Genomic DNA, 144,179 nt, shown 5'->3' on the forward strand with positions numbered 1-144,179 from the left:
AGAGTGAGCTACCCCATTCCCCAGCCCGTTAACATGTTGAACTTGCACTTCTTGGAAATGCATCATCGGATTCTTGGCTTCATTGATCAAATTACCAGCACTTGCATAAGATTCTTCTGTGGATTGTAGCTCTTGAACCACATGAAGACAATCATTTTCGATGATTAATTTTGGAATACCAGGTGGGAGGCATAGCTGTAGCCCTCTCAAAACAGCAATGGATTCGATTGTGGCTGCCTCATCCACTTCTAACTCATTCTTACTTGCAGCTGTCACAATTCCTCCACTTGTATCTCGCGGGACAATCCCAACTCCAGCTTTCCTTAGATCAACAAAAACTGCACCCTCTACATTTACTTTGAGAAACCATCTGGGGGAGCTTGCCACTTAGAAAGCTTATGCAAATCCCTTACTATTATTGCTCACACATCATTGAAAGCTTTGCAGAGTGATAAAACATGTTTAGCTATTTGAACAGGTTGTATCAAATTGTTTTCCATATGCAATTGATTTCGCCTATACCATAAGCTCCAACATAGAATAAAAAACATAGTTAACTTAGCTTCACTGCCTTGCATCATAACCATTCTCATGGTTTCAATAAAACTCAAAGAGGATTGAAAATTTTGTAACATTGGGAGGAATTTCTGCCACAAAATATGATTAGTAGAACAAGTTAGCATAGCATGGCTGATATCTTCCTCATGAACTTGGCAAAAACCGCATTGAGCCTCCACATCAACCTTTTTCCTCAGAGATTAGTGAGAGTTGGCAATATATCCTTGCAAGCCTTCAAGGCAAAAGTTTTAATCTTCCTGGGAACTTTCATGTGCCACATTCTCCTCCAAAGAGTTATATCTTGCATCTGCAAAGATGTTTCCCCATCACAGCTGGCCACTAAATTTTGAATGAGCTTATAAGCACTCTTGATAAAGAACTTGCCATTTGCTTCCTTATCCTAAATCAACCAATCCAAACTCTGAGTTGGTGACAATCGAATCTTTAGGATCTCCTTAGCTGTACTTGGATTAAAGAGAGCTCTAACCAACTGTGCATTCCATGTCTTAGTAGTAGCATCTATTAAGCTGTCCACTATGTTTTCTTCATCAACAATTGTCCCATTTCTGCTATCCAAAGCAGGTTGGAAGAATCTAGGGCCAGGTAACCAAGGATCCTTCCAAATCTTCACTGTTTCACCATTTCCCACTCGCCATCTACACCCTTTCAAAAGCCATCTCCTGCTTTCAAAAATACCCCTCCAAGCATAGTAAGGATTAGTGCCTAAAGAAGCTTGGAAAAATGTACAATTAGGGTAATATTTGGCTTTAAATATTCTTTGCATCAGTGAATTCTCATTTTGCAACAACCTCCACCCTTGCTTAGACAATAATGACATATTAAACATGTGTAAATTTTGAAACTCCATCCCACCTCTAAATTTTGACACATAATTTATTCCGACTTAACCAATGAATTTTTCTCTCATTACTTTTTTGACCCCACCAAAACCTAGTCATCATCCTTTCAAGTTTCCGGCACAAAGTCAAAGGTAATTTAAAACAGCTCATTGAGTATGTGGGTATAGGTAAAACCACTGCTTTTATAAGAATCTCTCTACCCCCTTGAGAAAGCAATTTTTCTTTCCAACCCTGCAAATTTGTCCACACCCTTGTCTTAGTACCTTCAAATGCTTGAGCCTTAGATCTCCCAACAAAATTTGGCAACTAAATATTTGTCATATTGTTGAAAAGTACTGACACCCCATAATTGCAACAACTCTCTTTGTTTAATTGCATCCACACTTTTCGAAAAAACCATCGTTGTTTTCCCTTTGTTCACCTTTTGTCCAGAAGCCATTTCATATTTATCTAACAAACTTTGAATAAATCTGGTTGTATCAACATCAACTCGACATAAAAGTATGCTATCATCAGCAAAGAGGAGGTGTATCACCATTGGAGCCCGTCTGCAAACTTTCACTCATATAAAATTCCTCTTAACCTTAGCATTTCTCAATAAGGCCATTAAACCTTTAGTGCAAAAGAGAAAAATGTAAGGGAAAAGCGAATCCCCTTGCCTAATGCCCCTTGTAGGAAAAATGGAACCATGAGTATTCCCATTAATTAAAACTGAAAAAGTGACAGTTTTGATACATTCCATAGTAAGATTAACAAATCTGGTTGCAAACTCCAATTTGAGCATGATTTTCTTTAAAAAGCCCCATTCGACTCTATCGTACGCCTTACTCATGTATAATTTAAGAGACATATACCCTTTCTTTCCATGCATTTTATTTCTCAGATAATTCACTAATTCATAAGCTGTTAATACAGTGTCACTAATCAGTCTTCCCCCCACAAAAGCACACTTAGACTCAGATATGATATTAGGTAAAAAACCCTTCATTCTATTCACAATGACCTTAGATACAAGCATATAAACCACATTGCACAAGCTTATTAGGCGATAATCAGAAATAAGCTCACGTTTTCTTCTTAGAAATCAAACTTATAAGTGTATGATTGAGTTGAGAGGGCAACTTACTTGTATTAAGAGAATCCAACACTACATTTGTAATGGAATCTCCCACGATGTGCCAGTATGATTGGAAAAACAAAGCGGACATGCCATTAGGCCCAGGTGCCTTTGTAGCTTGCATTTGATTCAAGGCTAGCTTTACTTCATCTGCTACAAAGGGCTTGGTGAGTTCAACATTCATTTCATTAGTTACCCTTCTATCAACAAAGCTCAAAACAGCCTCCTGGTGACCCTGCACAGAAGTAGTAAAAAAGTTCTTGAAAAAATCGACAACCAGCTCATCATGCTGTACACCTCATGCAATATTCCCCTTTCATCCTTAAGACCCCTTATTAAATTTCTTTTCTTCCTAAGAGATGCCTTAGAAGGGAAAAATCGTGTGTTCTAGTCCCCCTCTTTTAACCACTACACCCGAGACCTTTGTCGCCACATTACCTTTTCTCTTTCAAGCCACAACTGAACTTCCCTTCTAGCATGACTAAGACCACCATGATCTAGATTACAAGAGTCAATAAATTGCACTTTCTCAAGCTGAGTCCTAGCTTCATTAAGCTTTTTCCTGACATGCCCAAATGAGACTCTGTTCCATGCTATCAACTCTTCCCCACATCCTTTATGAGATGAAGAATCCCTTTTATGCTAGGACTACCACCCCTGTTGCCCCCAACTTGTTCAATAATTTGCCCACACCACTCCTCTCCCACCCACATGGCCTTAAAGCGAAATTATTATTATTTTTTGTGCATTTCCTATAACATATGGATTCAAACAGAATTGGAAAATGACTCGAATATGCAACAATCCCACGTCTAATTACAGATTGTGGAAACAATTGACACAACAAATTATTTTCCAAATACCTATCAAGACGCTCAGAGATATTAGCATCACATTTTCTCCCATTCCACCAAGTAAAGTTGGGTTCTTTAAAACCCATATCTCTCAAATTGCAATCCGTTAACACATTTCTAAAAGCCCAAAACTGAGTTACAGGTCGTGGTCTCCCACCTTGCTTTTCATGTAAATGCAACACTTCATTAAAATCTCCCCCTAACAACCAAGGAATTTGCTCAAAGGAATTAAGTGTTCTAATGAGATTCCAGGTAGAAAATCAACTCGAGGCTTTCGGGTGATCATACAAACCCGTAAATCTCCACTCTGTTAAATTCTCCATTTTGATGTGAGCGTCTATATGATATCTTGAAAAAGACTTAATCTCAACACCCAAGTCAGAATTCCACAACAAACCCAAGCCCCCACTACGCCCCACAGAATCAACAGAAAAACAATTTGTAAAACCCAATTTATATTTATGTTATGAAGCCGTAGAGGTGAGGCCCAGAAGGAGATGAGTTCAGGCCAGAAGGGAATGCACATGGGCCAGGCCTAGGGAGGGAGACAGAACGCTGCATTTGAGGAGGCTGTTAGAAACGTCCGTGAAGAAGGAAATGCTGTTATTTTCATGTGTCTATTTACGTTTATGCACTTGCTTTACAATTATCAGTTTTACACCTGTAAGTCATTGATTGGCTGAGTTGGTTATTTTCCCTGACATAGATTCTAGAAAAGGAGGAGGTAGTGGAAGGTTTGGGAGGCTGGAAAATTGTGAGTTTTGAGTCGTCTGTTCATGGAGGTTGGGTGTTCCTCGAAAACGCCCTTATCAGTAAAGATTCTGTGATTCTATTCTATTGTTCTTATTACATTACTCTCTTGCATTATATGAAAGTCCATTATATGAAAGTTCATTACAAGTGGTATCAAGTCTCCGATCCTGTCACCAGAAAATACCTTCAAAGTTTCCTTCCCACACTAGCCAAACACCAACCCAGAAAAATTTCCTTCCTACACTAGCCAAACACCAACCCATAAAAATTTCCTTCCTACACTAGCCACACACCAACCCAGATATATCCATAAAAACCTTCCATTCGCACCTCATGGCTGACAATACCCGTTCCAAACACCAGGAAATCACCTCACGCCAGGATGCTCAAGAGGAGAGGCTTCATGCAATGCATGAGGATCTGACCCAGTTGACAGAAATGGTCCGAACCTTAGTGACAAATTTTGCTGCCCAGGTGGCTCACCGTGACCTCAACCTGCACCATGACAGAGAACAAAATGAGATGCGCCGAGATTTCCATAGAGGTATTAAAATGGATTTTCCTTACTGTGATGGTACAAACCCAGTTGCTTGGGTATTTAAAGCCAACCATTATTTTGACTATTATCAAACCCCACCTGCCCAGAAATTGCTCATGGCCTCCTACCATATGGAGGGAGATGCCTTGATTTGGTATCAAGATGCAGCAGCATCCAACCAATTTAATAATTGGGAGACCTTCACTAGAACCTTGTTATTACGCTTTGGACCATCCTCTTATGATGACCCTATGGAGGCACTTACTAGGCTCAAGCAAGTCACTACTGTATCTCAGTACAAGGTCCAATTTGAGGCACTTTCCAACAGACTTCGGAATCTACCTGAGGCTCACAAACTTAGCTGCTTTCTTAGTGGGCTGAAGGATGATATCCGTCTTCCCGTACGGATGTTCAACCCACTAAACCTTACTGCTGCCTTTGGGCTAGCAAAAATTCAGGAGGAATATCTGACCAGCTCAAAAAAATCAGTAAAATGATGAAGTGAGAAATCAGGGTTCTCTAGCTCAAGTTCCATGCCAAGCACTCACCTGAGTTTTCCTACAGTTCACGGGCAGCCTGGGCAAGGGCAGCGGATATTTAAGCCCATCAAACAGCTTTCATCTACCCAGATTGATGAGAAGAGGAAAAAGGGTCTTTGCTATCACTGTGATGACAAATGGAACCCCTCCCATGTTTGTAAGTCCCCTAAACTCTATATGCTTCATGGTGGGGAGGAAAATACCGATGAAAAAGGAGAGGAAGTTTTTTTTGACACACACGAGACAGCAGATGTTACAATGGGAGATAAGGCTGAGAAACAAATGGAGATCTCCTTAAATGCCATCACAGGAGCTCCATTTCCAAAAACAATGCGCTTATGTGGTTTTATTGGAGGAGAAAGTGTGGTAATCTTAGTGGATTCCGGAAGCACCCATAACTTCCTGGATCCCTCGATTGCGCAAAGGGCCAAATTGCAAGTCGATCCTACCAAACAACTGAATGTGAAAGTTGCAAATGGAGACTCAGTTATCAGTGAAGGGTTTTGCTCCAACACCTCCATTAAATTGCAAGGTAATCAATTCATTACCCCTTTTTATTTGTTAACTTTGGGGGGTTGTGATGCTGTTTTAGGCATCCAGTGGTTAGAGACCTTGGGCTGCATTAATTGGAATTTTTCCAAGCTTATTATGCATTTTCAGTGGAAGGGGAAACAGATCAAATTGTTGGGGTTACCACTGGGCAGCTCCTCTTTTGAAGAGGGCAGTAGAGTGAAACTGAACTCTACTAAGGGTTCTAAAAGGGTTTTCATTCAACTTAAAGCCATGGAACTTTTACCACACCTGGACAGCAAGCCTCCTAGACCTGTAAATGGGAAGATTGATGCACTGTTGAGACAGTTTGGGGGAATTTTTGAGGAACCTGTTGGGCTCCCTCCTAAGAGAACCCAAGACCATAAAATTATTTTAAAGGAGGGTACAACTCCCATTTCAACCAGGCCATATCGATACCCCTTCTATCAAAAAACTGAAATAGAAAAAATGGTGGCAGAATTGTTAAAATCTGGGATGATTAGGCCCAGTTCCAGCCCCTTTTCATCACCAGTTCTCTTGGTCCGCAAGGCAGATGGTAGTTGGCGACTATGTATTGACTACAGGGCACTCAACCAAGAAACCATTAAAGATAAATTCCCTATCCTAGTTATTGATGAACTTTTGGATGAGTTACATGGCTCGGTTATATTTTCCAAATTGGATCTAAGGTCCGGGTACCACCAAATCAGGGTAGCACCTGAGGATGTTCCCAAAACGGCCTTTCGCACCCACGAAGGCCATTATGAGTTTTTGGTGATGCCATTTGGGCTCACAAATGCACCAGCCACGTTCCAAGGCTTGATGAATGAGCTGTTTAAACCTTTTTTAAGAAGGTTTGTTTTGGTTTTTTTTGACGATATTTTGGTTTATAGTCAATGCTTAACGGACCACTTGACCACCTTAAACAAGTGCTAGAAGTTCTTGCCACCAACCAACTTTTTGCTAAGCTGTCAAAGTGCACCTTTGGGGTGCCGGAAGTGGATTATTTGGGCCACATAGTGTCACGGGAGGGGGTTAAGGCAGACCCTAATAAAGTTTCTTCTATGTTAGATTGGCCAACTCCTACCAATATAAAAGCACTATGAGGGTTCTTGGGATTAACCGGGTATTATAGAAAATTCATAAAAAACTATGGCCTCATAGCTGCACCCCTCACTGCCCTTCTTAAAAAAGATTCATTTTCTTGGTCCCCCGAGGCTACTGTAGCTTTTCAGCAACTTAAAGCTACAGTTTCACAGCCACCAGTTCTTAAGCTTCCTGACTTTGCCCAGGCATTCACAATTGAGTGTGATGCGAGTGGAGGTGGCATAGGGGCAGTGCTCATGCAAGGGGGGCAACCAATCTGTTTTTTCAGCAAAGCCTTGAAGGGTAAGGCATTGACACTCTCCACGTATGAAAAGGAGTTGTTGGCACTGGTTACTGCAGTGCAAAAGTGGAGAACATATTTGTTGGGACAGGCTTTTGTGGTCAAAACTGACCAACAAGCCTTAAAGTTTCTGTTAGAGCAGAAAGTGGGGACAACAGCCCAACAGAAGTGGGTTACTAAGCTAATGGGCTATGATTTCACAATCGAATTCAAAAAGGGTCGGGAGAATAAAGTGGCAGATGCCTTATCTCGAAAGCTTGAGCATGTGGTGGAAGAACATGGTTTATTAGCAGTCATCTCCTTTCCAAGGGCTGACTGGATTGGGGAACTAAAACAAAGCTACAGCGCTGCACCTGAGATGTTGGACTTACTGCAGAAACTTCAGGCTCACCAACCAGTTCCTAAAGGCTATACCATGCAGCAGGGGCTGCTGCTTAAGAAGGGGAGGCTGGTAATAGCCCCTAATTCAGAATTTAAGGCGAAGGTTTTGCAGTTTATACATAGTGATCCAGCTGCGGGTCACTCAGGGTTCCTTAAGACCTATCAACGAGCCAAGAGGGATTTTTTTTGGCATGGCATGAAAAAAGACATTAAGAGCTTGATCAAGTCCTGTGATGTGTGTCAGGTCAACAAAACAGAAAATATTTATCCTGCAGGTCTCTTACAACCATTGACCATTCCTGAGCAAGCTTGGCAGGAAATTTCTATGGATTTTGTGGAGGGTCTTCCCTCATCTAAAGGAGCTAATGTCATTTTGGTGGTCATTGATAGACTCAATAAATATGGCCATTTCATGAGCCTGTCGCACCCATATACAGCCACTGATGTAGCTCAAATCTTTCTCAAAGAGGTCTTTAAACTACATGGGTTTCCAAGGGCCATCACTTCGGACAGAGATCCTATTTTTTTAAGTGCCTTTTGGAAAAATCTGTTTGCACTACAGGGAACATCACTGAACTACAGCTCGGCTTACCATCCACAGAGTGATGGTCAAACCGAGGCTTTGAACAAGGCAGTGGAGGGATATCTCAAGTGTTTTACAGGGGCCAAACCTAAACAGTGGGTGCAGTGGTTAACCTTGGCAGAGTGGTGGTATAACACTTCATACCACACCTCTGCAAAGATGTCCCCTTTCGAGGCCCTGTATGGGTATCAACCCCCAAAACTTACAACCTATGTCTCGGGTATCACTTCCAATGACTCTGTCGATCAACTACTCAAGACGCGGGAACAGATCAAACACATCCTTAAGGAAAATCTTAACTTTGCTCAGCAAAGGATGAAGAAATATGCAGATCTACACAGAACGGAAAGAGAATTTGAAGTCGGTCAGTGGGTTTACCTTAGATTGCAGCCCTACAGGTAGAGGTCGGTGGCAATTAGGCACAACCACAAACCGTCCCCCAGGTTTTATGGCCCCTTTCGGGTGGCGCAACGCCTGGGCACGGTTGCTTACCGTTTGGAGCTACCACCGGACTCAAGGGTGCATCCGGTCTTCCACGTGTCCTGTCTCAAACGCAAGCTCGGGGAGCAGATTAGCCCTCTGCCGACGTTGCCTCCTGTCAACGAACTCGGAGAAGTAAGGCTTGAGCCGGAAGCCGTGCTGGGTCGCCGTATGGTTCGCCAAGGAAATTTCCCTCGCACGGAGGTGTTGGTGAAATGGGTCGGGACTGCTGAGGAAGACAGCTCGTGGGAGGGATTGAAAGGGCTTCAGGAGGAGTACCCCCACCTGGTGGGCCAGGTTCTCTAAGTGGGGTGGGTTGTTATGAAGCCGTAGAGGTGAGGCCCAGAAGGAGATGAGTTTGGGCCAGAAGGGAATGCACATGGGCCAGGCCCAGGGAGGGAGACAGAACGCTGCATTTGAGGAGGCTGTTAGAAACGTCCGTGAAGAAGGAAATGCTGTTATTTTCATGTGTCTATTTACGTTTATGCACTTGCTTTACAATTATCAGTTTTACACCTGTAAGCCATTGATTGGCTGAGTTGGTTATTTTCCCTGACATAGATTCTAGAAAAGGAGGAGGTAGTGGAAGGTTTGGGAGGCTGGAAAATTGTGAGTTTTGAGTCGTCTGTTCATGGAGGTTGGGTGTTCCTCGAAAACGCCCTTATCAGTAAAGATTCTGTGATTCTATTCTATTGTTCTTATTACATTACTCTCTTGCATTATATGAAAGTCCATTATATGAAAGTTCATTACAATTTATAAGCTTCCATACCTTGCGTTGAAAGCTTCGTCTCCTTCAAAAACAACAGGTCGGGCCTTTCTCTCATGATTAAATCATGAAGAGCTCGATATCCCTTGGGTTCCCAAGTCCACGTGAATTCCAGCAGATGGTTTTGATGGTTGTCAGCAGGGCTGAAATTCAGCCTATGCTGTTGACACAGTTGGTACCTCATGAAGAACACAAATCTGAACATCCTCAGAAATGCACCTCCCCTTCTTTGCCGGAACCTCCTTCAATTTTGTAGTGGAGCGCGGTTTTGCTTGTGTGATTTTTGAATCAAGAACCTCAGAACGCAAATACCTAACCACTTTCCCTTTGCATTTCCAGGAAGCCTGAGCTGGGCCTTGTACAATAGGCAGTTCCTTATCTGGGTTATTAGGTAATCGGCCCATATCTCAGAATGACAATAATCTTGGCCCATAACCTCCTAACTACTTCCCTCTATAGTAGTCTTCTGCATGACAACTTCCATGTGAACACGAGAATCACGCCTAGCATCAAGCACCTCATCAATTGCTTCACCTTCCGTCATTGTAGCCATGTTTTTGCCATTAAATGGCAGGCCAATGGGTCTATTTATAGATGACCAAAGGTTGTGAACGAAAAGTTATAACTCTTCGTATTTCTGAAAACTGTTCAGAACCAGTATATATATTGTGTCTGTTGCCAAGTGTCACAACAGTTGGACTTAGTCCAATGGTTACTTGCTTCCACTTGAACTGGATGGCACCAGTTCGAATCACCGCGTGCGCACATTGGAAATTTAATTTTTCATTTTCCCAAGGCATTGCAGCGCCTCGCGTGCCCCGCCTTGATTGCCCATGGCGTTGCACCACTTCATGCAACACGCCCATTGAGCCCAGCGCGCAATGCTTCGCGCATGTAGTGCTTTGCACGCAAGCACAGAAGGTTCTCTTCATAAATAACTTAAAAACCCCATCTTGCCATGGAGGTGATTCGAACTCCAGCACTCTAGCTAATTCAAGGACATAAATACAACTCAACCAGTTAAAGGCTTATGGTTGCAAACAAAAACACAATAATATAGCCATTATAAGTTTCCATAACTTCTCTATTTCCAAACTAATTCACAACTTCCAAAAATAAATCCCCAAAATATTATTAATAATAAATATTACATATACTATTTTGAAAATATTTCCAACAATCCCCCACCATTTTCAAAATACATCCTAGTTAGAATAGGAAAACTTATACATAAATGAAGGTGTCTTTTGGACTTGAACCTTCACATAGTGAAAATACATCAAAGCTAACCAAAATGGCATAGTAGACAATGCTTTGAACTAGCGATTCTATACGATTAGCCGGATACATCTCACATATAAATTTTCTTCTCTTTGGGTAGTTCATAAAAGCCGACACGTGGATTGGCCTTGTGTCTATATCCTGGTTTCATGAGCGCTCTAGTGACAAAGCCTTAATTCGCATAGGAGGCGGCACCACCCCCGATACTCGTATAGGTAGACTTATCTAAAGTGTCCTGTAACTAAACACTTTAACATAACCATCTTATAAGTCTATTAAGAGCTTATTGCTCAACCTCTCATTTTCATTACAGTACCAAGCACTTCAAACCTTGGGGATGATTAAATTAGTTTGAAAACTAATTTAAATATCACAGTGCTTGCAAATCACGAACATATAATGTACTTTGCTCATTGAACTCAAGTCTTGATATGTTCAAGAGTTGAGTCGAGTTTCCATTATTGGTGATTTTATTGTATTGCCTTTAAACCCATCCCCTTTGATGTCTTCCACATCAAATCCCTTGCAAGTCCTTTAGTTAATGGATCTGCCAAATTTTGACAAGATCTCACAAAATCAATTGTAATTACTCCATCTGTGAGTAATTGCCTCACATAGCTATGTCGTAAACCAATATGCCTAGACTTGCCATTATATATATGGCTATAGGCCCGCGACAGTGTAGCCTGACTGTCACAATGCAAAGATATTGGTGGCATTGGTTTTGGCCAAATTGAAATCTCTATTAATAAGTTTCTCAACCACTCTGCCTCTTTGCTACAAGAAGCCAATGCTATAAACTCTGCTGCCATAGTAGAGTCAGTTATGCATGTCTGCTTCTTTGATCCCCAGGAGATTGCTCCTCCACCAAGGGTGAATATCCACCCACTGGTTGACTTGTAATCATCATGCTCAGTTATCCAACTGTCATATGTGTATCCTTCTACTACCGAAGGAAATCCACTGTACTCAATACCATAATTTATGGTATTTCTCAAATATTTGAAAATTCTTTGTACAACTATCCAATGAATATGACTAGGGTTACTAGTGTACCTACTAAGTTTGCCTACTGCAAATGCAATATCAGGTCTAGTACATGTCATAGCATACATTAGACAACCAATAACTCTAGCATATTCAAGTTGATCCACTGCTCTCCCAGTATTAGGATACAATTTAAAATTTGAATCAAAAGGTGTAGTCATGGGTTTGCAATCAAAGTAATTAAACTTTTTCAATATTTTCTCAATATAATGTGATTGGGTTAGAGTTATACCATTATCATTTCTTATAATTCTAATACCCAAAATCACATTTGCAATACCCAAATCCTTCATATCGAAATTTGATGACAAAAATTTCTTAGTACTTTCAATGCTCATATTATCAGTGCCAAAAATCAACATGTCATCTACATATAAGCATATTATAACACCTTTATTTCCATTGAACTTGCTGTAGACACATTTATCAGATTCATGTATCCTAAAACCATTTTTCACTACAACTTTATCAAACTTTTCGTGCCATTGTTTTGGTGCTTGTTTAAGTCCATAAAGTGACTTAACCAATTTACAAACTTTATGTTCTTGGCCAAGCATGACAAACCCCTCGGGTTGTTCCATGTAAATTTATTCTTCTAATTCACCATTCAAGAAGGCAGTTTTAACATCCATTTGATGGATTTCAAACTTGTAGATGGCTGCTAAGGCAATCAAAGTTCTGATAGTAGCAATCCTAGCAACTGGTGCGTAGGTATCAAAATAATCTAACCTTGCCTTCTGGGTAAAACCCTTTGCTACTAGTCTTGCCTTAAACTTTTCAATTGTTCCATCTACTTTCAGTTTCCTTTTAAAAATCCATTTGCAACCAATAGGTGTCGAACCAGGGGGTAAATCTACTAATTTCCAAGTATTATTACCCATGATTGAATCCATTTCATCATTAATGGCTTCTTTCCAAAAAGCTACATCCTGAGACTTCATAGCCTCTTCATACGTTATAGGATCATTCTCAACATTGTGTGTAATCATGATTTGGTTACAAGATGAATCTCTTGTACCATCTACCAAGTACACAACAAAATCTGGTCTGAATGAATTTTCAGTTCTGACTCGTTTACTCCTTCTTGGTTCAAATGGTTCACCAGATTCACCATTATTTTCAAGTGATCTGTCTAATTTCACTATTTTATCATTAAAAAGTGGAATTTCACTGAATCTATTTTCAAAAAATTCAGCATCCCTGGATTCAATCACTGTATTGACATCAACAGAACCGTTAGGTTCCACAACTAGGAATCTATAGCCAACACTGTGATGTGCATAACCTAAGAAAATGCACTCAATGGCTTTTTGTCCTAACTTCTTTATCTTAGGTTCATGTAATCTAACTATGGCTCGACAACCCCAAACTTTAAAATGATTTAAGTTTGGTTTTCTTTTCTTCCATAATTCATATGGAGAAACTTTAGTTTTCTTGTGGGGTATTCTATTCAAAATATAGCATGCTGTTAGCATAGCTTCTCCCCAAAAACTTTTGTTTAAACCAGAATTAGTAAGCATGGCATTGACCATTTCTACTAAAGTTCTGTTTTTCCTTTCTGCCACTCCATTTTGTTGTGGAGTGTAAGCCATAGTAGTTTCATGAATAATGCCTACAGATTCACAATAAGCAGAAAAGTGATATTCACCTCCTCTATCGGATCTAAGACATTTTATCTTGACATCACATTGATTTTCTGCTTCATTTTTATATGCCTTAAAATTATCCAAAACTTGGTCTTTTGAATGCATCAAATAAACATAGCAATATCTAGAGAAATCATCTATAAAAGTCACAAAATATTTTTTACCTCCTCTAGTAGGCGTGCTATGCATGTCACATACATCACTGTGTATTAATTGCAATAAAGATGAAGTCCTTTCTACTCTAGAAAAAGGTTTTCTTGTAATTTTTGTTTGCATGCATATTCTACATTTATCTATCATATCTTTGGCATATTTAGGAATTAAACTTAAATTAACCATGTCATCAAGCTTTCTAGCATGAACATGTCCTAAACGACAATGCCATAAAGAATACGAATCAATCATATAAGCAGAAACATTCACTTTATTATTAATATTGAGTTTGAACATGCCCTCACTCAGATATCCCTTCCCCACAAAATTACCCCCTTTGGTCAGAACAAATTTATCTGACTCAAAGATTAATTTAAACCCATACTTATTCAGAAGACTACCAGATACAAGATTTTTCCTAACTTCTGGTACATGATATACATCCCTGAGAGTAAGCACTTTTTCAGAGGTGAACTCCAAATCTATTGTGCCTTTGCCTTTAACTGTAGCAGTGGATGAATTTCCCATGTAGATAACGCATCCATCTTCTTCCGACTCATACTTTTTAAACAAACTCTTGTCTTTGCAAACATGTCTTGTTGCTCCTGAGTCAATCCACCAAGAATTGTCTCCTTCGAGAATATTGACCTCAGAAATCATGGCCATAAAATTCTCTATGGAGTCAGAGTTTTGTTGTTTCTTTTTAAGAAAACGACAATCTCTTTTGTAATGGCCTGGCTTTCCACAATGAAAGCAATTTACACTCAGTTTCTTCTGATTCTTGCCTTGGAAGTAACTTTGTTTTCTTCCAAAGTCATTCTTTCTCTTCCGGTTTTCATATCCAGATTTCTTGGGTTGCCCAATTTTGTGGGTCTTCCCTTCCTCTACCATATGCATATTGGAGGTCAAAGAGTCACGCTCTTCTTTACCATCTCTGAGCCTTATTTCCTCTTCTATACGAAGATGTTGGCTTAGATCTTCCAGAGACATTTCCTCCTTTCTATGCTTTAGACTTCTTTTGTAGTCTTTCCATGATGGAGGAAGTTTATCGATAATGGATGAAACCGATATAGAATCATCCATCTTCATATTGTGTTGAGTGAATTGATCAAGAATATGCATAATTTCATTGAATTGTTCAACAATAGGCCTAGAGTCTACCATTTTATAACTGGAAAATTTGGTAGCCAGAAATTTCTTACTTGTAGCATCTTCTAAAAGATACTTAGCCTCAAGTGCGTCCCACAGATCCTTGGCGGTTGCTTTGTTCTGGTACGTGTCGAACAATGTGTCAGACATTGCATTGCAGATGTGACCCTTGCAGATGTAGTCGTCTTGTTCCCACTTGATTCTTGCCCGACTTTGAGCAATTGTCTCGTCTTCATTTGCAGACGGCCTAGGAGTGGTTAGAACATACACCACTTTAAGACTGGCCAGGAGAAAGTGCATCTTCTTTTGCCAGCGTCGAAAATTGGCTCCATCAAAACGTTCAAGTTTGACAAAGTCCACAGCAAACTCTCTTAAACTATGTGCCATTAGTAATGAAATATTGTCTTAAGATTGTTGGAACTAAAGGGCTGCAAAACAGACGATAGTGAGAGAAAGTTTGCTTCAAGGCGCGTTACAATGTCGCTTTCCTTAAGACAATATTCACCCCCACCAATAACGGTATGCACACGGGTTACAAGCGAATTTGCCTTCAAGATACAATGAAGCCCAGAACAAGTCTGTTTGTCTAACTGCGTTATGCACACACGAAATTAGACCCCGAATACCTTCAGATTTTGCTATTCAACCAAGAAAATTAGAAATCTGTTTTCTCGAGAACAAACAGATTCTAACAAGTTCTAATAATATGAAGAAGTGAAGAACTTGGGAGAGAGAGAGAGAGAAAATTCGAAATTCTATTACGTCCTTTTCAAATGGCAGGCCAATGGGTCTATTTATAGATGACCAAAAGTTGTGAACGAAAAGTTATAACTCTTCGTATTTCTGAAAACTGTTCAGAACCAGTACATATATTGTGTCTGTTGCCAAGTGACACAACAGTTGGACGTTGGGTTGGGTTTACGGATTGGGCTAAAGGATGTGTGAGTCTCTTGAGCTCGATTTGGGCTAGCTAATTTTGGTATTTTAGCCCACATATTTGTGGTTTCGGTTTATAGAGAGTGGGCTCTAGATTATGAGTTTCATTTGGGTCTGAGAAGTTAAGAAGTGGGCTCATTACCTAATCAGCAGATGAATTTGATATAATGGCTTGGTAGAGAGATGGGCCTGTGATGATGGATTTGAGGATAAATGGATCTTTTACTTTGAAGTTGAAGGGGACAAAAGGATTACTCTGACCGAATGAGCTTGTCGAAAATCCATCTGCATGGCTTGAATCAATTTGGAAAAAGACAATTTGGTGTTGCGATGGGTGAAAGACCTCAGACGTGTGGGTTGGGCTGTTGACTTTAATATGGTTGGTTGAAATAAATGGGTCCACCAACTCTTTCATGGGCCACTGTTCATCTTCAATCAGACCTTTTCCTGCATGTTTTCCTGTAGCATTTACGTGCATCTCAGTGAGAACTTCCTTACCTTTCCATTGATCCAAGCCTTTCATCTTTGATTCAGTAAGATCTTCATCATTGTGAATTTGTTCTAATGCATAATGACCTACACTTTTTCTTCATACATCTTCCCTTTTTTCCCTTGTGAAGATAAAAACCCGGTGGAGCTTGATATTTGGCAGACCGATTATTGGGCTGCTCACTAATTCAGACTGGTGTCAAAGAAGTTCTACATGGGATTTGCTCTATATTCTTTTTTGTAAATGTGGTGTTCTCTACCCTCATCCATGGCCCAAATTGTGAAATATCTGGTATCACTGAAAACTGGGGGCAAGCTTGAGCTAGATGACCCAGGCTTCCACCTGCATAACACAAATTAGAAACTCTTTCATATTTGATTAAGATTTTTTTTCAAACCATTGTTGGGACAAGGTATGTCAAAACCTTCCTGAAGAGGTTTGTCAGTGTTTATTTCAACCTTCATCCGAATGTACCTTCTGAGAGCAACACCAAAAACCGATGCTTTGTCTACCTCAATGAGATTTCCTAGTACTTGCCCTATTCTCTGAGCATTACAATTTGTAAGGATTTCCAGGGAAAGATCGTGTATTTGCACCCAGAACACATCATTGTTCAGAGAGACTTTATGGATACTAAGTCCAGGTGGCCAGTGTTTCAAAACTAGATGGTATCTCTTGTAATTCCATGCCCAATTTGCTAGTACTCTTTCTTTATCCTCTTGATTAGGGAAGGTAAAAAGAAGGGTATGGAAGTCTATGTCTTCAATAGTAAGGTGCACAATAAAGCTCCAAACCGATCTAATACTCATGTGAGAGGTAGAGAGAGAGAGAGAGAGAGAGAGAGAGAGAGAGAGAGAGAGAGAGCTGGTCTAAAAAAAAATAAACTGATACCCATCTATGACTTGAAATAGCTATGATTTCGAAATTATAAAAATAGGTGAATCAATTTACTTAATTTGCAAAGATAAGCTCCTTTAAAGTAAATAAATAAATAGGGATAATTTTATTTTACATCCTTGTATTATGGAAAAAAATATCACCCATTTTGTAGCATGAACTCTTAAATTATGAAGAAAGAAATTTATATTCTAACTAAGGGTGTACATTAAAATTTCTTTATAGTTTAAGGTATGCATTGTAATAACTTTTTTACTATTTAAGAGAGACACATAGCAATTCGGGTGTAAAGTGTAACTTCCTTTTATTAAATTGTTAAACAGGCAGAAGTAATTAAAATATCTACTTAAAATGGAATCTGTTGTAGTCCTTGGTAATATGCTGTGACAGTATACGATCCATGTCCTTAAGAGTTTGAGGTCTGCGAGCTGAAGAGGAGAGATGAGAGTTTATAAGAAAACTCAAAATCCCACATCTTTTTATATATTTTTTGTTTTTGCTAAATCTCAAAAACAAAATTTTAGTAATTTTTTCAGAAATACTAGATTTTATAAAATAATCTTACAAATTTAAATTTACAATCTAATGTAACTTGATATAATATATCATATATATTTTACAATAATTTTTTTTTCAATTTGAGGTACCACACCACATGAAGTCAATTTCTAAATTTATTTTTATGAGATCTCTTTATAGACGTAACCTATTATTTTTTTAATAAGATATATATTCAATACAACTTTATCAAACACTTTTTATCCTTAATAATATATATATATTTTTTGCAGTGGTTTTTGTAATTATAAATTATGGATTTCTCATGCGAATCAATTTAATTAATTTTTAAAAACTCTATATATAGTCATTTTTGCATACTCTTTGTGCACTCCACTAATATGATTGAATGCGTCACTTTTTTTATTATAAAATAATTACTTTGACCAATCAAACCAACGAAGTGCGCAATGAATTAATACATGCACAAAAATGACTAACTCAATTATTATTTTGTTAAGAAGATGGGCCAGCATTTAGTCGGGTCAAACCCGTTTGATAAACGAAGCCTCCCAAATCATCCAATTTAAATTTTAAAAATAGCCGTTTTCCATCATCGAATATGTTTTTTTTTTTGAAAACATTATATAAAACAAAGAACCCCATCTTAAATGTAGCCTTTAAATATATCTGTAAGTCCGAGTTTGTAGCCATTTATTACAAAAAGTAGTTTTTAATTGAAAACAGCCTAACAAAGGATTCTCTATTGCCCTCTCGATCGCTAAGAACATAACGATATTTGTGTTGTTTCATGTTTCAAAGGCATATAATTTCTATACTCTTTCATTCTTGTTCTTACCCAAGCTACACGCCAAATTAATGAGCCGTTTGATAATAACATGGTTTGATGTTACTAGCTATCACGGTCCACATAACATGTAGTTGTTTATAATCTTTTATGTTATTATATTCGACAATGTAGCAGTTGACACATGATCCATAAAACTAGGTGGAAAAACACAGTAGAAAGTAGTTTTTAATTGAAAACAGCCTAACAATGGATTCTCTATTACCCTCTCGATCGCTGAGAACATAACGATATTTGTGTTGTTTCATGTTTCAAAGGCATATAATTTCCGCACTTTTTCATTCTTGTTCCTATCACTCTTTTTTCTATCTTTATGGTCACTGTCTGATTAATGATTTCTCTTCTAAAATCCTCAATTCCATTGCCAGTGTCACTTGCATCGACCGGAAAACCATGGAGATATTGAGCCATAAAAGGTGCATTGCTTTTTTCTTATTTATTGTTAATTATAATTTTATGGTTATTATTACTTTTTTTTCAATATTATATTTTTAGGAGAACTGATATCAAATCTCTTGAGAGAGCTCGAGTGGGTAATTGTTTTAATCTTGAGGTATGCATTGCCTAGTTCTAAGGTTTGAATTATGGGTGCAAATACTTATTGTGGCCACAAGGCCCGACGATATGCCGTTCGACCTTGTTACTCCTCTTGTTGTTATCTTTAAAATTATTTTTTCTCATCTTAGGTTTCGTTGTTGGAGTAATACATCAACTTCTCTAATTTCTATAATGAGATTAAAGGAACATGTATGTTATTTTTACTTGTTTTTTTCATTATTAATGTTAGTTTTCTCATCTCATGTTAGTTTTTTTCATTATCATTATATTATGATCATTATCGTCTTCGTCTTCGTTATTGTCATTGTCATCAACCATCAACATTATCATTATCATTATCATCGATCATCACCTAATCATCATCTCATTGCATAATCAATCTCGTCTCATCATGGACTTCATCATCATCAATATCATATCATTGTCATTAATCATCATCTATTTTAATCATCATCATCATCATGTCATCGACCATCAACATTATCATCATCATCGATCATCACCTAATTCATCATCGCATTGCATCATCAATCTCATCTAATCATGGACTTCATTGTAGTCATTATCATATCATCGTCATTAATCATCATCATTAATCATCATCTATTTTGATAATCATCATCATGTCGTTATCATCATATAGTATTATCATTATCATCATCATCAATCATAACCTAACCATCATCTCATCTCATCATGGACTTTCATCATCATCATCATCATCATCATCATCATCATCATCATATCATCGTCTTTAAAAATCATCTGTTTTCATCATCATGTTATTATCATCATTTTCATCACCACCGTTATCCCCATGGTCAATCATCATCATCTTTTGTTTTCAGGTTCTATTGCCAACATATCACCTTATCACCGTCATTGGATCATAATTAGCTTCTTCTCATCATCGTTGTCATTATTATCATCATCCTTGAAAGGGGATTTCCCCCCTACTTCACAAGCCCATTGGACTTCGACCCGATACCCGAACCTAGGGCCCAAGCTTGCCCCAAAAGTAAGTCGCTTGCAAGGAAAAGTAAACAATTATGGCTAATGCGATGGATAGGCCTGGCATCACTTGGCCACACTCCACTCAATGGGACTTGTACAGGACAGCACATGAAAGATGGAGAACCTTTGATCTTCTGACATGGGAACATCGACGGACCACCGAAGACATTAGCAGAGTAAAAAATATTATCGAACTGCGCCACACTAATGGCACCACTACCTGAGCTACACGCCAAATTAATGACCCCGTCGCAGAGGTACGCCACATTAAAGGACTCTGAAAAAAGGAACAGTAGAAAGGACATGAACTCCATGGGGGCAAACACGATCTGTCCCCCCAAACTCCCTATATAAATAGCCACTCCCAGGTATGAGAAACTCTCTTTGATCCCTAGACTCTTTCATTATTTACAAACTATCAAAATACTCTAATAACTTTGGCATGGGAGACTCCCCGACCCCAAGGCCACCCTCTCCCAGTTTCTCTCTTCTCTATTTTCACAGGCCCAGTTCTGAAGATCTGAGTTGTTGGAACCTGGCTCAAAGGCATACGAAACACGATGTTAATAGTAGCGCCGTTTGTAGGATCCTTGTAGATCTTGTGTGTACTTCGTATGCTTGAGACCACCAGTTCCAGACAATTCGGAAGCTCACCAATAGCATCGACGAACATGGAAGTTGTCCAACGAGGAAGTGAAACTCCCAGGATTGGAGGAGGAGGTGTTGCAGAAGAGAGGCGGGAGCATACCCAAGAAGGGGTGTCACCGAGTAGCGGGGTGAACATAGTGTGCCCTTCGGTGGATGATTGCCCCTTGCACCGCCGCTCGTTTTTGCCCCAGCTGAAACCAAAATCCGAGATGAGTGAGACTAAAAAAGGTGGAGCCAAATGAGCCATTGGAGTTCATTCTCCTAAACTTAGATCGACCAGAGCCATGGAAAGGATCGGCAGCGAAATGACGCCCGAGGCGCGGTGGCCATGCATCAACTCCTAGCCGAGCACCATGACATTTTAGCTTGGAGCCACGAGGACATGCTCGGAATAGCCCCCGAAGTCATACATTGGCCAAAGGAGTGAGGCAGAAACGCTGAAGTGTTAGTGCATAAATGCCGAAGTGTCAGTGCAGAAAAGAACTTTTCCATAGTTGAGGAAGTGGACTGCCTGTTAGCAGCTGGATTCATCCGAGAAGCTCACTATCTAGAATGGTTGTCCAATGTGGTGCTCGTAAAAAAACTGAGCGGCAAATGGAGAATGTGCGTCGACTTCACTGACCTCAACAAAGTATGCCTGAAGGATAGCTTCCCACTTCCCCACATCGATCTGATTGTCGACTCCATGGCGGGCCATCGTAAGCTCAGCTTCATGGATACCTACTCTGGGTATAACCAAATTCGCATGAATCAAGAAGACAAGGAGAAGACCTCCTTCATCACCGGCCGAGGCCTATATTGTTACATGGCAATGCCTTTTGGGCTGAAGAACGTGGGAGCCACGTACCAGCGGTTGGTCAACCATATGTTCAAAAATCAGACAGGAAGAAACATAAAGGTCTACGTAGATGACCTGTTGGTTAAAAGTGTGACTCTGGAACAACACTTGAACGATTTAAGGGAGGCTTTTGCAATACTGAGGCAGTACCAAATGATGTTGAACCCATTGAACTGCATCTTTGACATCAAATCAGGGAAGTTCTTGGGACTTATGGTGTCAAAACGCGTAATTGAAGCCAACCCCAAAATGGTGGAGACCATCCTCAACATGGTTGACCCCGAAGCATAAACGAAATACAAAGACTGGCCGGGTGAGTGGCAGCTCTCAACAGGTTCGTGTCAAGATCCACCACAAGTGTTTGCCTTTTTTCAAGGTTCTGCGAAAGGCATAGATATGGGACGGTGAGTGCGACTTGGTGTTCGAGACTCTCAAGAAATACCTCACGAGCCCACCGCTCCTTAGCCAACCCAGGTGTGGGGAAACGCTGACCCTATACTTGGCAGTCTCCCCCCAGACAGTCTCTTTGGCATTAGTGCGCGAAGAGGATGGTGTCTAGAGCCCGATCTACTACACCAACTGAGCATATTGTGAGGCTAAAGCCATATACCCCTAAATAGAGCAAGCTGCGCTCGTACTTCCAAGGTCACCTAGTAAGGGTTGTCACAGAAACGCCTTTGAAAAAGATCCTACAAAGGCCGAACGCTTCAGGCCGACTCATGAACTGGGTAGTAGAGCTGAGTGAATTCGACATCGACTACGCATCACAGAATACCATCAAGGGGCAAGTGCTGTCAGACTTCATAACTGAATTTATTGGTTTCCTGCCAGAGAGCGAACATGCACCTCTTGTGAAACCCTGTCAAGTTTTTGTGGATGAGGGAGAGGAGTACAATTATTACGCCCATCAAGTTGGCGTTCAAAACCATGAACAACAAGGTGGAGTATGAAGCACTGCTTTCGGTACTGGCGATAGTACGAGATGACTTGCAGGTGGTGGTCAATCAAGTACGAGGGGAGTTCGCCATGAAGAGCAAAAAATTGAAAAAATACTTAGCATTAGTAGAAGTTGAGCGCCTCCTATTTAAGTACTGTTAGATTCAGCAGGTGCCAATGGTAGAAAATCAAAAAGTGAACAAACTGGTGCGTGTGTCATCCGAGCAAGAAGACTCCCACATGCCAGAGCAGACGGTGATCCGAACCATCGAAGTAGCCGCCATAGGGATCGAGGTAATGGAAATACAGTTGGAGCCCTAGAATTGGTGAGGGACATCCTCAAGTACTTGGACGCCAATAAGGTGCCCGAGGACAGGCAGGAGGCTAGAAAGATTAGAAATCGTGTGACACGCTACACTTTGATCAAGGGAATTCTGTACTGGAGGGAACACTTGAAGCCTTTCTTGAGGTGCATCTCCCCAGAAGAAGCTCAGTACGTGTTGGCAGAAATACACGAAGGGATCTATGGAAGTGACTCGGGAGGAAAGGCGCTAGTCGAAAAGGTGATGAGGGTGGGGTATTACTGGCCCAATGCCCTGCAAGACGCTGAGGAATATGCTCGAAAATGTCAGAATTGCCAAGAGTACTCCAACATGCCCCACTGTCCGCTAGACGAATTGACATCGATCACCTCACCGTGGCCCTTTGCCTAGTGGGTAATTGACTTGGTCGACCCACTCCCCCTAGGATGGGAGGAGTAAAATTTGTTGTAGTAGTTGCGGATTACTTCACCAAGTTGGTCGAGGCTGAGGCCCTCGCAACCATCACGTCGAACAACATCATGCGGTTCCTATGGAAGACTGTGATTTGCAGATTTGGCATCCCACGCACTATCATATTAGAGCACTACCGTAACTGGTGCCAGAGCTAGGGACTGAGTTCCAGTACTCTTCTTCAGGCCACCCTCAGTCAAACTTATCCTTCCCTATGGTGTCAACGTGCTGGAGCAGGTCTAGTAGCAGACTGCCCGAACAACTTACCATCCACAGGGAGCATAAGGATGGATTGAGCAAAGGTCACCTTGTCCCTCCCACGAAGGAGAGAGGCTCCAGCCTCGAGGTTGCCTGAATACTTACCCGACCCCCATCGCGGCAAGCAGCAGACCTGCCACATTGCTGTCCAAATTATCTTGAGGGGCAAAAGGTAGTTTGGCATGAGGCATTCCAACCCCTCCTCGACGGAGTGCGGGCTAAGTCTATCGACCGTCTGAATACTGCACCAAGGAACGTGGACATCAACAACATGGTAAAGAGCAGCAAGCACATTGGGTCATAGGCCGAAGGGCCCAAATTTGCAAAGTTAAGGATAAAGTTATGGTGACATTCTTATCTTCCAATCAGGAATTAAATGCACAATGCCAACGGCGGGAGTGGGCCTAGTTCCAAGCTGTTTGAACAACCTACCTTCCAGTGGACCAAGGAGATGGATCGAGCCAGTGGTCACCTTGTTTCCCCATGGTGGAAAACAAGACCAGCCCCACGGCTACCCGAATGACCTACTTCGACCCCCATTGCAATAAAGAGCAGCCTGGTGGTCTATTTATATTCAACTTCGAGACTACAGTGCTACTTGGAGGAGCATAGAGCCAGGTTAGCAAAACGCTTCCATGCCTCATACCAAGGAGGCAACTGGAGTATCCCTGACGTGGCTTAACTCTTGGGGGGGATTTCCATCCACCCCAAGCTGATGGAAGTGGACGAAGGCCGACGAAAGCTGACGACGCCTCTTTTTTTTTTTTTTTTTTTTTTTCCAGTTACATATCAAAATAAAGCACAACTGCACAAATTTGAAGAGTTGAAGGACTAGGAGGGGTAAAACACATCCAAAAGATGAATGGTAAGAATGAGGAAATTAGCGTAAGAAAAAGTGGAGAGACATCGGCCTCGTTAAACAAAATTGCTAAAGGCCCCAAGAGGACAATTGCCTAACAAAGGCGAACGAAGGCAGTATAAGCAGAAGAGTCGTCGGCTAGCGGGGTCGCCAGGAATAGGTTAGGCACTGGCGGGGTAGACCGTAAAGCTCTGTATGACGGCAATCCCCCTGCCTAATGCTAAGCCCATAATTTCTTGCGACAAAGCCCACTAGGCTGGCCATAAAAAAGGGAGAAAGAGAAGAAGGAAACATTAGAGAAGAATGCACAAAGACAAACAACGTGAAGCATGACAAGTATAAGCTAGTTTCATTATTGTTCAGAAGTTACAACATGAAGCAACAAGTTACCACATGAAACCGCAAGCTTACAAGAAACAAGTTACAAAGAACAAGACAAATTACAATGTGAAAAGGCAAATTACAGCAACATGCAGCATAGGTCAACTAGATACGACAAAAAGTTGTGAAGGCGCAAGCAAACCGAAGCCTGATCAGATCATATTCAGCTAGAAGTGGCGAACGAGGATCTTTAGCATTACGACGTGCCGATAACGTCAGAGGTTACCTTAAAGAAAATCAATAGGGATGTAATGAGGTAAGTAATTGAGTAGTACGGTGACAGCAATTGCCAAGAGGCCGCCATGAGATGTTCTCCTACCAAGGAGGGTGAAAGAAATTGTTGAGGAGGTGAAGACAAGAGGGTGAGATGAAGATAGGAGGGTGAGATGACAATAGGAGGGTAATCTTGGGGCGTGAAAAGAGGCGTTGCGTGCTACAGTGTGTGAAAATGAAGGTTGAAAGCGAGGTTGAGCTTTGGACGAGGAGGTTTGAAACTAGAACCTCGAGCGAATAGTAGAGAAGAGCAAGACTTGTTAGAGGAGCCAATCGGGATACAATCGAGGAGAATTAATCATGAGCGTGCGGGATTATGCCAGGCAGAGTTACCCCTAATGGCACTCGGGATTAGATCCCTCCCGAGGAGAGTAGCCCTCTGACCGTATCGGGGATTTCGGAGGATATGGGTTTTCATCCTTTCCAAGCCGTCAGTATAACCGAAGTACCAGGCATCGTCGCAGACACCACAGACATACGACATCTCCTCTCGCAAACCCCAGATGGTAGTATCCCGGGACTCGAAAGTGTGCCTTGCCTCAGCCTGATCGGTCTCCAAATCCCTCTGTTTCCTTAGATCTTCCAGGGCCTTTCTCTTGTCCGTCAGAGACTGAGAAGTCTTCTAAAACAACTTCATTAACCACTTGTACAATCGATCGTCGGAGTCTTGCCGCTTGAGCAACTACAGGTTTTTGGCCTGCAGCTGCTTAAGATCATGCTAACAATCTTTGAAAGACTTTTGTAGCCTCTCCCTCTGACGAGAGAAATCGTCTAGGGCTTTTTCCCTTTCCCCACCACCAACGGGCTGGGAGAGTGGCTGAGAGCCCGAATGTGACCTCCTTTAGTGGGAAGGCTATGTCGGAGAGCAAATTGGTCGAGGGGGCCATATACCATTGAAGGCTATCCTCGGCTAGAAGAACCTTCGAAAGAAAGTCGTCCGGATAGGTCATCTCAACTGGGGTCACGGTAGGACTACGACCCTTGTCGTCGCCCACCAAGGCCCATATGGTGCAAATAGGGAACGTGCGCTGACTGTCCTGGCCGACGAGGAACTCTCATCCCTTGTCAGACAAAAAGAAGAATAGGCAACTCCACCCCCTCCTAGTAGTATACTGCGGCTCCAGGCGAACCAATGCCTGGATGGGTCTGAAGCCATAACTGTGATGATCTCGCCTTAAAAGATTGTGGGTGAGGAAGAACTCATGCGTCGTAAAATTAGGGAAGTAAGCCTGAAACTCCTCCAACGCACGATTCGAGATGACACAGCGTGACACAAGGACCTTCCATGCACTAGGAAGGAGCTGAGCAGGCGCTAACTTGAAAAAATCCAACAGTTCTCGCACTGGATGACAGAAGGGCAGCCTGAGGCCGCAAGAGAACATGGCGGTGTACCCCACCACTTTGGAAGCGTAACCCTCAGAATCTACCGTCCGTTTGGTAGAAGGAGGCACCTCAAGTTCCATAGTTCGAGGAACCCTGTAGGTCTTCCTTAACGACTCCAACTCAACGGGAGTGACTTCAACTCAACGGAAGTCACAGCTGAACGCCACAAAAAGCCAACAAACTCCTCAAGGGCAGTGTCGCCCTATCTGTCTGCAGCACAGACAACGCCAGAAGATTTGGCCAACCAGGAAGGACGCAAGGATTTCTTGGGGGCAATTAGCAACCAGGGAAAAAGTAGAGGAATTGGAAAGGACAATGCAAGGAGAAGTGCTTGAAAGAATAAGAGGAATCGAAGGAAAACAACGTGAGGAGAAATGGTTGAAAGTACAAGAGGAACACAAGATATCCATTAGAAGAAAGAATAGGCAAAGTAACCTGTTGTGGAGAAGGAAGGGGGCCTTATGTAAGCAAACTTAACGGTTGATATCCTGAGGCAATAGGAACCCATGCGCCCCATGGAGTATTAGAATCCCGCGCTTGCCATGATTCAGGCAGAAAGTAACCACTTGACGCGATTAACCACAAGCCCATTAGGCTTCAACCTGATACCCAATCCCAGGACCCAGGCTTGCCCTAAAAGTAAGTCATCTATAAAGAAAAGTAAACAATGATGGCTGATGGGATGGTCAGGCCTGTCGTCACTTGGCCATACTTCACTCATGCGGACTTGTACAGGGCAGAACATGAAAGACAAAGAACTTTAGAATTCTGAAATGGGAATATCGACGGACCACCGTAGACACCAGTAGAGTAAAATAAATTAGGGAATCATGCCACATTAATTGTACCACTACTCGAGCTACACGCCACATTAATGACTCTGTTACCAGCGGAACGCTGCATTAAATGACTCTGACAAAAAGAACATTGGAAAGGACACAGACACCATAGGGCAGACACGATTTGTCTCCTTCCCCCAGACTCCCGATATAAATAGCAACTCCTATGTACGAGAAACTATCTCTAATCCCTAGAATCTTTCATTATTTACAAACTACCAAAATACTCCACTAACTTTGGCATCGAAGACTCCATGGCCCTAAGGCTACCCTCTCCTCCAGTTTCTCTCTTCTCTATTTTCGCAGGCCCAGTTCTAAAGATCTAAGTTTTTAGAATTTGGCCAAAAGGCGTATGAAACACGTCGTTAACAATCGCCATCCTTAGTATCTTCATCATTGTGGCCATCATTATTAGCATTATTATGGAAAATTATTCCTAGACCCCTTAGATTATTGCCCAAACAAATTTTTTTGTATTGACTGTAATATGGTGGAAAAGTGTCTAACTGTAGACCAGGGAATGTTATGAAAATTGGTCACTTACATATTTATTTCTAGGCCGGTAATTTACATTCCGCACCTTTCAGTAATATTACTCCTTTGCGTACTCCATTCATGTTTATCAGATACTGTCTATTGACATGGACTAGCTCTTGTCTCCATTGTTGGTTAGGCAGAATCGAGTTTAAGTATAATGGTTATTAGTTAAGGACAACTTTGCCTCCTGTAATCAATAGTTTTATTTGTGTTTCAGTTGTCAAAATACAATTATATATATGTTTGTTAGTATTTTTACGATTATTATTATTGATTTTATTGTTCGCTTTATCTATAATTGGAGTTCATCTTACAGCCTCTCACATCACAAGCTGTGCAATCTTAATTATAAAGAAATACATAGAATGCTTTATTCGTAGGCTTGATTTGGATATAGATTGTTTTGTTTTGTTGGGCACTTCATCAAAGCAAATGGAGTGCATAGTGATTATTTGGTCCTCACTAACAACTCCCTCCAAAACAAGAACAAGTATGTGATAGCTTTTTTGCTCGTTTCCTAGGATATTAAAGATTCTTTAAGTTTCCATTGCATTGAATGTTTGATTTATGTGCTATATGTTATCCTGGAAGGACAATGCAATTAGCAACCAAGGAAGAAGTAGAGGAATTGAAAAGGAAAATGCAAGGAGAAGTGCTAGAAAGAAGAAAAGGAATCGGGGGAAAACAATGTGAGAAGAAATGCTTCAAAGTGGAAGAGGAACATAGGATATCCAGCGGAAGAAAGAATAGGCAAACTAGCCCATTGCAGAGAACGAAGGGAGCCTTATATAGGCAAGCTTGACGGTTGATATCCTGAGGCAATAGGAACCCATGCGCCCCATAGAGAATTAGAATCCCACGGTTGCCACGATTCCGGCAGAGCGTATCTAGTGAAGCAACGTGGGAAATAAGTAACTGCTTGATGCGAGAAATGATGAAGGGACTGAAGGGGCACCATTTAATGCGAAACGAAACCGTTGAAGTACATCCATGCAAGATGAAGGCGAATCGTTGCCAAATATTATGTAAAGACAACAAGGCCACTCGGATATAGCCGGGGAGCAGAAGTGCAACATGCAAGCGTCAAGAAATCCACAAACCCCCGTCCTGGGAAAGAAAAGGCCGCATAGTTATTGTTGCAAAAGTTGAATAGTCGAGAAGGAAATACATAATTCCCCTCGGACCCGTGAGAGGAATTGGCGGGGTAACTGTAAGGGGATTTGCCCCCACTTCACAAGCCCACTAGGCTTCAACCTGATACCCGATCCCAGGTCCAAAGCTTACCCCAAAAGTAAGTCACCTACAAAGAAAAGTAAACAATGATGGCTGATGGGACGTACATGCTTGGCGTGACTTGGCCACACTCTGCTCATGCGGACTTGTACAGGGCAGAACATGAAAGACGGAGAATTTTTGATCTTCTGACATGGCAACATCGATGAACCATCGAAGACACCAACAGAGTAAAATAAATATGGGAATCACGCCACATTAATGGCACCACTACCCGAGCTACACGCAATATTAATGATACTGTCGTAAAGGCATGCCGCATTAAAAGAATTTGACAAAAGGAACAATAGAAAGGACACAGACTCCATGGGGCAGACACGATTTGTCCCCTCCCCTCAGACTCCTGATTTAAATTGCCACTCTAAGGCACGAGAAACTTTCTCTAATCCCTAGACTCTTTCATTATTTACAAACTACACAATTCTCTACTAATTTTGGCATCGGAGACTTCCTTGCCCCAAAGCCACCCTTTCCCAGTTTCTCTCTTCTCTATTTTCGCAGACCCAATTTTAAAGACCTAAGATGCTAAAACATGGCCGAAAGGCGTACGAGACACGATATTAACAATCGTCATCCTTAGTATCTTCACCACTGTTGCCATCATTATTAGTATTATTATGGAAAGTTATTCCTAGACCCCTTAGATTATCGCCCAAACAACTTTTTTTATGTATTGACAACAATCATGTACAATTAAATATATAGTGGAAAACCGTCTAACTGTAGGCCAGGGAATGTTAGTAATGAAAATAGCTCACTTACATATTTATTTCTAGACCGGTAATTTACATTATGCACCTTTCAGTGCTATTACTCCTTGGCATACTCCATTCACGTTTATCAGATACTGTCTATTGACATGGACTAGCTTTTGTCGCCATTGTTGGTTTGGCAATTTCAAGTTTTAAATATAATGATTACTAGTTAAGGACAACTTTGCCTCCTGTAATCTATAGTTTTATTTGTGTTTCAGTTGTCAAAATACAGTTATATATATATTTGTTAGTATTTTTAAGATTATTATTATTGATGTTATTGTTTGCTTTACCCATAATTAGAATTCATCTTACAGCCTCTCACATCACAAGTTGTGCAATCTTAATTATAGAGAAATCCAGAAAATACTTTATTCGTAAGTTTGATTTGGATATAGATTGTTTTGTTTTGTTGGGCACTTCATCATAGCAAATGGAGTGCATAGTGATTATTTTGTCATCACTAACAACTCCCTCCAAAACAAGAACAAGTATGTGATAGCTTTTCTGCTCGTTTCCTTTGATATTAAAGATTCTTAAGTCTCCATTGCATTGGATGTTTGATGTTATCCTAAAAGTGAAAATGAGAAGTACTAGATGTATTTGTTCACGTCTAATTGCATCGACTAGAAAACCATGGAGAGAGTCATAAAAGGTATATTGTTTTTTTCTTAATTATTCTTAATTATAATTTTATCATTATTATTACCTTGTTTTTTCAATATTATATTATTAAGAAAATTGACACTTAAATGTTTTAATCTTGAGGTGTGCTTTGCCTAGTTCTAAGGTCTGAATTATGGGTGCAAATACTTATTGTGGCCACAAAAGCCGACGATATGCCATTCAACCTTGTTATTCCCATTCTTATTAGTTATCCATTAATGTTATCTTTAAAATTACTATTTCTCATCTTAGGTGACGTTGTTGGAGTAATACATAAACTTCTCGAATTTCTATAACGAGATTAAAGGAACATGATTGTTATTTTTACTTGTTTTCTTCATTATTAGTGTTAGTTTTTTCATCTCATGATATATGAAATAAATAATTATTAGAATACGGTGCAGATTGTCAACATAACTATTGTCACTAATTACCATTACCATCATATGATTATAATCCATTATTGTCATTGCTATTATCAGTGTCAGCTAATCATCATTATTAAAACATAATCATTGATCTTATTTCATTATCATTGTGAATTAGCAATGAAATTATCATTATATCATTATCGTCATCTTCATCGACCATCAACATTATCATCATCATCATCGATCATCACCTAATCATCATTTCAGTGTATTATCAATATTGTCTCATTATGGACTTCATCATCATCATCTATTTTCATCATCATCATCATCATGCCATCGACCTTCAAAATTATCATCATATCAATCATCACCTAATCATCATCTCATCATTATCGTACCATCATCATTAATCATTTTCTATTTTCACCACCATCGTCATGTCAGTATCAAAACATACATTATTATCATCATCATCGATGATCACGTAATCATCATATCATCGCATCATTAATCACATCTCATCCTGGATTCATCATCATCATCATCATATCATTGTCATTAAAAATCATCTATTTTCATTATCATCATTTTCATCACTATCGTTATCCCCATAGTTAATCATCATCATTTGTCGTTATCAGATTCCATTGCCAACATTATTACCTCATAACCATCATTGGATTGTAATTAATTTTTTCTCATCATCGTTGTCATTATTATCATTATCCTCATCCTTAATATCTTCATCATTGTGACCATCATCAGTATTATTATTATGGAAAACTATTCCTAGACCCCTTAAATAATCACCCAACTTTCTGTATTGACTATAATCTTGTACAATTAAATATATGGTGGAAAAACGTCTAACTACAATAGGGAATGTTTGTAATAAAAATTTCTCACTTACATTTTTATTTCTAGGCTGGTAATTTACATTCGGAACCTTTCACTGCTATTACTCCTTTGCGTACTCCATTCGTGTTTATTAGATACTGTCTATGGATATGTACTAGATTTTGTCGCCATTGTTGGTTAGGAAAACTCCAGTTTAAATATGGTGATTATTAGTTAAGGAAAACTTTGCCACCTGTAATCTACAGTTTTATTTGTGTTTTATTTTTCAAAATATAGTTATATATATATGTTTGTTAGTATTTTTACGATTATTTGTATTGATGTTAATGTTCACTTTATCGATAATTGGAATTCATCTTGCAGATCGAGCCTCAATCGAGTTGAGTCGAGTATGTGTAAAAACTACTATACAGATACATATATATTGACAAATCGAGCCTTGTGGGGGTGAAATAGTATTTTTGTAATAAAAACAAGAGAGGGTTCTTTTTTGGGTACCATTCATCTAGAATCAATGAAAATGAAGTTAAAAGTGCAAAAAATGGTCGACAAGAAAATAATTGTGTTTTTCTCTTTGACCTTCTAGATCGAATTAATTAAGTAAGATCTAGGTTTATTTTAGTTGAAAGTGATGGTTGCGGGAGTATGCATGGTTTCTGTTATTGACCAAGTAAACCAGCTAGCTATTACTATATATCAAACCTACGTAAAAATATCCATTACACCTAAAAATTGCCAGTAGCAGTTACCATATTTGCCCTATATATGGAAGTCTCAACTCTTGTTGATTTTCTCCTCCCAAGTGTTTAATTATCATTTTGCGCATAAAACAATAGAAAATATAAGCAGCTTTTTCAGATCATCATAGTTGTTTGTGTCGGTCAACAATCTTTGATCTTAGCTTCCTAATCGAATATGTCAATTTATGAAGAAGAAGTCGCTGAACAATATGAGAAGGTCACCAATATAGTTATCATGGGAATCTCCCTCTTTGTTGTTGCTGCGGTCTTCATTAGTGTTGTTGTAGATGTAAGCAAGCCAATCTAATTAAGATCGGGCTTTTTTACTTGTGAAATTGAGTATATCCTTAACTTGCTTCATTACCTTCCATGAGTTTCTTTTCCTGGACAATATGTACTTTATAGCTTTTGTCTTTTTGAAATATGTAGCATAATAATATTTCAATATAAATTGACCAGTGCTATTAACATTTTCAACAATGATGCATGGGATGAGATGGTTGTTATATGTATGTAGTTATTGTTTATGTTTAGATTTGTAATTGATGAGTATTTAGAATTATTTCAATAAATAAAAAATCTTCACAACCTCCTAACACTCCATAGTTCACAGTCCACATTATTTTTAATTTTTATTATTTTATTATTTTATCAAGTATTTTTTATATGAATAATGAATAGATAATTTGGAATAATTTAAAAAGAATAAATTCAAAAAAAATTTTAAAAAAAATTTAAAATTTAAAAAATTTAAAAAAATGTGGAGCGTGGAGTGTGGTGGAGGTTGTGTAGCAAAGCTCTTCAATAAAATTGATTCGTTTTCAATCGTTACAAATGTGCTTGAAAGAGATGGCAGTGAGATTGGCGATGATCCGGTCGCTCTCCTCCATTTAAGGCGGGCAATATCCCTAATCTGTTGGAATAACATACAATGAACTTGGATAAATGCAAATTTATCATATGATATGAATTATAAATACGGTAAAACATGCAATCTTCATATGCTTATGATCTAGCTAACCATGCGTAGACTGCTTAGGATTTTGTCTCCTCCCATTAGTATTAGATTAGCTTAAATTCTACTTTGGCTAAGTCACTTGATATGTACTTCACATAGGGTTACTTATTTTTTCTTCCAAAATAATCAAATATATTTTTTTATTGTACCCCACATGAGAGAGAGAGAGAGAGAGAGAGAGAGAGAGAGAGAGAGAGAGAGAGAATTTATAAAAGCATTTTCCTATTGCTCAAAGAGGCATTTTAGTTCATATCTATCTTAGCTAATTAGCAATAGCTAGCTAATCTGATGTGGGTAAAAATAAGCGAGTTTTAGCTAAATTTCTATCAGTTATGTATTTTGCCTAATCAGTGTGAATGCTATTTAGCTGATTGTTGAGTTCGTACAAGTTTACAATATCCTCACCATGCTTGCAAGCTCAAAAATTCATCTATGACCTTTTTTTTTTCCTCAGAAAAAGACTTTCATAAATAAGCAAATGTATGCAAAAGTATCAATTATTACAAACATGCAAGTCTTTGCCACTATGAAACTCTAACAGACATTGTGGAACTCTAGTTAGAGGGATGTTCCCAATAAAATTATTAGAAGCTGCCCATTGGGCAATGGAAAGCGCGCATCTATTTTGAAAACAATGTATTTTTTTTGCTTCCCATTTCAAGAAATTGTTCAGAAGCAATCTTGCATCTCTTATGGTGCCTACTACTATCCAGTCTTGAGTTTCTTCTGGCTCTGTCAATGCTGATATTGTTCTTTAAGAGTCCCCTTCAATTGTGATGTTCCATAATTGCCTGGAATGTGCTTCTTTAATTCCTATTAAAGCTGCCACTGCCTCACCTAGATTTGGATTACTGCTTCCTATCTAGTTTGCCACAATGAAGATTGTCTCCCTGGTGTGTGATCTACAAATTGCTACTGGGGTGCTTCCTTTTGGTCTTATCACCACATCAAAAGAAATAAAGGACATATCTGGGGGGTTGATCCAAATTTTTTCTACCCCTTTCTTTTTTTTCTTTAAGATCCCATGCAGTACAATAATCGCTATAAGAATGCTTTACTTTAACAACAAATTGTTCTATACAAAGATTTAGGGAATCATGCACAATCTGATTTCTATAAAAACATATGTTATCCATAGCAATCATTGCAAAAACTTAAACTTGTGAACTTGACTATTCAGAATTTGAAGATTATGAACCGGGTCCAAAATGCATCTAATCCAATTGTGGAGATCTTGTCCTATAGCAGAGATGTTAATGTGGCAAGGAGATTGTCTCCAAAGGATTCTAAATGAGCACTCTAAAAAAGGATGGTGAGTGGTTTCTTCAGCAGACTTACAAATGGGACAACGAGCTAGTTCTTTAGAAAGGGAAAGACATCTTTCTAGGAGAGCTTTAGTTGGGATGATAGTGTTGAAAATCTTCCAGACAAGGAGCTTAGGTCTATCTTGGATTTTGAGGGACCACATCTTTTTCCAAAAGGTAGTATTTCTGTCAATATTGACATTATCATTACTACTTTGGGAGGCCACAACCGAAAATGATCTAGGAACATACTCTGAATTTTGGAGGGATCTTGAGTCCAATTGTTATCCTTATTTTTTAGACAGTGAATGCTATTTCGTTTGCGCTTCATGGTGGAGGTCATGTGAAAAAATTTTGTGTTGAGGCCAGTGGTTGTGAGTCACTGCAGTCAAGATTTTTGTTTCCACAAAATCTCTTCTTGTGGCCACAAAAGACGACGATATGCCATTCAACCTTGTTATTCCCATTCTTATTAGTTATGCATTGTTATCTTTAAAATTACAATTTCTCATCTTAGGTGACATTGTTGGAGTAATACATAAACTTCTCTAATTTCTATAACGAGATTAAAGGAACATGATTGTTATTTTTACTTGTTTTCTTCATTATTAATGTTAGTTTTTTCATCTCATGATATATGAAATAAATAATTATTAGAATATGGTGCAAATTGTCAACATAACTGTTGTCACTAATCACCGTTACCATCATATGATTATAATCCATTATTGTCATCACTATTATCTTTGTCATCTAATCATCATTATTAAAACAAAATTATTGATCTCATTTCATTATTATTGTGAATTAGCATTGATATTATCATTATCATTTTTGCCATAATCATTGACCATCAACATTGTCATCATCATCATCGATCATCACCTTATCATCATCTCATTGTATCATCAGTCTCGTCTCATCATGGACTTTATTATCATCATCTTCATATCATTGTCATTAATCATCATCTATTTTCATCATCATCAACATCATCTATTTTCATCATCATCATCATTTCATTGACCATCAACATTATTATCATCATCAATCTTCACCTAATCATCATCTCATTGCATCATGAATCTCATCTCGTCATGGACTTCATCATCATCATTATTGTATCATCATCATTAATCATTATATTTTCACCATCCTCATCATGTCATTAGCATCATACATTATTAGCATCATCATCACGTCATCATCATCGATGATCACATAATTTTACGGGGGTAGGTGCCCATTGCAATTTTACTTGATTGTGGTGGCATTCATGGGGGTAGGTGCCCATTCAAATTTGAGAATATGTGGCTGAAAATTGATGGATTTGTGGATAAGGTAAGGGCTTGGTGGGAAACTTATTCCTTTGATGGAACACCTAGTTTCAAAATGGCGGGCAAACTCAAAGCTCTAAAGGCTGACTTAGAAACGTAGAATGAAGAAGTATTTCAACATACGAAATTGCAGAAAAATATCATTCGGGATGAGTTGCAAGTATTGGAAAGTATTGGAGGAAGGAGAGGTGATTGACAATTCTTTGTCAAGACAGAAAGTGGTGGTAACCGAAATAGAGAAAGTGTTGTTGATGGAGGAAATATCTTGGAGGCAGAAATCAAGGGCGCTTTGGTTGAAGGAGGGAGATAAATGCATTAAGTTCTTTCACAAGGTGTCCAATTCCCATAGGCGCCACAATGCTATTGAAGTCCTTCATTCAGGCTCGAATGTGTTACAATCTCCCGAAGAAATCCAAGACCATATAGTGCAGTATTATGAGGAACTCCTAGTTGAAAAAGTTGAGTGGTGCCCCAAACTGGATGGTTTATTGTTTGACCAGCTAGGTTCAGAGGTAGCAAGTTGGTTGGAGAGGCCGTTTGTTGAATAGGAGGTGCATATAGTGGTGAGAGGCATGTGCAAGGATAAAGTCCCAGGCCCGGATGGTTTTTCTATGGCTTTTTTTCAAGAATGTTGGGAGATAGTGAAGGAGGGAGTGATGCAGATTTTCCATGCTTTTCATTCTAATCTTAAGTTTGAGAAGTCAATAAATGTTACTTTTATTGCTCTTATCCCCAACATAGTTGGTGCGCATAATTTGAAAGACTTCCGGCCAATTAGCTTGGTAGGTGGGATCTACAACATTATTTCAAAGGTGTTAGCTAATCACATGAGTGGACAAACTCATTTCCAAACCTCAAAATGCTTTCGTTCGAGGGAGGCAAAATTTGGACTCCGTTTTGATAGCAAATGAGTGTTTGGACAGCCGGTTAAGAGAAGGCATTTCGAGAGTTCTATGCAAGTTGGACATGGAAGAGGCCTATGATCATGTGTGTTAGGATTTCTCTTTTATATGTTGAGAAGATGTGGTTTTGGAAGCAAGTGGTGCGAATGGATTAAACACTGTGTTTCGACCACTCGATTCTCAGGTCTAGTCAATGGTAAATCTTGTGGTTTTTTTCAGCCGTTGAGGGGTTTGCGACAAGGGGATCCATTATCACCATTCCTCTTTGTTTTAGTTATGGAGGCTTTGAGCCGCATGGTGGAGGCTCCTATTAGGGGGGCTTTTATTACTGGTTTTTCGGTGGGTAACAATAGTAATGGTGTTAGTTTCATTTCTCACTTATTATTTGCAGATGATACGATTATCTTCTGTGATGCTGCTAGTGACTAGATTCAAACTCTAAGGGCGGTCTTGTTGTGTTTTGAAGCTGTCTCGGGACTTAAGGTGAACTTGGGGAAGTCGGAGTTGGTATCGGTGGGGGTTGTGAGTAATATTGCTTCTCTAGCTGAGTTGTTGGGTTGTAAAATTGCTTCACTTCCTATGAAATATCTTGGACTCTCATTGGGAGCGTCATTTAAAGCAAAGAACATTTGGGATGGGGTGGTGGAGAAGATTGAGAAAAGACTATCGGGGTGGAAGCGGCTATATTTATCAAAAGGGGGGGGAGATTGGCACTTATTAAAAGTACCATTTCCAACCTTCCTACTTACTATCTTTCCCTCTTTCCTTTGCCGGTGGGAGTGGCTAACCGTATTGAAAAGTAGTTTAGAACGTTTTTGTCGAGGGGCATGGGGGAGGAAACCAAATTCCACCTTGGCAAAGGGTGTGCTATCCGATTCCGAATGGGGGATTAGGGGTACAAAATTTGAGCATCTTCAACAAGTCCCTTCTTGGTAAGTGGTTGTGGAGGTATCAAATGGAAGGGAACTTGTTATGGAGAGAGGTAATTGAACACAAGTATGGTAGTGAGTGGGGGGATGGTGTTCTGAGGAAGGTAGGGGGTCATATGGAGTGAGCTTATGGAAATTTATTAGCAAGGGGTGGAACACCTTTGAAAAACATATTAGGTTCGAAGTGGGTGACGGAGCAAGACTTCGCTTTTGGCATGATGCTTGGAGTGGGGAGAGTCCTCTTTCCACTATCTTTCCACTCGCTTTTAACATGGCTGGAAATCAGCAAGCTGCAGTTTCAAATGTACTATGATGTACCAATGGGACGGTAACTTGGAATGTCACTTTTACTAGAAATGCTCAGGATTGAGAGCTTGATGAGATGGCAGCCTTTTTTAGCCACTTGTATTCAGCAAAGGTAGGAGAAAATGGGGGAGACCGTATGTTGTGGATTCACACGAGGAGAAAAGATTTTACTGTTAAATCTTTTTACAAGGCTTTAACAGCACTACAACCCATCTTTTTTTCGTGGAAGAGTATTTGGAAAGCACAAGTTCCGCATAAAGTTGCATTTTTTTACTTGGACAACCGCGCTTGGAAAGATATTGACGGTTGATAACTTAAGGAAGCGGGGTATGGTGGTTATGGAGTGGTGCTACATGTGCAAAAGGAATGGAAAATCGATAGATCATTTGCTTTTACACTGTGAGGTGGCGGGGGAATTATGGGCTGGTATCCTTGATATAGCCGGACTGAGTTGGGTAATGCCTAAGAGTGTGGTGGAACTACTAGCGTGCTGGAACATGAGGCATAACAGTGCACAATTGGCAGCAGTATGGCATATGTTACCTTTGTGCCTAATGTGGTGTTTATGGTAAAAAATGAATGATAGGTGCTTTAACAACAAGGAGCGTACAGTGGGGAAAATCTGAAATTTTTTTGTATTCTCTTTTTTACAGTGGTTTTCTACTATTGTATTGAAGGGTGGGAGTGTCCATGAGTTTCTATCTTCTTTTCAGCTCACTAGAATGCAATTAGGTGTCTCACTTTATATACTTCCTGTGTGCTTGGGCATTGCCTAGTTTCATTCTATTCAATAAAGCTATCTATTTACTTATAAAAAAAAACATGGTTTGATGTTACTAGCTATCACGGTCCACATAACATGTAGTTGTTTATAATCTTTTATGTTATTATATTCGACAATGTAGAAGTTGACACATGATCCATAAAACTAGGTGGAAAAACACTGTAGAAAGTAGTTTTTAATTGAAAACAGCCTAACAATGGATTCTCTATTACCCTCTCGATCGCTGAGAACATAACGATATTTGTGTTGTTTCATGTTTCAAAGGCATATAATTTCCGCACTCTTTCATTCTTGTTCCTATCACTCTTTTTTCTATCTTTGTGGTCTCTGTATGATTAATGATTTCTGATCTTCTAAAATCCTCAATTCTATTGCTAGTGTCACTTGTGCGATATAAGAAATATTAGGAAGTTTTCTTTGGCAAGATCTCCTAACATATATCTAAAAGATAAGTTTGTATTTTTTTTCTAATTGTGATTTTTTTTTCTTCGTCGATCACTTAGTCGGAATATTGTAATTGTCAAGATAGTGTTTCAGTTCTCAAGATTTGGGTGTTCTGGTATAAAAAAAATTTCGATCATTCTCATTAAGTGATATGACATTAATCCCCACCCCGACTTCTCCATGTGCATGTCTTTTGTTTTGATGAAACTAATCAATTCTCCAGAAACATAGGCTGATGTAATGTCAATTGCATCGACCAGAAAACCAAGAAGAGAACCATAACAGGTACATTCTTTTTTCTTAATTATTGTTAATTATAATTTTATCATTATTATTACTTTTTTTTTCAATATTATATTATTAGGAGAAACTAATAGCAGTTCCCTTGAGATATATGGGCTTGAGTGGGTAAATGTTTTAATCTTGAGGTATGCTTAATTTGCCTAGTACTCTTATTAGTTATGCATTGTTATCTTTAAAATTACTGTTTCTCATCTATTTCATTATCATTGTGATTAGCATTAACATTAACATTATATTATTATCATTATCATTATCGTCTTCGTCATTGTCATTGTCATCGACCATCAACATTATCATCATCATCATCATTATCGTCTTCGTCATTGTCATTGTCATCGACCATCAACATTATCATCATCATCATCATCATTGATCATCACCTAATCATCTCATTGTATATATCATCAATCTCATCTCATCATGGACTTATCATCATCATTATCATATCATCGCCATTAATCATCATCTCTTTTAATCATCACCATCGTCATCTATTTTCATCATCATCTATTATCAATCAACATTATTATCATCATCATTGATCATCACCTAATCATCATCTCATTGCATCATCAATCTCATCTCATCATGGACTTCATCATCTTTTCATTATCATCATCAATCATCACGTGATCATCATATCATTGCATCATTAATCTCATCTCATCATGGATTTCATCATCATTATTATCATATCATCGTCATTAGAAGTCATCTATTTTCATCATCATCGTTATCCCCATCGTCAATCATCATCGTTTGTCGTTATCAGATTTCATTGCCAACATTATCACCTCATAACCGTCATTGGATCATAACTAATTTTTTCTCATCATCATTGTCATTATTATCATTATCCTCATCCTTAATATTTTCATCATTATGACCATCATCAGTATTATTATTATTATGGAAAACTATTTCTAGACCCCTTAAATTATCACCCAAACAACTTTTCCTGTATTGACTGTAATCTTGTACAATTAAATATATGGTGGAAAAGCGTCTAACTACATCAGGGAATGTTAGTAATGAAAATTGCTCACTTACATATTTATTTCAATTGCATTTGATGTTTGATTTATGTACTTATTATATGTTATCCTAAAAGTGAAAATGAGAAGTAGATGTAATTGCTCATGTCTGATTGCATTGACTAGAAAACCATGGAGAATGCCATAAAATGAACTTGGTTTTGCTACTAATTGATTTTTTATATGCTTGTCATTCTTCTTATTATACATTGTTTTTTCTCTTAATTATTAATTATTATATTTTTATCATTATTATTTTTTTTTCAATATTATAATTAGGAAAACTGATCCCAATCCGATCCCCTTGAGCTGGGCTAGTGAAAGGTTTTGATCTTGGGGTAGATTTTGCCAAGTTCTAAGGTTTGAATGATGGGTGCATGCAAATACTTCTTGTGGCCCCAAAAGTCGATGATCTTTCAATCTTATTATTCTCATTCTCATTAGTTATATGCATCGTTATCTTTTTATGTTTACTATTTCTCTTGTTAGGTGCTGTTGTTGAAGTGATACACAATCTGTTTTAATTTCTATAACGAGATGGATGGTACATCTTGTTTATGTTTACTTGTTTTCTTAATTATTAATGTTTGTTTCTTCATCTCATGATTTATCAAATAAATAATTGTTGGAATAAGGTACAGATTGTTGTTGTCAACTTAACTATTGTCAGAAATCACTGTAATTAACATATTATTATAATCCATTATTGTCATTACCATCATCTTTGTACATCTTATCATCATTATTAACATCATCAACCTTACCTGATTGCATTATCATTGTGATCAACATTGACTCATTATATCATCATTGTCATCGATCAACATCATCACCACCAACATTATCATTATATAATCTTCGTCGATCATCATCAACCTCATGATCTCATTGTTATGATTTGCATCATCAATCTCATCTCGTAATGGACATCATCATCATTGTATTATCATCGTCATTAGTCATCATTATCATAATCATCTCATTATCATCATCTTCATTACCTTTGTTATGATTATGACCAATCATCATCATTTGTCGTTATCATCTTCATTGCCATCAATATCACCTCATCAACGTCATTGGCATCATCATTAACATCTTCTCATCATCGTCTTCATTATTATTTATCCTCGTCCTTAATATCCTCGTCATTGTGGTCATCATCAGTGTTATAGATGTGTTTCACAACTTCACACACACGATCACCTTCAACCAAAGAGTTGTGTGGCTTGGGTGTTCTAGGAAATGCTTCCGATGTCTAAGTTAGTGATCACAATAAGAATCTCTTTTTCTAGACAAATGAAACTAATCCCTTTCACATTCCTAGGTGATATGTATATATAGAGCCCATGAGATTTCTGTTACTATGCGATAGCAGACTTATTTGTTATTTGAAATTCAAGGCTCGAAATGGAGAGCTTATCCAAATCCAAATGATCGGATAGCTCTCCTTGTCCGGGAGACTCTCGATCGGTTATTCTTTCAATGGTTGGGATGGATTGGGCTCTCAGGGGATTGGGTTATTGGCCTGAGCTGTAACCCAGGCTCGTGAAGCAGCTCAATAGGCCTCGGAGTGGTATTAAACCCAATAATATTCCAAGAAACAAAGATTATCACCACCCAATAATATTTTAACAAGGATACATAGCAAGAAGTTGCCACCTATTGGAACCACCAAAGGATAAGATTTGTAAAGAAGGAACACACAAAACTTATTTCATTCTTGACTTGGGACGTAAATAGGTAAACTTGGAATATCTCTCCAGACATATGAAATGAAAAGGTTTATATCCAAAAGGTTAATAAGAGGAAGATTTACCCTCCAAATCATGATGAGAGTTGTTAACGTTGTGTTTCGCACACCTTTGGGCCGGGTTCTAGCAACTCGGACATTCAAAGGTTCACCTACACATTTAAGCAAACACGAACAATGGGAGGCCTCAGTGGTGGCCAGGAGTCTCCGATGCCAAAGTCAGTATATCTTCTTAGTAGTTTGTGCATAAGCTGAGAAGGATCAGAGAGAGTCTTTCATACTTGGGGAACTACTCTTATACTAGGTTTCTGGTGGGGACAGTTCGTCCCTGACTTTGAGGGGTCCATGTCCTTTCCACGGTTCATTTAGTCAGAATCCTCTAATACGGTGTGGCTTCTGGGAATGTGTCATTAATGCGGCATGGAATCCAGGGAGTGGCGCCATTAATACGACGTGGCTTTCTGACTTACTTTACCTAGAAGCGTTCCCTTTTTAAGCCTTTTCATGCCTGTTGTCAGGAGATCACGGGTTCTTCATATTTCCCGCCTCCAGTCTATGCAGGTTCCCGAGGGTAGTTTATCATTGGGATGGTGTCAGGGCGGCGAGTCTCATCTATCCTTATAGTCCATTTTCCCTACTCATGGGTTGCTTCGTGGGTTGGTTTTGCCCGTGGGCCAAGTACTCTGCTAAGGTCCACTAAGTCCTTTTAGAGGAGATCGTTGGCCTTGACTGGGCTTGCCCAAGTTCTTTGACTTACTTCTCCAATGGTCCCTCATAGGCTTACTTCAAGGGCAAATAGGGGGAAAGACCCCCTTACAAGAGCCCTCATGTCCAAAAGGTTCATATTACTTAAGATGTTGTTGCAGTTGTTGTACTTGTCTCCTCAACTCCTTTAATTTAATATCATGAAGGTCCTATTCATGAGCCACAAGATGGCGGTAACTCATTGTTTGGCTTTTGGTGACGATGATTCACCATAGCAACCGGGTGGACCCCTATACGTTGATACACATGCTATCTTAGACTCGTTATAAAATCTGCGTTAATAAATTGGCTATTTGATTTTACGAACTCCTTTTTTATTAGCAAGTAATGGAACGAAGTCAGAGGAGCCGCACTTCTTTTCTCAGTCGAGCGCGCCTAATATACCCCTCTTTCGGCTCGCAAGTCGTAATCAGGCTTGCTTACACCATCCTCCTTCCTTAAGGAAGAACTGGTGGCTCACTCTGTATGAGTTGCCTACTAATTATGGCCTCTCTCTTTGTTGTTTAGGGGACAAGAGGCCCCCACACTCCAGCAGCACTAGAGATAAAAGGCGAGCTCTATTGTTTGTGTGATTCCGTATCGCTTTACTCTGATTAGGGATACTCATTAAAACAATAGTCAATTTGATACCTATTGATATCGGGTTTAATACCAACATGGATAGAAAGGCTCACCACCCAAATGAAATATTCAATGGACATAGATTAGCGGCTACCAAAACTTTTTCACCAAGGATACAAAGTAAGAACTCACCTCCTATTAGAAGTCACCAAAGGACAAGAATTGTCATGAAGAAAGCAAATGTTGAATAAAGAAGAAACACACAAAACATTTTCATTCTTAACTTTTATAAATATAGTAAATGAAAGCACACACAATCCAAACAAAGAAATTAAATACTTTATTAACAACAATTGGAAATAAAAGACATCGCAAGAAACTAAGTGAATTCTCAAAAAATCGTCATATTTTGCTGATATAAAGACCTAAAAAACTCGTCATAACTTTCTCTTTTGCCAGCCCAAACACTAAATTGCACATTATTTGATGCGTTGGAAACTAGAAGCATAGACATTTCTAAAGGTATACAACTTCCTAGTTAATTTTCTTGAAATTAGTCCAGAATTAATTTTGAAATTGCCCAAAAATGGATGACTCAACATTTGTCTCTGGAAATCTTTCGGTGTTACAATAGTTGATCTGGGTCTTAGGTGACCACCAAGACGTGTTTGTTTAGAGCCACGAGGAAATGACAGGATCAGTTTTGCGTGACACCAAATGCCAAACAGGTGTGGTAGAAAAGGCAAAGCTTCACTGCATAAAAGTGTCAAGCCATAGAAGAGGAATTTGATAGGTTGCTAAAGGTGGAATTCATTAGACAAGTGCATCATGCAGAATGGCTGTCAGGCACAAGTAATGCAAAATGGCAAATTGTGCATAAACTTCATGGTTGGCCACAAAATGCTTAGATTTATGGACGCCTACTTGGGCTAAAACCAAATAAGGCTCTGTGACATACAGTTAGTAAATCAGATGAAAGTGTATGTTGACAATCTTCTAGTTAAAAGTAAGGAGGAAATTAGCATTTTTCGGAACTTTAGGGAGATTGGCCAGTGTTAAAATGACGTTTGAAAAATTATTCCTAGTTAAGAATTTTTGGTCTCTTGAAAAAAGGGTAGTCTAAATGGGTCATAAAAGGGTTGGTCCAACACATATTCATGGTTCAAGCCTCATTACTAATAGGTGACTACATCAAAGGTTAGAAAAACTCTCTCTCACTCTTGCCAACCTTTCTTTCTAACAATTGTACTCAGCAATATTCGAGTGTATGGTGTGAGAATTAGAGGCAGAACAATATCTAAGGGTTCTCATTGGTCCAAGATTTATTGCAAATCTTCTTTTTCTTTTTAAAAGTTTCAGGTGGCTTACTGGCCCTTGGACGTACGTACTTGGCCTCTTGATTTACTGAACTCACTAACCAATCAAACTATAATTAAATAACTTAGCCTCTTGATCTTCATACTAATAATTAACTGTAAAAATAAATAATTGTGATTAGATCAATATCAGATCGCGTCCACCAATTAAACCCTAAACTCAATTAAAAAGCTACTTTCACATTCTTTGTGTTCAAAATAGTTTAGGATTGAAATTAGAAAGATCAAAAGGTTTTAAATTCAAAATTGGAAACTTCCTATAGACCTCTCACTAATCCTTTATACTAAACCTTTCACAAGTCCAAAATCGAATATGTTGAAACCTTTAAACAATACTTGAAATAAGTTTCTTATGCTTGCAATTGGTGCCGAAGACTCTTATTATCAACTTGTTTGGTGCCAAAAATTCCTTTATTATCATATGCTAGTTATTAGCATGCTAGCCAACATGCATCTTGAACGTTAATATTGCTAGACAGGATCACTCAAAGCTTGATAAGAATCTTCACACAGTCTGGGTGCTTCATTAGGTCAAATGCTTTATCAGCATCTTCCAGTGAAATTTCATGACTCAAAAGTTCACCAAGTTGGAATTCCTGCCGATCGAATATATAGAACAAAGCAGCATTGATTCAGATGTTGCCAGAATTCATAAGCACGATTAATATATATTGTTGTTTAATTTTAACACATTTCATACCTAATAGAATAAGGAAATTTCAAATTTGAAAGCATAAATCAGTACTGTTTATTGCTACCAAAGTGTGAAGATGATAATAAGTAATGCCACTCTTAGGTACATGACTAGCTGCTATATATATATAGATTGTTGGGTTTTTTGTGTGAGCATGGTTCTGTTTTATGGTGGCACAATTTGATGATCCAATCCAATAAAAATTCATAGTGTTTTTTTAGTAGATTTTTAATGAGGCTTTAGCCATGAAATTCAGGCTTGCTCCGATAGGCCCAAGTCGAATTAGGGTTTCACTACACACACACACGTGTATGTGTGTGTATATATATATTGTATATTTGTACGGCTACTCATTGTATTGCCGTACTGTGTATTCGACTTTCAAGAGAATAAAATTATTTGCACCTTGTAATCATATTGCAGAATCACGTAAATCTTATGTTGGTATGTGATTGAATTCATTTTTTGCTATACTTTTTCTTTTTATCATTCTTCAGTACATTGATTAATACCATAAGAATAATGGTACATATACAATCTTTACACAATTCAAAATTCAGAAAAATCTTAATATATTTTATGAATTCGTGGCATTATCACATTGGTTAGTAAATTGCTTGTGAAATAGTTGTGTATATATATATATATGTGTGTGTGTGTGATTATTCATACCGACATAAATTTTATAAGAAAAATAATATATATATATATTTATAGCAATTTCTTTAAATAAAAACTCACCTTATTTTTGCATTTGTCGATTAGAACAGGTAGGTCAGTTTGGGGTTTGAGCCCTCCAAAAAGGGAACCCTTCAAGGTTCCACCAAGCAATAAGGGTAGGGAACTGATCTCCAGTGTTGGATGATTTCCTACACCAAGTAATATTGCTTGTCCTTTTCCCTTATGACCACCAATATTACCAAAGTTTATAAAATTAATTAGCAATATTATTTGTAACATCAAGTATACATATAACATGAACATATATAAAATATAGATCAGATCATATACCATTTTTGTGGCAAGGAGAGCTTGATTGAGCAAGTGTGGAGCTCCTGTGCACTCAAAGCAATAATCCACACCAATTCCACCAGTCAATTCCTTGATCTGCTGGGAAATAGATTTCTGATCATTTTTCTCATCAGTAGGGTTTATGAAGTGAGTCATTCCAAATGCTTCTCCTTTTTTACTTTTCTTCTCATTCTTGTCAATGCCAATTATCTTTACTGCCCCTTGTTTTCTTGCTCCCTCTATGGCCTGCAATACTTTACACGACATATTAGAATTGAAAATGGAAATCCAGAAAATTAAAATTCTAAAAAATTATACACACCCCTAATCCAACAGCACCAAGACCAAGAACAGCAACACTCGATCCTTGTTCAACCCCAGCTTCCTTCCAAGCAGCCCCAAATCCAGTTGAAAACCCACAGGAGAGAAAACTAGCATGAGGCAGATCAATTATGCTGGGATCAATCTTGAGGACGTAGATAGCATCAACAACCATGTACTGCGACCACGTAGAGCAAGAAACGGCTTGGTACAGCCTCTGGCCTCTTACAGACATTCTCGATGTGCCATCAGGCATAAGACCACTCATGGGTAGAGGGTATTTTAGGCACAAGTTTGTCTTTCCTGACACACAATACTCACAGTCTTGGCACTGGGCCATGAAGGTTGGAATGACAAAATCTCCTGCTTTGACATCTGTTACTTCCTCACCCACACTCTCTACCACACTGCAATCACAGTTTAGTTTTAATAAGTGTTGAGCTCTTTAGTATAAATCTACTAATTTGCAAACATTTTTTTATTGGCACACCAACCACATTGTTGTAAGATCTTAGGGCACAACATTTGGAGATTCGCGTGAAAAAAATCAATTTATTTTTGTATGGCGAATCGGCGTACTTTAAAGTTGAAACTGTACGAAACTTACACACTCTAATTTTGTATCTAACTTTACTTCTACAATAGAAATAGCATAATTCAAACTAGCTATGTATGGCGAATCGGCGTACTTTAAAGTTGAAACTGTACGAAACTTACACACTCTAATTTTGTATCTAACTTTACTTCTACAATAGAAATAGCATAATTCAAACTAGCTAACATTGTGCAATGACTAGTAGTACTACTTCGACACAAGTACTGGAGAAGATGGAGACATTACAAATTAGGAGAGCTTACCCGACACCTTCATGTCCTAAAACTCGAGGGAAAGCAGGCTGCAGAACAAGAAGGAAAAATGTCAAACCCTTACTAAAAACTCGGAATTATTAAGGGAAGGATACTCACAGCTGGTAAGCCCTTGGTGTGTAACAAGTCTGTGTGACAAACACTGGCATACAGAATTTTGACGCGAACTTCAGATGATTTTGGAGGCTCTATTTGTATCTCTTCCACCTTCAACGCTTCCCCAATTCCCCAACACACCACAGCTTTCCCCACCAATTGGAAAAGTAAAAAATAAAAAATAAAAAAATAATATTATGAGATAAATTATTATATCCATCAGGTATATATATAATGATCTTCTCTTCTGCAACTGCATATGTAAAAGTGAAATAAAAATAGGGGCATACCTTTGCATGTTATGACCTTTGAGTCGCTCAGCTTCGACATCTTCTCCAGCAATTTATAATATCAGATTTTATCAAAAAGAAATCAGCTTTCTATATATCTCTGTCTCTCTCTAACATGAGTACTGCCTGCGTTTGGATTTGTGAGTTCCTTGCGCCTCTGATTCCGGATCCTCAAATAGTGCCATCCAATAACAACATAAAAGAAAAGTAGACATCTACTGTTCAGTACTGCTCGTCTTCTTCAATCTTCACATCGCTTCTATCAACCATTTTACAAAAGATGCACTGTTCAGCACTTTTGTGTACTTTCCAAGGAGCACCGGTGGTGGAATAAAAAATAAAAAAAGTGCGATGGCTTGTGTGTAGTGAGAATGAATAATAAAATAGTAATATTATATATAATTGTCGAATGTGTAAATATCGTGCAGTTATTTTAAAAAAAATAAAATCTACTCATAAAAAATTAATTTTTTTTATGTGAGTTCTATATTTATTTATTTTTTTAAAACGACTGTACAACTCTTATATACTCACAATTACAAAATATCATTTCTCATGATAAAACTAGCTAGGCCATGTGCACACCAAAATCAAGATTGTGGAGCGCAGATGAAAAACCCCCTTCCGACGAAAAACTCCCCTAGCTCGTCCAAACCCCCAGATCTGTTGAAAGGGGGTGGGAGCTTCGACTCCTCGCCCCCTCCCCCATGCCCTCTTCCTTTTCTCTGTCTTTTTAACTTCTGTGTAGTGTTTTTATTTTATTTTGTATTTTTAGGCCGAATAAGGAAGGATCGCCGTTCAAGTCTTTCCGGCTACCACATCTCTACATGCGCCCCACCGGTATGACGCCCAGCCGCCGATCTTCAAGACCTCCAAATCCGGTGTCCATCGGAGTGGCGCGTAGCCCGCACGCGCGGGACGAAATTCCGGACAGCGCTGGCGCGTGGCCTTCACGCGCCACCAAGGAGCCCTCTCCCGACACCACGCTCGGTTGCTGTGGAACCTCTGACTCCGGGTCTTCCAAGTCTGACCGTCGACTTTCCTCCCAGCGTGAACAGTTTCTGCACAAAACAATGCCGACCATTGTGTACTATTCATCCGTTTTGAATTTTTGTACTGTTTTTTTGTTTGGTTTCTTTGTTGTTGTCAATTTCAGTGTTTTGTAGTTGTCTTGTTTCTGATGTTGGTGTTGCTTTTGTTGACCCGAGTGAGGTTTGGGCCTTTAGATCGGACGTAATCCGGGGCAAGGCTTTCGAGAGTGTTGGGCGATGCTACGGCCGGTGGTTATACGGCCAGGCTGTTGTGGTCCGTATGTACGCTGGGTGCTCGTTCTACCAGAGCTCGAGATGACGATGCTTGCGGTGGGCGTGACGTCTGGGGTCTCACCAGAGCTTGTGGTCTTGTAGTTGTTAATGTGGTTATTTGTAGTTGTTTGTTAGTTTAGTTTTAATAAAATAGGAATAGGCTATAGGATTTGATGTCCATAGCAGTGTCCTGTACTCTTCTTTCCTAGGAGGATAGAGAGGACCATTAAGCTCTGTTTTTACAGAGCGCTTTCTCTGTTACGAGAGAGTTTGATTAGAAGTTAATACAATGTCCATCGCAAATGTATTTGTGTGTGGGGAAGCCCCTGAGCTGTTGCGTTAGTTGGCTTATAGACTGGATTTCCTATGTATTGGAACTTCTGATATTGATAAGTCACATTTATAACTTCGATTTATTAATGAAATGAGTATGTTTCATTTAAAAAAAAAATAAAGATTGTGGAAACCGAAGAATAATTTATAACTTAAAATAAGTAAAAGTAAAGGGTATTGTTACTGTTTAAATAGATTTTATAAAGATAAATTTATAAATTAATATAAATTATATAGTATGTTAAATTTAATTTATAATAAAATTAATTATAGTTATAATTTAATATATTACGTCAACTTACGCTAATTTTTAATTTTATTTTTATATCTAAAATATTTTTTAAAATATCTATACCTATTTAGTTCAGTCCATGTCTCCTAAGTAGAGTAGAGCCCCTTCCTGCCTTCACTTTTCAGTCCGGACCTTTGAGGTGAATCGAAAGCAGTTCTTATATGAACATGGAAGCAAGATTCTTTTGGCTTGAAAAATGAATTTTTTGGATTTTCTAATCTTGTAATTTGTTTTCTTGCTAGCTAGGAAACTAATAATAATAATTTTAATAATCAATTACCTCTCCTAACGAACGCCTAGCTTGGATTGGCAAAATATAGGATTGGCAAGCGCTATGAAACAGGCCGCTATTTATAAAAGGATGGTGCTACAGTCTGTTTGAATAGTAAAATGAGATGAAATTAGATGATTTTAAACTAGTTAAATAAAATTTTGTTAAAATATTATTTTTTTAATATTATTATTATTTTAAAATTTGAAAAAGTTAAATTATTTATTTTATTTTATTTTATCTGAAAATTTGAAAAAATTGTAATGATGAGAGAAAATAAAATGAGATCATTTCTCTATACAAACAACTCCTAAGTCTATATTTGGGATTGTGGTAGAAAATATAGGTTATAACTTTAAGACTTAATAATTTATAACTTAAGTAATAAGTTTTACTATTAAAAATTTATTTACTGTTTGGTAACTATATATTTAAAACACTTTCAAACACATTACGTTTATTTGAAAACAAATTAAAAAAAAAAGTGTTTTATGATGTAAAAATGATGATTATTTAAATTTTTAAAGATTATGACTATATCCTTGAAAGTTTGAAAGTTGTAATTATCTAAACATTATATAGGTATTTTCGTCCATTGAAAGTCTTTTTAAAATTCAAATTACATTCTGCATTATCTGAAAAAATAGGTTTGGGGAAGATGTTTCTCTTCTTAGTACGACCAAACTACTATACGGTATTATAGTATAATTCAGAGTGTCGATCTACAGGGAGTCAAAAGAAATGCTACAAGAATGCAAATTTAAAGAAAAAGATCAGATGATAAGAATCTGAAAGGTATTTTGAAATCTACCTAAAATATGTAATTAAAATGAGATTAGGACATGGATAAAAATGCAAGTAAAGTTTCGGGATTCCATCAACCGGATCCAATATTTTGATTTTTTCAATCTAAATTATACACACGATTAGGAATTATAACACAAAATTTTTAATTAGAAGATATGACAAAATACTCATCTAATTTCTCAAATTAATTCTAGAATGATAGAATCTATTACTCATTTACAAACCACAGTTTTCATGTATAAAAAAAAATATATCAAACCATAGCAAGATTTAATATAATTGTCTCAAACTTATAATATTCAAAACAAATAAAGAATTCAATCCTAGAATCTTAAACAATAAGAACTTAATCTGTAAATTGAAATATAGTTAAAACAATTTTACCAATCAATTTTTGTCATAAGCTTTACCTAAACTTTGGTTTTTCACAGAACATATATTTTTTTTTTCTCCTCCAAATCCTCCCAAACCTCTAGTAATCCTCTCTTTTAAAAGTTCCCACATGTTCAAGAGTACCTGTTGAAGAGTCTCTTCGTTTGTTTTTTAAATTCATCTCAACTCATTACTATAATTTTTTTAAATTTTAATATAAAATATAATAAACAATTCAATTTTTTCAAATCTCAAAATAATAATAATATTAAAAAATAAAATTTTAAAAATATTTTATCATTTCAACTCAACTCAATTCAACTCAACATTCAAACACAACCTAATCGGTTAAGAAGTCTACCTATTTGAAAAGCCTTGCTCCCCTCCTCTATCCATCTACTAGCTGCTTTCAATATCTTATGAAAAAATCTATACAACTTCTTACTATTTACACAATCTCTACACACCACATTTTTTAAAATTTTTATTATTTTTTTATTTTATCAAATATTTAATATATAAATAATGAATAGAAAAATTAAATTAGTTTAAAAAGAATAAACTTTAAAAAAATTTAAAAAATATTAAAAAATTTAAAAATTTTAAAAAATATGATATGTGAAAATTGTGTAGCATTGCTAATATCCTATATTTGAAAAGTTCTCGGTACATCCACCAACCCCTCATATCCTAGAGGCTAACAATGACTTTGCATCTTTTTTTTTTAATTGGCTTTCGCTCTCTTTTTTTTATGGATTATTAAATTATACATAAAAAATGTATTTAAGAAAATCTCAAAATAAATAGAACCTAAATTTAAGAATACAAGTTAATTTCTATTATTTATCTTTATATTTTAATATTTTAGTCCAATAATAAAATATTTAAAATGTATTTACGTACACTCATATCATCAAACGTACATTTTAATTTATTTAAGATTAAAAATACTTTAATATATATCACTCAAACAACCTTATTTTCTATTAAAGATCTTTTAAGGCCATTTAAAGTATTTTTTAAGACTCATACTATAATCCCAATCCGTACCGAATTCAGTAGCGTAAAAAAAGAAAAATCTTTTTTAAGAGCATTTTTTATGTATTATTTTTTTAAAAAATACAAAAAATATAAAACATAATACTAAAACATAAACAATCGCAAATCCTAAAAAAAAGGGTACAGTTTATTATAAAAGGGTGCTAAATTTTTCTTGGTGGATCAATATCTCTCAAATTTTTGTCTAAATTTTAAGAATTAAAACGAAAAAGATCTAAACAAATAAAGTAAATTATGCAAAATTTAGCGTATAGTTAGAATAAATATAAAAAAATGGCGCTCTCTCTCTCTCCTCTGCATGTACTGTATCAATATTCACGTGGGTCTCAGCCCTACTAGTTGGAATTATTATGTCGTTTATTATTTAAAAATAATATTTAAAATCATAAAATATTAATGAATATAAAATTACATAAAAAAATTAATTTTTTAATTTTTTAATTATAAATTTTAATTTTTTTTTAAAATGATTATGTAATATTTATTATTTAGTAGGAGATTGAATGTATGACGTTGTTATGTAATTATTTGGAAACCGAGCTGCAAAATCGTAGTGGAACCATGGCTGACGTGGCCAACATATTGAAAAAAAAAAAAAAACAAACAAACAAACAAAACAAGAAGGAGGGCCAAAGTTGATTTCAGATGAAGCTTGACTTGGTGCTCCCAAATAGAAAAATGCTTTAATAAAAAAGGATTTCATTTAACAAATAGAAAAACTAATCATCGCCTTGCAATTGCTTTATTTTTCCTGCAATTAACATCTCTTTTTGGGGTTTGTTTTACAAAAGATGATAAGTGGATGGTCGTTGAGATTCCATATCCCGGAGTAAGTCGAATATAAAAGTAATGGTTCCTCTGTAAAGATAGATTTGGATGCTAATACGAATCCAAATATGGGGTGTGCTTTCTTTATTTTCTCTGATTCTGATAAATTCTTTTCAATTGTTTTCACAAACAGCAAGACGAAGCTTGATTTTAGATCCAGGGTGCTGAAATCCAATCACACCACGCCTGCAGTTTTAGCCACAAACCCACCTGCTATTTTCCCTACAAAATCTAAGAATTGCAGATTTTGTCTCTTTTTGCTGCTTCAAACCCAATTTCTGACTTTTCTTTTTCTTTTTCTCTTGCTTCACTTTTTTGGATTCTTTTGTTTGATCTTTGAGCACGTTTGTCTTTGGGGTTTACCAATTTAAGTATGGGATGTTGGAGAAAACAGTAAGGTGGAGTTCATCATAAAGGAGCAGAGAGAAGTAGGAGAACAACAACAACAAACTATGCTCGATTCATGGGAAGGGAATTTCATATCTGAGTGCTTGCAAAGACAAAGAGATGACGAAGGGGCTTGATGTAGAGCTCTGGGGTTTTTTGGGTTCGTAGATTTCAGATGTGGGTGGAGAAGAGGAAGCGGGCTTCATTGGATTCATGGAGAAGACGAAGGGGGAGTGGCTCTGGAGAAGAGGAAGACTTCTGTGGCTTCATGGAGACAGGGGCTTCTTGGGTCTAACAAGTTGAAGAAGAAACCGTCCGCTTTGACAAGCTGAATGAAACATGGTCGTTTCATTTTGGCCACGTCGAACGTGGTTCCTGATGGCTTCTCTAGCTGATTACAAATAACATTTTTCTTAATAATATTATTCATTGTTTTGTCTTTATAAGCGGCTAAAAGATACTCCTCTACATAATTCATGTGTACGTGTATTTATAATAATTTATTGCACCTGAGTTATTTACAAGAAAAAACTCATCGTATATATTTTAACCAATCTCAATATTGAGGTTTTTCGTTTTTTTTTTTTTTTTTTAAGATTGTTGTTTCAAAATATGGAAAATATTATTATGCCTCCTAGCTAGTTTATACCATTCACTTTGCCCTATTTCAAAGTAGAGAGAATTAAAATTTTAGTCTTCGTCTTTTTGTGTTTTTCAGATACTATTTTATTTTAAATATAAACTTTTTTAATAAACCACATGTTACCCAATTATGGTTCTATGTGTCACCACATAGGATTTTAGAAATAACCAAAGTTTTGATTTTCATTCCGGTTGAAATATTGGAATGAAATATCTCGATGCCAGTATGTTTCGGTATACCGTTTCAGGATAGTCGATATATATAGAGAAAAATTATATTTTAAAATAATATAATACAAGTCTTAAAAATATACATATTTGAAAAACTCAATAATATTTCTAAATTATAATTAGTTCTCAATCACACTACTAAAAAAATCGATATAAAAAAAGACTGCTAAAAAAATATCAAATATCTTCATAAAAAAAAAAAACCCAGTGCATATATGCTGTCATGCGCCCCTTCTGACAATCCATTGTTTCTGATTACCTTGAAAAGATCATCAGGTCTAATTGTCTTCCTACCCATTTACTTTACTTGAGTTCATGTATTAATATTTCTTGAGTATTTATTTCTTTTCTGCTGGGTTTTAAGGATTTTATTAACTTGCTTGTACGGGAAATGGTGCATATATGATACATCTATGATGAAAAGGGTTGAAGCTTTTACAAGTTTGCCCTTTTCTTTTCAAAATATTTTCAAAATTGCCAGTTAGCCCAATTCCGAATCAGAATACGTGTTTCGGTTAAAACACCGAAATGGACCATAATAACCCAAAACGGCTGAAATTCAAGCAGAAATGGAACAACCCATCATACCTTTCCGGTTACTCCATTTCGATCAAAACATAATGGTTTTTAAAACCTTGGAAATAATTGATTTTTCTTTTGTGGCGATTTCTTAATTGCCGAAAAAAGATTTTGCTACAAACTGTATGCTTTTTTTTTTTTTTATATAAGAAAACTGATCTCATTACTCATAGTCAAACACTTACAAGAACTCGATAAAGCAATATAATGGAACCAAGTTACAACATATCCTTGGTAACCATCGGTAAAATATAGTTTGGACATGTCTCAATATCATAAACATCTATCATTCATTCGAGAGCAGCCTTTGCTAAACTGTGAGCTGCCATATTAGCTTCACGATATGCATGTGAGACTGACCAAGTAGAAACCCTGTCTAGAATAATCCTTACATCTGTTATGACACATCCACCCATGCTCCAATTGGAGGTATCCTGATTCAGTAGGTCCACAACCTGTTTTGAGTCCCCCTCCAAGCAGAGCTACCTCAATCCAAGTTCCTTGTAGAAAACAGTTTCCAAAAGTAGCCCATAGGCTTCAGCATCAAAAGTATTGCCTCTTAGGGGTCTGTTAGCACGAAGGACACCTATCACAAAGCCTTGATGATCTCTGATGAGTACTCCTATGCCAATCCTCCCCTCCCTCGATTGTACAGTTGCATCCAAATTGACCTTGAAACATCCTACTGCAGGTTTTGACCAACTATGAGCCCTTGCCAAAGAATTTGGATTAAAACCAGCTTCTAGTTGGAGTGCCTTCTTATGATAGAAAAGTTCTGTCTTGGCTAATTCGTGACATCACTTGGGTGTTTAAAATCTTTTCCATGTAAACAGTCATTTCTTCTAGACCATATCACCCTTATTGTGCCTGCTACCTCATCGAGTTCCCCTGGATCAAGAGTGTCAACAAGGCCTGCTCATACATTGAAAACCAAATCACTCTGGAGAGATAGCTTCTGCACTTTCTTTGGACCTTGACACCACACATCTTTAACAGCAATACATCCCTATAAAGCATGGCCAAAGGTCTCAGGTTCTTGTTTGCATATCAGGCAAAGACTATCCTCTACTACCTTCCTCCTTTTCAAGTTAGCTAGAGTGGGGAGAGCCTCAATACAGGCTATCCATAGAAACATCTTAGTGCCACGGGGTACTTTTAGCTCTCTTTCTATCTCTTTGTTGAGATGATAGCCACTTTTGACTGTGTAGATGCCATTGGAAGTAAACTGCCATATTAACTTGTCTTCTCTCCCCCCTAAGCTTATTGGAATGGCTTTGATGCCATCTATTTCCTGTTGAGGAAAGAGTTCATAAAGGAGAGGATCCCTCCATTGCTTCAATTAAGGGTCAATGAGATCATAAACCTAGCTCTCTTTTCATCTCTTTGCTGAGATGATAGCCACTTTTGACTGTGTAGATGCCATCGCAAGTAAACTACCATATTAACTTGTCTTCTCCCCCCCTAAGCTTATTGGAATGGCTTTGATGCCATCTATTTCCTGTTGAGGAAAGAGTTCATAGAGGAGAGGATCCCTCCATTGCTTCAATTAAGGGTCAATGAGATCACAAACTTTGTCATACTAGCAATCTACTTCTCGAATTGTCATAATTTTTTGAGATGGTAAGGAAGGTATCCATCTGTCTTGCCATATGTTTACTTTTTGGCCATTTCCAACCCTCCATGTGAGACCTTTCTTTAACAATTTTAAGCCAGCATATAAGCCTCTCCATGCAAAGGAAGGCCCTGTCCCCAACTTTGCTTCAAGGAAACCAGCTTTGTTAAAATATTTTTGCTTTAGAATTTGTGCCACTAGGGATGTTTGATTTTGTAGGACCCTCCAACCTTGCTTCGAGAGCACAGCAATATTAAAGCATCTCAGGTCTCTGAACCCAAGGCCTCCTATTTCCTTGCTGTTACTGAGTTTCTTCCAATTGACCCACTGAATTTTGGAGGAATCTTCATTGAAACCCCACCAAAACTTCCTGAGCATCTGATTCAACTTACTGGTAATAGATGCTGGTAGCAAAAACATTCCCATTGCATAGGTGGGGATGGCTTGGAGGACAACCTTGAGTAGAATTTCCTTGCCTGCAGCAGAAGGAAACTTTGTTCTCCAATTAGTTACTCGAGTCCAGGTCCTGTCAATTAGGGAATCGAATGAGGCAATCTTTTTCCTGCCCACCAGAGCAGGTAAGCCGAGGTATCTTTCAAAATTGGAAGTGGACTAGACACCTGCTAACTGCAAAATCTGTTTTTGAGTTACTTGGGCAGTGTTCTTACTAAAGAAGATGGCAGATTTGTCATTGTTTATGACCTGTCCTGAGCCTTTCTCATAAAGATCTAGAATATGAAGCACACAGTTGAGTTCCTTAGACTTTGCTTGGCAGAACAAGAGGCTGTCATCAACAAAGAACATGTGGTTCACTCTGACTGGTCCTCTTTCTATTAAAACAAGGGTCAATTTGCCACATGCCTCAGCTTGATTTAGAAGAGAGGTGAGGGCTTCTGCACTTAATATAAATAAATAAGGAGACAAGGGATCTCCTTGACTTAGGCCCCTAGAAGGCAAGAAACACTGTTGAGGTTCTCCATTTACAAGGATTAAGTAAGATACTGAGTTAAGGCATGCCTTGATGATGTTGATCCAGTGTACTGGAAATTCCATTTTGGTCATGATGGCTTCAATGAATTTCCACTCAACCCTATCATAGGCCTTGCTCATGTCCAATTTAAGGGCCATGAAACCTCTTTTGCCTTTCATTCTTGAGTTCATAGAGTGTAGAATCTCATAGGCTACAAGGGTGTTGTCAGAAATGAGCCTTCCAGGTACAAATGCACTCTAGTTGGGGGCAATGATCTTGGGCAAAATAGCTTTTCAGCCTGTTTGCAATGGTTTTAGAAACAATCTTATATAAGACATTACACAGACTAATAAGCCTATAGTCAACTACTTTTTTGGGGCTTTGAACTTTGGGGATGAGAGAAATGAAGGTATCATTAGCATCATTGAGTGAGCCACCATGATTTAGAACCTTGAGAGCGTAACTACACACTTGTTCACCTACCACCTCCTAGTGATTTTGATAGAATTGAGCAGGAAATCCCTCAGGCCTGGAGATCTTAAAGGATTCATTTGAAAAATAGCTGCTGTAATGTCTTCCCTAGTGAAATGGTTTATAAGCCATGCCTTCATTTCCATATCTAACTTTGTGCCCATTGCATGCAAGCAGTTCTCAATATTCGAAGGGTGAGAAGTAGTAAGTAAAGAGGAGAAAAAACCTGTGAATACCTCTCCAATTTCTGCCTGTTCAGTGACACATCTTCCCTGTGAATCCTCAATGCATTTGATTGCATTGATCTTCCTTCTTTGGCTTGCCTACATGTGGAAATATTGAGTGTTCCTGTCCCCATGCTTGAGCCAATGTTGTTTTGCTATTTGACTCCACTTGATTTCATTTTCTGTTATGGAAAAGACCACCTCTTTTTGAATTTGTTTCATAGTTGCTAAGTGCTCGCCTGTACCTGTGTTCTGTAGATGGCCAATACTTTGTTCCCCCTTTATGATATCCATATGTTCTTGCTGCTTAAGTGTCTGCCTCCAGACAAATAGATCTTTTTGGCATAACCCAAGTTTGGTCCTCAGTAATCTGGCCTCACAGTTTGTTGTACTAACTTTCTGCCATGCCTCACCTACAACCCTCTGGCATTCTTCCTTCAATTCCCATGCCATCTCAGATCTAAAGCACCATCTTCGTTTCTTCTTCCCATCATTGGTGTTATGTAAAACAATGGACAAGGGAGAATGATAAGACTTAATGGCAGGAAGAACAGTGCACAAGCCATGGTTATAGATGTCATTCCATTCCTTATTTCCAAGAGCTCTATCAATTTTTTCCTTGGTAAAGTCCCTGCCACTCCTGTCGACCAAGTAAACTCCTGCCCATGTGATTGTATGTCATTGAGACCACAACATGCAAATGCTTGTCTAAACTCTTCAATTTGTCTGTATGGTCTACTGGCTCAACCTATTTTGTCACTTTGATGGAGAATCTCATTGAAATCTCCAGCACACAACCAAGCCATGGAGCTAGTAGGTTTGAGCATCTTCAATAATTGCCAACTACTGCTTCTCTTCCCTGTATCAGGATGTCCATAGAAGCCTGTGAATTGCCATGTTGATCCACTGCCTTCTTCCTGGATTAGAGCACTAATGTGCCATCTTGTATTATTGATGATTGTAACACTCCATTCCTCTTTCCATAGGAGAGCAATACCCCCACTATGACCCACACAATCCACTGAGAAACATCCATCCATCTGCAAACATCTCCTTACCACCTCCATCCTTTTTCTTCTGCACTTAGTCTCCACTAGGAAGACTAAGGTGGGATACTTTTCCTTAGATAAATTCCTAAGGACACTAACTGTCCGAGGGTTCCCAAGCCCTCGACAGTTCCACACCAAAATGCTCATTGACGATGGCAAGGCTGGGAACCAACGCTGCCTTAACTAGGGATTTCCTTTGGTGTCATAACATATCTTTGTCTTCTTTGGAATAGGTTCCTGCAATGGTATACTCCTTTTGCAGCCCCTCTCATATTTGTTCCTAGCAGGACAATTTGAGATATCAACCAATATTGAGGTATCATTGCCTTATGTATTTGTTACACTGTCACGAGTTCTCCTTTTCCATTTTCTCAATGTGCTCAAACCATTATCTTTAACAGATTGCATGGTAGTGTCTGTGCCATGTAAACTATCTATATCCACCCTTTTGTTTTGATATTTCTGTTTTAGACCACGATAAGCATCAGTAGGTGCCACCTCATTGCTTTTTGTGAAGTCCCGCACTCCCATTTCAAAAAAATTGTTCGTCGATGGTTCATGAGAGCTATATGTCCCTGGTATTAGGTTGGACTCGACATCCATCCCCACGTGAGTACCTTGGGTTTCTTGGAGTCCAGAGGGTTCTACAGAGCTATTTCCCTCATATGCATAGGTTGCATGTGCATGGTTAGAGGGACCTCCTAGATTTTAAGCAGGTTCCCGAGGTAGGGATCATTAGGAATTCCTACTCCAGCACTGCCCTCTGTTGATGGCTGAGTTGGACCTGCACGAGATCCTCCTCCTTTATTTTCTGCTCCTGACTTCTCCTATTTTTTTGCCACAATTTCCGGATGGACCTCTAGGTTGTTGTGCAGTGAATTTTTCGGGACCAAACTGCCCCCTCCACCTTGTTGTTCCCTCTGGTGGGTGTTTCCACCCTTAAAGCCGCCATATCTACGGCTGTCAAAAATATTTGTATTCATGGGTTGTCCTCGAAGCCATGGACCAAACTGAGTTGAGGACTGTGCATCTCCTTGTTGAGCAATACGTGATCTCATGCAACCTTTCCCTTTGTGATTAAGAACCCCACATTGAAAACAAAAACTTTACAGTCTCTCATATTTAAAGGAGACCCAATGCTGCTTGTCGCCTAGCTTTAGCCATTTCCCTCGCAACAAGGGTTTGTTAAGGTCCACTGCCACCCTTACTCTAAAGACACCTCCCCCATGCACGACCATTTGCCTCTGCGTCAACCCTAATGACAGGGCCTATGGAAGTTACAAACTGCTCTCCAAAGCCTTCTGTCATGGTTGATAGTGGGAGGTTATGAAGTTGTACCTAGAAGGGTTCGTAGCGAAACTGCAAAGCATCTATGGACACCATTTCATCCACCTCCATCATGGTGAGGAGGTGTCTGTCAAAAGACCATGGTCGTCCACTCAGGACCCTTTCTTTGTCACCTATCTTCTGGAACTCGATCAAGAAGCATTGTTCTCCAAGCTCCTTGAAGGTCACCCACCCTTCCAACCTCCATATTTGAGACATTGTGATCCTGAAGCCTTCATTGTCCCTTCTCGGTTAGGGTCTTCCCCACTATACAATACTTGCCCCGGTTTCCCTCTCCATTGGTGTTCTTCTGCTTTACATGGAAGCAGGCACTCTCTTCTTTGGAAAGGTGTAGCCTCTCCCATCGTGTTGCCAGATCCTCAGCCTCCATTGCGTCTCACCACCCAAAAAAAGGAGGAAAGAATAAAAACAATCTCACAGAGAGTGAGACTTTAACCTTTGACGAATCAAAGGCACTAGAACCTCACGCTTTCTCCAAAAGAAAGGGAAGGCACTCTCCTACATTTCCAATTCAAGTTTTAATCTTTTCATTTTTTGAGCCAACTACAAATTGTATGTAGTCTTACATATAACACATTTGAGGGGATCTTTTATTGCAACTACGTGTGGCAGCAGGAGAAAGAAATGTATCAGCGACGAGTTTTACTTGCCGCAAATAGCCTTGTATCATCATTTTAAATTGATATTTAATTTGGGAGAAGAAAAAATGACGTCATGGCGATATTGAGGTAATACTCATATATAAAATGGTCCCTTCATCCAGATTCTTTAATTTTCAACAAAAATTATTTAGTGACAGCTTTTCACACTGTTTTATACTAGTTAGTGATAAACACATGTCAAATACATGCCATATATAACCATTTTCAAAGCTTACAAATGCCCAATTGCAAAAATTGAAGAGATTAGTAAAAGAAAATAATATTATAGAAAGTTACAAAAATCATGATAAAATGACTACAACTTAAAAATCAAGACAATTACATATATATATATATATATATATAGTTAAAAAGTAAAAATTCAAAGAAATTAAAAATTAAACTTAAAGAATGAAAAAAAATTATTATTAATAACCTAAATTCTATACAAATGACTAATTAAAATATAACCTACAACGTAAACAACGTAGTACTTCCTTTTTTTTTCAAGAAAAAAGTGTTTGAAGTCAAAATTTCCAAAATTTATAAGACGTACGTGAATGATACGGTAGGGTAAATGGATGATGTGAATGAACAACATGAAAACGAAATGAATTATATGATGATGAAACCGTGCATCTAATTTATTTTGGCACTTTTATATATTTTTATTTATTTATTTTAAAAAGTCTACAGAAGAAATTCTACCGCATGCATGCGACGACGGATGACATGAAAGGTATTTATTTTTCGAGAAAAAAACCAAATTTTCAAATAGAATTGATTGCATATATTGGTCTCTTGGAATTCAAAAATCTCTGTTGTCACCATCTAGCCAAATAGACTTTTGCCGACTGGTTTGTTTTCACAAATCATTTCATTTTATTTCATATAATTATTACAAATTTTTTAAACTTCTAAATAAAATATAATAAACAATTCAAAATTAATCCTTGTTGCTCTTCCTCTTTAATTTTTAAAGTAGAATAATTGACTCTAAAAAACATTTTATCTATTGAAATAATTTTTCAAATGACTAAAATTTATCGGACACAGAAAATTTGGTTACGACAAATGGATGATGTGATTGTAGAGCATAAAAACGTGTAGAAGGATTTAGATATAGATCAAATTTGAACAACTGTCTTCTCTAGGTACAGCTTGTTTTTCCAAATAATTGACCTTACGTACGTTACAATACACAAATCGGGTCGAACCAATTAAATTCGAGTAAGCTTTTGTATAGATTTGGACTCTCTTTAAATATGGCCCCTTTTAGACTTTATATTCTACTATTGTTTTTTTGTGTTTTGAAAGATGCTTATATACATGTTGGATTTATTTCAACAAAATAAATCCAAAAGTATTTATTATATAAATAATATGTTGACATATTCTTATAAAAAAAGAACAATGACAAGTTCTTTCTTGTCTAATAACCACTTGTAAGGCAAAATTTCAATTAGAGCTCAACTTCAAATTCTCAATACTTTTGCCATTAATTATGGGCAGTCCTGAAAGTGGAATGAAAGAAAGATAGTAATATAATATATAAATAAATAATATTATTTATAGTTATAAATTATGTAATTTTCTTGTACTATTTTTAAAAAATAATAGAGTTTATTATTAAAAAAATTAATTTTTTCAAATAAATTTTATATTTTTCTTTTTAAGAATCATGTGATACTTACCTAATTTATAACTGTAAATATCATTTCATTTCATTATATAGCTTAAATGAACCCTTGGCCAAAAACTAGCAAACTTGTGGAAACTAGCTAGCAGAAATCTACTGCACTGCACGTGATAAAAGAGGTGAAATAAAGTGGTTTTGGAAATGGAATAAAATAATTAAACAAATCATGTCAGCTACTGTTTTCTACTTAGAATTCAAAATGGGAACCTTAGATCCACTCGAATTGTAAAAGTTGAGTTGGTTCCGACCCATTCACCTGCCAAATAATTTAATAAAGAAATACTAGTCTTTTCACTAGGACTCCCGTAATTTTATTTTATTTTTTTATTTAATAATTAAAAAAGTATTTTTTAATAATATTATAAATTTTTAAAAATATATTTAAAAGTATTAAAAAAATATATGTGAAATAAAAACAAGAAAAAAAAAACCATAGATGAAATGCACCATTAGAAGTCCCATAGGGAGCTCTCAATGGTGACTGTAGAGCCACCTAATACTCATCGCAAAAATTTTTCCAGTGATTTAATTAGGTCATTGGAATAGATCTCGTCATTAGCGGCGATTTATTAAATTTTAGCGACGACTATAATTCACCGCAAAAAATATTTTCGACGATTTAATAGGCAAATCGAATGGGTATTTGCAGAGTTTAATTCGGAATTTGCGGCAAAAAGAAATCGTCGAGAAAGATAACCTTTTAATAACTACTTTTGGCTTCCATTGGGGTAGATCAAAAGAGGAGAGATAATACCAGCGAACATGCAGCGATGTGGAAATCGCTGAGAAAAGTCCATGACGACGATTTATAGGACTTTTCCCAGTGAAAATAATCACTGAGAAAAGTGACTTCCCTTGTAGTGATGGCTAAAGTTTGGATAAGTTGTGCATTTCTGTCTCCCCAAACAAAAATTAGATACTCCGATCCGAAGCACATAATTCATAAGGTTATCATAAAAACATGTGTTTTTAACCTGTTTGGTACCGAGAAATCCTTTATTATCATATGCTAGTCATTAGCATGCTAGCCAATATGCATCTTGAACGTTAATATAGCTAGATAAGATCACTCAAAGCTTGATAAGAATCTTCACACAGTCCGGGTGCTTCATTAGGTCAAATGCTTTATCAGCATCTTCTAGTGAAATTTCGTGACTCAAAAGTTCACCAAGTTGGAATTCCTGCCGATCGAATATATAGAACAAAGCAGCATTGATTCAGATGTTGATAGAATTCTTAAGCACGATTAATATATATTGTTGTTTAATTTTAACACATTTCATACCCAATAGAATAAGGAAATTTCAAATTTGAAAGCATAAATCAGTACTGTTTATTGCTACCAAAGTGTGAAGATGATAATAAGTAACGCCACTCTTAGATACTTGACTAGCTGCTATATATATTGATTGTTGGGTTTTTCGTGTGAGCATGGTTCTGTTTTATGGTGGCTCGATTTAATGATCCGATCTGATAAAAATTCATTGTGTTTTTTTGGTGGATTTTCAATGAGGCTTTGTCCATGAAACACAGGCTTGTTTCGATAGGCCAAAGTCGAATTAGGGTTTCTCCACACACAAACACATATTGTATATTTGTAAGGCCGCTCTTTGTACTACCGCACTATTTATTGACTTTTAAAAGAATAAAATTATTTGCAGCTTCGTGAACATAATCACATTACCGAACCACATATACAATCTTTACACAATTCAAAATTGGGAAAAATCTTAATATATGTGATGAAGTGACATTATCACATTGGTTAGTTATTAAATTGCTTGTGAAGTAGTTGTATATATATATATATATGAGTAATTCTACATACAACCGTGAAGTGCGTAACTGCCGCGTAATCGCTTTGAAAAAGAGTGGGGTCCACTATTAAAAAATTAATTTTTTTCATGTGGGTCCCATGTTTTATTCATTTTTTTCAAAACGATTACGCGACGGTTACGCAATTCACGGTTGTAAGTATATTTTCTCTATATATATATATGATTATTCATACCGACATAAATTTTATAAGGAAAATAATATATATTTATAGCAATTTCTTTAAATATAAAAAACTCACCTTATTTTTGCATTTTTCGATTAGAACAGGTAGGTCAGTTTGGGGTTTGAGCCCTCCAAAAACGGAACCCTTCAAGGTTCCACCAAGCAATAAGGGTAGGGAACTGACCTCCACTGTTGGATGATTTCCTGCACCAATTATTATTGCTTGTCCTTTTCCCTTATGACCAAAGTAATTATTTTGATTAAGAATTATTTATAAAATTAATTAGCATTTGTAACATAAAATATAGATCAGATCATATACCATTTTTGTGGCAAGGAGAGCTTGATTGAGCAAGTGTGGAGCTCCTGTGCACTCAAAGCAATAATCCACACCAATTCCACCAGTCAATTCCTTGACCAGCTGGGAAATAGATTTCTGATCATTTTCCTCATCAGTAGGGTTTATAAAGTGAGTCATTCCAAATGCTTCTCCTTTTTTACGTTTCTTCTCATTCTTGTCAATGCCAATTATCCTTACTGCCCCTTGTTTTCTTGCTCCCTCCATGGCCTGCAATACTTTACACGACATATTAGATTTGAAAATGGAAATCCAGAAAATTAAAATTCTAAGAAATTATACATACCCCTAATCCAACAGCACCAAGACCAAGAACAGCAACACTCGATCCTTGTTCAACCCCAGCTTCCTTCCAAGCAGCCCCAAATCCAGTTGAAAACCCACAGGAGAGAAAACTAGCATGAGGCAGATCAATTATGCTGGGATCAATCTTGAGGACGTAGATAGCATCAGCAACCATGTACTCAGACCACGTAGAGCAAGAAAAGGCTTGGTACAGCCTCTGGCCTCTTACAGACATTCTCGAAGTTCCATCAGGCATAAGACCACTCAAGGGTAGTGGGTATTTTAGGCACAAGTTTGTCTTTCCTGACACACAATACTCACAGTCTTGGCACTGGGCCATGAAGGTTGGAATGACAAAATCTCCTGCTTTGACATCTGTTACTTCCTCACCCACACTCTCTACCACACTGCAATCACATAGTTTACTTTATTTTTAGTAAGGGTTGGTACTATAAGAAAGATGAGTATTTATGATAGATTATTTATGATGAAAATGATTATTTTACGATGAAAATACTTATTTAATTAGCAGTAAATAATCATTTTAACAGAAAATAATTAGTTATAAATAAACAATTGAGCTGATCTTTAGTATAAATCTACCTACTAATTTGCAAACATTTTTTTATTGGCACACCAACCACATCCTTGTACAATCAGGGCACAACATTTGAGATTTATGTGAAAAAAAAAATCAATTTCTTTTTGTATAGTGAATTGACCTATTTTAAAGAGACTGTACGAAACTTACAGACTATTCTTTATCTAACTTTACTTCTACAATAGAAATAGCATTCAAAGTAGCTAACATTGTGCAATGACTTTTTCCTACTAAAAAAGGAAAATGGTCGATCGTTTCTACAATCAATAGTACTACTTCGACACAAGTACTGGAGAAGATGGAGACAATACAAATTAGGAGAGCTTACCCGACACCTTCATGTCCTAAAACTCGAGGGAAAGCAGGCTGCAGAACAGGAAGGAAAAATGTCAAACCCTCTGTCTAAAGACTCAGAATTATTAAGGGAAGGATACGCACAGCTGGAAAGCCCTTTGTGTATAACAAGTCTGTGTGACAAACACTGGCATACAGGATTTTGACGCGAACTTCAGATGATTTTGGAGGCTCTATTTGTATCTCTTCCACTTTCAACGCTTCCCCAATTCCCCAACACACCACAGCTTTCACCACCAATTCGAAAAAAAATAAATATCATATTATGAGATAAATTATTATACCCATCATGTATATAATGATCTTCTCTTCTGCAACTTCATATGTAAAAGTGAAATAAAAATAGGGGCATACCTTTGCATGTTATGACCTTTGAGTCGCTCAGCTTCGACATCTTCTCCAGCAATTTATAATATCAGATTTTATCAAAAAGAATTCAGTTTTCTATATATCTCTGTCTTTCTCTAACATGAGTACTGCCTGCGTTTGGATTTGTGAGTTCCTTGCGCCTCTGGTTCCTGATCCTCAAATAGTGTCTTCCAATAAGTAACATAAAAGAAAAGTAGATATCCACTGTTCAGTACTCTTTAATAAAATATAGCTAGGACCCATGTGCACACCAAAATCAAGATCGTGGAAACCAAAGAGGCTGCGTTTAATTGAATCTAATATTTAAATATTTAATTTTTAAATTATTAAATTTATATTAATTTAAAATTTTTTTACATATAAGATTTATAATTTTTTTCAATTTAACACATCTTTATATATGAGGTCCATAATTTTTTTAACTTCTCATAAAAAATATTAAACTCATTTTAACATCTAAATATACTTTAAACTCAGTTTAAATAGGTCTCACACATAATTCTATCTACTACTTAACTCACTATTATTTATAAAAAATTAACTCTAATTTATAATAAAATTAATTATAATTATAATTTAATATACTACATCAAGTTATGTTAATTTCTATTTTTATTTTTATAAAATATTTTTATAGTTAAAGTATTTTTTTAAATATCTATACCTATTTAGTTCAATCCAAGTTTTCGTACGACCATTGAAAAATTAAATAATTTTGAAATAAATAAAAGTAAAACGTCACTGGATAAAATTGATTAATTATAGAGAGAAAATAAGAAAACTTATCTCGTATCTGGCCATGTGCGCATCTTATCCACCTATTTTTTAAGGGGAAATTTCTAATAAAAAATATTCAATGAAGATAAGTCAAGTCCTTGTACGCGACGAAGAACATTATAATATGTATAAACGAACAGAATTAATGAAAGCTCTCACGGCTGAAGACAAAACTCATATTTTTCTAATATTTTTATGGAAAAAAATTTTTCATCAACACTATTATTCATTATTTTATATCTCACATTTTATAAAAAATACTCATATATCTTAAGAAAAATACTCTCATACTCTATAAAAAATTATAAGTATAAGATGTGTAATGTAAATAATTAATCATTTATAACAAAACTCATTTTTACGTGAATCTTTTGAGCTAGCTAGTTACCTTCTCTTTTGTTTAAGTTTTACCTTTTCTTTTCTTTTTTTTCTTTTTTTTTTCAAGCAATTTTTACGCCAATCTAGCTAATTGTTTAGGTGGCTAGGTTTAGGTAGGACTAGATACGTACAATGGAACAAAAAAAAAAAATAGATGAATAATGATAGAGTTACTATCTTACTATTATCTATTTACTACTTTTTTATATTTAATTTTTTTTTAATTTTTTTATTTTACTTAATGATTAAATAAGTATATTAGTAAATATATATTTTTTTTAATTTTTTCTTAATGATTAAGGATATTAAAAAAATATTTAAAAGAAAATGATAAAAAAATAAAAAAACTTAAAATACATTTTGGTAGTAGATGGATAGTAATAAGATAGTAAGCCTATCACTACCCAAAATAAAATAGCACTATAACTACCGAAAAAATATCTTGAAAGTGTATTTATAGGTGCATTTTATTTTATTTTTATGTATATTTTAATCATTATAAATATTTAAAAAAAAATAAAAAAATTATACTATTATTAAAAAATACTTCTTTAATTATTTAATAAAAAAATTAGTTCGGGACACACTTTCCGGACCCAACTTGGGTGGATTTAGCATTTCTGAAAAAATAAGACGAGTTATGTCCACAAATAAAAGGTATCAATTATTTGCATCCTTTCTTTCACTAAAAAGGGAGAGGCAAGCGTATCTCCCAAGTACTAGAGCCCTTTCCTGCCTTCACTTTTCAGTCCGGACCTTTGAGGTGAATCGAAAGCAGTTCTTATATGAACATGGAAGCAAGATTCTTATGGCTTGAAAAATGAATTTTTGGAATTTTTAATAATAATCAATTTGTTTTCTTGCTAGCTAGGAAACTAATAATAATAATTTTAATGATCAATTACCTCTCCTAATTAATGCCTAGCTAGGATTGGCAAGTGCTATGAAACAGGCCGCTATTTATCTAATGGTGGTGCTAGAGTCACCATTGACTAATGAGATAAAATGAGATATTTTTAGATGCGTTAAATAAAATATTATTTTTTAATATTATTATTATTTTAAAATTTGAAAAAGTTAAATTATTTATTATATTTTGTGTAAAAATTTAAAAAAAATTGTAATGATGAGATAAAATGAGATGGTTTCTCTATCCAAACAAGTCCTATGTACATGTTTGGGATTGTGGTGAAAAATATAGCTTATAACTGTAAGGCTTATAGTTTATAACTTTGAGTAATAAGATCTAGTATTAAAAATTTATTTACGATTTGGTAACAATATATTTAAAACACTTTCAAATACATTACGTTTATTTGGAAACAAATTTAAAAATTGTTTTAGGTAAAAATGACGATTATTTGAATTTTTAAAAATTATGATCATATCCTTCAAAGTTTGAAAGTTGTAATTATTGAAAAATTATATAAGTATTTTCGTCCATTAAAAGTCTTTTTAAAATTCAAATTACATTGCACATTATCCGAAAAAGCACGTTAGAAGAAGATGTTTCTCCTCTAATTACGCCCAAACTACTATGCGGTGTTATAGTATAATTCAGTGTATTTATCCACAAGAAGTCGAAAGAAACGCTACAAGAACGCAAATTTAAAGGAAAATATCAATTGACAATATGAGAGGAATCTGAAAAGTATTTTAAAATCTACGTAAAACATGTAATTAAAATGAGATTAGAACACAGATAAAAGTGTAAATAAAGCTTCGAGCTTCCATCAACTGGATCCAATACTTTAATTTTTTTCAATCTAATTTATACACACGATTAGGAATTATAACACAAAATTTTTAATTAGAAGATATGACAATATACTCATCCAATTTCTCAAATTAACTCTAGAATTATAGATCAATATATTCCTCATCTACAAACTACAGTCTTCATGTATAAAAAAGAATATCAAATCATAACAAGATTTAATATAATTATCTTAAATTTATAATATCAAAAATAAATAAAACATTCAATCCTATAATCTTAATTAATAAAAATTTAATCTGTAAATTAAAATATAATTAAAACATTTTCACTAATTAATTTTTACTTTAAATTTTACCTAAGCTTTAGTACTCTACAAGAATAATCCTCTCTTGTAAAAGTTTTCACATGTTGAAGAGTCCTTGTCGAAGTTAGTCGGTTAAAAAATCTACTTGGTTGAAAAGTGGTTGAAAGTGAAGAGACAAGTCCTGTTTGAAATGTCTTGCTCCCCTCCATCCACCTACCAGGGGTCCAGGAGGCTTTCAATATCCTATATTTGAAATGTTTTATATGAAAAGTTATCCATCTAAAATTACGTTTAGATGTTGAATTGAGTTAAGTTAAAATAATTAAATATTATTAGAATATAATTTTTTAATATTATTATTATTTTAAAATTTTAAAAAATTAAATTATTTATTATATTTTATATTAAAATTTTAAAAAATTATAATAATAAATACTCTGAGAATTCTTGATCCCTTCCGTCCATATTTTTATCTTTTTAGAAGTGTACGCCAATCTACCAACCCCCCATTTTCAATAATGCATTTCTTGAAAAGTCCTTTCATCCTTAATTTGCATTCCGGCCTTTAAATTCTAGAGGCTATCAATGGCTCTGCATATTTCTTTTAATGAGTTTTGGCTCTCTTTTTTTATGGATTTTAAAATTAAAAATAAAAAATATATATTTAAAAATATCTCTAAATAAATAAAACCTAAATTTAGGAATAAGAATTAATTCTTATAATTTCTATTTATATTTTAGCATTATAATCTAATAATAGGATATTTAAAATATACTTTTGTACACTCATCATCCTTAAACGTACTTTTTAACTTATTTGAGATTAAAATTATTTAATACGTAACACTCAAACAACCTTATTTTCTATCAAATGGTTTTTAAGGCCATTTAAATACTTTTTAAGACTCTTACTGTAATCCCAAACAGGCCCTAATACTCTGTACCGAATTCAGCTGTGTAAAAAATATTCTTTTTTAAGAGCATTTTTTATGTATATTTTTTAAATACAAAAAATATAAAACATAATACTAGAATATAAACAAACGCAAATCCTAAAAAAAAAGGTACACTTTTTTTATAAAAGGGTGCTAAATCTTTCTTGGTGGATCAATATCTCTCAAATTTTTGTCTAAATTTTAAGAATTAAAACAAGAAAGATCTAAACAAATAAAGTAAATTATGCAAAATTTAGCGTATATCTCCTATATTTTAAAAGCGCATATCCTCATATGAACAGTAAGATGAATAGTAATGAATAATATTTTCTTTGAACACTTTTTATTTCGCATATATCCCTATGTAACTTATTATTATTACAATTGTACCATTTTAGGTCTTCAATTTTACCAAAAAGTACATAAATAGCTTACTATAATTATAAAAATTGCCATTAAAAATCCTTTGCCGTGTAGTATCTTCCAAGAGTAATTCTACATACAACCTTAAATTGTGTAAACGTGACGTAATCGTTTTGAAAAAGAGTGGAGTCCACTATTAAAAATTAATATTTTCATGTGGGTCTTATGTTTTATTCACTTTTTTCAAAACAATTACGCAACGGTTGCACAATTCACAGTTGCAAATATATTTTCTCATTTTCTAAAGATTTTGAACTATTTTAGTATATTGACAAAAAATGACCTTGACTTTTTTAAATGGGTTGGCGTGCATGCAGTATGACATAGTCACATAAGCTCATACGTGTATATATATATATATATATATATATATATACTAGGCAGGCACAATTGTTTTTAAAAAATGTTAGTCTTCCTGCTGCCTCCATCTATAATTTTTTTTTATATTTATTTTAATTTGGTAATTAAATAAATATTTTTTAATGATGTTGTCTATTTTTTAAAAAAATATTGAAAAACACATGAAATACACTAGCGGGAGCCCTCAACAAAGCAACGGTGGTTGTAGAGCCACTCTTTTTTTTGTTTTTTTTTAAATTGCAGCCAGTGAATAGTATGTCTTGTTAGGAATAACGCTAACTATGTTATCATGTATGCATTTATGGAGAAGAGTCCAAATTAAATTAGAAAAAGCTAGCTAGCATATAATTATGTATATCATGTTGTGACGATCAAATCGCGCAGCTAGCTAGCTAGCATTCATGTAATTGCTGAATGAAACCAAATTATTTATTTCATATTGCATTATTACTTGATCTCTATCTTATTTACATTTTTATCATTTCTACCATGCCCTGTAGATCGCCATTTGTAGTGTCAATCAGTTTATTAATCTAACCTATACTACACGACTAACTAATCTTATTTCTATCCGACTCTTTTATTGAACAAACAAATTTAGATTCGTCGACTTTTAGTTACTACATATCGTACGACATTATATTCATGTTGCCATGCATATATTGGACAATTATATTTTATTGTAACTTCAACATGCATTCTTATTATTATTATTATTATTATTATGTTGCTTATAAATTTGATAATATTTATGTAAAAAATTGCGTTTATAAACTTGGTGATTTTAAATATGCAACTCTCATGAACTTGTCAATTGAATGGTGATTTTGTATGTTGACCCATTTATATAAATAACGGTATTTTTAATTAGGTGTTGTTCAGAATCTGCTTTAAAAAAGTTTTTATTTAATTAATGAATTGTTACTATTGTATACTTTTACAAAGAGATTTTATTTTTGTATAGATTTTTTTCCCCTCCAACCGGATGCTACGTACAATGGGCATACATGCGTTGCACGTAACCTCCTTATTAGTTTAGAATACATATAAAAAATGGCTCTCTCTCTCTCTCTCTCTCTCTCTCTCTCTCTCTCTCTCTCCGTGCATGCGTATCAATATTCATGTCGGTCTCAGCCAAACTAGTTGGAAAGGAGTTATTATGTCGTAAATGATATTTGCATTCATAAAAAAGTGAGTAAATATAAAATCACAAGAAAAAAATTAATTTTTTAATAATGGACTTTATTTTTTTCAAAATGATTAAGCAATATTTACGCACTCCATGATTATATATAGCATTACTCTTTATTATTAAGTAGGAGATTGAATGTATGACGTTATTCTATAATTATTCAGAAACCGAGCCGCGAAACTGTGGTGGAACCGTGGCTGATGTGGCCAATATATTTAAAAAAAAAAAAAGAATAAACGAAACAGGAAGGAAGGAAAGTTGATTTCGGACGAAGCTTGACTTGGTGCTCCCAAATAGAAAAATGTTTTAATAAAAAAGGATTTCGTTTCACAAATAGAGAAATTAAGAGCGATGTTACTCTGCCGCCTAAGTAGCACCGCTCCAAGTGATCGCTAGGCCAAATTTGTCTTTTTTATTTTTTTTCATATTTTTTTATCATTTTAAAATATTTTTAAAAAATATAAAAAAAAATATCAATACATTAATAATCACTTCCTTAATTATTAAGTAAAGAAAAAAATTAGAAAGAAAATAAAATACATGAAGTGTCAAAATGACGGGGCAAGTTGAGTGGGCAAAGTAGCATTTTCCAAAAATTAATCATTGCCTTGCAAATTGCTTTATTTTTGTTGCAATAAACATCTCTTTTTGGGGTTGTTTTTACATAAGATGATAAGTAGATGGTGGTTGGGATTCCATATCCCAGAGTGGGTCCTGTATAAAAGTAATAGCTCATTTGTAAAAATAGATTTGGATGCTAATACGAATCCGGAGATGGGGTGTGCTTTCTTTATTTTCTGTGATTCTGATCATCAATTCCTTTCCATTATTTTCACAAACAGCAAGACGAAGCTTGATTTCAGACCAAGGGTGCTGAAATTCTATCAGACCACGCTTGCGGTTTTAGCCACAACCCACCTGCTATTTTCCCTACAAAATCTGAGAATTGCAGATTCTGTCTCTGTTTGCTGCTCCATATCCAGTTTTTTAATTTTCTTTTTATTTTTCTCTTGCTTCACTTTTCTAGGTTCTTTTGTTTGGTCTTTGAGCGCGTTTTTCTTTGGGGTTTACCTGTTTAAGTATGGGACGTTGAAGAAAACAACAACAATTCTCTGCTCATGATCATAAAGGAGTGGAGAGAAGTAAGAGAACAACAACAACAACAAACTATGCTCGATTCGTGCAAAGGGAATTTCATATCTGAGTGCTTGGGAAGATGAAGAGATGACAAAGAGGCTTGATGTAGAGCTTTGTTGGTTTTTGGTTTCGTAGATTTCAGATGTGGGTGGAGAAGAAGAAAGGGGCTTTGTTGGGTTCTAGGAGAAGACGAAGACTTTTATGGCTTCATGGAGATGGGGTCTTCTTGGGTCTAACTAGATAAGAAGAAACTGTGCATTTTGACAAGTTGAATGGAATGTGGTCGTTTCATTTTGGCCACGTTGGATGTAGTTCCTAGCGGCTTCTCTAGCCGGTTACAAATAGCATTTTTCATAATAATATTATTCACTGTTTTGTCTTTATAAGCGGCTAAAAAGGACTCCTCTATAGAATTCATGTGTACGTGCATTTATAATAATTTATTGCACCTGAGTTATTTACAGGAAAATACACATCATATATATTTTAACCAATCTCAATATCGGGGATTTTTTTAGTTTAAGATTGTGGCTTCAAAATATGGAAAATATTATTATGTCTCCTAGCTAGTTTATACCATTCACTTTGCCCTATTTCAAAAGTAGAGAGAATTTAAAATTTTAGTCTTCATCTTTTTGTGTTTTTAAATACTATTTTATTTTAAATATAAATTTTTTTAATAAACCACGTGTTACCATATATAGGTTTTTAGAAATAACCAAAATTTTGAATTCCATTCCGGTTGAAATACTGGAACAAAATATTCGGTGCCGGTATGTTTCGGTATACCGTTTCAAGATAGTCGATATATATATATAAATTACATTTTAAAATAATATCAATACAAGTCTTAAAAATATACGTATTTAAAAAACTCAATAATATTTTTGAATTGTAATTAGTTCTCAATCACACTGCTAAAAAAATCAATATAAAAAAAAAAACTGCTAAAAAATATCAAATATCTTCATAAAAAAAAAACACAGTGTATATACACTTGCATGGGCCTCTTCTAACAATCCGTTATTTCTGATTACCTATAAAAGATCATCAACAAATAACTAATTAAAATATAACCTACAATATCGTACTTCATTTTTTTTCCAAGAAAAAAGTGTTTGAGTCAAAATTTCCAAAATTTATAAGACGTACGTGAATGATATGGTAGGGTAAACAGATGATGTGAGTGAACAGCATGACAACGACATCAATTATATGATGATGAAACCGTGCATCTAATTTATTTTGGCACTTTTATATATTTTTATTTATTTATTTTTAAAAGTCTACAGAAGAATTTCTACCACATGAATTGGACGACGGATGACATGAATATCTATTTTCTGAGCACAAACAAAATTTCCAAATATAATTGATTGCATATAATGGTCCCCTCAGAATTCAAAAAACTATGTTGTCACCATCTTGCCAAATAGACTTCTTGCCAAATACATCTTCCTCTATATTTTTAAAGTAGAATAATTGTCTCTAAAAAACATTTCATCCATTAAAATAATTTTTCAAATGACTAAAATTTATCGACCACCAAAAATTTGATTACGACAGATGGATGATGTGATTGCAGAGCATGAAAACATGTAGAAGGGTTTAGACTACATAAAGCTTGTTTTTCCAAATAATTGACCTTAGGTACGTTACACTACACAAATTGGGTCAATCCAATTAAATTTGAGTAAGCTTTTGTGTAGATTTGGATTCTCTTAAAATATGACCACTTTTTTAGACAATGTATTATACCATTGTATTTTTGCGTTTTGAAATATGCTTATACACATGTTGGATTTATTTCAACAAAATAAATCTAAAAGTATTTATTATATAAATAATATGTTGGCATATTCTTATATAAAAAAGAACAATGACAGGTTCTTTCTTGCCTAAATAACAACTTCTAAGGCAAAATTTCAAATGGAGCTCAACTTCAAATTCTCAATACTTTTGCCTTTAATTATGGACAGTCCTGAAAGTGGAATTAAAGAAAGATAATAGTATAATATATAAATGAATAATATTATATACAGTCATAAATTATATAATCATCTTGCACTACTTTTAAAAAAGAGTGAGATTTATTATTAAAAAATTATTATTTTTATATAGATATCGTATTTACTATTTTATTTTAAAGAAGCGCGCGACATTTATCTAACTCATGATTGTAAATATCATTTCTCTTCGTTATATAGGTTGAATGAACCCTTGGCCAAAAACTAGCATATTTGTGGAAACTAGCTAGCAGAAATCTACTGTACTGTACGTGATAAAAGAGGTGAAATGAAATGGTTTTGGAAATGGAACAAAGTAATTAAATAAATCATGTATGCTACTGTTTTCTACTTAGAATTCAAAATGGGAACCATAGATCCAATCCAATTGTAAAAGTTGAGCGGGTTCCGGCCCATTCACCATCCAAATAATTTAATAAGGAAATGCTAGTCTTTCTGCTAGGCCTCCCATTGGATTATTTTATTTTATTTTATTACTTAATAATTAAGAAATTATTTTTTAATAATATTGTAAATTTTTTTAAAATATATTTAAAATAATTAAAAAATATATGTGAAATAAAAAAATAAAAAAACATAGATGAAATGCACTATCGGGAGCCCCAGACACAACAAAAAAAGGTAAGAATTGCCGGCATTGATATTATCGGTGGTTGTTTATGTGCCGGTAAAAATATATTATTCCCGGCACTTATTGTTTACGCCGGTAAATAATTGAATTTTCCGGCATTTATATTGTTACGCCGGTAATAATATCTAGTTTTGGCGGCATTTAAAAAAATACTGAAAATATATCAATTTTACGCCAGTAAATTAGCTGTTTCCCGGAGTTTATATTTTTACGCCGGTAATAATATATAGCTTGGCTGCATTAAAAAAAATGCTGAAAAGTGATCAAATTTACACCGGTAAATTATTGAGTTTTCTGACGTTTATATTGTTACGTCGGAAATAATATATAGCTTTCACGGCGTTTAACAAAATACCGACAATTGATCAACTTTAAGCCGGTAAATTATTAAATTTTTCGGCATTTATATTATTTAAAAAAATGCCTACAATTGATCAATTTTACGCCTGTAAATTAGTAGTGTTTCAGCGTTTTATCGGCGTAACAATATAAAAAAATATTCCAACAATTGATCAACAGACTTCAATAATAATTTTTCTTTATAAAACACTAATTGTTCATTCAAAGAATTGGTCATGAACCAAACTAGTAAAATGCATCTTACTAAGAATCACAACTTCCAAAAAGAGTAGTAAAATTAATGCATAATCCACCACTTCACCTAACATCTGACTTCAAAATTTTTGCAATCCATTCCAATTCCAACTTAACAAAATGGAGCAAACGTCGATATATTACATAACCATAAATATTATCTCAATTAAGGAAAGTTACAAATACCATTAAACTAAAATATTAATATAACTTGAGATTTTTATCTTATAATCCCCTCAATCATCGTCCTCGTCGTTATCTTCCTCTTCTTCATCATTCCCCCTTCTTCATCTTCCTCTTTCTCTTTATTCTCTATTTGCTTTTGTCCTGCAACCTGAATATAAATTCAAATGAAGGTCCAAAAATTCCAAAATAAAGTTGATTGATATCAACTAAACATATGTGGGGTGCTCACCTGTGCATGCACGAATGTATTTACTAAGTTTCGCAATTCAGTTAATTCGTTTCGCATTTTATCAAGCTCTTCCTTGAATGCACCATCTTCTTGCGTAAAAGTTGGTAGTGAATGTTGACAAGTTTGCCTTGTAGGGGTTGGTCCAAACCCCAAACCGCGCACACGTCCAGGCCGTTCTGGGCCCATAACTTTAGAATAAACATCATCTGATGCCCAAGTCATGGTTCCTCCAGACCTCTTTCTATCGGACTTGTGTCCTATGTTTAAAGTTCCTCCATCTTAGCCTATAATAGATAATAAAAAATACATATTTTTCATCTTATAAATCCATTAAAATTAAAAGGTAATAAATTTGAAAATAAACATATCACTTTCTTCCTCATCTCATCATTGTAGTGGGTAGCATCCTTTCTCTTATGGGTCGTGACAAACAACTGGGCTTGACTTGGCAACGTCCCAATTGATTTTTGCTGCATCCAATATTATAGATCAAACACAAATATCGAAAATAAAGAAGTAACAAATATTCGGCAATAAATAAATACCGCATCATGGGCATATCTTGCATAACTTTTTGATCCTCCGCTGTGAACAACCAACTACTTCTTGCGACACTCCTTATTTTTATTACATTTTGACTACAACATCACAAAGATTATGAGAATTATGATTAAAATAACTAGTTGGTTGACTTTCTAAATCAATAAGAGAAATGCGCGCTTTGTTACCTTGTATTCTGGATCGAACCAAAGATTGGCCAACTCTTCTAGTTGCGATAAATCCACTATATCGAGACTTGCCCTTGCCACAATTGCAAAGGTGTCTTTTTCATGAAGTAACTTTTTCTTCAATTCATGCTTGTAGTCTTTCCATTTCTTCCCCAGGTCCTTCAGTATCCATTTTTTGAATGTATCCAACTTGTCATCAGGAACTTTAAACACTTGTCATACAGTCAAAATAAATTTACACAAGTATATGTCTTGATTTCTAACAAAAATTTCAAAATATAACTATTTAATTAATAATAATGGTTTAATACAAGTTCTATACCATTATAAGACTCCACTCTTCCTCCTTTATGGTTTTAGGCACCAAACACCAATCCTTGTAAATTATTGGAACCAACTTATTAGTTCTAGCTATCAGGCCACCAAACCTTACCACCCTTGAGTCTTGCTTTTTAATGGGTTGACCAAGATTATTGAGCTCCATATCAATTCGCTCTCCTTCTGGAAGATGCCAAATGTCATGAATCGAGTGCAATTGTCTCTTTACTCTACCTCCATTACTATCTGCAAAAATGGATTTAATGACATTGTTACTATTTTGTAAATGTGCATTCATAGTAAAATAAATAAGAAATAAGAAAAAAAAAAACATACCAACAATGACAACAAAACGATCTCCAATGTCGAAACACAAGTCGACATTTTCTACTTCTGAATGTGGTTCTATTGGTACAGGTGTTCATGACTGGGTCTCTCTGCTGATCTCTATATGTCTAGGTAGTTGGCCTCCCATCTGTATCGATGTAGAAGCTTGGGTCCCTTTCTGTGAAGGTAATGATGGCTGGGAAGGACAATCTACAGATGGAGATGACTCCACCATCCTATCAACAGAAGGGGGCGGCCCATCTATAGAGGGTAATGAATGGGCCATCCTATCAAGGGATGGGTATGATTGCGTCTCACTATGGACAATTGGTATTGAAGTAAATTGTCTTCGTAAGTGTGATATGATAGTCATCGCCTTCTTTTTTGGACCAATTGTACCTATACAAAAATAAATTTACATATATGCAAATCAATAGGAATAATAATATTTGGAGCATGATATGATATAGAAGTAAAGTTATAAGAGATATCATGTTAAAAAGTCTAAATATATATTTCTTACTCAACAATATTAAGGAGTTTCGATCGTCATTCCATCTATGTCATTTCACATCCACCCAACATCGTCAGTAGCAAGTTCAATAGCTTCATCGTTGGAAGTGTTACAATATTCATTGACTAAATATTCATCCTCATCATTGTCAGTCACTTCCTCTTCACCAGTGTCATACACGTCTCTTGGTTTTGTCTTAACAATGACAACCCAATTTGGGCATCTTTCATTTGTCACATAATATACTTGAGATACTTGGAAAGATAAAACAAACGGATTATCAGTTATCCGATTACCAGTGTGTACTAGATGAGAAAAATTTACAAGACTAGACACAAACTCGTCCTCCTTGAAACCTTTACCCCTAGTAACGTCTGCCCAATCATATTTGAATAACACATATCGAGATCCATCATAATACATAATCTCAATTATGCGTGTTAATTGGCTATACCAAGCAGGGCCATCTTCAGTACACACACTAACACCACAATTCTGAGTTTTCTTCCCATTTTCGTAATTTCTTGTACGATATTTTGTGCAATTGATGACAATTTGCTTAAATTCTTTGGCAACTTGCATAGGACCTTTAGAATGCATTACGATTTTATGGCCCAATTCACTTCTTCCATCATCATCCATTTTCATTACCTGAAATGTTGGATTATTAGAATTGAGTAGATGATGAAAACTAGAGAGACATATCAAATTATGTGATATAATATTGAATGGGGTGTAAATAGTACATAGTCTTGAAACCAATTACAAAATTGGTCTTGGTGCCTCTTCTGTAGTTCGTCATTCGATGCATGCCTCTCATCAATTGTATTCCTCAATATTTCCAAGTGCATTCTACATATGTCCACGACATCACAAATATTTGCTATAATTACACAAATATAAATGAAATATAATTTAATTCGTACGTATTATGCAACTCACATGCGGAATGGAGTGAAATCATCAGAGTTGAAGAGAATATAGCGATGTGCTTGAGTCCACTTCGTAAAATCGAGGCGAACGTCAATAACTTTTCCTTTAAAATCATCTGGGTTTCTAGATGGTCTATTGAAAATCGTTTGAGCGGATTCTAAATAACGAGAACAAAACGTCAATAATTCCTCCAGCAAATATCCTTCAGCAATGGAACCTTCTGGTGCATCTTTATTACGCACATGAAACTTAAGTCGATGTAGGTACCTAGAACAAAAATCATGAGATGACTTGAAAAGTATTTTTTTACTTTAATAGATTTATGTGTTTGTAATTCAATAACTATAGCATACATTTCAACGGGATACATCCATCGACAATGAACGGGTCCTCCAAGTTTACATTCTACAACTAAATGTATAACCAAGTGCACCATAACCATGCAAAATGATGGCGAAAATATCATTTCTAATTGACACAATATGTAAGGTATTCTAGATTCCAATCGGTCCAAATCTTCAAACCGCATCGTTTTCGAGCAAATTCCCCTGAAGAATCCAGATAGCTCAATTAATGGTTCTATTACCTTCTTCGGTAATGACCCACGTAATGCAATTGGCAAAAGTTATTGGATCAGTATATGGCTATCATGACTCTTCATGCCCACTATAGTATGATGTTCAAGCTTGACACAACGTGAAACATTTGAAGAATAACCATTTGGTACTTTTACATTTTTTATAACCTTCAACAAGTCTTATTTCTCTTTATTATTCATTGTGAAAATAGCTGGAGGCAAATATGTCTTGTTTGCAGCTGTGATAATCGGATGAAGTTGTGGTCTCAAACGCATCTCTTGTAAGTCAAGGCGTGCCTGTATGCCATATGTTGATTTCGTAACAATATTTAACAATGTGCCAACAATATTATCTACCACATTTTTTTTCAATGTGCATCACATCAAGATTATGACACAATAAATTATTTTTCCAATAAAGCAAACTAAAGAAAATACTACATTTCTTCCATGAGTGTTCCTTAACAGTAGTGGACCCCACAACTGTATTTCTTTTACAATTTGTTCTATCATTACATCTTTCATCATCTAATTATTCCAAAATCTCATCAGGTGTTGGCATAGTAGGTGGAGGATCAATTTCTCGTATACCATTAAATGTTCTTGCCATCATTATCCGCTAGAGGATGGTTGATGAGAATGAGTGGAGGTAGTGGCATGTGAGTCAATAATAGGAGAATGGGAAATAGGTGGTGCTTGAAATTGGTTAGATAAAGAAGATGATAATGATGGTACTGGTAATATTATAAGGAAGTATTGGTTGGAAAGATTGTAGACTATACCTGATCACGGGCTGGGAAAGTGCATTCATAAAAAATAACATGATGTACACCCTAGTGCTTTGTGGATCCAAACACTTATAGCCTTTATGATTCAGACTACGGCCCAGAAAAATGCATTTCTTTCTGTGAAAGCTAAGTTTGTGAGAATTGTATGACTTAAGTAAAGGTTAGCAGCAGCAACCAAAGACTTTGAGTTCTTTATAGTCTAGTGCCTTATGGAAAAGAGTGGTGTATGGTGATTCAAGATTGAGGAGAAGAGTAGGCAATCTGTTTATGAGGAATACTATTGTAAAAAACGCATCAACCCAATATTTTTGTGCAAGATCTGAATGTGCTAAGAGAGCTAGACCCTAGACCAGTTTTAGTTATGTGCCTATGTTTCTTTTTAGCAACCACATTCTGTTGAGGTGAATGAGGACAAGATATTCGATGAAGTATTTCTATTCATGTCAAAGAAGTGTTTGAACTGATGTGAGGTAAACTCACCACCTCCATCAGTTTGAAAAGATTTGATATTTGTGTTAAACTGATTTTCAACAAAGAACTTAAACTTTACAAAATTTGAGAAAACTTTAGATTTATGAGTCATTGGAAACAACCATATATACTTGAAAAAGTCATCAATAAAAATAACATAGTGATTACAACCTCCAACAGATTGAATAGGAGATGACCAAACATCAGAATGGATGACTTCCAAAGGATTGAAATTGACTCTTGAAGATCGACTAAAAGGCAATTGCTTTATTTTTGCTAGTTGACAATATTCACAAACAAAGGAAGATACATTTTGTTGGGACACTGGAAGTTGAAAATGCTTAAGAACATGTTTAGTTATTGGTTGAGATGAGTGTCCAAGTATGTGATGCCACAGAGACTTTGATGTTTTAACTCCCATCATGCAGGTAAACCTTGTGTTATTTTTTATATATGCCTTTCGCAGTTGGATTGGGTACAATCCATCCTCACTATGTCTGTAATGTAGCAGCTACTTGGTCTTGCAATCCTTTATAGAAAAATCAAATTCAGTGAGTTCAAAAAAATAGTTATTATCAGCACACAACTTTTAGATATTCAAAAGATTGACAGCAGCTTGAGGACAATGAAAAATATTATTAAATGTGAATGAAGAAGTTTGAGTGGAAAGTATACTAGAACCAGAATGTTGAATAGGTAGAGAGGTACCATTACCAACTACAACTAACTCAGGACCTTGATATGGTTGTTGATTTGGGAGATTATCCAAGTTGGTTGTAATATGAGTGTTTGCCTCACTGTCAACATACCATGCTTGGTCTTCAATATTTGAGTTTTTGGTTGCAAACATTGCAACTAGTTGCTTAGGAGGATGACGACCCTATAAGCATGGTTCATTCTATGAAAACAATCCAAAACTTGGTGATTTGTACTCCCACAGATTTGACATGGAACTTGTTTAGATGTGGACTAGGAGTTGGTGGGCTGAAAGTTCACATGTGGACTTGACTGCTTTTTATGCTTGTATAGCCGATATTTTTTAGATGGGCCAAAGTATTTAGATTTGGAATGGGGAGGTTGATTGTTATGATATCGAGAGTCAAGAGCAAAACTCACAGCTTCAGTAAAGGGTTAGTAGCAGTTCATGGTTTAACAATTCTGCTTAGAAGTCTTCAAAAGTCATAGGGGTATTTCAAGTGGCAAAATTAGAAGCAGTCACAAATGAGGTATATGAGGGGCTGAGTCCACTAGTGATGTATGAGATGACACCCTCATCATCAACTTATTTTCCCACTGCTGCTAACTGATCTGCCAGTGTCTTGGCCAAGGAAATAAATTATTGGCAAGACTTGAAGTCTTGTCGAAGACTCTGTAATTGCCTTTTGAGATGTGCAACTCTTGAACGAAATTGCAATGAAAATCTGGCTGCTAAAGACTGCCACACTTGTTTGGAAGTGTTAAGACCATACATAGTTGAAGGTACTGCTTCAGTAAGCGTGGCATTAATCCAGATTAGTAGATACTGAACTTTCTTGTTCCAGATATCTAATCTGGATTCAGAGTTTGGGAATCAGGTAGGTGTCGTGAAGGGCATGGCTCAGTGCCATCAACAATACCCAAAAAATCATGACTCCTTAAGACTGGAAGAAACTGTGACAGTCATAACAAGTAATTTGAGCTGTCCAGTTTGACAAAAACTAACTGTGTGATGTTGGGAAATGAAAACATGATTGTAGTAGAACTAGAATTGGTCATAACAATAAGTGTAAACCCGTGGGGCTCTTGATACCATGAAAGAACTCAGTATTGAGAGAAAAAATTTTCCTCATATCATTTCATGTTCTATACATGTATATATACTAAAGTTGTAGATAAACTATACAATGTAACTTAATCTATACATGATAACAAATCAACATTAAACTACAATCCATTACAAGAGATCAATATGTTGATATGGTGGTGCTAATATCCTAGAGACTTGAATGATAATTGATTTGCAGTGGCTGCATTTGATCAGTCATTTTGATTTCCTTCCTTAACACTACCTCTTGGCTTCCTAGCAATCATCTGTCACTCAATCACAATCATCTGTCCAATCCTCCACCTCCTCCCTACCTAATCTCAACCACACTATCCATGTCAAATTGAACCACACCAATTACCTCTTATCGCACACTCATTTGGTTCGATAATTCCAAGGCCAACCAACAACGTTTTGGCTATATTAATGGCACTCTACTTGCTCTCTTCATTTCAACCTAACACTTCTACCATTAACGACTTTGACAACCTCATGACCAATCTTGTCTACACCACTCAGTTTCAATAGGACAAACTGATATCGAGTGTCATGTCTTCTACATTGATTAAAGAAGTTCTTGGTTATGTTTTCGGTTTTCAAACCTCTTGTGAGGTTTGGCCCACTTTAGAAAGAATTTTTTCTTCTCAATCCAAAGCCCGTGAGGTCAATTCCCGCCTTCATCTTGAAACTCTGGCTCACTATCAATTGCCGACTACTTCTACAAAGAAAAATAGGCACATACATTAGCTGCCATTGATGAACCTCTCAAAGATCTTTCCTACATTTTGGCAAATCTTGGCTCTAACTATGACTCTTTAGCCACCTCTATCATAAGTCAAATAGATCCCATATGTGTTGATGAACTCCATGATCATCTACTTACTCATAAGCAACATCTTGAACACACTTTTCCTACTGATCTATATCAATCCAGTGTCGATGTGGCTCAACACAACAACCCTACCAACAAAAACCAATGATTCTTCATCTCAATTTCCACATTTAAATCATCCCACCTATTAGGTTTGCCTCAATCTTGGACATACTACAACAAAGTGGTATCATCGATATGATTAAGGGTGTAACCGGTCCGGTCCGATTTTGGACAAAATTTAGAAACGAATCGGTATGTACCAGTTTTGCATTTTTCAAAACCGATTACCCTCCTAAACTGATACCTCCGGTTTCCGATCTGGTTCGGCTCAATGTTTTGATTTTTTTAAAATGTCAAAAAACATCTAATAAAGTATTATTTCTTATGATAAAATGTTATTAATAATTTAATATATATTTTTTATGTTTAAAGCATATGATCAATTAATAATATTCTCTTATATATAATTATATTAATAACATATAATCAAACAAATTACAAATGTTCATATTTAAGCTTAACATTTCATGTTATAATTTATAAATTATAATATGAAATTAGTTTATATATGATATATAATTATATATAAAAATTTAATATATAATTATATATTATATATAAAATTATATATATTATTTTATATAACATATAAAATTAATTTATAAATATATATTTTTTTTTCAACCGGTCCGGTCCCGGAAACTACGTAACCAAAATCAGATTGGGTCCGGCCAATTTTCATAATATAGGAACTGGTTCCAGACTGGACCAATTCAAAACCAGACCAACCGGTCCGGTCCGGTCCAATTTTCCGGTTTGTCGGTTTAGATTTACGCCCCTAGATGTGACCATGGCTTCCAGTGTGAGAATCAACTTCCATCTGCCTACTATACTTCTTAATCTCAAACACCTTATCTCAATTGGTACCCTAACATTGGTTCCACCAATCACCTAAAAATTGACTTAGCCAAACTTAATGTGCAAGCTGAAAAATGCCATGCTCCAAATCAAATACAAGTTGGAAATGGTCAATGTTTGGACATTATTTATTTTGGTTCAATTCATATTCCCTCTACTTCCTGCACCTTTTTTGTACAATATATTACATGTGCCTCATTAAAAAAAAAATTATTTCAACTAATCAGTTTACTGGCTAAAACCACACAGTCATTGTGTTTCATCCATCTTTTCTTATTGTCAAGAACTTTCACACAAGGAATTTACTGTTGTAAGGCCCAATAAAAGGTGTTCTCTTCCCTTGGCCTTTATCCTCAACCTTTTCTAGTGTTGCTTGTGTTGGTGAACGTGTTTCTATCTCACAATGGCATCATTGTTTAAGCCATCCTGTATTCAACATCATTCTTTCAATGTTGTCCTATTTCAAACTTCCAATGTTTGGGAATAACGCTTCCTCAGTTAATTCCTTTTGTCACCTAGGTGAACTACATCATCCTCATTTTAATATATCACCGTCTATGTCCAATGGTCTATTGGACCTTCTTTTTCTTGATGTATGGGGTACTACCCCTCTTCTATCTTTCAATAATAAAATATTATTTCTTTGCGTTGTTAATGACTTTAGCACTAGGATGATGCATTTGATATTGCTTTTTTTTTTTATTAATAGGCTGCCATTTAATCTAAACAAACACAATTATCAATTTGAATTTCTTTTCCAAAAATCACTTGACTACATGACATTCCTAAAGACCTTTGTAGTGAATGTTGGCCCTATCTTAAACCCCATAACAAATAATCCTTTAAATTCAAGTCGTGTTTTCCTTCGGTACAATAAACCATATCGGATATGTGTCTTGACTTGTATCTGGCTGTGATTATGTTGCTTGACATGTAATTTTCAATAAATTCTTTTTCCCTTTTCAAACGAATAGAACTCAGTCCTCATCCACTTCTATTTCAAACTTCAATATGTCATGTTCTTTGACGATTACACTCCCTACATCTTCTCCCACACTAGCTCCTCATGTTGAGCCTCCCTTCTTGTTTGTTCTTTCTTTACCTATTATTTTTGCCATAGAGTGCTCTCACATGACCTCTAATCCTTGTCCTGATCCCTCTCTTTAACCACAGCCTCAACCTCTCACTCACAACATGACGACTTGTTCCCAACATCACATCACAAATGGCACTATCGAATACCCATTACCACATGCCTTAACAATTTCAATCGACTCTTCCTCTGATGAAACTACATGTTATATTTTCTCTACAATTAAACATGTTTTCCGGGGTGATGCCATGGTTGCGAGTTTAATGGCCCTTAAAAAATGACATTTGGACACATTCCCTCTCAACCCTATTTGAATTTTGTAGGATGCAAATGAATATTTCGGATCAAAAGAAAAGTCAATGGCAATGTTGAGTGGTACAAGGCAAGTAACTTTGCAAAAGGATTTATTCAACAAGCTGGGTCAGATTCTCCTGAGACCTATAGTCCCATCATTAAGCTCATCACAATTAGAACAATTCTAATCTTGCCATTTCAGATGGCTGGTCACAGAAGCAAATTGATGTCAGCAATATTTTTCTACATGGTTTCCTTTTCAAGACCATTTAGGTGCAACCACCAGGCTTCGTGCATCACAATGTCACGTATATTCTCAAGAAAGTCCTATGAAAAGTCAATGGCAATGTTGAGTGGTACAAGGCAAGCAACTTTGCAAAATGATTTATTCAACAAGCTGTGTCAGATTCTCCTGAGACCTATAGTCCCATCATTAAGCTCATCACAATTAGAACAATTCTAATCTTGCCATTTCAGATGGCTGGTCACAGAAGCAAATTGATGTCAGCAATATTTTTCTACATGGTTTCCTTTTCAAGACCATTTAGGTGCAATCACCAGGCTTCGTGCATCACAATGTCACGTATATTCTCAAGAAAGTCCTATGACTTCATAGGCCCCTAGGGCTTGGTTTTCATCACTTAAGTGGATGGCTACTCAAACTTGGTTTCACTACCTCTAATGCGCCATTTGATGTTCACTGCCTCTAAGGCGCCAAAATCTTACACTAATCATTTCACCTATGGCTGCTTCGAGTCCTCGTAGCAATCTTTTTGAAATAGTTTTATCTTGCAACTGTTTATCACAACATCTTGGAAGCCCTTCAATACTTCTTTTTTACCCACCTAACATAGCATTTACTATCAATAAAGTATCTCAGTTCCTTCAAGATCTTATGATGGTTATTGGACTTCTATCAAGCATATCCCCCATTACTTGAAGCATACTATTACACATGGTCTTCACATTTGTAGATGCTCCTTTACCCAGCTCTTTGCTTATTCATATGCTAACTGCATAGGATGCGTAGATGATGCTATTATGTGTTCCTTGGAAGCAATCGTTTCTCATGGAACCCCAAAACGCAGCCTATTGTGTCCTGCTTGAGTGCAAAAATCGAATATAAGTCACTTACCAATGCTACTACTCAGTTACTCTGGTTACAGTCCTTGCTTAGTGAACATGGCCTTTTCCCAACAGCTCCTATACTTATCCTTCAACCTAGTCTTTCATGCTTGTACAAAACACATTGAAATTGATAATCTTTTTATATGAAACAAAGTTGCTCAAAAGGCAATTCAAGTTCAATCCTTGTCCTTTCCCAAAAAGGATCAGCTTGTTGATATTCTAACCAAACCAATTGTTTCCTCTCGATTTTACTACCTTATGTTCAAATCTCAACATGTGCCCCTCACCATTGCTATTGCCATTGCGGAGGCTTGTTGAAGGATCACTCTTAAATTCAAAACCAATTGATCACTATAAGAACAAATACAACAAATAGCAACAACAACAACAAATGGCTACTAAATGTGATATTTGTTTCTAGAGTAATGCTAGATACATTCGTGGAGTATACAAGCGCCACATAATCCTTTTAAAAAAGAGCGGGATCCATTATTAAAAACATTGCTAGTTCCATGAAATATTTTTTAAATGCTTTGATATGTATATACTACAATAACTAGGCATGATCTCTCACCCTTTAAAACCTAAGCCTTGATGTTCATCCCGTCTGGTCAAAGCGGCTTAACATTCCATGCCGGAAAAATAAGCAACATAGTTTGATGGTATGTTTCGTTCTAGATAAAATCCCAGCCGATTTGGTGCATTTTGGTTCATTCAACAAAATTCTGATATCTTGTCAAAATTGGCGTTCCAGTTCAAAATTATTATGAATAGAATTTTTAAAATTTTGTGAAAATGTAAATAAACTGGTAATTTGACTAGTTTTTTCTCCAACCGGTGATAACCCCTTCTTTTCCCTCTTCTCTTTGATACCCCATTCTTGCAGTTGCGAAGCTCGTGACCCACCACAAGCAAACACCTTTAGTTCCACACAACTAGCAACCACTCGGTCCGCTTTGCCACAACTCACCGCCTCCACACTCCACTATACTCTTGGTCTCTATGTGTGTGTGTGATAGAAAGCTCTTTGTATCTTATATTCTATATTTATTGAAATCTGAAACTTGATAGTATCTCTATATTTATTGTTATATATATATATATATATATACACACACACATATAATGATTATCCAAAAATGATTCACTAAAACGTAATGGTATGAAAATATTTTGTTCCACTACCTCAACCAAAACAATCATCCGAATTCAAATTCAAGACTTCGATTAAAACTCCAAAGAGAAAGCTGCTATAATGGCAAAAACCAAAGGCTGGAAAGTTCAGGCTAATACCTCGTTTAGTTACACAAACTATCTTATCTTATCTAATTATTATAACTTTCTTAAACTCACACACAAGGTACAATAAATAATTCAACTTTTTCAAATTTCAAAATAAAAATTATATTAAAAAATTATATTCTAACAATATTTTATTCAACTTTCAATTTTCATCTCATCTTATCTGTGTAACCAAACGAGGCTTGGAAGTACTTTTGACAACAAGTGTTGATGGTGGTGTTATATGTAAAACTGCTTCTTATTCTAAAAGTTTAAGTAGAGTGAAGTGTAGAGTCAAAGTTCAAACTTGAAGCTTATGTTCTCATACTATGTAAAACTACTACTTGTTTCAAAAATTTAACTAATGGAAGAGTTAGATTTTATTGTTTATACTATATCTTAATACTCTCTCACACATATGGGCTAGAGTTTCCCTTAATAAGTAGACCTAACAAGTGGAATATTTAATTAAATGGGTGAAGTGTATATCATGAACTTTGCTTTGTTACCATGTGAAGACGCTATTTATCCGAAAAGTTTTAGTTTATGTGAAGAGATAGATTTTAATAATTTATGTTTTAATTTAATGAGTAATTATACACTTACAACTATTTTACAATTCATTTTCTAAAAAATTAAATTTAAATATTATAAAACCACCCTCCATTTTATGTAGAGTTTATAAAATAGTTGTAAGAGAATTGCAAGTTGATCAATTTTCTATCTTAGTAGAGATGACCATGAAGATTTTATTGCAGCTTTCTCACACTCCTATGGGGATGGAACTAGCACGATGGTAGAAGCTCAGGCTTTATTGGATGGACTAAAACTATGCAACAAACTAAACTTACCTAGAATGGAGATGGAGTCTGATTATAAAAACCTATTGCAACATTGGTGGCACAAGGAAGGGGGAATCGAATAGGCCATCATGGCGATTGAGGTTGACGAATTATGTAATTTGTTTGATGAAATTCAGGGCTGGCTCAAGGGGTAGGCAACTAAGCCCACCGCCTAAGCCCCCCCCAGTAGGCCCCCAATAGAAAAAAATATATATTATGACCTTAAAAAATAAACTATAGAAAAAATATTGGCTAGCATAAAAGATGAAATTTTTTTTTCTAAAATAAAATCAATCTTAAATGGTAAAATTTGGTTAAAAAAACTAGTAAATATAGAAGTTTTATTAAAAAAAATCTTACTCAAAATGTACAAAATTTTCGGACAATAGTGAAATTGAAATAGAAGTAGCAAAATGATGATATATTACTCTTGAATATTTTATAAAATATGATGTTTATTTTCATATCGATGACCTTATTTGTTTTCATAATGAAGTACTAAAAGAAGTATATATATGGATAAGGGATAATACTCTATTTACAGAAAAATTAGATTCTCTTTCAAATTGTTATAGTACTTATAGATATTATTAATCAAAATAATATTAATATTTGTTTTGCATTTCAAAAAATTTTAATAAAATTTTATTATTTAATATTTAAATATTATTATTATTTTTAACTTAAAGCGTCATGTACTTAATCGTCGCCTTAGGCCACAAAATATATTGAGCCGTCCTTGTGATGAATGTACTAATGTCATTAAGTGCATTTGATGAGATTGATGTACATAAGACTTAAATCTCATGTCATTTACAACCTCTAATATAATTTTCACATGACTAGTGATAAAATTATGTTTTTTTCTTATAAGACTATAATGTGTTGATCATGGCAATCCTTAATTATAGAAGTGAAGACTTCTTATCAACATCATGTGTTTTCATATCCTGAGCATGATCAACACGCAGCATATTGAGAAGAACTTGAATATTTTCTCAAATTCTCTAAAGCCAATTAACTTGATGAACATGCATGATCGGCATCCTTTATGCATGATTATGCATATTGAGAAATGGATGCTGATCTTCACTTCTCCCTTCAGTTGCCAATCTATCCCTAATCTTCTCTATGCATGTCTGAAACTTCAGAAATTGAAAGTGCTGGGAAAGTGTCTTCTACTCTAGTACTACTTGTGCCTCAAACTCTTTTAGAACGTAGTAATTAATAGGACTCTTACATTTGTGATCTGGGTGCCATTTCCCCTCACATGGGTAATAAAGTCCCTTCTCGACCTCTTTCTTCCTTCATTGAAAAGAATTATGAAAATGGTTATATATGTCTATCATTATTCATAAAATTTGAAGACTATGGGTTATCATTGCATGGTTTGTGTGTATGATAACTCAACCTTCAACATCGACCATGAACATAACTAAAATGTTATTGTAACTTGATTGCTGCCAGCAATTAAAAAGGAAAATCTTACTTATATTATGCAATCCTTGTACAAGCAAAGGCTAGGATCAATCACACAGCTTGATAAGAACCTTCACACAATCAGGCTGTTTCAGTAGCTCAAATGCTGTATCTATATCTTCCAATCTAACTTCGTGAGTCAAAAGCTCATCAAGTTGGATTTCCTGTGGAAGAGAATATAACAATATTTCAAAAAGTTATGAGAACTCAACATGATTGATAAATGTTGGTTAATTATGGTAATTATTTTACACTATATGGAACATGGTGCTGTCCCTTATACAAAACAAAACGTACATGACACAATAAGAAGTTCAAATAAGATGCATGCTGCCATATAAGATGCTAAAGCAAACATGTACGAGACACAGTAAAACAATATTGGTTTTACTATCAATGTTTTTCGAGAAGCGAATATAGTGGCAGATTTTTTGGCAAGGGAATGTACTAGGGGGTGTCTTTGGATTTTTTTGGGGATAATTATGGTCCGGGTCGGTTTCGTGGTCTTGTACGTACTGATAGATAGGGTTTACCTTATATGCGAGCACGATAGAATTTTTATTTGGGTTTGTATAAAATAGTTTTCGGTTTATATTGGTTTGATGCTTGGGTTTGGTCATGTTTATGTCTATATGTAACCCCCAGGTGTCGGGTTTGTTACAATTGTTTTCCTCAGCCACAAGTGAGGGTTTTTTTAACAAAATTAGGGTACCATCATCTTCTCTAAAAAAAAAAAAAAAAGAAGAAGGAGAAGACAGTACCAATGCTTCGAGCCAGGTGGCAATAACAATTCGGATTCATGAGAAGACATGTACGTTTTAAACTGAATGGATACTATCAAAGTATCAATATATTTCAGTTGAAGAATTGAGAGGATCATACAAAATTAGATGCTTTGAGTCAAGTAGCAATGGAAATTTGGGTTTATGGGTGGCAGTTTTTGTTGTACTGTCTAGCTAAAAGTTGCAAATAAGATGCATGTATGCTGCTATATCAGATGCTAAAATCAGACATATAAGAGACATTGAAAACAATTTACGTTTGCAAGTGTAGATGGTACTTTTATTCATAATAATTCACCTTATTTTTGCATTTGTCGACTATAATAGGAAGGTCAGTTTTGACTCTGAGCCCACCAAAAATGGAACCCTTCAAATTTCCACCAAACACTAGGGAAAGGAAATTGATCTCCACAGTTGCATGATTTCCTTCTCCAATTACTATTGTTTGGCCTTTTCCCTTATCATGACCATCAACAAAAGATCACTACAAATTAATAATAAATAAAGGAGATCATACCTTTTTTTCTGAGCTAAATGTAATAAGGAGTTGATAAAAGTACCATTTTTGTTGCTTGGAGAGCTTCATTGACTAAGGGTGCAACCCCTGTGCACTCAAAGCAATAATCCACACCCATTCCACCTGTTAATTCTTTAACTAGCTCGGAAATAGATTTATGACCATGTCTTTCTGGGTTTATAAAGTCAGTCATTCCAAAAGCTTCTCCCTTTGTCTTTTTTCTCTCATTTTTGTCAATGCCAATTATCTTTGCTGCCCCTTGCATTCTGGCCCCTTCTATTGCCTGCAATTTCCAAGTCAGGAAAAACAAATTCAATAGGAACACAAGTATCAGCATGAATAAAAGCTAATTAAAGGCATATTCATACCCCTAATCCAACAGCACCAAGACCAAGAACAGCAACACTCGATCCTTTCTCAACCCCAGCTTCCTTCCAAGCAGCCCCAAATCCAGTTGAAAATCCACATGAGAGAAAACTAGCATGAGGCAGATCAATTATGCTTGGATCAAGCTTGAGGATGTAATTAGCATCAACAACCATGTACTCAGACCATGTAGAGCAAGAAAAGGAGTGATACAGCATCTGGCCGCCTCTTGCAGACATTCTTGAAGTGCCATCAGGCATAAGCCCACTGAAGGGTACTGGGTATTTAAGGCACAAGTTGGTCTTTCCTGACAAACAATTCTCACAGTCTTGGCACTCCCCAATGAAGGTTGGAATGACAAGATCTCCTTCTTTGAGATCTGTTACTTCGTCACCCACACTCTCTATTACACTGCAATCACATAGTTTACATGATATAAGGCATCCAACCTCAATGTTATTGCAAACTTTGCTCGCTCATAATTACGAAAATGTGTCCAACTCTATTTGGTCTCCAGCCATGATAGTACTATAAGAAGCCCCGGAGCAAGAACATCTAACTTCAAACAGTGCAGAGATTTCAGAGAATTAAAGAGAGTTGAGAAGAGAAGTTTACCCAACACCTTCATGTCCTAAAACTCGAGGGAAAGCAGGCTGTAGAACAAGAAGGAATGATATCAAATCGTCTATCCCAAAGGAAAAAAAGTACATATTACAAACAGGACACACGAACTGATCAGCAAGGAAGAAAGAATACTAACGATTGGGAAGCCATTTGTTAATAAGATGTCGGTGTGACACACACTAGCATACAGGGTTTTGACGCGTACTTCACATGATTTTGGTGGCTCTACTTGTATCTCTTCCACCTTCACCGGCTCCCCCATCCCCCAACACACCACCGCTGCCAGCACCACCACCAATTGACATGAATTATATATATGTATGTATGTATGAGAGAGAGAGAGAGAGAGAGAGAGAGAGAGAGAGTACTGACTTGAGATGGCGAAAAGATCAAAGGAACTGTGTGATTGAACTATATATACATATGCAGTATATCATCTGCAACTCCACAATTAAAAGATAAATATTATAGGGCTTATATGTATATATATATTACCTTTGCATGTTATGACCAGAGAGTCGCTCTTGGACATTGCCTAGCTAGTTAACGATCCAAACTTAACAATGGAATTTGGAGGGTTAATTGATTCTTTGCGTCTGTAAATATTCCACTTAACAACGCATATAGTAAGTGAAGTACGATCATTTTGCAGACATTATCCAGTAAGAAAAGGATAAGGGCCGCAAGTTGGGCGAGCAATTATGGCTGCAAGTTGGACAACGATTGATGTGAATGCATTTATACAAATAATATCATCGAGGGAAAATGACACTTTAGAACTACCTTTTTTCTAGTAATGACTAGCCAGCTTGTACTGGCCTGGCCTGGTGCATTGGCGGAACTACTGGCCTCCAAAGAAAAATTATAATAAATTATTATTCAAAATTTAAATAAAATTTAGTAAAAAATAATATTAATCCCAAAAAATTTGAAAACTTCTTAAATATTCTTTCAAAAATATTCTTTGACCCATCTAAAATTATTGAGTCTTCTTAAAAATTAAGTATGAAAAAATAGTTTCTATATTTTCTTAAAGTCAATGATTTTTGCATCCAAAATATAAAAATGAGTATACGTACGTAAAAGATCCAAAAATATACCACCGAAAATTTAAAACTTTAAGATATGAGTTAAAAAAAATACAAGTATGTATATATATATATATATATATATATATATATGCGTTCATAAATATTTTTTTTATAAAATCCAAAAGTCTTTCATTTAAAAAAAATTAAAGTGTCTTTTTTTAAAACCTTTAGATGTTTGCATATTCTTTCCTAAATCCCATCAATCAATCTTTTACTAAATGAAAAATACATGAATAAAAAAATTAGTGTGATTTATTATTTTATTTGAAATAAAAATTTTAATAACACCAGCTATCGAGTTGATAAAAAAATGATTGCTATAAATTGAAGAAATATGCGTCTATAATGTCCTTTTTTATAATTATGAACAATAAAGTATATTATATACACAGAGCATATATGCAAGCATCGGCGTTATTGCATAGGTCAATATGCCCCCAAAGTCGAATTTATGGCTCCGCCACTGGCCTGGTGGGCAGGCCCCTGTACCTAACGCATCTCGCCCCCAGACCCAGGCTATTGGGCCGACTACCCACAGAAACTTGAAAAGATAAAAGTAGGGAAAGGGGAGGAGATGGACACTTACCTGCCCACCCCATACTATATATATATAGCCCTACAAGCTCATTCCTATTTTGAGTTTTCCCAGTCACTGTTCATGGTTAGTGGCTAATCTGTAGCACACCTTACGTGTCATCTTATAATTTTTTTTTAACAAAATGTCATCTACACTCACGAGGGTAGCACCCCCACCCCCTATCTAATTCCCTCTCTCAACTCATCCAGTCTCACCGTGTGCCACCTGCAGTGCCACCGGCTACCACCATCGGCTCCCCCTCACGCTAGCCACCTCCAGCCAGCTTCAAGCCTCCACGGCAGGCCCCATGCGTAGCCCCCTCTCTCAACCCGAAATGGGTTCTCCTCCATTGTTTCTCCCTCTCGTCGCTGCTACCGCCGTCGTCGTCAACCTCCAACCCCACCATCTAGCACCACCGAATCCTTAACCTCCCCCTAGCCACCGTCGAGCTTCCATAGCACTGCAGCCTTCCCCCTCTCTTTCCCGAAATGGGTTTCATCCATACACGGGTTCTCCACCTTAGCCTCACGTACGCCACCACCCACGACTTCCAGCCGCCACCTCGAGCCTCCCCTGGCCACCATTGACCTACCCCAGCCACTCATTGCTCCGATCTATCCCTCACGCAGCCCTCACTCTCCCGTGGGTTTCTCCACCCATTTGGCTTGGATCTGTCTCCCTCCAGCCACCGTGCTGCCTCCCCCTCGCCACCACCAGCTCCACCGCATCTCCCTCAACCCTCCATGCTCAACCATGCCTCCCATTTGGCCTAGATGCGCAACGCGAGAGTGCAAGTGGGGGAGAGAATGGCAACGCGGGGTCGGGGTGGGGGAGAGGATGGCTATGCAGGTGGGGGTGGGGGGGTGCAGACGAAACGCGAGGGTGGGGGGAGAAGACTGAACTTCAAACTAGTAAAATTTAAGAGAGGAATTTGCTTTTGGTTGCAAGGACAAATTAGTCAATGTGCTAGGCCAGTAGGGTGTGATGCGGCTGCTTTCAAACAGTGGTTGCTCCCCAAATTTTTTCTCCTATTTTTTCTCTACAATTCAACCTTCATTTTCTTCTCCGTCTCCTTTATCAATCAATCTTCTTAGGCCTCATTTGGATGTTGGATGTTGAAATGACATGAGATGAGATGAAGAATTTGTTAATAGTAGTAAAATAGTTTGTAAATAGTAGTAAAATGATTTGAATTAAATATGTTTTATCGAGTTTTGAGAAATGAGAGAAAAAAAATTGAATAAAAATATTATAAAATTAAAATATTGTTATAATATAATTTTTTTAATTTTATTTTTGTTTTGAGATTTGAAAAAGTTAAAATATTTTTTGTATTTCTCCCCCTCTTCCTCTACCTTCTTCTCATATTCTTCTAGCTTTCTTCTCGTAAACCCATAACCATGGTTGTGGGTCACTCGAGCCAGTTAAGACTGAGAGACCTGGTCATGGCTCTCTACAACCCATGGTTACAACTTGGACATGGGTAGTGTTGTGGGTCTTCAGAGACCCACGGTGGATTGGTCAAGTTGTGACCCACGGCCACAGTTTGGCTGTCAGTCTCTACAAGTCCCACAGTCCTATGGATGTGGGTAAGATGGTCTGCAAGGTAAATCTGAATTTTTTTTTTTTTTTTTTTTGTGGTTTGATCCATGTATTTGAGGTTTGATCTATGGTTTGAGATTTAAATGTAAAGATTTTTTGTGTGAATATGAAGATTTGGGGTTTGATTTGTGTGGAATATGTAGATTTGTATATTGGGGGTTTGGATGGACAGAGTTCGAGCGGTGGGTTGACAAAGTTGCTTGCCTGTTTGACGAGAGCAAACAAAGAGTGGCTCAAGCGAGGTGGAAAATGACCATCCCCCAACCACGTGGATGCGAGGGTGGGGGGGAGGTGGGTAGACAACTAGCACCCCTAGTCTCAATAGAGTGAGTCCCTAGAAAAAGTAAGTTTTTACTAGTGAACCCATTTTTGAAAGGGACTCGCCCTAAGTTTGTACATTAGGACTTACATAAATCATCAAGTTTTTGTTAGATATGTCAATTTTAATGAAGGGGGATCACAGCCATGGATCACTTAGCTACCTATAATAGGTTTGTGATTAATGACATCAAATCAACTGTGTTATGATGCCAAGTTCACTTTTTAAATGACTGCGCTTGGATGCTATGTTCGCATCTAAATGGTCAGTATCTTGAAAATATTGCTGAGTAATAACTTGACAAGGCCATTATGAGAGCCTTAACTTCCCATATGAAGCAAGTAATGGGATCAGTTCAAAGTTTCAAAGCTTACTATATATTAAGAATAACGGCCCAATGGTTCTTGAATTACTCTCATATAATTTGGCATATGTTAGATCCTAATTTTCGAATGTGAATATTAATTCTCTTTATACTCGAACAAAAAGTAATAAATATTACAAGGTATAAGGAAACTATTTTGAACATGTTCTCAAACTAGAGGGAGCTGAACTAATTTATTAGGGTTTTTTTTTTCTATCCATCGCCTCGCTTACTATTATGTTGTTTTTCTATTTTTTTTAATGCCTTAATCTAAGTGGCATTCAGCAGCATTTCTGCACCCATCTACCACCATCCATCATACACACGCCCCATCGAAAATCTTTTGGTGTCTAGCTCCATCTCCCCTCCAAAAACTGTCATATTTTGACCAATGCATGGCTTCCACGTGCCACCATATTCTACCACCTATGATTATGTTATTCTTTTTCCAAAAGATTTATACTTTTTTGTCCTAGGTGTTGCAATGCGCACCGGATTTTGTTGGCTGAAGGAGAATCCATTAGCCGAAAATACTGCCTTCATGATGGCCTTTCCTTGGATATGAGTCTAGAAAGCATGAAATAAGAAATATTATATTCTATTTCCTAAAAAAATTCTATTTGGAGGTTGGTTCACCGATAGCACACTACACACCTAGTTTGGGAGTGCCACATCACAGTTCACCCCCTCCCCCTCTTGCTTCTCTCTCTCTTTGTCTCCCCCCTCCCCCCCCCCCCGCGTAGTTCTCTCTTGGTATTTCTCTTTATTTTTGTTTGGCCAATTTACAAAGCCACATTGGGTGCTTGTTTAGCAAGAAGAGACGATCTTCTTCCTCTCCTTCTGTTGCTACCATTTTTTCAGCATCAATGGCACTTCCAAACACTTCCCCCCGTGCACAGCTCCCCCCCACCCCTCCCCGGCCGCCCCGTTGTGAAGAAAATGGAAGTATATCATTCAAACCGAAGTTCCCTTCTAATTTTGACGTTGGAGAATCCAATCTTAGCTCCTTCCAAATAGGTTCTTCCTTGCATATTATTCAAATGTGCTCTCTCTCTCTCTCTCTCTCTCTCTACACATGTTTTTCCCATTCTTTAGATTGTTTAGTTTAAAGAATGCCATGGTTGAGTTTAGTGCAGCTAGAAAACCATTTCGAAAGTCAATTTAAATAGATTGTGGATGAGCATATGAGAGAAGGCGTTCTGTGGGGAAGAATGGTATGGGGGAAAGCTACTGTGTTTTGTGGAGTTTTAAGAAAATGTAACCACGCTGGCACCCCACTTAAGTGGTTTGTGGGGTTTGTGGTGTAAGCAATGTTTTTAATTTCGTACCGTACCGGCCGGTACGGCCGAAATTTTTCGTTTCGGCCGTCCGGCCGGTACAGGTACTATATATATTCCGTACCGGCCAAAATACCGGCCGTACCGGACTGTACCGGCCGTTTCGGCCTAAATTTCGGCCTGTACCGGCCTATATTTCGGCCGGTACCGGCTGATATTTCGGCCTGTGTTTTTTTTTTTTTTTTCATTTTTTCAAACTACAAGTTTATTTTTTGACCCCCAATTTAGACTAGACTATTTATAATTTATATGTATGTATGTATTTATATATAATTTATTCATATATAAACTATTATTTTAGAATATAATTGTTATATATATTTATATATATAATTTATTCATATATCGACTATCCCGAAACGGTACACGAAACGGTACTGGTATCGAAATATTTCGTTCCAGTGTCTTGACCGGTACGCCATCCGGTACGGTATTCAAAACATTGGGTGTAAGACTTCTAAGTAGCAAAACTCTTTATTTTATTTATATATATATATATATATATATATATGGAGAGAGAGAGAGAGAGAGAGAGAGAGAGAGAGAGAGAGAGCTTTGTTACTCATCATTCCTACACACCATACACGACACTTTTTTTTAATTTTTTTTTTATTCTTCTTAAACTAATTGAATTATTCTACTCATCATCCATATACAACACATTTGGTAAGGTAAAAAATAAATAAATAAATAGTGTGGTATGTAATGTGTATGGATGATGAATAGAATTTTTCATATATATGTTGTATTATTTGGTTTAAGATGTTTGTAGGAGTATCTCATTCCTGCTATTGTACCTTCTAATTTTTAATTTTTTCATAAAAAGTATATATTGCCAAGCTGTATTGATTATTGAAGAATAATTAGAAAATAGATTTTAGAAGAATAACCAATCAAACACGATTTTTAATTTGTTTCCTCAAATATTTATTTTGTATTTTAAAAAAAAAGCATGGATTCATCATCCTACCCATTCATTAATCAAAATTAACTCATGTATTTTTGGTTTTTAGTAAAACTAAAACACAATTTTCAATTTTAAAGTTCTAAATTTCACATTTCTTTTTCTAAAGTTTGTTCCATGTTTTGTTTCTCATAGGTGTGGGCAAAATTTCTGAGATTCCGACTCCGGCCAAATTTCGACAAGGCTCCAACTTTGTCTGGCGGAATTTGGAGTTGGAGTCGGAGTTATTCTAATTCCAATATTTAAAAAAAAAAAAAACACATGATCAAAATGACGTCATTCTACTTTAAGAGGAACGACGTCGTTTCACTCAAGCAGGGGATGTTTTGGTCAAGAAACTAAATGACGTTGTTCCGCTTGAAGTGGAACGACGTCATTTCTTGAAGAAGAGGGTTCAAAACGTAAGACCCCCTTCTTCCCTCTCACTTTCGCACAACAGTCTCTAGTCTCCCTTTGTCTCCACATGAGTTCACCTCCCCCACCGTCTACCGTCACCTGAGGTTGCCGTGAACCAATTGTGAAAATGATTTGTTGTTCCTCCTCCAATAGATTTGTTATTCCTCCTCAAGTTGTACGAATATGAAATGTGATTTGTGAAATGTCAAGGATCGAACAATCCTCCTCTTTTCTTTGTGAAATGTGTATGATTTATTGTTCATTTTAATAATTTGTGGTTTGCATTTCAATGATTTCAATTTTTAGGCTGTTAAATTTAAGAATTATGGAATTTAGATTTTAGAAAAATTGAGTGTTTTTGTTCTAAGTGATGTTCGCTCGAGTGTCACTCGAGCGAACGTCACACAGATTCATTCGGTCGAGCCTTCACTTGAGTGTGGCTCGAGCGACATCATACAGATTGTTCAATGAAGTTTTCACTCAAGTGTGACTCAAGCAAACAGCACACAAATTGTTTGATCGAGCCTTCGATCAAGTGTGACTAAAGCGGATGTTCATTTTTTTGTGTTTTATTTATTTTTAAAATCACAAACACGACTAGATACATATGTTTTTTCTTTTTTCTATGTTTTCAATTTATAGATAATTTTCATAACATGTTAAATGATGGTTGTTTGTTAGTTGTTTTAGATTATTTGCTCAAATTATGGATGCTACACCATCTCATCCCGATTCTCCATAAGAGGATGACGCACATTTGTTTGCGTCACCAACAGGTACTTCAGGCCATAGACCCTCATCTAGAGCAGCTACCTCATATGCAAGTAGTTGGATCCCTATAGATCTAGAAGACGTTGGTATGCTTAATGAAGAGGAGGAGTTAATGAATGTTGAGGTCGATCCACCAGCCCGGCCTAGTAAAAAAAAGTCATGGACATGGAAACATTTCACCAAAGTTCCCAGTGATCGTGAGATCCCGCAGACTCAATGTCACTATTATGGGCAACTATGCAGTTATCATTCGAAGAAGTAAGGTACGTTAGTATTAATAGCACATCTTACGGGTTGCCAGCGGTATAAGATACACAAAGGGCTGGTAGCAATTGATCAGATGAAGTTGAGTTATGAGACTTCTACGGTCACTGATGGCATGCAGATTAAGAAGTTATCAATCCATCAATACAATGAGAAGATGTTCAGGGTTGTTCTTGTAGAGATAATTATCACTGATGAGATGCCTTTTACCACGGTTGACAAGACAGACTTCTACAAATATGTGCACACTTTAGAGCCACGATTTCTCATGCCTTCACAGTATACTGTGATACGCGATTATTTGAAGAGGCATGCTAAGGAAATGGTAACGATGAAGGAAATTTTTGTCGTCACTGGCCAAAAAGTGTCATTTATGATTGATACATGTACCTCCATACAGAATGTGGGCTACATGTGTATCACAACCCACTTTATTAACAATGAGTGGACGTTACAGAAACTGATTATCGGCTTCAAAGAAATTGTTGAGCGGAAGGGTTCATCCATTGGCAAAGAGATGTATGCCTATATAAAGGATTCATGGATCAGAAAAATGCTTTGTATCAAGGTTGACAATGTCAATGCGAATGACACTGCCATTGATAGGTTCAGACGGAATACAACGGTAAATAAGGATATCATTCGTGAGAACCAATTTATTCATGTTCAATGTTGTGTCTATATCATCAACCTCATAGTTTCTGAGGAGTTCGAGGAGGTTGATGATTCCATTATTAAAGTCCGGAACCTTGTGAGATATGTGAGGGCTTCCCCTCAAAAGCTTCGCCAGTTTAAAGCAATAGCCGAACAACTTGAGATCTCATCTTCCAGTATGTTGCAATTGGACGTTTCAACTTGATGAAACTCTATTTACATGATGTTGGATGTAGCGCAGAAGTACCAAACAACGTTCGAGTAGATGGAGGCATGAGGTATGCTTTGCTGGAGTCAGTTAGGGAGAAAAGGGGGCTCGATGCGCTGGACACAGTTGATTAGGCCAATGTCAGGTATTTTGTTCAATTTTTAAAGTTATTTTAGAACATAACTATGCGGATATCTGGGATGAAATATCTTACTACGAACATGTAATTCAAGGAACTTTTGGAACTTTATGACCACTTGCAACAAAGTTGTGCTGACAGTGTGAGTTTGTTGAATGCAATGACTATGAGGATGAAATACAAATATAATAAATATTGGGAGATGTGTTAAAAATAAATAGATTATTATTTGTGGTTACGATCATTAACCCCCGATATAAGTTGGCAATTGTAGAAGATTGGATTAGGGACGTCCTCGATGGTGAGGACACTAATTGGTTTATTAGATCGCTTAAATGTGATATTGATGATTTATATAATCATTACAACAACAGTAGTTAGTCTTCAGCCGAATGTGGTAGCTTCTCACGCCCGACTGACTCGACATCTTCCTGGGATGACACTCATGCACAAAATTCAAATTTATTGCGACTACGACGGTATCATCAAAACCGTGCATCAAGAAATATTATGCAGTGTCAGTCTGAGGTTGAGCGTTACTTTATAGAAAATGTTGAGGCACCTAATGATACATTTCATATATTAATTTAGTAGAAGGTGAATTTTGGCAAATTTTCATTCCTTTCCCGAATAGCCAAGGATGTACTAGTCAATCCTATCATTACGGTTTCCTCTGAGTCAATTTTTAGCACCAGATGTCCTGTCTTGGATACTTATCGAAGTTCATTGTCTCCGACCATTGTCGAGGCCCTCATTTGCACATATAACTGGTTAAGTTCAACGCCCATTAGAGTAGATACCATTGATGCAGAGAGCTATAAGGTTGAATTAGATAACTTTATGATTTTAAATAATTATTTACATAATTTTAATGTTTTCATTATTTAATTTATAATTTATATAATTTTGTACACCTAGCTGTGAACCTTATACTAATTGTAGATGACTGTGCAGACGGACTGTGGGATGACCCCTTTATTAGTGAAAAACTCAATACCATGATTACCTTCATGCAAAACTCGTCAGAGTTAGAAGTGGAGGTCAGTTCATAATATATCTTATTTTATGTCATATATCACATGGTTGATGGTTTAAAAGTTTATAGCTAAATGACTAAAGAAAAGATAGTGCATTTAATCAATAAAATTTCATGCTGGAAAATTAGAAATCACCATCGAGTCATCGACTCAAATGCATGGACTGTCAAGACTGATGCAGGGGATTGTAGTTATTTCATATTTGAATGAAATTTATGACATTATTAATATTTTGGTGTTGTAAATTTAAATTTATTGTAATTTCTAGTGTTAAATTTAAATTTATTATTTGCGATTTATAGTTTGATGTAGTCATTGTATTTAAATTTTAATTTTTAACTTATTTTTTACTGTATTTTAAATTTTTTTAAATTGTTTAATTATTTTACTATTTTTAAATAGGAATAGGCCAATCTAAAATTTAGTTTGGGTCTTGAATATTGAGTTATGGACCTAGGCCCAATCCGAGTAGGGCAACTGGACAACCTCATCTTCTACTCCGATTGGATTTCGGAACTTCGATCGGAGTTTAAGGTTGTGTTTGAATGTTAAATTAAATTGAGTTGAGTTGAATTTGGATAATAAAATATTATTAGAATATTATTTTTTAATATTATTATTATTTTAAAATTTAAAAAAATTAAATTATTTATTATATTTTATATTAAAATTTAAAAAAATTATAATAATAATATTTGATAGATTTACCAACCAACCGAAACCTAACTCCAATTAAAATCAGAGTCAGAGCAGGTTGATCGGAGTCGGAGCCCACCCACTGTTTCATGTACTTTCTTTGTACAATGTATAAAGTTGCGTTATTTTGCGTTTGTCAATAATTTAAATTTAATATTTTTCTACCAAGAAACAAATCCAAACGAATTGTAGCATTCAATCAAAGAAGCTCCAGTCCGCTCCTTCCCCATCAAAATTCCACCACAAAGCCCAAACTCCTCCTGATTTTCTTTTTCTTTTGTTCTCTTTTGGATAAGTTACGAACACGAAATTGAGGCTTATGTTTCTCATTTGCAATTTTTATTTTTTAAGTAAAACTATTTAAATTTAAATGAGTTCAGAAGGGTATTATCATATCTTCTGCTGATTCAGCGCGGTAGCTATTGCACTCCTCAAATGAAATACATAGACGAATCTTCACGTAGAAACGAAGCAGATGGAAGGCGTTGATAATTCCATCCAAAAGGTATGTGAAATTTTCCATGCCGTTTTTGTGTCTTTTTCTTTTGTGTATTCTATGATTCTTTTCAAGATTCCGGCAGTCATTTTGGGATTCCGTTTGTATTTCTTTTTCTTTTGTGGTTGTTATTATTCTTGCTCGATTTAAAAAGATGATGCAGCAGAACAAGGTGATATTTGGGTCGCCGAATTTTCATTAGTCGTGTATGTATCCGTGTTTCTTTCTTTCTACCGTTTTCTTAGTAACCAAAGAGGGGACTTCTATTTCAATGATTTTTTAATATAGTCTGGGTATAGATTTGGAATGAATGAAGTATAAAGGCATTGGGTGTTAGGATTTAGTTGGGTTAGTTGATGCACAATGGCGTTGGTGTTAGTTACTATATGGTCACTAAAATTTTACTGCAAAGAAATCTGGCTGAAATGGGGAACAGCTCTTGTTATTTGATTCTACGGTTTTTTTATAGCTCGTAACTTACTGAAGTATATTCCATCTCTGTTTTGACGAATTTATGAAGTGGCATTTAACTAACTTCACCGAAAGAATATACAAATGGGTTCAGGGAATTAGACCATGAGCTATAGACTAATGAGATGTTCATTGTTCTGCCCAAAATCAGTTTCAAACATGCATTTTTCTCCCTACGTATTTTCAATCTAGGATGCCGATTTACAAATGGGTGACATTTTCCTTTTGGAAATCATCAGGGCACGCTGTGAGTGGTTTACCCCTTTAAATCAAACCCATGTTACCTGAGAATACAGACAGTTCTGCTGTACGTATGAGGAAGTTAATAGGATGTAGTCTTTAGAAACCATATGTGTGGAGTGTAATGAGCTAGGTAATAACCAAGCTCAGCCTTCTATGAGTCTTGCCATTTAGTCCTCTTTAATTGACCTGCTTTACCTCAGTCTGGATAGTTAGTTTGTATTTTCCTGAACGTGCCTGCCACAATGCAAGTATTAGGAGATCAGCATTTGCAGGTGACCTTACTATGTGAATACTGTAGACAAAAATGAGTTGTGCAGAGGTTTCGGTGACCTGTATTCCATCATTTCATTTACCAGGGAGGTAAGGCCTGCCTCAGTTGAAGGTCTTTGGAGGAGATCTCTATGGCAATAAGAACAATGGTCAGAAAATTGGAATCTGGATTATTCTAATAGTATAATTTCACCATTAATTAGCTTTGCATTTTGAAGATATCATTCAGAGCTTCTGATAGAACTGAATTTGATGGTAGCACGCCTATTGTTATCTTACATGATATTTGTGATGCAAGTTCGCATGACTTGTTTCCCATAGTTTTGGTTTATAGATTTGACCCCAAACATTTGTAGTTTATGTATATTTCATATGAGCCTTTACTTGTTTGAAGGATTATTACAAAGTTTTGGAGGTTGATTATGATGCAACTGAGGAGAATATCAGATTAAATTACCTGAGGCTTGCACTGGTTGGTCATCTTTCTTTTCTGTTAGCTCCTTTAATAGTGTTTTTTCCTTTGCTTGACTGTCATAAATTCTTTTAACTAAATGTAATGGGACACATTGACTGAGGAAAAATTTACTTGATTCTGTGGCTATATAGAAGTGGCATCCTGACAAGCACAAGGGTGACAGTGCTGTCACAGCAAAGTTCCAGGAGATCAATGAAGCTTACAAAGGTAATACTCAGGCATGACAGGTGCAGAAGTCTGCATTTTCCCTCTCTATTTGCTTATGATTTTAGTATTCTTTGTTCTTTAAAAACAGTTAAGTTAATGGCCCCTTTCAGAATTTGCAACTGTTAATATCTGCTTTATCTTCTCATCTAGTATCTTCAAGAGACTCTGACAAGTATTTGAGAAATTCACACAATGGTCCTTGGCTAGTGTTCTTTCAGTGATCAATATCTTTGATTAGATGTTAAACTATCAGACATCAAATTTTCTACAACAAAAATGCCTAAATTTATTGCCTTTCAACATCGTAGGACCTGTTTCTACACATTACAAAAAGACAAAAATGAAAAAAGAAAAAAAAAATTAAACATAGGCATTTTGGTCCTTTATTACTCATCAAATTTTTTTTCTTGCGTAAAGCAGTGTCACATGTTCTTCAATCTTCTATTAATTTTTTTCGCAGTGTTGATTGATCCTGATAAACGAATTGACTATGATCTAACCGGAATCTACGAGATTGATAAGTATACTTTGCGGGTAAGACAATTCGAAAAAAACTATTATGAGGCCTAGAACAACTTATTTAGGTTCTTTCGAAGCATCCATTGTTATAATTACTGATGTTCCAATGTGATTATCTGGAATAATCTACCCTTTCAATGCAGGAATATCTTGCCAGATTTAAAGGATTGATACTTACCTGCAATGGGCTTGGCATCAGTCATTCGCCAACAAGGTAATAGTTAAATTTTAATTAGCACGGATAGTATTGTTGAATGTGGTGCTGAATTATATGGTAAATGACTTATGAAAGCTAGTGTATGTTTGTTTATTTACCTTTGTGTGCATGTGAGTGGGTAGGTTTGTGTGTGCATCTGATGTAGGGTATCTGAGTGTTATTGTTTCAATTATCAAGAATCAGGATCTTGTTTTGTCAGTATCAAACATTTTGAGTTCTTTCCCCATAGCGTTCTTCTTGTGTTCACAAGAAGTATATCAGATGAACGTGTAACTAGGAATAGGAAAGGAGAGAAGAAAGTCATGAAAACTCTGCCCATTAAAATCTATTGAGGCTGTCCAAACTTGTAGAGTCTTGAAGAAAAATGTTTTAAGCTCTTACGTCGTTCACTCGTGAACCTCAAAAAGTTTTTTTCATTCATTTCCCTCCAAGTACACCACATCAGACAAATAGGGACGATCTTCCATACTTTTTTTTTTTTAGAAGCGCTTCACAATGTTCGGGCTGCAAATCCCACAAAAACAGCCCTCCATTCATCTCAAGCCACGTAGGAAAAAACACTCTAAGAGAAATACAATCCACCATAGAGAATCAATTCGTATGTGCTAGCCTGTTTCTCATTTGCACCGTCCTCTGCCCTTATCTTCGTTGTTGCTTTCATCTTCTCCTGCCGTCGTCGCCAAGCATCTCCATCGTGGCACCGCCCATCACCTCCGTTGTCGCCCATCTCTATTGTCGATCTCCCCCATCTCCGTCAATCATCTCCATCTCCTCTCCATCAAAACCCAATCAAACCAAAAACCACAATCAAACCAAAATCAAGCCACAATCAAACCATAGTACATTCAAAATCACAGTGAAACCCATATCAAACCCGCAATCTCAGATCATCAAGTTTTTTTTTTTTTTTTTATAAGATCATCAAGTATAGAGAATAAGCTCAAAATCACAGTGAAACCCATCGCAAACCCGCAATCTCGGTGGCACTAGGTTGATGCCAGAAAGATGTCAGTAGTGGCACTGGGTAGAAAATCTCCTCGGTGGCACTAGGAGGGTCATGATTAGGGGTTGGTAGTGAGGAGGGTGGCAGAGAGGATGGCTTCGGTGCGAGAATCAATTAAGAGGGAGGGGATTGTGGCAGAGAGGGGGGCTCGAGTTCCTCTTGCGACGACGGAGAGAGGGGCCGTCATGGTGGTGGTGAGGGTGGTCGTTGTGCAGAGAGGATTCCGTGGGAGAGAATGGAAGCCAAATAGTCTGAGTCCGTGTGAGAGAGAATGGAGAGAGGGAAATCGTGAAGAGAGAGAGAGAGAGAGAGAGAATTTCTAATGTAGTGCTGGTCCAGGATAAGTGTGGTGGAAGTTCTAGGTGTTGCTATGTGATTGGGAGGCTATTATTTGACTAAAATCAGCCCAACCGGTCCTAAGGAATTCTCTTTTTTTTTTTTTTTTTTGATAAGTCAAAAAAAAAAATCAAGAATCAAGAAATTAACTCTGGAGATTATGTAGATCTACCTTTTTTTTTTATAAACATTTCTTATATCAACAATTGCATTAGATGTTGAAAAAAGCGTAAGAGTTCATCATTGTTTCATTTCTTCCTAGATCTGAAGGACACAGAATGCTTATTGAGCTGATTCGTTTTGAGTTAGCCTGACTTGTTTTTTAAGGCAAGAATTTTCCCCCAATAAAAACCCTAAAAGCAATTAACTTTTTTTCTTTTGAATATTCAATTAACTCTGAATTCTGTATTTGTTTTCTATGTTTCTTCTCCAAGTTCTGGTCCACTATATAGGAATGCAAGTCACATGGTTGATTGGCAATTAAACAATAATTATATCTTTCTTAACTTTAGGCTAAAGTCGAGTACCAATGATGTCCTAGCATAGTGGTGAGGGACTTTGGGAAATTGTTGGTGATCAGAGTTTGACTTGCTACTTTTTGGTCACTAGAACTTGGAGATAAATGTGGCAAGGCCATTTTGTGAAGGAAAAACCTGGAAACCGGATTACACCACTAAATGGGAGGCTGACATGGCTGCAAGAAACGTTGTTAACAGCACAGGATTCTCTCTCAAATTTGAAATAAGATACCATCACTGACTGTTCCATAGCTCTCTCTCCTTCCTCCAAATCAAAACCCAGCGCTGCCTCCTCAACCCTCTTTTACCATCTCCTTTCTGATGTGGAATCTTGTGATGGAAGAATGTGCCAATTTTTCAAATGGATTCTCTGAAAGACTTTTTTGTCTAATTTTCAAGTGAATTGAAAAGGAAATTAAAAAATAGAAAAACAGAGAAGAAATAAAAAGAATAAGAATAACGCTTTGAAGCTTTGTGACACAGTTTGAAAGACATCGGAAAAGAGGAAAAATGTAAACCTAAAATGTTCTCACCAATGGCTCCTCAACTGCTATTATTAAAAAAAAAATGGTTAAAAAAGTGGACCTTGATCCGTTAGTCCTAAGAGCTGCTTGATCACTTCCTGAGAAACAATCCCCATTTCTTCTTCTATATCTCTCCCTTCCTCATACACGTATTTATCCAAATGCACACTCAAAAATTTTCTTTTGAGTTTATTTCTGTATTTACCAAAGCTTGGTAAGTTTATAGAAATCAAACACTAGCAAAAGCTCATACCACAACATAAACTTGAACAGAGAGAGGTCCCCTCACTCTCAGTTCCCACCGAGAAATTGCTTATGTTGTTTTTGCTCCGATTATGTTTTATTGTAGACTTAACCTTTCGGAAACTATAGCAAAGAAAGGCGAAACCGAACTTGGTTCAAGTGGTGACAGAGCTGTCGATGACTACGACTGACAATGTCTGTTCAGATAGCTTCGACAACACTGTTTTGGGTTTTATCTCTCCAACAGCTTTTTTTTGGATAGAGACGAAGGAGACCATGTTTTGTTTTATTTTATTTTTGAGATGCTGCCATGCCATCATTTTATTGGATGGTGTCAATGACCACTTTAAAGAGGATCCCATTCAAAGAGGAACTCTTTTGTGAAAGAGGAAGTGATAGCAACTGCGCTTGAATAATGTGAAGGTGAGGCTCCAATGCTGGAATCTGAATGGGATGTTGGAGATCTTCTATGAATACCTTTTCACAGCTGTAAACAGATATAATGATGATATTGGGATTAGTTCTGGCCCTCAGTTTCTGCACATGCTTCCTAAGGTGCTGGGAACAGAAGTTGCCAACATTTGTTAGTTATTTCCGTGTAGAATTTATATAAATTGTTGAAGGTTTGGCATGGTAGTTTCTCAAAATAGAACTGTTGTCCTGGGGTGATTGTGAACTGCAAGGAGAGGGCACCTGCCTGCATATCGTTGATCTCTTTTTTGCATTATAATAAACCAGTGAACCCTTGGTTCTGTACAAGTTACTGGGATTGGAGGTGGAGACAATTTTCTTTTAGTTTTGCGGATAGATTAGTAGCTGTGGCGGTGGTCCTGAGTAGCCTCTTAGGTTGATTTGAGATTTAAATTTTGTGTTTATCTGTCTGCCTTTTGTTTAGTCAAATTACTGCACGCCTAGTGCTTCTGGCTACTTGTGGTGCTCTCCATGATGCCATCTTCCCTCCACAGCACCATTCAACAATGTGCCCAAGCTTGAAAGGACTTTCTTGTCTTTGACCTTTTGATTCTATCCTTCAAGACTCCTCAAATCTAGTAAAAAGAATGGTTAGATTCTAATACTAGTTGTCCATCTGTTCATGGCACAACTTTAATATTCCTTTAATAAAGGCTGTGATAATGATAATAATAATAATAATAATAATAATAATAATATTGTTGTTGTTGTTGTTAATATTATTATATATGTATTTATATAAGCTTTCAAACAAATGCTGTTTCTTTTTAATAGTGTATATAAACATAATTTTGATTTAAAAAACTGAGTGACGTATAGGTTGTGAGTTTTTGACTAAGTGAGCATTAACATTTAATGAGGAAATGAAAGGATGGAGGAAATAAATTTGTAAATTTTGTAACAAATCCAGAGAGTAAACGATAATAGATGAAAGAAAAAAGATAGGACAGGTCATTTCGACATGCAGCCACAGGTAAAGTGATATTAACTATGGATATTAAGGTCTCGTTTGGATGTTAAGATGAGTTTAAATGTATTTATAGGAAGTTGAAAAGGTTGTGGGTCCTGCGTGTAAAGAGGTGTTAAGTTGAAAAAGGTTGTAGGTCCCACATGTAAATAGGTCTTGAGTTGAGTGATGTTTAATGATTTGTGAGTTGTGTGTTTGGATGTTGGGCTAGGCTTAAATTTGAACTCAACTCAGATGAGTTGAGATGAGTCCATGTTCCAAATGAGGGCTTAATTAACTTTGGATGATAGTAAGTTTGTAGTTCAAATATAGACACTACATAATTAACTTCAGATTTCTTTTTTTTTTTATAAGTACTTCAGATTTCTTAATTATTAAGCTAATTAGTCTGTAGAGAAATTTTGTCACTCAGGCTCCTAGGCATGTATTTTCTGCAATCAATTTTAGCTTTGCTCTTATATCGTTTTCCTAAGAAGCAAAGTAAACATTATACTTCACTTGGCAAATGGTGTTCTTCCATGGCCCAATGGTACAACATACCCCAAGCATGAAAGGAGGACTGCACTATCTTTTCTGTTGATTACATTCTTCTTTGTTAGTTGATTCCCTTCTAAACATCAAGCCTTATGCACTAAACTGAATTGTTGCCATCAAAGTCTATCCTATTGCCATATTTTGTTCAACTCCATCGGTAGATTTGATTTAGCAGAAGTTGCTGTCCAATATATTAATATAGTAGCTTTTATAATTTTTATCAACCTTGCAGAGTTCCTTATAATATATATATATATTCTAATGCAGGACACAGCAGCAACTGACAGAAACCAATGAGTTAACAGATAAATGAGGTTTGGACTTGCTATCCATATCAAACCTTACAATTTGCCTTCTCAATCAATTCCTGTGATACGCTGGTTTTAAGTGTCTGATAGTTGAAAAAGAAAGTGTGTCTGGTAGTTCTATCCCTGTTGTTACCGAGTTAATTAAATCAAAGCTGAATAGAGTTAACAATATGTGCATCTGGCTCCTGTATGCATAAGAAATTGAAAATGAACCTCATCAAGTTTGTAATATTAGATCAATGTGGTCAAAATGAGTGGTAAATTATTACTCTTGAATAACCTTGATTAAAAAGCTGGTTCTGGTGGATGTTAGACTAGTATTGATCTTGGCTAGATGATGGGTTGAGATCTTTCTTTATGATCATTAGTTTGCAATTTGAGCCACATACAATAACCAAATAGGTGGTTGACCTCATAGTTTTAGGGTTTCCTTTGCCTATAGTTGTCTTATCAAAAGAAATCTGCTCTAAACATTGGACATCCAGATCATTAAGAATGCACCATCCTGTTCTTTCAGTGCTGCAGTTTCGTTGTATATGTACATCAAAACCTAAAACAAAAAATCTTGTCCCTAAGTGAAAATTTTCCTTGACGAAGTTTTGTTTTTTGCATTTAGGGGATGCTGTAATTGGTTTATGGAAAATAGGTTCATTTCAATGCATTCACAATGGCCTTAAAGAAGGTTATAGTTCGACTTGTGATGACCAAAACTATATTTGGTTAACACAGGAATAGAGTTTTCACTGAAAGCCAAAAATCACCATCAACTGCTTCAAGGTCTTTTTGACAGAAGTTATCCGAGAGCTCCTGAACCAAAAGCAGGGAAGCACTGAGATGGTGCTGTTCCATCAGGAATCTTGGTTTTGACCAGATTGGGTGGGAGTGCCGTCCTTTGGAGCAGTGTCAAAACGCAAGGGTTTGGTTTCATAGGCATGATATTGAAACTGAGTAATTCTATATACAACCGTGAAGTACGAAAACATCGCGTAATCATTTTGAAAAAGAGGGGTCTATTATTAAAAAATTAATTTTTTTCATGTGAGACGCATGTTTTATTCACTTTTTTCAAAACGATTACGCAGTATTTACATAATTTGTAATATCTTTTCTCATTGAAAAATGTCACAAAGAAAAGAGATTGTTTCCATATGCCAGAAAGTTGAAAAGATTAGTGACAAAGAAACTTAGAATGTGATGTCTGATTTGGAAAGTCTCAAATCTACCCCCAAAAAGGTACTCAACTTCTACTTTGTGGAGATTATTATGTCTCTTGTATATTTCTCCTGATGGTTATGGACATGGTTTTCTTCCCTTTTTTTTATTTTTCTTTGTTTGTTGCTTTCTTTGTGCTTTAAAAAAAAAAAACAACCTAGAAATGCATTGATAAAGAGACCTACCCCCACAATCGTTATCACTGACATCATCCACAATTTAGTGTTAAATAATTGTGGCTAAAGGTCATAGGCTCATGGGTAATGCTTATTGAATGACATAAAGCAGCACCGATTCAGCCTCAAAAACCTAGTGGATTCCGTCACAGAGATTGAAGAAAAAGTAGTTAGTGCAGCTTAAATATATCCAAAATAGTATTTTTATTTTTATTATTATTTTTGCAGGCTAAAGGGTGGAATCTGTTTTTCATTTTTTTTTTTTTTTTTTCAAGTAAACGTAATCTCATTAAAAAAATGCAGAGGGGGAAATCCAAGTACACATTCCAAATATTTTTTTTATCATCTAACAAAAAGAAATTGTGAGTGCAATAATTGTGGTTCAAAATATACATGAAAGAGAATAGAGGTTGATTAAATATTTTTCTAATACATGATTGGAGTCAAGAAATTGTTAAAACAGGTTTTATTCATCTATTAAAATAGTTGGTTTTTCTTTTTTGCGGTGCTATTCCTACCGCTAGTGCTTTTGGAATGTTTTTTTTTTTTATTGTATTTTTTTACATGTATTTTTTAACACATTTAAATATATTTAAAAAATTAAAAAAAAATCATAATATTATTGAAAAGTATTTACTTAATTATTAAGTAAAAAAATAATAAAAAATACAAAATTTACAACGATAAAAACTAATAGAAGAAATTAGTGATAAGAGGAGTATTTCTTTTCTTTTTTTTAATGGAATCTGTTTCTCATATATTTTAGTGCCTGTCCATGTCTTTTAGACAAATGAATCCCAGTCAAGGATCCAACTTGCCCATTTGGATTCCATTATGTGACAATAAATCGTTTATAATTCCAAAGAATATTTTGTTTTTTTTTTTTTTTTTCTTTGGTGCCTGTGCGATTCAAAATCACTTCCTTTATTATAAGATCTAATATCACACTCAGAACGAGGCGTTGGAATACAAGTCATGACTTTGCAAAGCTTTATATAAATTTTAATAAGTGGTGTAGACTGAAATTAAGTTAAATATTATTTCAATATGACATTAAGTTCTGTAAACATTAAGCATAGTTTAGATAGATAGTAAATTGAGTTGAGTTGAGTTGAGTTAAAAGTTGAATAAAATATTGTTAGAATATTATTTTTTAATATTATTTTTGTTTTGAGATTTGAGTTAAGTTATTTATTGTATTTTATTTAGAAGTTTAAGAAAGTTGTAATAATTATGTTGAAACCAAAAAATCGCACAACAAGCTGGAAATGGAGAAAGAGTCATTCCCAACCCATGATGGTGTTTTTGGCCTCGATCGGCGTGGTTTGGAGCCTCCGATAGTGGTCTAAAGTAGTTATACGGTATTCGTACGTACATCCATAAGAGTGAACAGGAACTAAATGCAGGAAAAATAAATGGAGAAAGAGATATAGATTTACGTGATTCGACACTAGACCTACGTCCATGAGTCGTTTGGAGGAAAAATTCACTATAATATGGGTATTTTATAGTCTTTCATGATCTCTTATTTCTCACTGTATAATGGATGTCAAAAACCTATTTGTTGGATGAGATATTCTCATTGGAGCTCTTGTTGTGAGGTTAAAGGAGTTGTAAAAGAAGTCGAAGAAAAAATCTCTGGAGTCGTTTGGCTTTCCCCTTTTATCTGATACCAGCCCTCTTTCTGCATACCCCTCGGTAGTGGTGAGGAATGATAGACTTTTTCCTTGCGTGTCTGACCTCCTCTATTATCTCCACTTTCTCCTTTTTCTTTTCATTTACGTCTCTTCTTTTCCTTTCCTCTAACACTTTATTTTCTCTTGTTCTCTCATTGTCTCTCATTCCTCTCTTTTTATTATCTTCTATTGGAGACCCTTTGATGGACTGAGCCTAAGATATTTTATCCCCTTCAGATTAGATGATTTCACTATCTAAACTAGGCCTAAGTTTTGTATTTCAATAAGGTATAAAATGTATGTCTATCTTCATTTTACCTTTTTTTTTTTTTTGAATGAAACATACTCATTTCATTAATAAATCGAAGTTACAAATGTGATTTATCAATACAAGAAGTTCCAATACATAGGAAATCCAGTCTATAAGCCAACTAACGCAACAGGTCTGGGGCTTCCCCACACACAAATACATTTGTGGAGGACATTGTCTTAACTTCTAATCAAACTCTCTCGTAACTAAGAAAGCACTCTGTAAAAACATAACTTAATGGCCCTCTCTTTCCTCCCAGGGAAGAAGAGTACGGGACACTGCTATGGACATCAAATCCTATAGCCTAATTGTATTTTATTAAAAACTAAACTAACAAACAACTACAAATAACCACATTAACAATTACAAGACCACAAGCTCTGGTGAGACCCCAGGCATCACACCCACCGCAAGCATCATCATCTCGAGCCCTGGTGGAACGAGCACCCAGCGTACATATGGACCACAACAGCCCTGCCGTATAACCACCGGCCGTAGCATCGCCCATCACTCTCGAAAGCCTTGCCCCGAATTACGTCTGATCTAAAGGCCCAAACCTCCCTCGGGTCAACAAAAACAACATCAATACCAGAAATAAAACAACTACAAAACACTGAAACGGACAACAACAAAGAAACAAAATACAAAAATAGAACAAAAAATACAAAACGGATAAACAGTACACAATGGTCGGCATTGTTTCGTGCAAAAACTATTCACGCTGGGAGAAAAGCCGACGGTCACACTTGGAAGACCCGGAGTCAGAGGTTCCACAACAACCGAGCGTGGTGTCGGGAGAGGGCTCCTCGGTGGTGCGTGAAGGCCATGCACCAACGCTGTCTGAAATTTTGTCCCGCATGTGCGGGCTACGCACCACTCCGATGGACGCCGCATTTGGAGGTCTTGAAGATCGGCGGTTGGGCGTCATACCGGTGGGGCGCGTGTAGAGATGTGATGGCTGGAAAGACTCAAACGGCAATCCTCCCTTATTCGGCCTAAAAACAAAAAATATAACAAAAAAACACTACACAGAAATTAAATAGACAGAAAAAAGGAAGAGGGCATTTGGGGCGAGGAGCCGAAGCTCCCACCCCCTTTCAACAGATCTGGTGTTTAGGGTTAGAGAGAAATGGGGGTTTGGGTTTGGGTTTCGCAGAGAGAAAGGGTGCTCCCTTTCATTTTACCTTTGATTTGAAATATTAAGGCATTGTTTGGTTTCACAAACTTTTGAATTATCTCTTCTTATATTATCTTATCTCATCTCAATATCCAAATACCATTTAAACACAAATATTTTTTATACTTGGACTATCGATAGGTGGTCCCGAGACATTTTTCTGATTCAATTTTTTTCTTTTTTCTTTATTTTTTTACATAATGATTAAGGAATTATTTTTTTAATGATATTGTGAATTTGATTTTTAAATATTTAAGGGTATGAAAAAAGTGTGAAAAAAAAGGCCAAATGACCTTTTATCGGGAGTATCTCTCGAGCTACATCCTCAGTGAGTGTAGCACAATCATTTTTCAATTTTAAATTTTAAATTTTTAAACTTTTTTATCTAATCATTACAAATTTTCCAAACTTCCAAACAAAACATAAAAATATAATTGAACTTTTTTCAAATCTTAAACACAAAAATGATATTTTAACCCTCTTTTAACTTTATAATTTTTTATTCAATTTATTTTTTCTCTATTTTTTCAAAACTTAATAAAAAATTTAACTCAAATTATTTTATTATTATATATAAATTATCTTATTATTATTTATAAAAAAAAAATGTATCCCCTTTTATATGCGTAAGCAAACGAGATTTAAGAAAAAAGAAGAATCGAAAGCTAACTAAAATCTCAAATATCCGTATTTGAGTAATCATTAGGTATATTTTTCAAAATATGGACACGTGATGCTCTTAGGTTACGTTTGGATGTTGAAGTGATTTGAGTTGAGTTGAGTTGAGTTGAGATGATAAAATATTGTTAGAATATTATTTTGTAATATTATTTTTATTTTGAGATTTGAAAAAGTTAAATTATTTATTATATTTTGTGTTAGAATTTGAAAAAGTTATAATGATGAGTTGAGATGGATTGATGATCCAAACGAAGCCTATTATAGGACGACATATCAAATAAAATTAATATTTATATAAATAATTTGAATTATATAATATGAAGTGATAGTATGAGAGTACCATTTAGATAAGATTTAAATAATGAAATGAGATGAGATAATTTTAAATAAAAGTTGAATAAAATATTGTTAAAATATTTATTTTAATATTATTATTATTTTGAGATTTGAAAAAGTTGAATTGTTTAATATATTTTATATGAGAATTTATGAATAATAATAAAATAATTTATGAATAGTAATACAATTGTCCGAATTGAGATATTTTATGAGGTTTTGAAAAATAAAAGAGAAAAAGTTGAAAATATTATAAAGTTAAAATATTATTAAAATATTATTTTTATTTTGTGATTTGAAAAAGTTGAATTATTTCTTATGTTTTGTTTGGTAGTTTGGAAAGTTATAATGATTAGATGAAAAAATTGAATATTTAAAATTAAAAAATACTTGTGTTTATTTATTTAAATATTAAGATTAGATTAGATTATATGAGATTTAGAAACTTTTAGTTTCTCAAATAATTTATTAGGATTAAGAGCTCATGAAGTGTGAAATAGGGCTTTAAAAATAAACCGAGAAACTGGCCTGAATCGGATCAGATTGGTTGGTTCGGTCCGATTTTGAACTGGTTTGGTCCGGAACCGGTTCTTCCATTTTAAAAATTGGTCATAACCGGTTCGGTCTCGGTTTTATGTTTTCTAGGACAGGACCGAACCGGTTCGTATATTTATATATTTTTAAATAATTTTTATATTATATATCATTTTTATAAATTATAATTATATATGAAATAATGTTATATTATAATTTATAACATAAAATTTTAATATTAAATATGAACATTTATTTGATCATATGCTTTAAATATAAAATATATATTAATTATATTTTATGGCTTAATAAATTTTCAACATATTCATTTTGATAAATATATTAGTAATACTAACATACATTATTATATTAATTAGTATATTATACTAACATATAATAATAGCATTATACTAATAGTATTAATATATACTAATAGTATTTATATTACTAATATTTATAAAATTTAATATATATAAATATAAGAAATTAGAAATTTAATATATATTAAAAATTAGATAATTGGATCAAAATTGATAAAATCGAAAATATCAATTTATAAAAAATTAGTGCCATATCAATTTTTAAAAATATAAAATGGGTGTATATAGATTGAGTCCCAAAATTTATACACCGAACCCTTTGTACATTCTTAGGAGTGGTTTGAATTAAGAGATGAGTTGAGATAGTTTGTGAATAATAAAATAAAAGTTAAATTATTTATTATATTTTATGAAGAAATTTAAGAAAGTTGTTTTGAAATTTAAAAAAATTGAATTGTTTATTATATTTTATGTAAAAATTTAAAAAAAATATAATAATAAAATGAGATAAATTAAAATAATTACGAATACAAACGAGACCCAATGTGAACACCCAATCAATCAAATCGGACTTTTCTGAAATTCGGGTAAAGTCATAAAGCAGTAAAGTTCACAACGGAAATCCAATTCTACAAGTTGTCGATGGTAGCGTATAAAACAGGAAATTGATAGGTTGGAACTTTGAACTAAAGCGAAAACCTTTGACCATCAAACCAGAGTTGGTGAAAGCCCGGTTGAATTAGATCTCAAACTTCTGTTCTTACTGTTTATATTTATCATGATTCATGACTGTTATGATAATGAGAAATCAATTTTTTTTTATAATAAATGAGTTGAGATTAAAGTTAAAAATTAAATAAATTATTTTAAAATATATATTTTAAATATTATTATTATTTTAAAATTTTTAAAAAAATTAAATTATTTATTTTATTTTATGTTAAAATTTGAAAAAATTGTAAAGATTAGATAAAATGAAATTAAATGAATTGAGAGTAGCTATGAAAACAAACAAAATCAAATTTTTGGAATCTTCTCTCGTGTTGAAATTTTTTTTGTTTTGAAAGGAAAATGAGGAACCAAAAGTAAGTTCAGATATTGACAAGGAAAATAATCAAATGAAAGAAAGGAAGAAAGATCCATACTTGGGTCAATTGAGTTCTCAAAGGTCAGAAAAAGAGCATTTTCAAGCACAATCTCCTCCTTTTATGACTCATTTTTGCATTAAAATCACAAGGTTTGTAAAGGGATCATGACAAATGAGAACCACACACATGAAGAAGAAGAAGAAGAAGAACCCTCGTCCCTTTTTTTAAATTTTCTTCTTTTCCAATGGGTTGTGTTGTACTTTTTCACAAGCCATACCATTCTAGAAAAGCCCAAAGGAAAACAATGAAAAAGGCTAATTTTTTTTTAAATAACAAATATAATAATAATATTATTATTTTAAGAATGGAAAATGCAAAAAATTGAGGGTTCAACTTCTCTTTTGAGAGCAGCCACTCCATCTCAAGGTGTTAACTCCGTCGTCTAAGATTTTAATGGAGGAGAATCGCAGAGGGAGCGAGAGATTCCTCCATTACTGTAAATAAAGGGGACGAGATCTCTTTCAAATCGGCGCGGCGACTCTACGATCACTCACTCTTCCTAAATATATTTTAAGGCAATTTTAAGAGAATGCTGCTTTATTTCTGTGTCCGGCAAGATTTTAATCCCTATCGCTTTTCATTTCCGTCTTCCCTGCAAATTTTCATAGCACTCAAGTACATCCCAATTTCTACAAATTCTAAGAAATGTTTCGATCATCACCATTTCCCAACATTCCAAAGACACTAATTTCCAATTTTTCAAACCACCTGATTACACTACTAAACATCAAAAGGAGAATCGAAAAAAGAGGATTGCAGATTAAACTGCAGGCATAATTCATAATTTCCTTCTTGCTGTTATTGTTCAATCGGAGGGAGGGGAAGAGAGAAAGTGTTGAATGTGATCGAGGAAGGTGAGGTGCTGAGGCCTATCCTTCCGCTTCACATAACCCTTGGTCTCCCTCTCCGTATAAGCGTTCAATCCCTTCCTCCCATTCTTCATCCACAGCTCCATCGCGTAGCTCCTGTGCGCGTAGTACGCCTCCGCGCTTGTCAGCCCCTCGGCGCCGCACGGCATGCTAAAAGCACCACTGATCCCGCCATCGGCGTTATCACGGGGCTCTAACTCTAACAGAATGGGGAGCCTCTCGTAGTGGCCGCGACTGGTGCCCTCCAACTCGTCCATCCTCGCCAGTCCCTTAATCGACACCGCGTAGAGCTCGCCGTGGACTCGCTGGCCGCAGCCGGGGATGTCAAGGAGGAAGGGGACCCGGTAGGGCCCGCATACCAGCGGGTAGTTTTCCGTGGTGCGGACGGTACCGATAAAGGCGGCGTCTCCGGTTCGCATCAGCTCCTGCATTAGAGTGTGGTTGGAGAACCCACGCTTCAGCGTCCCGTAGGTGAATATGAGGCTTCGGCGCTCGTCCTGCATCCTCTCTTCTGCAACCATGATCACCGGTAAAGAATGAATGGGAATCTTCAAGGTGCAATGGCGGATAGAAAATGGAGAATGGAAGAAGATGATGAGAAGATGAGATTACGTATGTTTGTGGTGAATGGGAAAGAGGCTTCGGCTGAGATTCGATTCGAGATACGGTTAGTTCGGGGAAAGGAGTCCTATTTATAATATGAGTTTGCGGAAGGCTTTACAATTTCCAAATTAATAAAAAATAACTATTAATGCCAAAGCTTTGAACATGTTCAGAGGCAAAGAGAAAATTTCTTTATTTCTTTAAAATCTTTGGTGTAAAAAAGTAAATAAAAGAAAAGAAAAAAGCAGTTTTATATTTAGATTTGGGAAAGTGTGTAATTATGATGAAATCATGAAATTTGTTTGATAAAAAAGTTTAATAATTTATGGACATGTGTTTTGTAATTGAGCGTTGTAGGCTGACAACTAGCAGTGATCGTTGGGTGTGCTGTCTAAAAGTTACTCTTTTTTATTTTTTATTTTATTTTTTATTTTTATATTTTTTTAACATCTTTAAATATTTTAAAAAATAAAAAAATATCAATACATTAATAGTCACTTATTTAAATATTAAGTAAAAAAAATTAAAAAAATATATGAACAGTTAAAATGAGATGACATACTAGCATTATTGTAATTCAATTTTTTAAGATGGGCAGATATTTATGAAAATAAATAGTTAATATTGAAAAATTGTGTAGATGAAAAAATTATGACATTTCTTTTTGGGGATTTCTGACTTTCTTTTCTTTCTTTTTTTCTATCATGAAAAGTGAAAACTAAGGCAAATGATTAAATAAATAATTAAGAGACGAAAATTTGGTTTGGGGTTTGAATTTTTTTAAAAAAAAAAATTGGGTTGAAATTAAAATATTTGTGGGCTCACAAATTTTCTCCGACGTAAATGGGCTTTAGCCCAAATTAAATTGTCCAATAAAAATGTTAAAACATGGGCCCGTGGACCTAACGTCAGGTTCAATCCTAGGGTTTTACACATATCTTTGCGGAACCCTCTCTCTCGTGAGCTATAAACCCTTTCTACCGCTTTCCTTTCTGTACATGCTCAAAGACTAAGCCCTCCCTGTCGGGAAGTATAAGGTATCGGAAGCTTAACTTTTGCATTTTTTTCAAATCAGAGTTTTCTTTTTTCAATTTTTCATAGTTGATTGCCTGAGAATGGAGTGAGACTCTGAAGTTTTGTTCTTACATATGAATATAGTACGGTTTACTTGCATTGGTTTTCCATTTTTTGAAAGTGAGAAGAATAATCGATTTTATGATCTTTTGATTTTATCCTAACATGTTTATTCGGTTTACTTTCTTTGAGTATAATGGTTGCTTATGATTTTTTCGCACCTTCCCTTCACATCAATACTCTCATCCGCTTTATTCGTTTGGAATAAAAGAATGCCGGTTTTCCTTAAATTGGAGGATTGTTTACTCCATAGTTTAATTTAGTTTGTTGTATCTTCTAGTTGAAGGATATATTGTGTTTCTAATTAATTAGGTTTCCTGCTTATAAAAATTTTTTTGTTAAATTAACATGATTTCCTTCCTAGTAGGTCATGTTGCATATCAGGGACGTACCTCCGCTTTTTTACTTGTTCCCATTCTCTTTCTGTATGGTTTGCAGCTACGAATTTCTGCTTCATGTGTATAATGGGTGGCATGATTAATACATTTTTTTTTTAGTTTCCTTGCTTGTGACACAAACAGCCACATTGACATTTAATTGTCCATTCTCAGCATTTTCACAAAATGAATTTGAACAACGTTAAAGTTCCGAAGATGCCTAGTGGTGGTGCAGCTTCTACTTTGCTTAGGCTAGGAGTTATTGGTGCACTAGGTTTGTATGGTGCTGGCAACAGTCTCTACAATGTTGAGGGAGGGCATCGAGCCATTGTGTTCAACCGTTTAGTTGGTGTCAAAGATCAGGTTATTGTTTTGCCTTAAATTCTTCTAAAATTTGTAAAAGGTTATTAGGTTATCTTCTTAACGGTTTTTCTTGTATGCTTCTTCTTCTAATACACCTAATATTTAAAATCTTACGTTCCTGCCATCTCAACATTTGTATGCTTCTCATCATCTGTACATTAATGGTTTTGAGTGTGCAGGTTTATGCTGAAGGGACACACTTTATGATTCCATGGTTTGATAGGCCAGTAATCTATGATGTCCGTGCAAAACCCCATCTAGTGGAGAGTACGTCTGGGAGCCGTGACCTCCAGATGGTAAATTCCCTTCTTGCTGCTGCTTCAGAAAATCGACACAATTATGTTGTTTAAATGTGGTTGCATTCAAAATCTTTCTAAGGAACCAACAGAGATTGAAAGTGGTGAGATGTACCAAAATATATAGGCGTTTTCTTTGGACATTGTTTTAATAAGGATCAAACTCTTTAGATAGTAAGATGAGATGAGATGAGTTGAGATGGTTTGTGAATAGTAGTGAGATTATTGGTTGAAATGAGATGAGATAAGGTGAGATCTCACCTCTGTATCCAAACAGGCCCTAAAAGGGGTAAGATGTTCCAAAATATATTAGAATACATTCTTTGGATAGTTTTTTTTTATTGAGGAACAATTTTTTGCTGGAAAGTACCACATATACTCATTAGGTGTCAGCTGCTATGTTGATGATTTCTTGCCGCGAATGTACTTTATTCAATCTCAAATAATGTGGCATCCAAATACACGAGGACTATAAAATAGATACGTCTGATTTCTTGCCACTTGATTAATGATCACTGGATAATCCTATGAATATCTCATCATGTTGTTTTTGCTGTTTTTTTAACATATAAATAAAGTTTTGCTATATATATACAAGTAAAACAGCTAAAAGAATGAGTGCAAAGAGCCATTGAAGACATATTTACTAGCCCAACACCAACTCCAATCAAAGCAGAGTTGGAGCACCTCCGACCTCTATCAGAAAACGTTGGAGAGCAGTTTTAGCAACAGATATTTTGCACACCCCTAGGAACACTGTTACGTTTAAAATGGATTTGGCATGTTTTTATTAATTTAATTATTAGTTGTCCTTTATGTTTGACTGTTGTTTTTAATTTAAACGTAAAATTAATATGCTGGTCCTCCTGTATGCTGAAGAGCCACTTTTGCATGTGGACTTGACTTTTAGAGTGCACCAAGCCATTGCTGAAACTCCTGCACCTTCAATGTTTGAAATCTTATCACCACCTCCTCTATCACCTTTAGGAAACTAACTAGTCTATAAAATGTGTGCTTGGAAGTCTTGAGATTTTGTGATTCTGTTAATCTTAGTTTTATCTCTTGTTTTCTTTGTTCTTCTTGTTTTTCTGTATTCACATCTTGACTTCAGCAGAAATCCTCAAGTCTAAATGATAGGAGATAGTAGTGGCAATTGCTAATCCCTTTGGTCATGCTTAAACAATTCAACACTTGACAGCTGGTCCTCATTTGACTGCACTATTGTTTGGTGTTTTGTTGTAAGAACACAAGGAAAGGCTAAGCCACATCTTGGCTTATTCTCCAAATGACTAATCGATATTGTAATTGGAGCTTTAATATATATATATATATAATATTTTTACTTATAAAAAATAGATATTGTAATCGGAGCTATTTAGAATTTTATAAAATACAATTCTATCTAGTATATGGGGCTTGTCACTCAGTGGACGTCTATCATACTCATTCATGTCTATTACACTCCACCTACCTAATGTTGGACGAAGACTTTAGAAACTCCCATACTCAAATCTCTATAGTTCTTGTTAGGACCTATGTTGCATTGAGTGCCTAATGCTGCATGGTGTTACTAAACTAGCTCTAATACATTTGTATTGACCCGAGGAAAGTCCAATCCACATCTAAACTTACACTCCATAAAGATTGTCAAGGTCGTAGTCAGAACTCCATAGAATCATCATAAAGCCAAGTTACACCTAGTAAGTAACCAATGTGAGTTTTGATACTTAATGCACCTTTACCAATACATATTCACCTCTATCATGCCTCATCCACCCCATGTGGGACTTGGGGGCGTTACACTAGTCCTCTAGCATCTAGTCCTCGTTTGAGACTAGCTGTTTGCATCTAGTCCTATGGGTTCAAAAAATATTCTGGGCCCTTATTTCTCATCTCCTTTTCATCCTTGCAACTGTTATAGTGTGGGGCTTTGTGCTGTATTTTTAAGTTGAAACGGTTCTGTACCCATGCTTGATGCTTAGATGTATGGTGAAGGCTTCACACTAATAGACGTGTGAAGGTTATTAGTAATTGGGCAGCTGTTATTATTTGAGTTTAGAATTCATTTTTCATGCTTCTAGAGGTAGAATACGGTATCAAATTTTTAATTCTGTGCATCAGGGGTGGGTCCGAAGGGCCCTGCCTTGGAGAGATTCCTCGACACAAAAAAAAAAAAAAAAATCCTCAATATTATTTGTGTAAATTTTGACTTTGATGTACAGGTTAAAATTGGGCTTCGAGTTCTTACTCGTCCTGTGCCAGACCAGTTACCAACAATTTATCGAAGCCTTGGTGAGAATTATAACGAAAGGGTCCTGCCTTCAATTATTCATGAAACTTTGAAAGCTGTTGTTGCTCAGTATAATGCCAGCCAACTTATTACTCAGAGAGAGGTGAATGCCAAGGCTTATTCTTCTTTAAAGTTCTAATTTCAAATTGATCTAATGATTTTGGATTACTATAAAATAGACCCTTTGGTTTCATAGCCTTTTATCATGAAGCTCATTGGATCAGGGATACTGTTATTGGGATTTTCTGCCTTTGTTTTCTTGAGATTGGTGTATTGTTTCCCATTATTTGATTGGTCCTGCTCTGTACTTCAATTGTGTTTCCTTTCCTTCATGGTCCCTAGAATATTTTCATACTTCAAATTGCAGTATATTAAATAAGGATGGTCTCTAATGATGGATGTAACTTTCAAGTTTCATAGGCTGATGATTGGCCCTCTATTTTTGTAGGCTGTCAGTAGGAATATTCGTGAAATTTTGACTGAAAGAGCAGCCAATTTCAATATTGCGTTGGATGATGTGTCAATCACAAGCTTAACTTTTGGGAAGGAGTTTACAGCTGCAATTGAAGCCAAACAGGTAGCTGCACAAGAAGCTGAGAGGGCTAAATTTATTGTCGAAAAAGCCGAACAAGACAAGAAAAGTGCTGTTATCAGAGCACAGGTGAGATGGAAGGGATGTGAAAGTTTAGATACTGCCTTGAATTTTGTGCAAGATGCCGCATGTCTTTATTTTCTAAGTCTCTATCATATGTCATAGAGAATGCTGGTCAATGATCTAATAGTTTGATCTCTTCTCTCCTGATGTCATTGTAGTGTGAACGGGTTTAGAATATTGGAAAAACCATTGGATCATGTTTACACCATCTTCCTTGATCAAAAGCTAGTCATACTTACTGATTATTGGCTTATTTTTGTGCATTTAGAGGTTAACAGATGCTTTAGTGAGATTTTATTGTCATGTAACAGATGCCTTTTGCATTTCCTAATAAATTCTTTGATTATATGTTGAAACAAATCTTCGCACATTGTTATATTCATTTATAATGAAAGAACAAGATTTTTCTATAAGCATAGTGAAAGAACAAGATAATTGTCCAATGATTATATTTGCATCCGTAGTTGCTTCTAATTTGTTAAATTTAAATTTCTTTCATTTGAAGGTCTCTTTTGTTTAACTTTTTCCCCTCTGGTTGCCAGGGTGAGGCCAAAAGTGCACAGCTCATTGGTCAAGCAATTGCCAATAATCCAGCATTCATCACTCTCAGGAAGATTGAAGCTGCCAGAGAAATTGCACATACCGTCTCGAATTCAGCCAACAAAGTTTTCCTGAGTTCAGATGATTTGTTGCTGAACCTTCAGGATATGAATTTGGAGCCTACTGGGAAGAAATAAATATAACAAGTCGAGATTACAGTGCCTTTTTTTCATTTTGTTTATCAACTCTTCCATTGCAGTGATATTGTCAAAACCGAGCATTGGAAATTTAAATGGATAATTTGTCTATTTGAAACAAGGAGATTTAAGGTGGCTTATCAAATTACTGTCACTGTAAAAAAGCCAACTTCTCCAATGTGAGACTGCTGCATTCATTTTTGTTTAGTAACTGTTCAATTGATAATGATAGTAAGTACTACCACTACTGTCATTGGAGAATTACTTCATCTTTATCTCAGTATACCTTTTTTAAGAAAGGCACTAATTATTAAATTTCACTCATTTCTGGTTTTATTTATGAATGATTTACATTGAATGCGTGCGTGGATTGTCGATCGGGATTTACTACGCATCAACTACTATTCATTCTCACACTTCACACGTAAACCTTTTTCATAGGTTGTGGAGGTGTTTTTTATAGGGTGTGGGATGGTAAATAGTGGCCGATGAAAAATAATTTTTTTATCAATTAGTTCTTATTAACTGTCTTGTTAGTTTCCCTATTTCTAAAGGTATATGTGAATCAGTGGGTGGATCTACAAAATAATTATGAAAAAAAAGTAGTTGGACAAGTTATATGGCTTTGTGGCCTTTTGGCATAAAATGGAATCAATCATATAATGAAAGTTGTTGGGGAAAGTAAAGGTTGGAATAGAATTTTTGGTTGGGATTCCATCCATCCCCACGTCAAAAGGGTTGGAGCCAGCCCTCCCTCCCTCCCTTCATCCCTATAAAAGCAGGCAAGAAAGAGGTTATTTTCAATATAGAATATTATTTTCGATATTTAGTAAATCTACATGATATAAGAGAATTTCTCTGTTTCTGAAGTTTTAATTGCTACATTTTCTGGGTTCATCAAATAAGCACAAGAAATAAAATAAAATAAATAAATATAGATTCTGGCCTCCTAAAAGGAGTAGATCGAATTTTTCAATCTTTATAAGAAGTAAAGCAATCAGTTGCAGCCATCCAATCAAAAAGTAAAAGGTATTATTGCTATAAGCATGATATTAGGTAAAGGCTTGCCCCTAAAGTAGGGGGGTGGAGATGATAGCCAAAGAAAAAATGACTGTAAATAAATAAAAATAATAATAATAATAATTAAAAATGCTTGGATTTTACATGATGAATACTATAGAATCTTGATAACTTCTAATTTTTCTAACTTTATTGTAAAGAGAATGTAGATTCCTTTAAAAATAAAGATTTTTTTTTATTATATGTAAAATCTTTAATTTAAGAGTCATGCTAGAGTGCCGTCCAGCAGTACTGACCGCTAGGCAGTGCCCCCAGGCCAAATTCTCATTTTCAAGTTTTTTCATTTTTTTTAATTCATATTTTTTTTAATATTTTTTAATATTTTTAAAAAAATAAAAAATATCAATATATTAATAGTGACCTTTTTAATTAATAAATAAATAAATAATATAAAAAAATTAAAAACATAAACGATTAAAATAAAAAAATAAAATAAAACGACATAATAGGATTATTCTTAATTTAAATGATCGAAACTATCATTGGTAATTTCAAACCAATTAAGGTCCGAACTGCCACACGTACGAGCTCACCCATGAGATGTAAAATTTTAGAACAGAAAAGTCCAAAACATGCTCCTTGTTGGGTTTCCTTTTTATATGACTGACTCATCAACTTTCCAACGTGTCAAGTTGGTTACCTCCCAAGTGTCAATCCTAGAAACAATATATATATATATTCCAACCTACTCGGTCCATAAAAAAAAAATATATATATATATATATATGAAAAAAAGAAAAGAATAATTAATATTCCAAAGTAGAAAAGTAAACACCAAAAATGAAAATAAAAAACAAAGTGAGTTCCTTGAAATAAACGCAAACCCCATCAAAACAAATAAATAAATAAATTCCCATTTTGTTTTTTGGTTCGGAGAGAGGTTCGGTTGTGGACTTTTGAGCCTAAGATAAGCACATCCCACACCTCCATCCCTAACCCATCCCACCCCATCCACTACCCACCACTACAAAAAGTGCCCCACTTCTCTTTCCTTCCTTTCTCTGAAGAAAAGTATACAGAGAAAAAGCTCTTTTTTCTGCCTCCAAAACTGGCCATAGATGATCAAGAACCCAACATAAGAGATATCAGACCCAAAAGCAGAAGAATCATGGTTAGCTCTACACTTCTCACATTTATCTTTGTTGTATATTTAACTCTCTCTCTCTCTCTCTCTCTCTCTCTCTCTCTCTCTCTTTCTCTCTCTCTCTCTCTCTTTTTTCACATGTATTTGGTTCTTTTTGGTGTAGGGAGGAGGAGTTTTAGTTGATGATGATGCAGAAAACAAGTGGCCGCCATGGCTGCAGCCTCTTCTCCAAACAAGCTTCTTTGTTCATTGCAAGATTCACGCAGATTCTCACAAGAGTGAATGCAATATGTACTGCCTGGACTGCATGAATGGAGCCCTTTGTTCTCTTTGCCTGACATCTCATAGAGACCACAGGGCTATTCAGGTAGATTCTGCAAGTCATCATGTCTCTCTTCTCCTCTTAACAAAAATTGTATATTGAAAAGGTTTATAGATTTCATGAATTTATAATCCCAGCACACTACATTGTCAAAACCTATCTATTGTGTTCATAGCCCTCAAAAATCACATGAATACATGGATATTATCAATTTTACCAACCACATCATGTGGCCTTTATTTTCCCAAGTGTCTTTTTTTTTTGGGTATTTTTGTTTTCCTTTCCTTCCTTTTGTTTTTGTAGTTTAAAGAGTAGTAGAGCACTGGAGATGAGGAACTAAATTTGTGATGGATTTTGCTGCTGAGTTTTGCAGATACGGAGGTCGTCATATCATGATGTGATAAGGGTGTCTGAGATTCAGAAATACTTGGACATTACAGGGGTCCAGACATACATAATAAACAGTGCCAGGATTGTGTTCTTGAATGAGAGGCCTCAGCCTAGGCCTGGTAAAGGTGTCACCAATACCTGCCAAGTCTGCGAGCGCAGCCTCCTTGATTCCTTCAGTTTCTGTTCCCTTGGCTGCAAGGTATTTCACAATTACTGCAACTCTTTCTCATTCCTTTTTACCTAATTTCTGAGAGTTTCTTTTGGTGGGCCCTGGGAATCTCTTTCTGTATTCTTTCCTGTGTTATCCCAATTAGCAACCATTAATCTTATTTCCATATTCTTCCAAAGAATTCAATTGGGTTTTCCTTCTATCATGATATCTCTTTTTGGTGAATCAATTATCTTCATATATGCATGAATTGAGCATTGATTTCTTGGGTTTTTGTGTTAGGTGGGAATTTAATGGAATGATCAGAGAGAGAGAGAGAGAGAGAGAACACACACAGAGAATCTTGATTATTTTCTCTTTTTATTTTTTGAACAATTATTTCAGATTGTTGGGACATCAAAGAGTTTCCGGAAAAAGAAAATGTGCATGGAGAGTACAGAAGGGTCAGACACTGAAGGATCATTGAATGGCATTGGCAATGGGCATATGAAAAGCAAAGTTCGAAGCTTTACACCATCAACACCACCTCCAACGGCTGCGAGTTACAGAACTGCCAAGAGGAGGAAGGGGGTTCCCCATAGATCTCCAATGGGAGGCCTTATTATAGAATACTAAAGAAAGAAAAAAAAAAATAGTGGCTTTTATTTAACAATTATATATATACCTGCAGCCCCCAAAACACCACATGATTAATGCCACTGCCTCCTTTAAGTGGCATTAATCTTAGCAATGTCTTATATGCATGTTTACAGCAAAGTTATGCATGACACCTGAGCCTTGTACATGAGGCCGGTGATACAAGTGATCGTCAATTAAGCTCTATATATGTTCTATATGTAGGGGAAAATAATGTTGAAAAATAATGGGAAATTGAGAAAAAAACAAAAAAAGTGAAAACTTTGGGAATGATATGGATCAGATGATGATCATCATGATAGATGTTTTATGATCTATAGATGTTTGCAGTTTCGATATTTATAAATGTACATAAAAGTTTGTAGAGAGATGATGATCTAGACGTTTGTACTGCATGTGAAAATCAATGAATAAAATGCTCTATATATATATATATATGTACGTGTTTCGATATATATTCATGTGGTGGGAAAAAAAAAGTAGTTTTTAATTAACAGCATTAGCATGCATTAAGTTCTTGAGCTCATGGGAATTAGGTTAGTTTACTCTTGATGATCTGCGATCAGTACTACATATATAATGTCTATTAATGATCAGTAGTACTACTGATGATGCATGCCCTACAAAGCAAGCATGTGAGATGCATGGTTGGTTGAGAAAAGATATCCGACGCGACAGAAAGCGCGAGAAAACCTTGTGATCATCTGATGAGGTGGTGATCAATTTTTACCTTTACGTTACCTGCAAATTTACAGCTTAATTAATGGAATATTAATAAATTAAGATTTTTGTTTGTAGTTCATATATATATATATATATATTATATATAGAAGGTCCTTTTCATGCATGCAATAATATATTGCTCAATAAATTACAATTATATTGAGCTAAATTAATATTTTATGATCATTGCAGCAAATATTATTGCACTGTCAAAAATATTAAAAATAAAAATTACAAGACTTGGAAATTCAGCAATAATGAATGACATTTTAGCTAGCTAGCTCCAAAACATGCATGCATGTAGCCAAATCCTGTTAATTATTAATTCACATGATGATCTCTACAAGAAAAATAAGTATTTGTGACGGATTATGTGTGACGATAATGACTATTTGCGACAAAAATAGACTTATTTTGATAGAAAATAATCAATTTTATTGAAAATAACTTATCACAAATAAACAATTTTCTTATATAGCACTGCATATTGTCAATGCCACATGATTAATATAATTCTAGTTATTTGTTTTTGTTTTAATTATTTTGAATCAATATTCAATCCAAAAATTAGAAACAAATTAATTATCAAGGTAGTACTGCAATATGCATGCATGGATAGTAAGTACTATGAATATTGAAAAACAATATTGGCAAAAGAAGATAACCTTAATTATAAGACTGATGAGATTATCCATCATGAGATTATGCGTTAACGTTGGATATTGTGGGTAACGACAAAAATAATGTTCTCATGATGATCAATCGCTAGCTAGATAGCTATAAGCCAAAATCCCATTTTCCTTGTCGTATATGTAATTTTTTCTTTGGTAAATCATAACCTAAAATGAGAGAGGAGAGATCATATCTATTATTTATAATATGAATCGAATGTCTCCTTCCACTATTATATATTTATATATATGATGTTTGAGTTTATTATTTATAACCATAATGGCTTAATAATTCGATAGTGAATGGTCATGTGTTTAGACACTTCATTGCTAGCTAGCATTATATATATATATATGAGTAATGATACACCTACGATCCTAATTTTTATAATTTTTATGTACAATTATGTGTTAAATTGAATGTATTTATGTAAAGTGAAGTTACATTTTCTTTATAATATTTCACTTAATTCGTTAATTTTCTTATTGTTTTCCAAAATTATCGGAGTTATTAGATCATCTAAAGTCATCCGTCGGCCACCATCGCCGTACACGTGCCACCACTTAACATGACCACTACAGCCACTCGGCCCGGCCAATCCCCGGCAAGTGGAGTAGTGTACGTAATTAATCTAACTACAATATTTCTCCCTCATTCGAAGCCCCTAAATGTTTTGCTCAACTCTCACTTGAGAGCTACGTACTCGAAAGGATCTGATCAATCTACTTCAATGCAAATACATGTTGTGGACCTCTTAATTTCTACCTGAGCTAGCTACAGACGTAACCACAACATATATATATATATACGAATAATGTTATACACTACACTTTCATTCTAGCTATTTTGATTATACTAAATAGAATATGGTACATTCATCACCATTAGATGATAAAGAAGTATGCAATAAATGATTTTTAATGATGATAAATGTGCAACATCATACTTAATAAGATGAAAGTAAGATGATAATATAGTGTATAGAATTTTCATATATATATATATATATATATATACACTTACTCACAATGACTTGACCATTGCTAAAACAATCCTATTTACATTCGTCATTTTCTTCTATATATATATATGAGTAATGTTATACACTACATTTTCATCCTATTTTGATCATACTAAGTGATATGTGGCACATTTATCACCATTAGATAATAAAGAAATATGCAATAAATAATCATTTAATGATGATAAATATGTCATATCATACTTAGTGGAATAAAAGTGAAATGATAGTATAGTATATAAAATTTTTCTATATATATATAGTTTCTTCAATTCCTTATAAACAAATTATAATCAATTAATAAATAATCAATAAATATTACGAAATCTATTTTATCGATCTATTTTATCTATTTTTTTTAATATTAGAATTCGAAAAAAAAATTATTAGAGATTACTTACTCATACAGTATTACAATGATCTGATCATCATCTGCATAGGAAATTAAATTATCTAAAAAGCATACAAAAGTACATCGAAAAGCATAAAAAGTGGTTCGGGGTGGGGGTGGGGTGGTTTTGGACATGTGTTTTTTTATTCACTATCTTCACAAATCACACATTATATGTTATTTTATTTTATTTTATTTTATTTAAAATAATTAAATCCTTTTACTTATCATTAATATATATTATATTTAATAAGATAAAAATAAATTTTATCTATAATTTTTATTCATTTTAACATTCTACGCCTATAATTTTTACATAAAATTTAGAGATATTTTTTATAGAGTATAGAAATATTTTTTATACGGTATTGGGTGTGGAGTAAAAAGTAGTAGCCAAATAATTTTTAAGTGTAAGTCTAGATTTATACATTTGAGTTGAGATGATAAAATATTATTAGATTATTATTTTTTAATATTATTATTATTTTTAAAATTTAAAAAAATTAAATTATTTATTATATTTTATATTAAAATTTAAAAAAATTATAATAATAAATTAAGATAAATTAAAAAAAGTGAAGATCCAAACATTCAACAATTTTTAACTTTTATTTCATTGAAAAGAAATGGGCGGTAGAAAAACTGAAGTACAGATATGGAAGATGAGTCACAGACTTTTGTACTGTCTGGAAGCTCCTGATGTTGACGCGTACAGTGTACTTTATCTTCAGCCAATTTTACCGGTAAAGCTTTGAACTTTTTTCTTTTTTTTTTCCGATTATTTTCTAATCCACCGGTTGAAAATGAAGGAGTACACGTAGACGACGACGACGCCTCCCCCGGGGGCTACCGTGACATAATCCTAAACTTGCCGGTCGCTTTCTTTCGCGTCTTTTCTTCGGTTTTAATCGTGCGCCACGTGTCCATCATACCCCAATAATTGTCCTTTTAGGTGCTCTCAGCCGTTCGTTTTGTTATGCATCTAAACGCATCTTCTGCGCTGTATTTTGTTGAAGACTCATATTTTAATACTGCAGGAAAATGAAAGTTTTCACTCTGAAAAAGGAAATAAATAAATAAATAAATACATAAATATGGGAATCTGTATTAGGAGATTTTTGTTGGCAGTTGGTGGTGGCTTGTTCGGAGGAAGGACAAGAGCATTAATTGATTTAATTGAAATTTAATGTCATAAATCATAATCATTCAAAAGTGCAATAAGAATTTTTATTTAGAGAATTATAAAATAGATATTATAAATTCAAAAATAATTATTATTAAAATATTTATCTATTTGGAAAATAATATTATATATTTTTCGATTTAATTTGGACATGTCTAAAAACTCATTTTTTAGATAAATTTATATTATTATTATTAAATAGACATTATAAATTCAATATGAATTATTATCAACATATTCATCTATTTTGACAAAAAAAATATATATGTGTTGATTTGGACATGTCAATGTTGCACTTGTATCATAATCATGAATTATCATATATTTAAAAAATTATTTTCATCTTCAATCTATATATTATTCATCATTCTTCTTTAGAATTATGGTTGTGAAGAAAAGAAAAAACAAAAGAAGGGGAAAATATTGAAGAGACCCTAAGAAATTGAAGGGTAGAATTAGGAGGATTCTAGAATAAAATTTCTACATTTTTTTCCCTAGAATCTTAGATAAAATTGTTTTATTATTTTCTTTTCTGAATTTCTATCATTATACATGTCTCACTGTTTATTATTTGTGATACCAAAAAAAGAAAATAAAAAATTCTATTTATAAGTTTGTGTAAAAAAAAAAAAAAAACACTGATCCACAATATTGCTGATATGACAAGATTTGATTTGTAATAAAAGTTTATAAATCTAAATTTTTTAGATCAAATCAAATCGCGCTACATCAATGATGTAGATAATATGTTTTCTACACCAGCTTATAATAAAATGACTCAAATAAAATATTGAGAAAATGTGTCATTGTTAGTTTTAGCACTATATATTGATATGAGAAGCAGTACTAGTGGTAGTTAATAGTTGTTTTCTTCGCCTCTGATATCATAAATTTTGCACTAAAATGGAATTTTTAGGTTGGAATATATAGGATGTTATAAATAACTTAATTATTTGGGTTTTTTTTTTTTTTTTTTGCTAACTAAATTATCAATAATTGTGTGCATGTAATTAGTAATTTCATTTTAAAATAATTGGTACATTTATTACTTATACTATAGTTTCTTCGATCCCCTAATTTATAATAAAATATATATATATATATATTTATATAAACATGAGAGATCAGTGAGAATTAACTAGCAATTAGTGGTGGGTACGAAACTCATGGGTCATAAATATATATATATATATATATATATATACACCATGAGTTGGGATCATATTTCCATTAATTTTAAATTGATCATATTATATACATCTAAAATAAGTCTTCTAAGAAGTTTAAATAATCTCTTATTCATATCAATGATTTTGTAGCTAAATTATATTTATTGCACTCTCTTTCTTTAAGAGAAAACAAAAAAAACAAAATCCCATTCAGAATTTTTAAATGGAACAATCATGTACTGAAAACTGTAATCTTTAGTTGAGTATTAAACAACTACTACATTTGTTTATTTTTAATAGGAATAATTTTTCATAGAGAAGTTCACATATATTAATTTCTATTAAAAATTTCTATTAAAAATAAGAATTCTTCTATTTACAGTCACTTTTACATTTCTTTTTTATGTATTTTACTAATGTGATTGGCCAAATCAATTATTTTTTATTAAAAAAAATGACGCGGCCAATCACATTAATAAAATGTGATTTAATTAGAGTTATAGACCACAAGTTGCACGCAAACATTCAAAAATCGAGTAATATTAATATATATATATATATATATATATATATGGCTCAATAATATTGATCAATATATATTCCCATGAATTTCAAATCTTGTTTTCAATTAAATTTTTTTTTCTCTTATGTGCATGCACTTAGAATTCGATTTTTTTGTGTTGATTTATTGTATATTATTCCTAATATATATTACGTGGAATTAATAGAAAGGAAAAAAAATTCCTGGTTAGAGCTATTAATGAATGATTTGTTGAAACAAGAGTTGGTCATTTTTGGGGGCAACTTGTCTATATTTATTATCGCTCTTTACCAATGCAAAAAGGTCTACAAGAAACCCCACAAAAAAGTAATGTTGATTAGACTGATGTAAATTATGTCAAGATTAACCTAATGAGCACTGACTTAAATTCACTTTGATATCATGTGTAACAGCTAGCTAGCTAGCTAGCAAGAAGCTGCATGGTTAAACAAGAGTAGTTACCATGCAAGAGATCATCAAGGCTGAGAACAAAACCAAAGTAAATAGGAAGATTTCCAAGGGTTTTCTTCTTGATGATCATGATCATGTTCATGTTGTTGATCATGATCATGATCATGATCATCAACTTGCTGGCCTCTCCTTATCCTTACCCAAATACACAACTTTATTTATTTATTTATTTATGTAGTCATCAATCACTTTAGTGGGATCCTCAGCATTATTATTATCTCTGAGATATGCTGTATGTCATCCTATGGATTCTTGGGCAACTGTATTTTGTTCCTTCTCTTTTGGTCCACTTGCTAGCTCCACCATATAATGAACAATCTAGCCAGCCAGGGCTAATACAAGATATATAATTAGAAGGATGGGGGTGGTCGTTGGGGTCCACCTTTGATGAAACTTGGCTTGCAGGTTGGGGTCCACCTTTGATGAAACTTGCCTAAGCCATGATGTCAATTGAATTCAGCATCCTTCTCAGCATATGATCATGATTTTTCTAATAATTAATGCAGAGATTATATATGCACATATATAGCAATCAAACGTCCCACCCATTATTAATTGACTTAGCCTAGTTTGTTTTCGTAGATGAGATGAGTTGAGATAAAAATTAAAAGTTAAATAAAATATTATTAAAATATTTTTTTTTAATATTATTTTTATTTTGAGATTTGAAAAGATTTGAATTGTTTATTTTATTTTGTACAGAAATTTAAAAAAGTTACAATTATTAAATGAGATGAGAAGAAATATTTTGTGGAAGTGAACGAGACCTTAATTGATCATCTAAAAAATTAAAGATTATTAATTGACTTATTTATTTTAATTGGCTAATCTTATGTTAGATTACCCACATCACCAACTTGGGTGTCTCTAATGGTCATTTTACATGTGAACCACCAAAATTATGTGAACCCTAGCTAGGATAATGGAAGACCCACCTTTAAAAAAAAATGATCAATTATATATGTTTGCATAAAACATTGACACCCATGCCTGTTTCCAACTATAGTGACAAAGAATAAAACCTAATCCTCTCTAGAAAAATAAAATAAAATAAAATAAATCAAAATCCAGGCCATGGATTTTCTTTAATTTTGTTTATATATATATATATATATTATATATATATATATGAAAGCTCAAGCCTGATCAATGGTCAGAATTGGTAGAAGGCTGGTTTTTTTTTTTTTTTTTTTTTAGGGCTTCTCAAGAATCAAGATGTGTGTGTGGTGTAGATTGTAGAACAGAGACCAGTCTAGTGGCTGGCCTCATTGAATTGAAGTTTGCTTGAATCACTTGACCGCTCTGAAAAATATGATGTTCATAGTCATATAATGTTAATCATTCAATGAGTAGAAAATCAAAATCTTCCCTTTACTTTTCTTTTTCTTTATCTTTAACTTCTTTTGCTGACCACTAATTCTGCTTTAGAAATTATCTTCTCCCTTGGAAGAAAAATATCTCAAAATAATAATAACAATAATACTAATTTTATTATTCAAAATTAGTACTATAAATATATTAAGTCAATCTCTACAAAGAATTCCTTGTAATTTGGCTGGCCTAGCTGATGATATATATTTCTTCTTCTTTTACTGAGAGTTTAGGTTTAATTAACCTGTGTTAGGTGTGCATTTTGTGAAATATTTTATGAGAATAATGGAGTGCAGACAGACTGATTACTATATCTATCGATTGCAGATTTTAAAAATAAAAAAGGGCCAATATATATATATATATATATATATATATATATTTTAAAAGAAAAATTCTTCTTATCAGCTACTATTCACCACCCCACACCCCACATCCTATGAAATTTATAAGTGTGAAATGTGAGTGTGAATAGTGACTGATGCATAGCATTCCTTATTTTAAAAATATTCATGTCGTTCTTCGTACTAGTATTGGTACGTAGTCTTTGGCAGTTAAAATAAAATGGGATAAGAAGCTTGTGAATTCATTTCCATGATATATGGTTTTGGTCAAGTTTTTGGCTCTACCCAATGATAATGATATATATATATATATATATATATATATAAATATATGTATAGCCGTCATCAAATGTTTATATATGCTTAATTTGTTTGGTATCAATCAATTATGTGTAGGGCATGTTAGCGTTAGGACACAGTCCTTTCCTGTGTTTTCAAAGTACTCGATATATATATATATAAATATAGTTAGGTGTGTCTTGATGTGTATTTTATTGGTGAACATTATAGAAATTGCTTTTACCAAATATTAGGGATTGCTTCCTTGAATTTTTAAGCGAAATCTGGTCCTCCTTGTGCACATGATATGCAAGGCCTCAAGCAATGAGAAATGAAAGTGATCACCATGAATATATTCACCCAGCTTGGGAGCAGAAGGCAGGGCATATATATTGGCATTTTCAACTCCCTATGCACATGAAAAACCTGTCCAAAATATCAAACAAACACCCAAAATCCAGACTTTCAGGTTTTGAGTATTCAATCAAGCTATCTTATTTTGGTTTCTCCAAATTGGCTCAATTATGAAGGACCCAATTGGATCCTAATCAGTTCCTGCTCCAATGAGATTCTGAGAGTGTATGTCTAAATATTCAGAACACAATTTGCATTAGCGTGTGTTGGTAGTGGGTAAATCTCATGACTAAGTAATGTCCACATGGGCGGAAAACTTATTTGTTAACTCTCCACCACTATCACAACTCTAGGAAAGTTATTTTAACTTTTACAAATTTAGGGAAGTTAATTAACTCCAAGAGTGAAGACTCTTTAAATAAGAGTACGTACATTAAGTGTTAAGAAAATTAAGTCCTGAAAAAGAAAAAAGCTCTCCTCTCTCTCTCTCTTCATTTTCCTAGAGAAATCATCTAGATCTCCTGATCTTAAACCGTGAAATTTTCTAGAAGACTCTGGTAACTTCCTAAATGACGTAAAAGTACAAATAACAAAGTGACGTGGGCTGTAAAACGAGCAAAAATCTGACATTGTGAGAATTCTACTCCTTGAGATAATTTGATTTAATCTTATTTAACAGCGTGAATGGAAATAATACCACTTTTAAGGGAATATGTGCATGTTGTATATAACCTCATGTTCATTACAAATGAGGTTCTTAATCTATTTGGGACCACTGAGGCAGGCAAATAGAGGTGGCATGCAACATCCCCAACTTTCAATTGGTTTTCCTTTTTCCAAGGCAAAATGGTTTTGCCGGACTTCTTCACCCATATTAATGGAGAGAACATCATCTCTTAACTGCTTGGTATTTATGTTTAATGGCATTTTATTTTAACGGCCTACTTTTTTCTCTCCATCGTGCCAAAACTCAAGTTTACCAAATATGATAAATTATACTTGCAGTCGTGAGTATGCAAGCATCGTACAGTTATTTTGAAAAAAATGAATAAATATAAGACTCACATAAAAATAATTTAATTTTTTAATAATAAACCCTACTATTTTTCAAAACGACTGCACGACGTTTACGCATTCCACAACTGTCAGACTGGGAGACACTCTAGGGTGAATAGCTGAGAGAGAGAGAGAGCATTGTCTTCAAAATCGGCTAATAAAATCTAGTCTGAGAAATTTTCTTTGCACCTAGAAGGACAACAGCAAAGTAGTTTTCTTGGAAGACAAACAACCAATGCTGCTGCTATCTGCAGAAGGTAGGAGTTGTGGCTGGGTCCAATTCCAACAACAAAAAATGAATCTATTAGATGAACATACATGTGTTCGGCCATAACACGACACAAGGGAGATATGTCCCTCATCCAACGGTTCTAGTTCTAATTACTCAAGCCGTGCCCATCAAAATATATCTTATCATCATCAAATAACCAATCAGAGCCAGAAGAAATGTAGAGGATTTGCTTTGAGCCATATGATATGTTTTCCCAAGTTGGCAAAAACAGTTTGATTCGACGAGGTTCCAATCCTGAAATGACATGTAATTCATTTTCATAATTCCTCGAGTCAAAATGACTTGGGAGTTCATTACTTGGTAGGTTCTGTCACCTCCATAAATTAAGCCTCGGCCAAAAGGAAGGAAAGGAGATAAACACCCATGCGAATTTTCAATTTTGAAACATTACAAACCATCTCATCTTATATAATCATTATAATTTTTTTAAATTTCCATACAAAATATAATAAACAATTCAAATTTTTCAAATCCCAAAATAAAAATAATATTAAAAATGTATATTATAACAATATTTTATTCAACTTTCAGAGTTTCATTAAATTACAATTTCAAGACCCCACCTCGATTTCCATCAATATATGGACGAAAATAGCTTATAGGACCGAGTCGTGGGGTTAAAATGGCCACATCAACAATTTCCATTCATAAATTTATGGAAATCGACTCTAGGGTCTTGAATTTCAAATCAAATGAAGAAGCAAAGCAGGGTGTTATCAAATCAGATGCTTATCTGGGCATTCTGATACAATGTGACCAAGTTGCATGACACTGTGCTGACCCTACTCAAAAGCCTAAGCAATTTCATTGCCTAATTAGCCAATGGATAATCATAGAATGTACAGTTACAAAGATATGAACAAAGGAAACAATGTAGAGGGGCCCAAGAGGAACTGACTAGAAGCTGGAAATATGATCCGAACTGACATCAGATCGAACAGTGGAGCTATCATAATGGAATGATTCTGCTAAATCAACTGCATCTTGAACTCTAAGCCGGGTCCCCTGTTGCCCAACAACTGTAGCTGCAATCCTAGATGCCAATGTACCCATTCCTTTCAAATCTGACAACCCCCGTAAAATACCATACAAGATACCAGATGCATATGCATCCCCAGCACCACAAGTGTCCACTGGTACACATGGAGAGGGGGGAATATATACAGCTTCTCCTTTTACACCTATGTAGGAGCCTCTCGGCCCATCTGTGACTGAGACTAGGGGAACAAAATGGCTCAGATACCTGGTAGCTGAAATGGGACTTTCCTTTGAGGCAAAATGACATAAAGCTCTAGCTTCATCACTGTTTGCAAAAACAATGTCGGCAAGGTTCCCTAATATTTCCCTGACAGCAGAAACATAAACAAAAGTAAAATAAACTGAATAAACAGCTTACAGCCCAAAATAAATATTGTCACAAACACGGAGGAGTCTTTATCGATGGGGAAAAACATACTAAGTACATTGTAAATAAGATAATAGGATCTATAAAATTAAAATTAAAAAACAAAAAAAACTTGGGAAATAAACAGGGATGAAGAACAAACTTCAAACTCATACCCTAAAACCATGATAAGGAAAACCAAATAGATTTTTTGCCATTTTATCAGTAGCCATGCCCTCATCCTCTAGATTTTTCGAGGTCCTACACCCCATGCCCATGTCCAGAAATCACAGCTTTTGAATATCAGGGGGGTGTATACACAAATATTATAGCTCCAACTATACATCATCCTTCATGCATTTTCTCGTCACATCAATACGAATATATCGCACTCAGTGTGGACAACAAGTTTCATAATTCAAATATCCATATTGCACAGCTCCTGTCGTTTAAAAGGCAATATTTACAGAGCCCACTTGGAACATGAACAAAATTTGAACAGCCAGAAGTTTTACCAGGTGTCTGGAAACAGCATTCCGACTAATCCTGTGGGTGCATAGACCATCGGCAAGGAATTTCCCACAAGTACACCTCGGGTAATTCAAGGAAAAAATCCCCCAGCTCCTAGAGATTGTTTGCACCTAATGAGATTCGAACCTTGGACCTTGGAAGGAGCATACCGCCAAGACCAAGGTCTTTAGCAGAAGTTTTATCATCATGTGTCCAACATTCATCTTTTTAGAAACTTCTCCCAATAAATCTAAAACAAATATGCAACAGTCATACACGTTGAAGAGAGACGCATGATCTCGGTTTCGTTGTATACTAATTCAACCATCCTTTCTCCATTCGGGTGCGGATAAGGGGCCTTATCAAATTTGAGAAATGCAATCCTATACTTCTTAAATTTTTTTATAAGTAAAATTAAAACTTTATTGATAGGAATAGGCATAGCCCAAGTACACAAGAAGTATATACAGAAAATGCCTAAGTACCACTAAGCACTAGTAAGGGATACAAACAAATCATGAAAACTGGCCTCATTACAACTAATAACCGAAGCAAATAAAGTATTATGAAAGAATCTCTCCATCAATCCTAT

General features: G+C 35.4%; 9 protein-coding genes across 18 annotated transcripts in view; 3 read left to right on the forward strand and 6 right to left on the reverse strand.

Annotated features, from left to right (window-relative positions):
• Positions 1 to 45,357: 45,357 nt before the first annotated feature.
• On the reverse strand, positions 45,358 to 48,760 carry LOC109003336 (CYP enzymes assisting alcohol dehydrogenase-like). The gene is made up of 7 exons (XM_018981431.2): positions 48,394 to 48,760; positions 48,107 to 48,249; positions 47,999 to 48,036; positions 47,142 to 47,547; positions 46,820 to 47,065; positions 46,550 to 46,708; positions 45,358 to 45,710 (listed from the first exon to the last, which is right to left on the reverse strand). The coding sequence occupies exons 1-7, from the start codon at positions 48,431 to 48,433 to the stop codon at positions 45,600 to 45,602; spliced, it is 1,143 nt and encodes a 380-aa protein (XP_018836976.1). The 5' UTR covers positions 48,434 to 48,760; the 3' UTR covers positions 45,358 to 45,599.
• Positions 48,761 to 55,980: 7,220 nt separating this feature from the next.
• Positions 55,981 to 59,971, reverse strand: LOC108979992. Its single transcript, XM_035684391.1, has 7 exons — positions 59,536 to 59,971; positions 58,977 to 59,434; positions 58,788 to 58,874; positions 57,731 to 58,337; positions 57,341 to 57,586; positions 56,355 to 56,410; positions 55,981 to 56,253 (listed from the first exon to the last, which is right to left on the reverse strand). The coding sequence occupies exons 1-7, from the start codon at positions 59,969 to 59,971 to the stop codon at positions 55,981 to 55,983; spliced, it is 2,163 nt and encodes a 720-aa protein (XP_035540284.1).
• Positions 59,972 to 64,372: 4,401 nt separating this feature from the next.
• LOC109003337 (CYP enzymes assisting alcohol dehydrogenase-like) lies at positions 64,373 to 67,702 on the reverse strand. 2 transcript variants are annotated; one of them, XM_018981432.2, is made up of 7 exons: positions 67,465 to 67,701; positions 67,195 to 67,337; positions 67,085 to 67,122; positions 66,157 to 66,562; positions 65,835 to 66,080; positions 65,589 to 65,747; positions 64,373 to 64,692 (listed from the first exon to the last, which is right to left on the reverse strand). In XM_018981432.2, the coding sequence occupies exons 1-7, from the start codon at positions 67,502 to 67,504 to the stop codon at positions 64,582 to 64,584; spliced, it is 1,143 nt and encodes a 380-aa protein (XP_018836977.2). In that variant the 5' UTR covers positions 67,505 to 67,701; the 3' UTR covers positions 64,373 to 64,581. The 2 variants fall into 2 exon arrangements, 1 of the variants encoding a protein (XP_018836977.2); XR_004797926.1 differs by having other exon boundaries at positions 64,581 to 64,692; positions 65,589 to 65,716; positions 67,465 to 67,702.
• Positions 67,703 to 78,917: 11,215 nt separating this feature from the next.
• On the reverse strand, positions 78,918 to 95,744 carry LOC109003335 (CYP enzymes assisting alcohol dehydrogenase-like). Of its 6 annotated transcripts, XR_004798058.1 has the most exons (13): positions 95,526 to 95,659; positions 95,167 to 95,309; positions 95,022 to 95,059; positions 94,409 to 94,817; positions 94,084 to 94,323; positions 93,822 to 93,980; positions 92,752 to 92,905; positions 92,503 to 92,567; positions 81,202 to 81,459; positions 81,006 to 81,111; positions 79,755 to 80,144; positions 79,101 to 79,664; positions 78,918 to 79,010 (listed from the first exon to the last, which is right to left on the reverse strand). XR_004798058.1 is itself a non-coding variant. In XM_018981429.2 (7 exons), exons 1-7 carry the CDS (start codon positions 95,560 to 95,562, stop codon positions 92,789 to 92,791), a joined length of 1,143 nt encoding a protein of 380 aa, XP_018836974.2. In that variant the 5' UTR covers positions 95,563 to 95,744; the 3' UTR covers positions 92,675 to 92,788. The 6 variants fall into 6 exon arrangements, 2 of the variants coding, with proteins under 2 accessions (XP_018836974.2, XP_035540654.1); XR_004798059.1 differs by lacking the exons at positions 81,006 to 81,111; positions 81,202 to 81,459; XR_004798061.1 differs by lacking the exons at positions 81,006 to 81,111; positions 81,202 to 81,459; positions 92,503 to 92,567.
• A 9,771-nt stretch (positions 95,745 to 105,515) lies between these two features.
• LOC109012397 (dnAJ-like protein slr0093) lies at positions 105,516 to 114,571 on the forward strand. Of its 3 annotated transcripts, none has more exons than XM_018994007.2 (7): positions 105,522 to 105,954; positions 107,324 to 107,401; positions 107,536 to 107,611; positions 108,072 to 108,145; positions 108,274 to 108,344; positions 113,211 to 113,257; positions 113,868 to 114,571. In XM_018994007.2, exons 1-6 carry the CDS (start codon positions 105,925 to 105,927, stop codon positions 113,254 to 113,256), a joined length of 375 nt encoding a protein of 124 aa, XP_018849552.1. In that variant the 5' UTR covers positions 105,522 to 105,924; the 3' UTR covers position 113,257; positions 113,868 to 114,571. The 3 variants fall into 3 exon arrangements, with proteins under 3 accessions (XP_035539873.1, XP_018849552.1, XP_018849550.1); XM_018994005.2 differs by having other exon boundaries at positions 105,523 to 105,954; positions 113,981 to 114,571; XM_035683980.1 differs by lacking the exons at positions 113,211 to 113,257; positions 113,868 to 114,571 and adding an exon at positions 111,078 to 112,057 and having other exon boundaries at positions 105,516 to 105,954.
• A 6,886-nt stretch (positions 114,572 to 121,457) lies between these two features.
• Positions 121,458 to 122,370, reverse strand: LOC109012400 (putative gamma-glutamylcyclotransferase At3g02910). The gene has a single exon (XM_018994012.2). It carries the CDS (start codon positions 122,209 to 122,211, stop codon positions 121,627 to 121,629), a length of 585 nt encoding a protein of 194 aa, XP_018849557.2. The 5' UTR covers positions 122,212 to 122,370; the 3' UTR covers positions 121,458 to 121,626.
• An 835-nt stretch (positions 122,371 to 123,205) lies between these two features.
• Positions 123,206 to 128,469, forward strand: LOC109012399 (prohibitin-1, mitochondrial). Of its 2 annotated transcripts, none has more exons than XM_018994010.2 (6): positions 123,206 to 123,330; positions 123,979 to 124,167; positions 124,347 to 124,463; positions 126,686 to 126,856; positions 127,202 to 127,414; positions 127,951 to 128,469. In XM_018994010.2, exons 2-6 carry the CDS (start codon positions 123,991 to 123,993, stop codon positions 128,143 to 128,145), a joined length of 873 nt encoding a protein of 290 aa, XP_018849555.1. In that variant the 5' UTR covers positions 123,206 to 123,330; positions 123,979 to 123,990; the 3' UTR covers positions 128,146 to 128,469. The 2 variants fall into 2 exon arrangements, with proteins under 2 accessions (XP_018849555.1, XP_018849554.1); XM_018994009.2 differs by lacking the exon at positions 123,206 to 123,330 and adding an exon at positions 123,433 to 123,450 and having other exon boundaries at positions 127,951 to 128,416.
• Positions 128,470 to 130,005: 1,536 nt separating this feature from the next.
• Positions 130,006 to 132,264, forward strand: LOC109012416. The gene is made up of 5 exons (XM_018994036.2): positions 130,006 to 130,023; positions 130,106 to 130,336; positions 130,473 to 130,676; positions 131,005 to 131,220; positions 131,575 to 132,264. The coding sequence occupies exons 1-5, from the start codon at positions 130,006 to 130,008 to the stop codon at positions 131,803 to 131,805; spliced, it is 900 nt and encodes a 299-aa protein (XP_018849581.2). The 3' UTR covers positions 131,806 to 132,264.
• A 9,914-nt stretch (positions 132,265 to 142,178) lies between these two features.
• LOC109012398 (uncharacterized sugar kinase slr0537) overlaps positions 142,179 to 144,179 on the reverse strand; it is a 10,018-nt gene continuing 8,017 nt past the window's right edge. Inside the window, exon 5 of the mRNA XM_018994008.2 lies at positions 142,179 to 143,038. Within this exon, the coding sequence (XP_018849553.1) occupies positions 142,591 to 143,038 (448 nt within the window). The 3' untranslated portion in view covers positions 142,179 to 142,590. The remainder of the gene's footprint in view (positions 143,039 to 144,179) is intronic.

The sequence above is a fragment of the Juglans regia genome, chromosome 13, assembly GCF_001411555.2.
Source record: "Juglans regia cultivar Chandler chromosome 13, Walnut 2.0, whole genome shotgun sequence".
Taxonomy (NCBI): domain Eukaryota; kingdom Viridiplantae; phylum Streptophyta; class Magnoliopsida; order Fagales; family Juglandaceae; genus Juglans; species Juglans regia.

Coding starts and splice junctions, on each gene's coding strand:
- LOC109003336 (XM_018981431.2), bottom strand. CDS start 48,433: ATGTCGAAGCTGAGCGACTCAAAGGTCATAACATGCAAAG. Junction 47,548..47,998: donor TTAGGACATGAAGGTGTCGG/GTAAGCTCTCCT, acceptor CTGTGATTGCAG/TGTGGTAGAGAGTGTGGGTG. Junction 45,711..46,549: donor TCGACAAATGCAAAAATAAG/GTGAGTTTTTAT, acceptor TTCGATCGGCAG/GAATTCCAACTTGGTGAACT.
- LOC108979992 (XM_035684391.1), bottom strand. CDS start 59,971: ATGAGCATTTTGGTGTGGAACTGTCGAGGGCTTGGGAACCCTCGGACA. Junction 58,875..58,976: donor TGAAACAAATTCAAAAAGAG/GTGGTCTTTTCC, acceptor TTCCACATGTAG/GCAAGCCAAAGAAGGAAGAT. Junction 56,411..57,340: donor TGCTGTGCTCTCGAAGCAAG/GTTGGAGGGTCC, acceptor ATGTATGAGCAG/GCCTTGTTGACACTCTTGAT.
- LOC109003337 (XM_018981432.2), bottom strand. CDS start 67,504: ATGTCGAAGCTGAGCGACTCAAAGGTCATAACATGCAAAG. Junction 66,563..67,084: donor TTAGGACATGAAGGTGTCGG/GTAAGCTCTCCT, acceptor ATGTGATTGCAG/TGTGGTAGAGAGTGTGGGTG. Junction 65,748..65,834: donor CTCTCCTTGCCACAAAAATG/GTATATGATCTG, acceptor TTTGGTCATAAG/GGAAAAGGACAAGCAATAAT.
- LOC109003335 (XM_018981429.2), bottom strand. CDS start 95,562: ATGTCCAAGAGCGACTCTCTGGTCATAACATGCAAAG. Junction 95,310..95,525: donor TCTGGTCATAACATGCAAAG/GTAATATATATA, acceptor TGGTGCTGGCAG/CGGTGGTGTGTTGGGGGATG. Junction 93,981..94,083: donor CTCTCCAAGCAACAAAAATG/GTACTTTTATCA, acceptor GGTCATGATAAG/GGAAAAGGCCAAACAATAGT.
- LOC109012397 (XM_035683980.1), top strand. CDS start 105,925: ATGGAAGGCGTTGATAATTCCATCCAAAAG. Junction 107,612..108,071: donor GATCAATGAAGCTTACAAAG/GTAATACTCAGG, acceptor TTTTTTTCGCAG/TGTTGATTGATCCTGATAAA. Junction 108,345..111,077: donor ATCAGTCATTCGCCAACAAG/GTAATAGTTAAA, acceptor GTTTTATTGTAG/ACTTAACCTTTCGGAAACTA.
- LOC109012400 (XM_018994012.2), bottom strand. CDS start 122,211: ATGGTTGCAGAAGAGAGGATGCAGGACGAGCGCCGAAGCCTCATATTC.
- LOC109012399 (XM_018994009.2), top strand. Junction 124,464..126,685: donor GGAGCCGTGACCTCCAGATG/GTAAATTCCCTT, acceptor TTTGATGTACAG/GTTAAAATTGGGCTTCGAGT. Junction 127,415..127,950: donor GTGCTGTTATCAGAGCACAG/GTGAGATGGAAG, acceptor TCTGGTTGCCAG/GGTGAGGCCAAAAGTGCACA.
- LOC109012416 (XM_018994036.2), top strand. Junction 130,677..131,004: donor GAGACCACAGGGCTATTCAG/GTAGATTCTGCA, acceptor TGAGTTTTGCAG/ATACGGAGGTCGTCATATCA. Junction 131,221..131,574: donor TCTGTTCCCTTGGCTGCAAG/GTATTTCACAAT, acceptor CAATTATTTCAG/ATTGTTGGGACATCAAAGAG.